The following is a 144,179-nucleotide window of genomic DNA, read 5'->3' as shown; positions in this document are numbered from 1 at the left end:
TTCGCATACGAAGCTGTGAGTTTACTTTTGCTGGCTGCAAGACTCTCGCATATATTCAGTGCGATGTTTTTCCAAATCAATTTCCAAGCCATGTTTACCAACGACAATTCGTTGTGGCCAATCTGCTCAGAAATACCGATTTCTGATTCTAGAAATAAATAAAAATATTTTGTTTACAAACAAAAATAAATAAAGAAGTTGTTATTCAAGATTTAGCACGCGGTCATTAGTTCATCTCTAATGTGGGTATATGAACCAAGATGGCGGACACCGGAACGTAGTATGTGTACCAGGTTGGGGTTAGGCCATAATTTATATTCCAATGTATCTTATCGTATTTAATTACGAGTTCGGGGACTAGCCAAGTGACTCCCATATCATTCGTAAGTCGTAACCTAATATTATGGCCTAACCCTAACCTGGTACACATACTACCTTCTGGTGTCCGCCATGTTGGTACACATACTTCGGGAGTACCCTAATGAGGACCAGAGATTCCTATTTACGGATGCCCGGTCGGGATAAGATTAGTAATCAAATCTGCGGGGTCGGACTGATTTTGGACACGAAATGGACTCATGGATCGTTCTGTCATTTTGTATTTCTTCTCGTTATTATGAAAAAAATCACTTTTCTCATTAAATTGGGCTGATTGCTTTGAATTGATTCAGTGGTTAATAATTGTATTTTTCGCCAGAAGGCTAAATACTTTCTGTAAGCTCAAAGCGATACTTTTTTATGTGCCATGACATCATCAAAATTAAAAATTGCGCACATTATGGCGGTTTCGCGCTCGCGATCTGGTGGTCAAGCGAAGTCGTGAAGACACCGTTAGTCTATTGTGACAGATTGCATACCCGTACTACTTCGTTTTGGCTTTCGTGTCCATATATTTGAGCATTGCTCTCTTGTTTTGTGTGGATTCAGTGGCGTTAGTTACTCAAGGTTACAGTGGTGGCAAATGCCACATTTCTCAGAGAAGATTTCATGTAATTCTGGTGCCATGTTACTATCATCATATTTTGCGAACACAATACATATAATAGATATTTATTCTTTTTTTTCTGAATGAAGACTATTTATTACTGACCTTTATCGAACATATTCATCAAAGCAAGTGCACTGTCGCCTCCTTGTTCACTATACTGAGCGAGAGTTCGGAATCCCTCCTCAATTACTGGCTGTAAGTTTAAACACGTTTGGTCGGGGGTAATAATTGTCTCCAGTTGTTCGGTTTGGAATTCATTTTCTTGGTAAACTTTTACCAATGTCTGTGTTGGGGTGTTGGTTTGTTGTAGTATATTTGTCTGGGTGTCGTTGTCGTAAATTATTTTTTCATCAGTTTGCACAGAAATGTCTGTAATTGACAATTTCATGGATGGCTCGCGTATACAAATGTCGGGCCTTGTTTGAGTGTCCATATGTTGTATATAATGGTCTGTTTGTAAATTTCTGTCTCTTGTGGTTGGTTTGTCCGTCTCTGTCTCTGTGTCGTCCATTTGTATCTTGTTGGTTTGATTCATTCTGTTTCTTTTCCGTATTAACAAACTGGTTTGTATTGCGGATTCGAATGTTGGTATGATCGGTTGGGGTTGATCTGAAAGTTTGGAAAAGTAAAATTGAATGAAAGTTTGTATTGACCTCATCAACATTCTGTTTTCTGGTTTCATTGTAAAATCTTTGATGTCGAATTAATCTTATACAACTCTGGGTTGCAAGAAATTTGGACTCGGGGCTGAAAATGGTATACGTAACGAAGGAAATGCTAGGATATTGGGCATTGACCTGCTAGTTTTTTCTTTTTATTTACTTCTTACTCCGATTTTGTATGTATAGAGTATAGACAGACAGCTGTGACTCTTACAACCTTTTTTTGATATAGTTGTAAATATCGACTTCGACTTCTGGATGTTAGAAGTATTTTAGAATCTAATTAAAATGAATTCTAGATTTCGAAATCGATTGCCACCGCACCTCTGATTACCATGCGTGGGTTCGTAGGTTCAAATCCCATGCGGGGTTAATTATGTGCGAGAGGATTGTTGCTAGACTCCTCGCCGCCGTAGGGTGGATTGGTTACGGCTTCTTCCACCACCAAGTCCATGTATCTGAAAAAACAAATAACTGGCTAACTAATCCCATACCCGACATGGACTGGTAACCGGGCGAGAGGTCGTGGTTCGCCATATGACTGAGCCGTCTTATCGGCTTTCCTCTCCCCCGGGATAAATATTTAAATCCTATAAATACTGACTCCGACTACAATGTTATTCCGAAAGAAGTGCGACTGCTTTTAGTTGGTTTTGTTACTGCAGAAATCATCATTTCTCGCTGTTATTTCTCAGGAACAACGTTCCAGTTTTACAAGGGAGAAAAAGCATATTCTCAGAAAGTGGAGCTTGGAATGTTTTGCACAAAGCTGTAATAAAGCAATATGTTTACACACAACTTACCAGTATTTGGAAGCACCGTTGTTCTTCCATGTCTTCTCGTGTGCGACACCGCTTGCCCCGATTCATCAGACTCTCTTCCGCCATCTGGAGGGAGCGAGACAAGAAACCGTTATAACATTTACACATTTTTAAGACATAATTGGGCTGTTTACAAGGTACTCCTGTACTATGCGAACCAAGATGGCGGACTCCGAAACGTAGTATGTGTGACGGGTTAGGATTAGGCCATAATTTGAGATACAAATACCACGGGAGTCACTTGGCTAAAACTAAAATAGGGAAAATTGAAATCAAATTATGGCCCAACCTGGTACACATAGTAGATCCTGGTGCCCGCTATCTTGGTTTGCATGCTACAGGAGTACCGTTTATAAAACAAAACATTGTACCCCTGTAGGTAACAGAGGCTACTTGCCTGGAGTTTGTGCAAAAGTATGGAATGGCCTTTTATGAAAGTAATTAAAAAAGAGATAAATTGAAGAACGCGGAATGACAGAGATTTGTAGATCCTTTTTTGGTTTATTTGGTGATCTTATGAATCTGAATGGAGTCTCTATGTCTTGACAGCATGACTCAAAAATATTTGTTTACTCACATAAAGTCTTCTTTATCGTAACTGATCGGTCAATGAATGAGGAATCGTCTTCATCTCTGTATTCTTCAGTTAATGCCGAAGGTACAATTTGCGCAGTTCTGTGGCGCTCTACAAACAAATATGACAACAGTTAGCGCTTTCTAGATATCCGGCGCACTCGGTCGCATAAAACTACATTTTTTGGTTTCAATACTGAAAGTTCTAAGCCAGGGCTACTCAACTATTTTTACCGAAGGTCCGCATACAAAACTTCAAAAATATTTGGGTCCGGACTTTCCAGAAATTATATTTCGGCATCCTTAAACACGCACTTCCTCGGCCGACTAATGATTATTAGCTAATCAAGATTTTTTTTTATGGCGTTATAGTTCTTTTCATATATATTTTTGAAACTATAAAAGTGATTTTATAAAAGGAAATATCAAAAGTGGGGCTAATGACCCAAAATAAAGAATTATGCGCGGTCCGAATCGAATACCCGAAAGGTCCGGATTCGGACCGCGGTCCGCCAGTTGAGTAGCCCTGTTCTAAGCTATTAAGCTGTTATCAAATATACTTTTCAGCAATTTTTCGTTTATAATTTACGTTCCATCCACGTATTTCAAACGTGTTTTTAAATAAAAAATATTTTCGCCTTACTATCTGTTATTTGTAGTTTATTGTTAGCTAGTTATTTTTGAGTTGGGGCGCGAGACTTGACAAATTCTAAAAAGGGGACGCGGCTTAGAGAGTTAGAGAACCACGACTGTACACTGTTCGCCAGTTGGACAAAAAATTTGGTTATGCCCTATATTCTAGGCTTTTGCTCGCTTGCCATAAGTACGAATACTAGATAGCGATTATAGACCGCCGATTTATCGATTTTCCACGTGTTCAATCGCTCTGACTCAATAGCGACACTGTGTGTCTCATCACCAATAACTCGCTAATTATACGACATAATTCATCCAAAATCAATAAACTTTTGGTCCGTGATGAATGCACATGCAAAATTTGGAGCAGATTCAACCTCACTTTCGTGACCTATTGCGTAACATACGAAGGTGTCTAACAGACAGACAGACAGACAAATAAAAAATACCTTCTTGTCCAACTCTTGAACTTTGAACTCGGCTACCCGGAAAGTAAGAATACCTTTCATCATCCAATGGACGTGGTTCTCGATAAGACCTCTGTTGTCTTCCTGTATTACCTGCAAAACGTGCAGTATTTCTTCAAGTATACGTTGTGCAATATCATAAGTTAATTATTTTTAGGCACATCATTAAAACTTATGCTTTACCAATTGACATTTTGTCTTGTGTTTGTACGAATTCGAGAAATCGCACTTTCCAGTATTCTTGGAAATTGTATAAATGGCAGCTTATGGCTATCTCAAAAACCATCAACGTTCGTTGCTTGTTTGGGTCTTTAAAATTTAAAACAAAATTTAAAACAGCAATAGGAACATCCAAGCTGTATTACCATTTGACTCTTTGTACACAAAGTTAAACCGTTTAGCAAATTTGCTGTTATAAAAAATGAATTTCTCTGCAAAGAATGAACCAATCGAATTCTAATTACCAGTATTTAAATACCGAAGAAATTATAAAATGGTAATGGATTATTTGTCATTTTTTTGTGTCCAATGTATCTTAATACTTCAGTCCAAATTTTGGTACTCCTGTAGTATGCGAATCAAGATGGCGGACAACGGCAAATAGTGTGTGTACCAGGTTAGGGTTAGGCCATAAATTTATTCCAATTTTCCTTCGTTCGCGTATTAGCCAAGTAACCCCCGTAGTATTTGTACCTGAAATTAGGGCCTAATCCTAACCTGGTACACATACTACGTTTCGGTGTCCGCCACTGGGTTCACATACAACGGGAGTACCGAATCTCAATACTTAAGCAAAATTTGTTATTTTCTGTGCCTCTTGCGCCACCACGTGACATTTGTAATGGTAGTCAGCTTACGAATTGATGTGTTAGTGGATTTTAATTTGTAGCATTTGAATGAGTGGATGAAAGATGCATATTGCATAAGCTACGAAGATTATTTATCGAACGTTCGTGCCAATATATTTGTGGATTGCTCTCCTGTTATAATGATAAACAAACCTGATTCTCTTGTTTCAAATCTCTTCGCCAAACTTTGTACTGAACGAGTGGGGAATGCGGACTGCGGTTCGTCTCGAAATGATTCATAGTAGCTTGGAGGAGGTTCTCGAGGCAGAGGTGGATATCTTCGCAACCTTTGACCTGTGATTGAAACACCTTTAGACACGACTGCTGAGAACCGTCAAAAGGAATGTCAACGTGCTATAATCTATTACTTATGGCGTACACAAGAACTCATAACTTGAAGTATGGAAGAACAGAAATATAAGTAGTGAGAATTTAAATTTGAAGTTCTAACCAATTAATTCTGGTTCTCTTTCACGGGCATGGGGATCATATATGGGTAAACACCCTGGCCTTCTTCCTGTTTTCGGTCTGTCTCGATTTCTTCCCAAGAATGTTGAAGATATGGGAGGTTGATTTCTCCTATAACCTGTAAATTGAATAAACTACAATATCATACCAGGCCAAATTCATATTCTGTATTTGGATAATATAAGAAGAAACGAATATTTATTAAACAAAACACACAAAAATTGTCGTCATAAAGTGAAACAAGTGACGTCATAATGAGGATCAAGTGACGTCATAAAATGGGACAATACACGTCATAATAGTGTCCAACAATCGTGATGAGGAATATTTATAAATGAATGATCTATGGAGAAAGAACGCTGTGTTTGTTGCATAGAGTGACGTCATAATATTGTTTTGGGTGAGGGTATGAATAAGCATAAAACTTGAACGCTGTAGCAGGCGGCAAATGACGTCATAGTATTACTTTGATTTTCAATAAAAACAGTGTGACGTCACAGTGTGCTACTAGTGCTGCCGTGGCATTGATCTGGACAATTTTTAAGAATGTGAAGTTGATTTATTTTAAAGAACATATATTGATTCTTAATATGTATGTGACATAATGCTGTGTTTAAGTAGTAAATTGGATTCTTCAACTAAAAAAACAGCAATAGGAAATGACGTCATAGCATGCGACAAGTGACATAGTGCTGGGAATTCAATAATTTTTCTATATGAAAAATCACAGAACGCGTCATAGTATATGACAAGTAAGTCATTATAAAAAGAGTATTAAATTATCCTAAATGTAAAAAGTTAATAAAAACTTCGTTTTTTTTATGGTGGTATTATTTTTGATACTCCTGTAGTATGCGAACCAAGATGGTGGGCACCGGAACGTAGATGTGTACCAGGTTAGGGTTAACCCATAATTCTGGGTGCAAATACTACGGGAGTTACTTAGATAGTCCATAAAACTAAAATAGGGAAAATTGAAATAAAACTATGGCTTAACCCTATCCTGGTCCTCATACTACATTCCGATGTCCGCCATCTTGGTTCGCATACTGCAGGAGTACGTATAAAAATGACATAAAAATAAACGAAGAAAGTGCGACATCATTTTGCGTTTCAGTTTAAGGCATAACATTGTCTTGAGGAGTGGGATACTTTAAATAAAGAGAGTGAGGAAATTTTTGGAAATAAAAATAGGACAAACAGTATCAGTATGCGATAAGGGACCGATAGTAATGTTTCTAAAAGCAAGTTGGCGAAATGTCAATTTTTATAAATAAAACATAAACTAAGAAATACGTTAAAGTAAGGTCACAGTATCGTTTTGAGGAAAGAGATGCTGACTAAGCAGTAGACATCAGTAATATCAAAATATTCTTGGATCGAACAAAAAATTAAGTTTGGTTTATTTTTTGATCTCAATCTTTTAAGCGAGAGAGGCAGATGACGATTGAGCGGAGGGAGATTAAAAATTAAAACGCACCTCTTTCTCTTTGATGACGGTTTTCTTTTTTTGTTGATAATTTTTTTTGAAATTGCGATTCAAGTTCTGTTGATGATGGTTCACCACCTGTGTGCATAAAACATGAATGAATGTTGGTTGGCGATAGGAATTGGAGCACTAGTTTGACATGCAACATTTTAGCATGGTTTTTGGTGTTTTTAGACGGTTTTTCACTGTTTTTAAGCGTTTTAGCAAGATTTTTGTTGTTTTCACACGGTTTTTCACTGTTTTTAAGCGTTTTAGCAAGGTTTTTGGTGTTTTCACACGGTTTTTCACTGCAGGTCACGCTGAATTTAATATAGTGAGTTTATTATAGTGCAGTGGTTCCCAACCTTTTATGGCTCGTGGTCCCCTTTCCGGAGGCTTTTAACACTCATGGCCCCCTGTTTATCATCCTAGTGGTATTTATAGTGTCACTTTGATTGGAAGATCCCAAATGCCATTATGTTCAAACAATTCATGCACGAAAAAAAGCGAAGAAAACCTGTGAAATAACCTTATCAAGCAATAAAATAGGAAGAACGGCGAGTTTTCTTGTAAAGTGAAAAGTAAAATCAGTTTTGCGACTAGCATTGTGCCCCAACCCCTCAAACTGCTCTGTGGGGAACCGCTTATAGTGGGTTATAAAATTTATATATATTTTGGGTTAGGATGGAGGTGAAACTTTGGGCAAATGATTAGGCAGATAGATTGGTATTCATTGTATGTTTGAAAAAGAATAGATATTGATTTCCAGACAAATGGTTATAGCAGGGGTAGGCAAGGTTTTTGGGCTAGGGGCCAAAAATGTTGCCCACCTAGATTGGGGGGCCATATGAGTGTGACGTAAAGTTTTTGTTAACATTCCCATAACATGAAAGTCTGTGCCGGCCTAAAATACTCACACAGACCAGGATCCTAATGTGACAAGCTTAATGATTCATAGAGATTTCAATAACAAAAGCTAAGTAGTACATGCAGAATTGGTTAAAGGCTAATCAGGCGGGCCAGATTGAATCACCCAACGGATCGGATTTGGCCCGCGGGCCGTAGTATGCGCATGTCGGGGCAACAATATTAAATGGGAACCAGGCAAAACTGATGTCTGATGTAAGAAGTTTTCGTAATTTTCAAGGTAATTCCTTCTGTGAAGAACGGATGCATATGTGATCAATTTCACTGTTAGTAAAACCTTCAACCTTTTTTACTGACCTTCTGCTGCTTCTAATAATGATTCGAAGCTCTCAGCCTCATATGACCGTGGTTGCTCTTCCGGCGTTGGATGAAGAAGGGAGAATCGGAGTCTGGGTTGGTTCTTCTTGTCCTACAAGTAAATAATAAAATTGTGAGAATTTTCCTTGATTTTAAGTTAATATACACAAGACTGACTTGTGTGTTTTGTTATATCTTGTACAATAATATGCCAAGCCACGTGTTGCGAAATAAAACCCGAATAGAACGAGGCAATTAGATTCGTGTGCGGCATTGGCAAGATTATGAAAACGGCTCAATCGCCGACCTACCGGTTCAGCTATCATATGTGGATTGGATAATAGTTATAAACACCGTGACTGCAGGAATAAATATTTGCAATCATGATCTATTCTAGAATGACCATTAAATATAAAATAATGGAAGATATTTGAATAGACATTTTTATAGACGTTGGCATAATAAATTTGATATACACAAGACTGAGTTGTGAGACTTTGTCAAACCATGCAACGCCCGAAGAAATTCAAAACGTTAGGTCTTACGAACTGAATTTTGGATAGAACGGGGTATTTATATTCGTCTGTGGGATATACAAGATTATAAAATGGCTGAATACAGCTGGTTCACCGGACAACCAGGTGGCTAGGTGGACCATTCTGCAATGGCATGTCTAGTAATCCTTTTGTACAAAATATCGAAAGATATTCAAATAACGAGCTAACGCACGGTAATAAACAGCAAGGAACCAAGGAAGGCCGTAATACAATCTATATCGTTTTGAGAGTTAAAGGGCAGTAAGTATATCGCGAATTCATATTTGGATTGAATATTGGCGCTCCAGAAGTGTGTGTACCAATTTGGAGGTAACTAACTTTGATTGCTTATTTTACATAAAGTTGTGTAAAGGGACTGAAACCTATGGGCAGGGGGGATATTCACTTGGCTAACACAGAAAATCCCCAGAATAAAAGTATGGCCTAACCTGGTACACATACTACGGAAGTACCGTGTGAATATGTGGATTGAATATTTAGAAACACTGTACAGAAATAAATGTTAGCGATTGGGATCACAAATTACCAACCTCCCACTGCGTCCATGTCTTCGTTTTCGTTTGATTGCCCTTCTTCGTCAACCTGTGGAAGCATCCGAGGTTGGCCGGATGACCCGTAACCTGTACAATAAAAAACTCGTCAAATGCAAATTTTATCGACAGGGTGTCAGGGATTCTTACTTATCTGTTGTATGTTTTATCTAAGTTGGAATTATCAGTTTTGGGTACGAGGGCCTACCCCAGACATGGATAAACTACGACCAGCGGGCCAAATCCGGCCCTTTGGCTAATTAAATCTGGCCCGTCTGATGCTGCCACAACCAAACTGATTTCGATGTTCAAGCAAAAAATAACTCAAGAAATTTGTTGAATTTGCGATTAATTTTAGTTTGAGTTAATTTATTAGATGCTTATTGTTTTCTACGTTTGCTTTCGTAACACTGTAAATATTGTTCATAAATGTAATTTTTACGTCACACTTAAATGGCCGGCTAGTTTAGATGGGCAAATTTTATGGCCCCGGGTCCAAAAACCTGGCCCACTCCTGGCCTAAACCCAAAGTTCCTGCAAATGTGAAACTACTGTTCTATTAATTAACTAATTTTCATTAGTATGACTCGAGTCTTAGAGAAAGGTGTCTCGGCTCCGACTGGTGCTGGATGTTGTTTATTACCTTGCCTATCCACCGTTTGATGTGAATATTAAACATTGATTTTTATAACAAAATTTTTACATTTGTAGAGTTTCATTCAGATTGTTTTAATTGTTTGCAATTTACAGCCTTTTATCTGAAAAATTTATTTTCCATTATGCGTATAGTGAAAATAGAGCTTATCAAACCCGCACGATATTTTTCATATCAGGCACAAATTCAGACAATTTTACGACTAGGGCTGGGCATTTTCGAATACCTGATGATTTCAGAATCGAATCGAAAAAAAATTTTCTCGAATCTCGAATAATTTCGGGATATATAATTGTATGCGACTTTTTTATTGTTAGTGGTTCTGTCAACATATGAATTACTGAAAACATATAAATACATCACTCAGACAGATTGCTGAGCGTTCACACACAATAAGAAACACGTTTTCATCAATAACTCACTACAGAAAATAGTCATATGTCTGAATTGCGTTGCAAAAAAATATGGCTTTAATTAAAAAAAATTGAGGAATTCACCTCGACCATTGGCGGAAGGGAAAAAAACGAGATGACCGCAATTCGACATTTTGATTTGAACCGATTCGAATAATACACTTTTCGATTCGAATATTCGATTCAAAATGCACAGACCTATTTGCGACTATTATAATGTTGTAAAGTACCTTGGGGTCTTGAACGTTCCCCGTGTCCGTGCCATCCTAGTGCTGGTCTCGTCGGTGGTGCAGCAAGTGCTGAGAGCAATCGTCGTGACGACCGTCTATTTGGTGGGGGTGAGGCTGTGATATTGAAAAGATATACTGATCTGATGGTCAACCTAGTCAAGCTCCGAGCTTTCATCTGGAAAGACTAATATGGAGAGGGTCGATATAGAACTTATCATAAAGTAAATACCATTTAAATGCGAAAAAGCCACTGTATAACTTATCGCAGAATTGTTTTTACGACAGAGATCCCAATAAATAACGACTTAAAGGGAATTTGAAAGAGTCATTACGATTCATAAACAGTCACTTGGAAGTAAAGTCTTCATTCCAAAGGCTCGTTTAAAAATTTCTTACAAAATTTACCTCCAATTGATCGTATCTTCGAGTCTTTTACATCCATCTTCGTCCTAAAGAAAATGTTGACAGTTTCGGGAATAAGGGTGAGAATTTTAATTTTTTTGTTATTCCGTAACAATACCATATACGCGAACGTCAAAGTTAGTATATTTAACAATTATTCAAGTTAAAAAATTATGTATTTCAAGTTTCAAAAAAGCAGAAAAGTTTGCAAAATTTTTTTACATTCAACTCCTTCCTAAAGTGAAATGTTGACAGTTTTGGGAATAAGTGTGAGAATCTAATTTTGTTGTTATTCCGTAACAATACCATATATGCTAACGTCAAACTGCGTATATTCAACACTTATTCAAGTTAACAATTATGTATTTCAAGCTCAAGCAAAGTCAGCACAAGAATTCAGGCAATTGAATAGCAGTTGTTGCGATGCGATTTTTTGTAAATACCGTGTTTCCCCGAATATACGACTGGCTTTTATCGACTGGCTCTTATTTCAAGGTGAGGGCTTATAGTAAAATAAATTTTAAAATTCAGACTAGGTCCTATTTTCGAGGAAACTTGGTAGCTATTGAAACCTGGTGTGACAACCCCTACAGAATGAAAAAAGTAACCAAAAATAAATCGGTTTGTTCATCATAGCAAAAGTTGAGTCGGAGCTACCAACCAAATTAACTTAGCATTCTTACCCACTTATTTCGCCTTTGAATTTGCCTTTATAAACAGGACCAGTGTTGTAGTGTAACGTTCTTTGTTGGTTGTAATGGTAATGATGTTGATGTACTATAGTAACGCTTTCTTTTCTTATGGGTTTTGATACCTCTCGCGCTGAGGTACCTGGGGCAGGGCCTTCGTTTGGACCAGGGTCTGGTGTGGCAGGTTCTGGTGCTTCTTCAGGCACAATATCCTCGATAATGGGTTGCCCCCCAATCGCCCCTCTTGGTTGAGCAATTTCTTCTTGTTGTAAATCCGAGATACCGTGTTGTTGGGGATGACCCGGAAGTTCACCTTGAGCAGCTGGGAGTGAAGGGTCATCTTCACTCGAGTCAGAGAAAACATTTGGTTCCGTCATTATTTTATAAATCTTAGAATGCAAAAACACAACAACTTTTTTTCAATTTGTATAAATTTAAAGTGAAATGCTAAAATGATCTCTAGATTATTTAAGATTACGATGAATTGATATATGCACCAAAAGATTTGTTCTGTGCATCAACCCGCTGCAGAGTTATCATACTGATACATGATTGAAACGTGAGCATATTTGCGACATCAAATACGCAATTTTGGTATTCCTGTAGTATGCGAACCAAGATGGCGGACACTGGAACGTAGTATGTGTACTTGGGTTAGGCCATAAGTTTACGTACGGAAGTCACTTGGCTAGTCCCCGATCTCTTAATAGAACTAAAAGAAAGAAAATTGACATGAAATTATGGCCTAACCCTACCCTGGTACACATACTACATTTAGGTGTCCGCCATCTTGGTTCGCGTACTACAGGAATGCCCAAATTTGTACCTTATATCTTTCCATGATCTGAAATTTACGCAGTTTTTGGATTTAAAATTTCAAGAACTCTTTTGTTTTAAACTCACTAACAACAGGTTGCCCTATTTCATAAAATGAATGTATGTCACTACGTAAGCTATAACACGACATGCCTTACATAAATCCAATATAAAACTTCAGAAACGCCAAATATAACGCTAGTCGTCAGTTTTGGTGCACGTTACCCATTTGCTGCGTTCGTCTAAAGCAGGGGTGAGCAAGGTTTTCCGACAAGGGGCCAAAAATTTTGTCCATTCAAACTGACGGGCCATATAAATGTGACGTAAAAAGTTAAATTTTATGTGCAATATTTACAGTCTCTCATAAGCGAATGCAGGAAACTATAAACCTCCTGCCAAAATTAAATTTAGTCACAATCTCAAAAATCCCTTGAGTTTTAGTTTGGTTGTAGCAGCATCAGGCGGGACTGATTAAATTACTTAACGGGCCAGATTTGACCCGCGGTTTGCCTATGTTAGGTCTAAAGACAAGAACGGGTTCGCTGATTATATTCCAAGAACGGGTCGGCACGAATCCCACTACAAAACTTACAGTAATAATAAAAAGAATATTATTCTCGAAATCTAATTTAATATAATTAAAAATATATAAAGTGTCTTCGTAAAGCTAACAATTGCATCCTTAATCGCCTTCTTTCACATGGCTTGTGAACCCCTGACCGGCCGCCGACAACTATTGTTTTTTATTCTTTAAAATGCTGCCAACTCATTCTGCGGGTGGTCTAGGATAAAAAGCACACTCTGCACATTTATAGAGTTCCTTTTATACCAGGTATGCTCATTATTGGAACCAGTATCTAATGATATATGTCAGACACTACATTTACAGAAAATAATTTATTTTTTAATCGGTTTTGAGGAATATTGGGCCAAGTCAAATTTTTTATTAGAGGTGGAATTTTGGTAATTTTGCAAAGGGAACACAAGTCTTCGTAGATGTACGTAAGTATTACATTTAAAAACGGCAAAATACACAAAAATAAAAAGTGCTGTCTACCTCGAACTCGTCGCCAATAGTACGCTTACGGTCGTTAAAATACAATCGGTTGTAAAGTGTTATTATGTCTGCTCTAGTGGAATGTGTACCAACCATCAGCCTTAGTTAGACAATTACTGATCTGTACATTCTTCTTAGGCCATTGCTAAGTGACTGAAATTTTGAAAAAAAAACTATTAGAGACAATACTTAAATAATATATGGAAGATATGCTAACATTTCGAAGTCTGCTTCATGATATATATTTCAAGCTCGGGCGAAGTTGAACTATTGTCGAATTGTAGGCCCATGATAAGTCAATGGAATTAAAATAAAAAAATTGTAGAGAGCCCATTCCCAGATAGTATACGGAATATATACTGTCATAACGAAATCTGCTTCATGTTATATGTATCAAGCTATGACGAAGATAAACAACTGCTAATTTGAATAAATATCTTCAGTTCGTGTTTTGTCAATGACATGCAAAAAATTTGTAGTGGTCGACAATACCCACCTTATTTATGACATATCGAAGTATCTTGTATGAGTATCTTAAGCCTTTGGTAGCAATTCCTTTTCTGTGTGGGCCAGTTATGTAGGTATTATTGCAGCAGACACAAGTGGCCCGGATGAAACATTTCGGTGAGCTGCGGGCTTTTCCCACCTTCGTCTTATGCCCATGTTAAGTCAGTGAGACGTGGGAATTTCCTATACGCAGACGTGAATATTTGAGACAGGAAATATTATCCTTATTAAAAAAATTAACATTGGTATCCATGTAACAAGTAGAACTTGTGTAGTCATGTAATGTATTCATATTTTAGCCAAAATGTCCCCAGGTAGGCTGGAGACATGAAACGGTTCCGTTGAGCTTCCCCAGAACACATGTTATTGAAGTACAATTTTAAGACCTTGCTCTTATGAATTTCGCCCAAGTTCGCTTTCAGAAATCTTTCGTTTTGAGTTCTCTCATGTTGTTGATTTGAATTTCGCCGCCGAAAGGTATCAGTGGACTGTCTCAGACACAAATAAATAATACATCAAGTATGACAAAATAATAATAATAAGAGAAGAACACGAAACCAGCTGAGATAAGAGAGTATTGAACCACCATTGCCAATAAATGTCACACTTTCTCTCGATATGGGGTTCTAATATAAACAAATAAATGAACAGCAAGTCTATACATGATCTGTAGGAAAACCATTAAAAATAATGGTAAATTCATTATAGTAAAATGTAACACTTTGATCAGTGGTTCCCATACTCGGGGTCCCGACCCTGAAAGGGGTCTCTCTCTTTCCGGGATAGGTTTATACGTCATAAAGCAAACTTTCGAATATCAGTTTACCTCTCACACATTAGGTAGACATCGTCTACCTCTATAAAAGCACAACACCAAGCTACTGGATTACCATACGCCGAAGATACTATTACAAATCAGCAATAGTTGAACATCGTTCAGGCTTGGTCCTGGTGTCAGCAAAGCAGACTTTGAAAACAATGTAAACAAATATCACGTTTCAACGTAGTATTGTTAACGGCGCGTCGGGGGGAGCAAGACGTTGTTTTGTTGTTTGATTACGTACTTTTGTTTTAGTAAAAGAATACGTATAAGGACATCGATGGAGGTCGAAAAGAATAGTGTTCCCATAGTTTGTAAAATAATTGGAATATAATTTCTAGACCGTTATGACTTATCGCCGAAAAATCATAAAACAATCTTCTCACCCTATTGGCGAAGAATTTGTTGTCTGGAGAAGTCTGATAAATACCATCTTATATTAATTTCAATAATCGATGGACAAATATGAGTGGAACGCTGAAATTGGTCGCGTGTGCTTTTTTGGCTTTTCACAACCTAGCTGGTATTTTACCCGGAGAAAGTAGTAGTTTATTATCAACGATAAAAAGAGCAGCAAATATAAGTTTAGACTAAAAAGAAAACATTATATACTATTTTAAGTTAGAAATTATGAAATAGAAATTGAATTTTGAGATTGGTATTCTAGTTTCTTTCATCTTAAAGTTCAGATATTGGGTTTGTAATGTATAAATCAGCGTTTCCCAACCTTTTTTGATCGCGGACTATTTTCTCAACGGCAAAAACCTTTGCGGACTCAAGGTGCGTTTATTGCAACCGTACTCTTTGTGAGGAAGCAACAAAACCAAACACAACAGAAATTTAACAAATTTCAAAATTGGAAATTTGCTGCAATCACGCGTTCGTTGAAAGAGTCGACTGTTTCAGTGTATAATGGTCTTTTCTATGGCACAATATTCAATCCATGACAACGACGACAATTTAAAATGTTTTTCTATTTTAACTTAATTGTATTTTATGGTAACTCGCGTTTGTGTCGACTTACGACAAGATGAGAACATTACTTCTTTAAAATGCCACAGCAATCTGCAAACATACTAATGTGACGATATATATTGCCCGATTATATTTAGTTTTGATACATAGTTTTTGCGATCTTGCGAATTTGTTATCGCCGTTAGAAAAATCTTACTATCTGCTATCAATTTCCAGAAAGTTCGACTTGATTTAGTACTTATTAAAATATATTTAAAGTATATTAGTAAATCAAAAATACCTATTCATTCCCTTGCTTTGTTTTTAATTTAATTGTGATCATTTTAATCTGCGGTTGTGTTGACTAAATGAAAGCAATACCACTCAGGAAACATCGTGACAATTTGTGGAAACAAAAATGCGTGGTAAAGTGCTCGATTATGTTTTGATTGATATTTTTGTAAATTCGACAAATCTGAGTTTCTCGTACAATACTCACGGCGCTCCAGTACTGTACGTACCAATATGGAGACAGTAAAGCAAAGAATCCTAAGGAAAAATGCCCTGGTTAGTATACTACGGTAGCACCCGAAATTTTGCGATTTGCAATGTCTAAAAGAGCGTTTTTAATCGGTCGCGGATCATTATGAAACCTATGGTGTTCTCCGTTTTAATTTGAGTATTTTGTATTCCCGCTTTTCAATTTAGAATATTTGGGTTGCCATCATTGACACCTACCAGGAAAAAAATTAATTCCTCGTTGTTCGAACTGGCGAGAAACGTCACTTTCGATATGTATCTATTGACGCGTGTGCCGACTCGTGTTTTCGTCGGAAATCCACAAGTGAGTTGTGAAATCCAATTGTTCGATTAAGCGACGCGCAAGTGACCTGTCGCGTCACCTGTTACCAAATTTTTGAATTGTCAATTGCTATGCTAATAGTTGAATATTTGAATATATGCCCAGCCCTATTCAGTAACCAATAATTATTGACTCGATTAATGTTATGTGAATGAACTTCCTTTTTATGTTTCATGTAAATTCTAACGTAAATCGCAACTTGGCTGATAGTTAAGTATCGCAAAAACGTTTGCGCCCGCAGTGAATTTCTGGCTTGTTGCGGACTCATTCAAACGCTCCGCGGACTCATTTGAGACCGCGGACTCGGGTTGGGAAACACTGGTATAAATGATCAAGTTTGCTGTCAAACGTAAGCTTGAGATCTATTCAGACAAATTGAAAGTATGATGTTTGTAATCATACAGTAACACAGTAAAAGAACTCGGCCGCTGCGTCATTCATGGGAAAGGCATATAGACAAGCAGCAACTGATCTAGAATAATATAAATCATCTTTTATTAAATTCAATTTATCACATATCGAAATAGATTGTTCCGTCAGCCTGTATGTTTTAAAGTCCGATTTCTAAGACCTTGCCTGAAACGAAAGTTTTCCTATACATGTCAATGGGCAGTGGCGACGTAAAAAAGTGTTGTATAAATTCAATTTATCACACATCGAAATAGATTGTTCCGTCAGCCTGTATGTTTTAAAGTCCGATTTCTAAGACCTTGCCTGAAACGAAAGTTTTCCTATACATGTCAATGGGCAGTGGCGACGTAAAAAAGTGTTGTATAAATTCAATTTATCACACATCGAAATAGATTGTTCCGTCAGCCTGTATGTTTTAAAGTCCGATTTCTAAGACCTTGTCTGAAACAAAAGTCTTCCTATACATGTCAAAGGGCAATGGTGACGTAAAAAAGTGTTGCAATGTATTGTAGCATGATAATGCTTACTCATCCTGTTTATTGATTTTTGCATCCCAAGACTTATATAATAATGACTGAACCAAATGTATCATCCGATTCCAGTGAAGGTGACCTTTCACCTCCAGCTTCCCAAGGTGAACTTCCGGGTCATTACCAACGACCTGATATCTCGTATTTACAGCAACAAAGAGGGGCGATTGGGGGGCAACCTATCATAGAGGACGTTGGGCCTGAAGAAGCACCAATTCCTGCTACCCTCTTAGCTAGTCCGAACGAAGGCCTCGCTCCAGTTGTTAATATAGTACATGAACACCATTACCACTACAACCAACAAAAAACATTACATTATAACGCTGGCACTGTTTATAAAGGATTCAAAGGAGATGTTGGAGGGTGAGTAGAAGAAATTAACCTTTCAATACCTGGTAACTTGCTTCTGGATTAAAATAAACAAAGCTAAAACACTATACCCATGTCTAATTATTGTTGCATTTATTTCAAGTCAATAAGTATGGTGAATAGCAAGATAACGAGAGTCGAATAAGACGTGACACAAGCTCCAATATTTGGTCATGGCAACAGCTGCTATTTAATTGATGGAACTCTGTTGATTGAAATAACTGCAGTTCTAACTTTAGTGCTTAAAATACATAGGATAACGCGTATATAGCTTTATTGTGAAATAACATTGAAAATATATCAATTCTCACACTTATTCCCGATACTGTCAACATTTTTTCTTTAGAACGAAGATGGATGTAAAAGACTCGAAGATAAGATCAATCGGAGGTAAATCTTGTAGGAAATGTTCTAAAGCAGTAGTTCTCAATTTTATCAAGTTGCGCCCCCATTTTTAGAATTTATCAAGTCTCGCGCCCTACCTCCAAAACAACTAGTTAACAAAAGGGTACAAATACCAGATAGCAAGGCGAAAGTATGTTTTATTAAAAAATATGCGTATGGAATCGCAATCTCTAAACAATGAGGAAATGTAAATATATATGAAATAAGTCGGGCAATATCAAATGTAACAATTATTTTTAATAGCTTTATGCCCCACCGTTTAAGAACCTAAAGAGTATCTCATATCGCGACTTTAGTTCAACTAACTGCTTCTTACCCATGTCGACACGTACTGCAATTAATTTTAACTCGACATTTATGACTTTCCTGTTATAAGAATAAATCCATAGTTAATCTAATACCCCCTAGTTGACGGCTCTGATGGATTCGATATCAATATATCTTAATTCTTATTCGATATCACAGCTCCGCCTCAGCCAAGTAGACCATCGTCAAGACGATTGTTGTCAGAGCTTAATGCGCCCCCGACGAGACCAGAACTAGGATGGCACAGACATGAGGAACGTTCAAGACGCTCAGGTACTTCAGAATAGCATAATAGTTCTGAACCATAATGTAAATTTAGGCGTGATGGGCATTTCACAAGCGTTGGACGCTCTATGTCTTTGTCTTAAAATCCATTGAATTTGAATTCAAGTTGTATGATATTGTTAATGTTCACATTTCATGACAAAAATACATTTACATAACTTGCACCCAACAAAACTAATATTTGTTGATCTTGTTGTGGAAATAATATATCGAAACTGATAATCACAAATTATACACATCCGCAACCTGGCAATTACGTATCAATGATCAACGATCCTTTTTTAACCTACAGCTCGTGGATCATCGCGCCAACCCCTGATTCGTCCTCCGGTTCCCAGCGAGGAAGAAGAGCAATCAAATGAAAACGAAGATTTGGGAGCGGTGGGAGGTCAGTTAATCATATTTGTTCTTGCAGTAGTTACTTATAACATTTATAAAAAAAATTCCACCCATATATTAATTTCCCCTTTGTCACTCAAAAATATAAAATATTTTCAAGACATTTCCTGGCGTTGCACTGTTGATCTCCGTGCGTTGATTCGCAAATTCTGATACTCATCAGTCATTTTGTGCGACAAAGTTTTGAACTGGCTGTTGTAGCGTGAGCCTGAAATGGTAGTCCGGCGATCCAGCCGTATTTGGCCGATTTACAATCGTTCTATCCCCACAGAAAAAATTGAAAACACCGTTCTATTCGTAACACCTGGCAACGTAATATTGTACAAAATTTGATAAAACACGCATGTCAGTCTTGTGTATATATTATTTGAAATCAGTAAAAATATCTCACACTTTAATGATTTACTCGTAGGACAAGAAGAATCAATTCAATCTCCGATTCTCACTTCGTCACCCAACACAGAAGAGCAGCCACCATCATACGAGACTGAAAGCTTCGAATCATCTTTAGGAGCAGAAGAAGGTCAGTAATGAGGTTGAAGTATTACCAATTATGAAAAATTAGTGAATACGAAACAGCTATTTATCAAAAGTATGCTCATAAGTTTGAAATTCCTGGTTTGAGCCCAAGAACCTTTTTATCACGAATCCCAATCCATGTGCGTACTTAGCTAAAGTTTCATATAAATCCTAACTCAGAATATACCATCAATCCCACTTCAAATAATTACTCCAGATCAGTGTATTCTCTACCAACAATCTTATAAACTTTATATCTTTTATGTTATTCTACTGCTTGAGTTCCCAACCCCTATCATCAACCAACATTCGTCCATGTATTCCAAAACACAGGTGGTTGGCCATCATCAACAGAACTTAATCCGCAACCTCAAAAGGAATTATCGATATTTTCGACAAAGAAAAAAAGCCGTCATCGAAAAGAAAGAGGTCAGTTTATGGCGTCCATGCGTTCGAATTGGCAATAGCCAATAGCTTTAATCGCAAAGATTTTTCACTTAGTTAAGAAAAAATCAATAAACAAACACTAATTTTTCATTCGATTTAAAAATATTTTGATAAACAACAATAGTAATAAAGCCCCTTAAAGGAAGGCCATTGAAACATACTATAATGTTACCTCCCGCATACCACGGCGTATCCTTTGTTTAATTAGTTTTCTACAAATGTCCATCTCGATACTTGAAACCTTATTACGTCACTCGGCACATGCTAAAAAAATTCTTAGTATTGTGACGTCAATTTTCGGACATTATGACACCATAATTTAAATTCTAATTTTAATATAAATAATGATATCTTGGATGTCTAATATTACGTAGAAGACCGTGACGTCATATTTTTTTTATCCTGAATTATTTTTAAAAATTCACGCTCTTCAGAATAATATGACACAATCTCACTATTTCATCACTAAATTTTTTAACCCCTCCGACTATGACATCACACATTGCACATCTTGTTTCTTAGTTCAGTACTATTACATCACTTACAGAATATTGTGACGTCACATTTTGGTTTTAATTTAATTTTTGAAATTACCGATATCACTCCTTTAAATATGATGGCAAATTTTTTTTTGTTTATAAGAGCAATTCTTTATTAAATCATTACTATGACTTATTCTCGCCAAATATGACCTAACTTTATTTTGATGTATGTGTACATTTTATAAGATAAGATCACATATTTTTTGTTCATTTTTTAAAAATTGGTCATCATTTTCCAATTCAAAAAGCGGAAGTCTCACTTCCTTGGAACGTTATTGATTTTAATTGTAATATACCCATTCCATTTTTGAAAATTAAACTGTGACGTTACCTAGACGTATTTTTTTGTTTAATTTTTATAAAATATTGACATTTCGGCCAACTTGCTCTTTAAAACATTTTTGAATAAATACTATGACGTCACATGTTGCATTCTGTAACTTTTTTATTGAGTAAAATTTCCTCCATAAACCAGTATTATGAGTCACTTGTCGCAAACTATGACGTCATTTTTGTTGTTTATTTTTTATTTGAATAATCCAGTTGCCCAGCTCGAAATTCTAACACAATGCTGTGACAAAAATTGAGGTCTCCACAATCGCTTGGATTTCAATTGAGAACAATTTCGTAATTTAGCCGACTTTCAGAATATCTGCTATATACCATATTATTTAATGACATAAATATCAGAGCCAAATTATTCCTAGCAACACGTTCGTTGGCAAGGGATATTATAAATGAAATCTGATTTGCAATAGAGGCTTCAATTGGTATGTAAGAATTTCATTTAATTGTTACAGTTGCACAAATTTGTTTTTAATTTATAGCTCGCGGATCATCCCACCAACCCCTAATTCTTCCACCGGTACCCCGTGACGAAGAGGAGCAATCGAATGAATACGAAGATTTGGGCGCAGTGGGAGGTCGGTAATCCCAGATATCAATTGCTAATATTTATCTCTGTAACTGAGGCACTTTTATAAAAATAGTTCATTCATGTGTATTCACAATGTCTGGATTAGCTAGCAGGTTCGAATCGCCTATTTCATTTTGTGCAAGAGGACTTTCATTTTAGGATGGTGTTATACGTACTCGCCTGAATTAGTAGCCAGATGCTTCTGCTGTATTCAACAGTTTTGTGATATTGTGAATGCCACAGACGAATTTAAAAACCTCACTTTATTTGAAGTTTAATTTGTAACACCTGGCGACGATTCGATTTTTTACGCCGTATCACGGTACAAATTTGGCAAAATCGCACAATTTGGTCTTGGACCTATCAAATTTAATATGTCAATATCTATATCTCATACTTTATTATTTACTCGTAGGACAACAGAAATCAATCCAATCTCCGATTCTCCCTTCGTCACCCAACGCCGAAATGCAACCACTGTCATATGGAAGTTTTCAATCATTATTAGAAACAGCCGAAGGTCAGTAATGAGGTTTAAGTTTTCACCATAGTAGCCCACTCCCTAAAACAATGATACGATGTCATATTCTTCTGTTCATTTTTATTTTCGAAAATCAAATCAAATATGTGACGTCACCTTCGGTCTACTATGACACTATATTCTTTTGTTTACAGTTTTATTTTTATCCGTATTTCCCCTTAAAATAATAATATAACGCAACATATTTTCTTCATAGAATATGCATTTATAAATATTTCTCATCTTGCTCTTTAAACAATATAGTATGACGTCACTAGCCCAACATTATGACGTGATTGTCACCTACTATAACGTCGCTTGACCCGCATTATGACGTCGCTTATTCCACATTATTGGATCACATTAGTTAGAAAAAACTCCGATCATCAAAATCCCAGATGCGCGCCGGTGTTATATTGTAGTTTATGCAATTTACAGGTTTTAGCAGAAATCAACCTTCCATGCCTCCAACTATTTCGGGAAGAAAAAGAGACAGACCGGAAACAGGAAGAAGACGAGAGTATTTACCCATATATGATCCCTATGCCGGTGAAAGAGAAACAGAGTTAGCTGGTGAGAGCTTACGATTTACATTCTTTTTTTTTATAAATTTGTTCTTTCATGATGAGTTAAGTTCTCAGTTGTCCTTGTACGAGTATATGTAAACTGCTAAACTTCAGCTTTTGTGATCAGGGTAGAGTATCGATTCGTTGTTTTTGGTTGTTGGAAGACTTCCTACTACCGTTAACAGTTCGGGACTAATCGTGTTCTTACCGCAGGTCGAAGGTCGCGAAGAAATCCAGCTCAGCCTCGAGAACATCCACCACGAGACGATCCTGAGTCTTCATTCCCTGATCGTCCAGTACGACGTTTGGAAAAGGGATTTGAAACAAGAGAATCAGGTTTGATCATGCATTGCATTATGTTTGGGGTTAGTTTAAGACTTGCAAAAGAAAGTCGAAACCGACAGATAGAATACTTTTACAAATTTGCATGGAATTTGTCTAAAGAAACAAGGACATATAAGTTAAGTTTTATTTTGTTTATGTGTTTTACACAATCGTTCCTAACGAGGCCCTAGACAACTATTTAATTAAACATGTATGTTTCGAAAATATCAAAGCTATCGGAAAAAGTTTGGTTCTTTGAAATCCTAGAAAAGTTTGGACTTTAGAGTTTAGACAAAGGTCAGAATCAATTTGAATTGGGGCAAAGACATGTATTTGTGATGTGACCTGGAGAAGCTAATATACGATGCGATCTTACTTACAATGCTACATTTTTTTAGCAGGTTACATTGTAAGACAGCCAAGATCTCCTCAAGAACCACGTCGATTGTATGAGGAAAAGAACTCTTACTTATCGGGTAGTCCAGTTCAAAGTCCAAGAGTGGAACGGGAAGGTATTTTACTCTGAAATTATCTATAAGTGTAAGAAGAGCGGAAGACTGATTCGGTACTAAATTATATGGTCAATAGATAATCTGTGTTCGACTGACAAATAAAAGTGTCGAAACATTCGGTCAGCTGAGCTTATTGAATAATGATTTATAACAAGAGAGCTTAAATATATGGACACGAAAGCCAAAACGAAGTAGTTAGGGTATCAAATCTCCAACACTACCAGGACCGTAGTCTACCCGACTTCGATTAACCACCAGATCGCGAACGCGGAAACGCTACAATATGTACAATATTTAGTTCCGATGACGTCACCACACATAAATTTATAGTGAATAACTGAATGTAGCGATTGCGAGCAAGGTGTGCTTACTCACCCGTTACACGTATTGCTGAGGGGTATACACGATACCACATTAATAGAGCAAGATTCGAACGCCGAATAAAAAAATGTGCTGTTATCGAGTGGTCCTTGTATTTAAATTCTACTAACGTTTTCCCACTCTTTCACAGACCGCCATGAAACTCCCCAAACTGCACCCTCAGCGATAACTCAGTTACAAGAATACAGAGATGAAGACGAGTCGTCTTCCGCATTCGTGGAAGACACATCACTTACAATACCGAAGGTTTTATGTAAGTTAATTAGTATTTTTGTTTCATACTATCAAAACATCCCTTGCAGCCAAGAGTAACAGCATCTTTCATATTCATTCGATCAATAACTTGCTCATCAAATATAACTATAATTCGTTTTCAAGTCAATGCCCACCAACTCAAATGAGATAGGTTTGAAAAAATTTTCCTTCCCCGCGTATTAGTGGCTATTATTTGGAACATTTATTGCATTTGGATAAAATTATCTCATAAAATCCACTTACTTGACAAATTAGCCTTTACTCAAAAAAGTTATCTTAAAGTCAAAAGTTGAACTACAGATTAAACCCGAAAATTGTGTCGCATGCTTGAGATCGTTAATTTCAATTTTTTTATGAGTATTCCACACACTTTCTCCTCAAACAAGGCTCCAGATAAGCAGTCACTGAACACTGTGAGAGTACTACTTTGTTTTGGTCGAAGTCGTCTTTTTGCGTCCAATATTAGAATGTTTTTATGGTGACTAGTGGAATCCGATTTTGGGAAAATAAATTGAACATTAAGCTTTGAATAAGTGTAAATTTAAAATTTATAACGGTTTCTTGTTTGCTTCCTTTCAGATGGTGAACCATCGCAGGTGGTATCGGGTACGGGAAGACAAGGAAGAAAAGCGATGCTCTCAAAGATTGGTAAGTATGTGTGAGTTTTAAAAAGAGATAATTTCAGTCTTAAATCATATAACACAGGCGAGTAATCAGTCGGCAAAGACTTATTAAGTCAAAACAGATTTAAAAGTTCATGACACCGGAATAACTTAGCGAACCAAATACATATATTTATGTACTCTATATATATGAAGGAAAAGAAAAATAGAGAATGTGATATCAGACCTACAGATATCGCCACATTTCTTATATTGTAGTAGCAGTATCTTACCGGTCCCGGAATTTAGTGGTATCAATTCTTTTGCGAGACTTTAATGGGGCGCAAATAACACTACGCTCCACTCACTGTGAACAGGAGCTTCCGTCGGAAATGCCGTCCGCGTCTTCTCAAACCTATTTTTATTTCAGAGTCAAACAGTCAGAGTCAAATAGACAACACAGACCCGGACAAAAATGTTACAATACACAAACATATACAGACAGGCAATTATATGCGACATATGAACACCCAAACAGGACCCGACCTTGTTATTCGTGCATCATCCCTGGGATTACCATTCATTGACGTACACGTGCAGACTGATAAAAATAAATTATACGACAACGACACCCAGACAAATATACTACAACAAACCAACACCCCAACACAGACATTGGTAAAAGTTTACCAGGAAAATGATTTCCAAACCGAACAACTAGAGACAGTCACAACCCCCTCCCAAACTGAAATACCAGATTCACACCTAGCGCCAGTAATCCAAGAAGCCTTCCGAACTCTCGCTCAGAATAGTCAACAAGGAGGCGACTCTGCACTTGCTTTGATGAACATGTTCGATAAAGGTCAGTACAGGAAAATTTCTGTTCAGAAAAATAGGAAGTTTCTCAAGTTCCCAGTAACTCAATGCGGCTAATTATGTACGTCGTACGTATGAACACTTACATACAATTATATCAATCTGTGTTTAAATATTCTGAACAAATATATCTAAATTTGATAATGACAGAATGAAACTTGTTCCTAAAAGCTAAAGTATAATTTGATTCCTATGAATATCATTAATAGAATTTTGGGAAAAAAATAACTTAGCTTTTATAATTTTAACTCAAATTCGGGCTATTTTTTTCTTGGGGGCTAAGTCGCTGAAGTCTAGTGTATTGCTTGTAATACCATCAACTACACACATAAGGCTAGTCCAACTCGCAGAATTAATTACATTACTATCAATCACTACTGCGGTTTTTACCCTAGAGAAGAATTTTTTCGGTCATTTCCGACTTCTACTGATGATTCTGGATTCACAGTCTCTCCTATAACTTGTAATATACAGTATCTAGTTCACTAATCAAGGTCTTGACATTTATTGTTAGAATCAAAAATTGAAGATGCTGAACAGATTAACAACGAAATCTTGGTTCCGGTGATAATGGGATGGAGAATTATTTGGCAGAGTATCGCACTAAAGATATGCGCGGTTTATGCAGCCGACAAAAATACACTCACAGCTTCTTATGCAAATACCCTCATCGTACTATTGACCGATGATCTGGAAACCGGAATTTTTGTATCTCAATTTCGTCGGTTCTCATTGCCTTGTAAGGACGTCATCCAAATTGGAAAATATTTCCGAACTGCTGAGAAGTACGTACATTCCATCGCTGCATTATACGCCGCTGCTAAACTAAACGAATATCATAACAAAGGCGATCAATCGTCGCGGGAGATTGTAATATGCGCTCAACAAATAGCAACCATTGTCAAATCCCTTGCAAATCAGGAACCAAATATCAAGATTATCAAAGATCACGTGATACCACTCATGCATGAAGTAATGAAGTTCCATCAATCAATCCAATGTTCGAGTCGTAAAGTAAAAGTGATGGCAGAGGCTGAGTGTTTGTTTCATATCGGTCTTTGTTACTCTTACTGCCGTGAATATAGCAAATCTGCATATATCAACAAAACTGCGATCGAACTTATGACATCCGAGTGGAAAGATGAAGTTCAAACTTATAAATTATATGGACTTTGTATTCATAATGCTGGGGCTGCTCATGAGAAAATGGGGAAAATAAAAATGGCTGATGAATTATACAGAATGGCATTGAGAGCCTATTGCAATGTGCGGGACTGGGGAGACGAAGGAGAAAATGAATCATTTATTAAATGCACAAAATCAAATCTGAAAAATTTGAAATATAAATCTGTTTAAAATGGTTAAAGACCTGTTATCAACTGATAACGCCAACAGCCGTCTAAAAGGGGAGACGTGTCGACAGAGTGGGCATGTTTGGCTGCCCCATATTTATACAAAAAAATTTCTTACTGCAGAAAAAAGTTATTTCTAAATTCAGAAACAAGTTGTAAAATTGAATCAACTAAAGTCAATTTAAAAAGATTTTAAGTTAACCAAAACCGATTTAGAAAGATTCTTGGTACCAGATGACTAGCGCCACCAACCGAATGGTCAGAATAAGATTGTTTTTACTTTGTCGATTATCTATTGTTATTCGTAACTTTGTTTAAAATTTGTGATTTCGTAAAATGGAGTGAATGCACATATTTCTATATGAGGCCTATTCACGCCTTTTTCGTGAAACAAGGCATTGTACAGCAGGCACTGTTATTTCAAAGATGGGTTATCGTTGAAAATGTTCTATATATTTTTTCAGAATTTTTGACGCTTACTATTTATATAAAGTTACTTAATTTTACACTCATTTATTTTTGAAAAGCGCTTCAACGAAAATCGAGTTTGGTAACGGCATTTAATGATGTACGCGAAGGTGAGCCACGGTGGGATATTGGGTACAGTGAAAAATTAGCTCTTACATTCATACTATATCCGAAATCCAGTCTGCGGTTCGATGTATAAATCCGCTTTTCGGTGAGTTACGACTTCCGCGCAAACGGATGCAAAGCAACGCAAGCTATGAGTGGAAATGGGTTTTGGTCGGTTGAAACTAAAATGTCGACCTTTCAGTCTTTCTGATTCGGGCTTTCCAAAAAAACAAATCATAGTATGTTATTGTTTTGGCTTCTGTTCACTGTAAACCAGGGGTGTCAAACTTGCGGCCCGCATGTGGCCCCAGAGAACTTCCAATGCGGCCCTCGAATGCTAATCGATAATTGTATTATTTTATATAAGTTTTTTTTTTATCTCTGAATGTAATACATTTTTCAAACTTTTCAAAGTAAAATTGATTATTCACACAGAAAACGACAATTTACTGAAAGTAGTTTTGGAAAATTATTTTTTGTTTTGTTCCCATTTTGACCCAATTATGAATACACCTCAAGCTAGCAAATAAATACTTAAAAAAATACTTCAGTGATTTAATGGAACGCAAAGTATATGAAGAAGATGGCATTTCAGAGAAAAAGAAAAATGGGAGTTGAAATATTTCTGCATTTCTCAAAATTCTGAAGCACATTGTTTAATTTGTCACATTTCCATCAGTACAATGAAAGAATACAATATAGGTAGACATTATCAAAATGAGATCAGCAGTCAATATGACAAATTTAAAGATCAATTGAAAACAGAAAATTTTTATATGTTTGTATATTATTATAACCTAGTTACTAAAAATCAATATCAATCATAACTCAAGCGGTCCTATGCCACGTAATAGTAGGAAGTTTCTGGTCCGAAAAGGGCTGAAAATAACATACATGATTAAAGAGAAGTCGAGCTCAGCGTGTGAAGAAGAACCTTTTTCTTGAACATGTGTGTGATTGGAATGAGAATTTAAATGTCAACACAATAGTTCAGAATAGGAATTATATATATCAGTGGCGGCGCGTCAATAGGGCCAACCGGGGCAATGCACCGGTTGTTTTTTCGGTATAATAAAAAATATTCGAAAAATACCTCAATATCGGTTGCACAGACTGTCTACACTAGCCATATTCTCCCGACATGGTTCATTTTTCGCTCGCAAACCCTTCGCCGAACGTCGACGGGGCGACGCCGATTTTGCCCCGGTTGCTCATTGTATATCGTATTCTCTCTTTTATCTTCCACTCGCCGCGTTTGTCTCGTTTGTTTTCTGTTTCTTTTACTAAATCATCGGGGCCGATCGGGGCAAGCCCCGGAATTATGACGACACAATGCCGACGTTTCTCACAACAACGTGTTGACATATTCACGCATTCCTTCTCGTTCGTTGGTTGCTTGAAGAGTTGATAGTTTCCTCGCCTTCGTTTTTGTCGCTTGTTTCGCTATTTGAATCAGTTAGAGACCTTTAGTCCATTTGCTTTCGATTTTCCACATTCCTTTTGAGCTCCTCACTTCTTTCCGGCTTCGCATTTCTTAGCCTTAGACCTCATAATGAATAAGGTTGATGCACTACTTCGCACTCCGTTTTCGCAGCTGCCGCTGGAACAAAAATTAGAGGTACAACGCCTTGGGCCTTATCAACCAAAAAATTGTTCACTGGAACAATCCCATGACGGAGGAAAGCGTCGGCGTACATTCTGCGCAGAAACTTGGTATAAAAAACACAAATGGTTGTGTTACAGCGAGGACAAAAATGCACTTTTTTGTTTTTATTGCCTACTTTTTGCTACCGCCCATGACTCACGTTGGTGTGAATTTGGTTTTAGAGATCTTAAACATCTTTCCGAGCGTGCCAGGGATCATCAATCTTCTATGGAGCATCTGGACAATGCAGTAAAATACCGAACATTCGGAAATGTTAATATTGCAGCACAGTTGGATGAAGGACGCGCGGTTTCTATTCGTCGGCACAACCAAAACGTCGAGAAAAACCGCCATGTTCTCGGTTGATTGATAGATGTTTTGAAGTTCATTGGTTATCACGAGCTGTCCCTCCGTGGGCACGATGAACAGGCTGGCTCTTCTAATAGAGGGGTATTTTTGGATATGGTGGAATACACCGCATCCCTAGATACAGTATTGAGAGATCATCTTGATGCAGCAACTGTTTCGAAAGGGACATCTAAGGATATCCAAAATGATTTGCTCGACTCAATGTATAAAATTTATTTACAACATTTGGCTCTGGAAATGGAGAATTGCCAGTTTCTTTCGATTCAGTCTGACGAGACAACTGACATCACGTGCGTTTCCCAACTGGCTGTGATTTTTCGGTTTGTGAAAGATAGTAAACCTACCGAGAGATTTCACAGCTTTGTACCAATCGTTGATCGCACGGCTTGCGGGATATCGGCTGTACTGAAAGAAGTGTTACAGCCTTACAACGCGAAGTCAAAATTGATAGCTCGAACTTATGACGGCGTGGCAGTCATGAGTGGGTCGAAACATGGTGTTCAAGTTTATATAAAAGAAGATTTTCCTCATGCGCATTGTTTACATTGTACCAATTTACAGCTTGTGCACCAACACGTTGGAACTTCCAATTACGCGTGGTGCAGGGCGTGTCCGAAATTAGGTCTGAGCTCATTGAGTGTTTCAATGGCATTCAGAGCTCTCCGGTTTGGGACGAACGCTCTGTGAGGGAGGCGGAAGGTCTAAAGCGTCCTCTAGAAGATGGTGAGTTTTCATTTTTTCTCGCTTTTTTCTCCACAATATTCTATCACGTGGATGTTTATATACGGCGCATTGCAGTCAAGGCTAATGGATGGAGCGTCTGTGCAGTCGTGTATTTCAGAACTTTGCGATGCTGTATCTCGTATCCGGGAAACAATAAAATACGACGACACACGGAGTGCTTCTTTACGCCGCGGGCAAACAACGCAGCGTTTGATTTTGTCTGCAAAGGAATGCTGTGACATTCTGGTGAATCAAATAGGCGATCGTCTGCGCCCTGAACACCTTGCCGCGTTCTCTTTGATGAACCCCAAAAATTTTTCAAAATTTGCACGTCAATTTCCCATCCATTTGTTGGCTACTGTCTCCAAATTTTACCCCATGATAAACGTGGGTAAATTGGAAAATGAATTGCGATGTATATACACCAACTTGCGCGCTCTATGGGTTCCTCATAGATAACACTCTAGTAACTACCTTTGCGGCGTCTGCAAAATTTCTGTACATCATTTTGACGACGCCTATTTCTTCCGCCGACGCAGAGCGAACATTCAGCACGCTGAAGCGTATTAAAACGTATCTCAGAAGCACAATGAAGCAAGATAGATTAAATTCCTTGGCTGTTTTATCCATTCACAGAGACGTTATTTCTGGGATGCATGACTTTAATCAGCGCGTTATTGAGCATTTTGCTTCCAAGAAACCGCGGCGTGTTGCATATATGTTCAAGCAGTAGAAGTCTAGCAGCATATATATCTATGAGTGAGCGACGCATGTCCTTATCTTTGCATTACCTTTCCTTTCTTCATAGTAACGTTTTAAACCTTATTTTAGGTTTTGTCTGCTTTCCCGAAGTTTCTGTTAATATGTCATTGTATTTATCTGGGTAAATATTGCCTTTCCTTTTGAAAGAGGTTTCAAAATAAACTATGTCTATATTTATTAATCCCTTGAATTGGACCGGTTTTAAAGACACTTTCTTATCGTTAAAAATTGTCGCTTTTGCCGATTGGTTGTTACCGATGGAATGGTTTTTATACTCATAAAATGATGGGAGAACTTACAGCGCTCATCCTGTCCCCGTAGATGGGGGTGACTTGGTCCCGCAGTAGCTTGCCCCGGTTGTCAAAATGACCACGCGCCGCCACTGATATATATATATATATTTCTCCAGGAGAGAGGAAAATAAATGAGACGGCTTAATCATATGGCATGGCTTCTCGTCCGTTACCAGTCGGCCATGGGAATGATTAACCAGTTATTTGTTTACAGATGTATAGACTTGCTGGTGCCAAAATCTGTAACCGCCCAGCGTTACGTGAAACACCCTACTGCGTCGAAGAGTCTAGCAATCCTCTTGTGCATAATTATCCCGCACGGGATTCCAACCTGCAAACTTATCGTAGGTGCGATGAAAAGTCTATTCCTAACGCTTAGCACGGTGCGCGAACCAAGCCGAAAACTGATTTAAAGTAGGCACGGACATTAAACTAGGTGAGGGACACATTCGCCCAAACGTGCTATTCAAAAAAAGCTTTGAATATCTTTATGGCTAGTGAGACCCAACTTCTTCGTAGTCCGCATCTTTTACCGCCATCTGTATACTCTTTACACAATGGGGTAATATTAAAATTGACGTACGCACTGTCTGTACATGTGCGTAGGCTATCGACTATTTCCGCATAATCCTGTATACAACGTATATTATGACGCAACAGGCGCATATCGTTAGACTCACAATCGATTTACTTCTAGAGTAAGCGTAGGAAACCTATTAGGCCAGAGGTTCTCAAACTCGCGACACATCTACTTTCTAATGCATATCACAACCTATATTACAGTGGAAATTTAACTATATCTTTTGATGTATGACAGTGGCAACCTAGCTCCCTTTCGGAAGGTTTTAGCACTCATGGGTCATGGCCCTCATTCATTAATATCATTTCAGTGATATTTATAGTGTTATTTTAATTAGATTCCAAATCCCATTAGGTAGAAATAATTCATGCTCAACAAAGTGAAAACATCCTGTGAAATAACCTGAATATGAGACAATGAAACTAGGAAGAACTGGGAGTTTTTTTGTAAAGGGAAGAGTAAAACCAGCCTAGCATTGGTAAAACCAGCCTAGCATTGTGGGCTTCTTGGTGGGCCAGGACACCCGGTAAAGAACCACTGATGTATAAAATAGTTATAGGAGCCAAATCGCCATTTGAATGACCTCTTTCGCAGAGGGCTTATTTGGTTTTCATTTTCAGCAGACAATAAATTACGACAAAGAAAAGATGTTTTAAGAAGTGTTCCTGTGATAATGTGACACATAAGCTCGTTTCTTGCACATTAATTATCTATCGTGGCGTGGGAGAATGTCCGATATAGCCAAATCGTGTGGGTATCTTCGTAGGCGTTTATTAACAATTTTCATCATTTTATGACAAATTCTAAACCTGAAATGGGAAAACTACGGCCCGCGGGCCTAATTCGGCACGTTGGGTAGTTCAATCTGGCCCGCATCCAAATTTTGATATTTTAGTTAGAAAAATAGCTCTTTAAATTTGTTGAAATTGCAGATTAAATTTAGGTTTGGCACGAGACTTATTATTTTCCACTTTTGTAACACTGTAAATCTTGCCTGCCCTGTTTTACGCGCTGTCGAACAAGTTTTTGGGAAATGAATCATATTTCACAACGAACTCGAGATTATCATTCAGTTCGGATCAACGCACTTGAAAACATCATTTTAAAAATGCAAAATTTTATCTTTAAAGTAACCGGGACTTCCCTTCGCTAATTTTCACAAATTTTGTGTGGGCTCTATATAGGTCATAGGTCACCATAACCGTGGGAAATGATCTTAAAAAATTCAGTAAATCAGGCACATTTGGAAGTAATATGTTGAAGTATTTTTATAGGTTTAGTGGGTGGAAGTTCACTAATGTGCAAAACTGAAAAAACAAGCTAACTACGATCATCCCCTGAGCGTAGCCAGCTCTAATTTATTTTTGTATAATGACGTAATATGACGCTTACTCTTGCCTTTTGCTCCGAACAAAGATAAAAGCATCAACTTATATCTAACACTATCTCAAAGAATCTCTCTGCAGTCTACAGACCTACTTCGCTATCGCAGTGGCCCCCAGATGCCCCCATCGCTACGCCTATGTCCACTGAGACGGTAAGATTTATGAGACCTCCTGAAGTATGCGCTCCAAGATGGCGCACAACCTGAAATCAGATTGTGTAACACAGGGCTACTCAACTGGCGGACCGCGGTCCGAATCCGGACCTTTCGGGTATTCGATTCGGACCGGGCATAATTTTTTATTCTGGATCATTAGCCCCACTTTTGATATTTCCTTCTATAAAATCACTTTTATAGTTTTGAAAAGATATATGAAAAGAACTATAACGCCATAACAAACAATCTTAATTAGTTAATAATCATTAGTCGGCAGAGGAATTGCATGTTTAAGGATGCCGAAATATAATTTCTGGAAAGTCCGGACCCAAATATTTGTAAATTTTTGTATGCGGACCTTTGGTAAAAATAATTAAGTAGCCCTGGTGTAACAGGTTAGGCTTCAGGTTATGCGACATCTTGGGGCGTAACGGAAAATCACGTAAGGGAACTAAAATAAGGAAATTTGGATTAAAACTATGGCCTATCGTATCCTTAACCTGGTACACATACTACGCTCCAGTGTCCGCCATCTTGGTCCACATACTTCTGGAGTACCGTGAACTGTTCCACATGCTTGTAGGGTATAATGTAGTATCGGGTCGTCTTACGACTCTGATGAACACTGTTAATTTGTGAATGTGTATCTCATTACTTAAAAATGCAATCATTTTTTCCACTTTTTTAACAGTTCTTCTCATAATTTCACATTGAGTACAAGGTTGTTAATTAGTATTATGAATCACAATATATATTTTTGGAACCAGCGCGTGAAAGCAAGTTTTGTGACGTCATAGCGCATTTGCTGTAATAAATATCCGTATTAGTAACTTACATTTTGATATATTTAGTTTAACTTTAAAAAATATGGAAGATATCTTATATCGACTTATCACATATGGTATGTGACTTTATATAATATACTGACTTTTCATGTACTTTGATAATAATGAAAACATTTCTGCTTACAGACCTTCCTATTGGGTTTGGATTTGAGACGAACAAATGATCCCAAACACGCTTTTTGATGCCTCCTTCGTAGAGAGCTATTGGGCCATCATTTCCGGTTTAGTCGGGGATTCCGGACCTTATTATGAGTAAACTTGCAACTCTTCTATCAATACTTCTTTGACTTTGAGTGGGATTGAAAAATTTGCTTTGAGCAAACTTGCAACTCATCTACCAGTACTCTTTCTACTTTTAGATAAGAGCTCGGAACCTTTCTTTGAGGAAACTTGCGCTACTCTTCCATCAGTACTCTTTCCACTTTCAGTTGAAAGTTCTGGACCTTGCTTTAAATAAATTTGCAACTCTTCTATCAGTACATTTTCCACTTTTAGTTGAGGGCTCGGGATCTTGCATTGAGCAAAATGGCAACTCTTTTATCAGTACTCTTTCCACGTTCAGGTTAAAGGCTCGGGACCTTGGTTTGATTAAACTTGCAACTCTTCTATCATTACTCTTGTCACTTTTATAGTTGAGAGTTCGGGATCTTGCTTCAAGAATTTTTATAAAAACTGATTGTTGACATAACCTTTTGTAAGTTGCAATATAGAGTTGTTCATCGTTTAGTAATTAAGTAGGCGTATGCAAGTTATATGTTGTTCACAACTGCGTATAACAACTGTGTCTCATTGCGTGGACAAGCGACAGTGTATAAGCGTTAGTTTAGTTACAAATGAGCTCAGGTCTTTTATAAAGTAAAAACGATGGATGCTATGGCCTAGTGCAGCGGTTTTTACTTTTTGTTCTTGCGACGCCAAATTATCATGGGAAAAAATTCACGGCGCACATACATGAAAAACAATTGCTCAATTCTGGAATCGTTTTTGTATGTTATGCCTTTGAAAGTTTGTGGACATGTAGGCCTAAAGAATAAGGGCAAAAGGTCATGTCCGCTAAACTCGGTTCAGCAAATAAAAGCCGCGGCGCACCCTTTAAGAAATTGCTGGCCTAGTGTTTAAAGTAGGGCGTTACAATTGTACCCTCAGACGACATATGTGGTCAGGGAACGGTTCTCTGAGGGCCACAGGCAAAGACATGTATACTATAGGTACATTAATTGAGAGTAACTGGGTGTGATTTGTTTAATTCATTGACTGTATTCAGTGTATAAGCGATAGTTTGGTTACATAAGCGACTGACATTTTCACGGCGCAATGAACAAGAGGGTGTAGTATTTAGACTTGCAACGTTGAAAGTATCTTTGTAGGCATTGCAGATTGCAGTTCTTGAGTTCAACTCAATGTACTTTCTCACCTATAGTTGATACGAACAGAGGCAGCTTGCTTTTCGCATTTGGTAAAAGTGAATTTGAATGTTATGATGGGAGTGTCGTCGGTTAGATATCTCACATTCAACTAAATCAATGGCACAATGAATAGGGAGAATAAGAAAACTTTTTTACTTCAACCTTTACCGATCTCAAACTTTTTTAGCTGCGCCGACACTTCAGAATTTGTCGAGTCTTGAGACATATCTAAAAAAATACCTAGATAACAACAGGCTACAGATAGTAACGCGATGTATGTATTATTCCAAAAACATGTTGAAAATACGTGGACAGAACGTTAACATCCAAAATAAAGCGGGAAAGATAGGATCTAACAATTTTTATATTATTTTCAATTAGCTCCACGCCCCCTCAGAAAACTGTCTACGCTGTGGGGCGTTTTATTCAGTAGTACGTACTGTTCAAGTGGTAATCCATTTATGGTATATGCTTAACTGCAGTATACGTATATTATTTAAGTATATTATTTCGCAAGTCCAATTCAATTCTTTATTTAGGTTAAAATCCTTTTTGTATAAATATCGATTTTGCCCACCTGCGCGGGGGAGGCCAGGGTTACTGGCGAATGTACCAATTTAATAAAAACTAAAAAGTATGTCATATCGCTAAAATGAGGATGATATAAATTTGAAGCGTATCAAGTACTTTGTGGTCGCTGCTTTATAACCAGCTTTGGTTTCCCTCGGCTTCCCATTCCCAGTAAAATGTGTATTCAATATTATTCTTTTAAACTTTGCATATTATTTAGTTACGGGTTGGAAAAAATAAACTTGACTATGAGTCTAATGCTAGTATAAGGTGCGGGAGGTATAAACAAGCAGGACGTACTGACAGATCTTTTGTACAAAGCCCTCCGTCACTAATGCAAAAATGTTAGATTTGAGAATAACATCCCCGCCACGTTGTAGAATAAGAAAGTAGTAATTACCTAGTTGGTGTTAGAAATGATTTGAAATTTTGAATTTTCAGCGCAATCTACGTTGTGGCGGAGGTGTTCTTTTGGCGGGGGTTTCGTACAAAAGATTCCAAACACGCTGCACGTTGTTCGAAGCGCAAATACATGGAGAATTCAATCTACAATATTTATACAGTCGAAAGGTTAAATGTTTTGAATATTTTATAAACTCGCGTGGGGAGATTTAAATGGCAGGTTTAAAAAACACAGAATCTCTCCGATTCGGTGAAAAAAATTTTTGGTTGGAGGTGTGGACCATGATTTACAGATACCGCCATATGATGTTGCACAACCTGGTGTATATTTCAACCCAAAATCATAAAATTTTCATAGGACTCAAGTTCAACTAGTTGGTTTCGTTTGGGAAAACATCAACTGCGAAGTAAGATTGTAGAAAGATTCTTTGAGATATTATCGGTGGCTGCTTTTATCTTGCTTTGTTTGAAGGAAAAGCCTCGGGTGATAGTTGTATTACGTCATTATACAGAAAATAGGCCTGGCTACGCTTTTGAATTTACTTATTCAAACTGAAAAAAGCAGAGTGCGCATGTTATAAGTTTATGATCCACGGAATAGCAATCTAAAATTGAGATTTTATGAGTGAGGGGAAAGATGAAGTTTTCTATTTGTCCCAACCCAGAATACAATACTCAAATTCTACTCGAAAAAGGGATTGGTCACACGATATGACTATTTTCTATCAGCCACGCGCTAGTATCGGCTTTCACTGACTTAAGTTTACCCAGATTGTGTCAACTTGACAGAGAACGTACCTCAGGTTTTAAAACCACTATGATTTCACAATGAAATATTCATACAAAAAACACATCAGCGTTTTTTTTCGAGTTGATTTCAACTCGGAGTACGACCGCAAGACAGCATAAGGCCCGATCCCAAGACTTTGTTGATAGCTTGTTTTCAATATGCAAGGGAGTGCAAGGTACATCGTTCCGATTGCATTGGTTTTTGGCGAAACTATTTCTTATTTCAAAAAAGTGGAGTTGGAGGGAACAGCTGAATCATTGCTATAAGTTAGGGGGAATTGTTTGAATAATATTTCGTTCCAAGGATGCCTTGGAATTTAGTTTCAATAATTTAGAATAATAGTAATATCCAAGAAATGTGTGCTTAATATAATAATTTTTTTAATGAAAATTTTCCGAATTGTTTCTGAAACCAAAGATTTAAAATATTGAATTTAATTGATTTTAAACCTATTCTAACAGTCAATTTATTTTAAGCTCGCTTTGCATTTTATCTGTAAATGAATACCCATTTTGTATCTGGCTCCCGCGCCCTATGTAAGTGACATTAAAAGTGTCTGCGACAAGTTTTGTGAACGTAGGTTTTTGCATGTTTTGTGTGTGTTCAGAAGTTTTTGTGCGTTTTAAAGAGTTTTTCTGGTGTTTAAAAAGTTTGTACATGTTTTGATGATTTTTGGCGGGCTTAGACTGATTTTGCGAGTTTTTCAATGGATTATGGGTTGGTTTATTTAGAACAGGGGTTCCCAAACTGCGGCCCGCGGGCCAAATCCGGCCCGCGTAACGATTTAAAATGGCCCGCCGAGCTTAAGCGGAATTGTAAAACAGATTTTGTTTCTACCTTTTTGCAATCCAGAAACCTCCGATTGTTATGTCATTATCACAGTTTAAGCTCGTGTTCATCATAGCATTCCGATTATATAAGTAGCTCAATTATACGTACCGGTGTTAGGATCACATAGGCAGTAATTTGGTTTTCAGCATGTAAGAAAGGTTCGAAGGCTCGTATTCCTGTATTGAAAGGAATCAAACTTCAGCGATTTATCCACTTTGCCAACGAACTATTTTAGTTCTGTGGCAATACTACATAAAGCGCCATTATGTGTCAAACAAACACGTTTCTTCCGGCCCGCGAACATCCTTCCGATTCTAATTTTGGCCCGCGGCCAATAAAGTTTGGGAACCCCTGATTTAGAAGGTTTTTTGCAAGTTTTAGTAAGTTTTTTGCCAATTTTAGATAGTTTTAAATATGATATTATGAGAAACACCCTCAAATTGGCGACATAAATTAACCTACTGGTTGAAACTATTCCGAGTATTTTATTCAAATTTGAAATATACGTTACCATAACTGAACACGTTAAAACGTAGTTTTAAACTTCAAAATCACGTCATTTCCGATCGAAAATTTTTAGAAAATTTTAGTTTTTTCATTCAACGTGTCGTTGTAGTCTTCTAGACTAAAAGTTCTCATCATTTTGCTCTATACTTGAACGATATACTGGATACTGACTTTTCCTGACTTGCTATCAATAATCCTTTCACCAAATGCACCAACCTAGATAGATGAAATGTGCGCTTGAATACCTTGTATAACTTAGACAGTAAAGTGAATCTGTAAAAAGATTTGTTAAGATATTGATAGATATCAGTGGCTACGAGTAAAAAAGCACGAGTAAGTGTCGTATTTCAGGTACTCCCGTAGTATGTGAACGAAGATGGCAGACAACAAAATGTAGTATGTGTACCAGGTTAGTGTTAGGTCATAATTCCAGGTCCAAATACTATGGGAGTTACTTGGCTAATTACCAAACTTGTACTAGAACTAAAATAAGTAAAATTAAATTAAAATTATACCCAAATTATACCTGATATACATACTATATTCCGGTGTCCGCCATCTTGGTTCACATACTACGGGAGCATCGTATCACGTCATTATAGATGAAACAATTACCAATTTATACCGTAGCAGCTAGCGGGTACGCCGAGAAAAATAAGAAATGTTTCTTTTTCATATTTCATAAAGGGAGGGGAGGGGCGACCCGCAACTCCCCCCTCTGGGCACGCCCATGGCCACAATACTCCTTGGAAGAGAGCAACGGATCATGAACGTCTATAAACCAATGATAGGTTTGTACTTTTTGTCCCGCGTTCTCCTTTCTCCATGCGTGTGCCTTATGGATTTTGAATCTGATCATTCATTTTTCATGGGCCATATATCTATTATTCATAAGTTGACAACTTTTTAAAACCAACACTATGTCATCATAATGTTGTTTTGATAGTTTCAGGAAGTACTTGTATGACGTCATAAAAATGAATTGGTATAGTACGAATTAACGAGTTGATCATACTAACCTATATTCTGCACAATTCAGAAAATTAAAATAACGTAAAAATTTTAGTCAATTTTACAAGTTTCTTACTAGCAATCGTGGTGAAATTCAGGTTGTTTTATGTAGGCTACATATTGTAAGGCCATATAAATATCAGTTTATTTAATTTTGCAGAGTAGCATAAGAATGGCTGTTTTTCTGGCTATGTAGGCGTTCATAACGCAGCAAAACGTGTATTGTTTGCTTTACAACGGTCCGAGAGGTCCATGTTTTCGTGTGTTTATTTCTGGCCTCATTTACCAAGATTTGTGTTTTGTGAGTTGTGCTGGTGAGCGAGCACATGATATTTATCATGTTTTAAACTTTTACAAAGATTTTGCTCGCTGTCAAGAATTCTCCATTTTTTAATTTGTGTGTATAAAAGGGTTTTTAAGATAAAACATTTATCTACCTATATCTTTATACCAATCGCGCAAGTATTATACTCGTATGACGTGTGTCATTAGATATATTATAAACCGGTGTGGAATTTTCAAAATAAAAGTTGCAAATAAGACGTAATCTGCTAATAGGACGAGATGCCGTAATTTTTATATTCTTATGAAAACGCCTTCTCGGCTTTTCTTGCTTTTGATATAAATGAGAAGTTCCTTAGCTTATCACGTGACAACACTTCACATGACGCGAAGGAAACCGACTAACAATTACATTGTATTACTATGTTTATGACGACATAAACGTGTTTTCACGTGACATGAATATGGTGGCCCATCGTTGTCACGTGTAAAATTTAAAAAAAAATGAAAAAATAAAATGAAAAAGCGAAAATAAAAAAAATAGCTGTGAAAAAACATAAAAATAATTGAAAAAAAGAAATAAAAAAAAAATTGAAAAATAAAACAAACAAAAAAAATTAAAAAAAAAATTAAAATTAAAAAAAAAAAATAAAAAAAAAAAAAAAATTTGAAAAAAAAAATTGGATAGAAAGAAAATAAAAAGGTTGACAACGATGGTCCGCCTCGTGGCCCATCGTTGTCACGCGTTTTTATTTTTGGAAAATTTGATGTTGCTTGGGACCAACGTTGTCAGGCTTAATCCTACACGCACAAATGTGTTTCTAACTCACTACTGATTTTCATGAGCAATATCCAATAAATTCAACATGAAAATGTTCTATAAATTCTCCATGCTACAAGTTCAACCACAAGCAATATATTTATAATAAGGATAAGAGAATATAGAATTGGATACGAAAATTTGTTTTTACGTGTAGAAGGTAATTTAATTGGAAAATGCTGCTTAACTGCTCAGACACTCGTGCGATGCCGGTACGGTATCGTCTGACCGTACCGGTACCCATGCAATCACTCGTGAAAGAATGGGAGATGATGAGTGATTGTATGGCTACCGGTACGGTCAGACGCAAAGCGACTATAACCGACTACCGGTATTTGGTAAGACGGTACGGTACCGGCATCGCGAGTGTCCAGACAACTGAGTAGTTAAGCAGCATTCTCCAATTAAATTACCTTATACACGTAACAACAAATTTTCCGAATTTTCGTATTCAATTTTATATTCTCTTATCATTATTATAAATATATTACTTCTTGTTGAACTTGTAGCATGGAGAATTTATAGAACATTTTCATATTGAATATTGCTCAAGAAAATCAGTAGTGAGTTTGAAACCCAGGGAACACATTTGTGCGCGTAGGATTATGCCTGACAACGTTGGTCCCAAGCAGAAGCAAATTTTCTAAAAATAAAAACGCCTGACAACGATGGGCCACGAGGCGGACCATCGTTGTCAACCTTTTTATTTTCTTTTTATTCAATTTTTTATTAATTTTTTTTTTTTAAATTTTTTTTTTTTTTTTTTTTTTTTTCGTTTTTATTTTTTTTTTTTTTTTTTAATTGTAATTTTTTTTTTCTTTTTTTTTTCAATTATTTTTATGTTTTTTTACAATAATTTTTTTTATTTTCGGTTTTTTATTTTATTTTTTATTTTCAATTTTACGCGTGACAACGATGGGCCACCATACATGAATATGGTTCTCCATCTACTGTACCGGTAGCCAATGAAGAGTTGATTCTATATTGGGCACGCTATGAATCGCTTTGCTAAAATATATATATATATTTTTTGGCTTTTGCTATTATAAAGAAATAGTTTTTCTCCGCAAATAAAGGTCCAATCGCTTCCAGTAGGCCTACATACAGAGAGTTGAAGCTGGTATAAGGCAATTTTTTCAAATTTTCTTTAGAGTCTCACGGGGCCAAAATTTCATGCAAAATACCATTTATACATACCTTTGGAGAATGTGCACCGCTTGTGTCTGTTTGATGCTACAATTTAAACTACTCGGTATTTTTTGTATGCAATATATATAGTAGAAATGTATGTTCCAACTCGACACCCGAGTATTTACGCCCGAATTAGCCTTCGTTTTTTTTTTAAATTTTACCTCAATGTGTTATTTTCCGCTTTGAGTGAGTGGGCACATGCTTCAGCACATCTTGAATCTTTTCTAGATTTTACTTACTTTCCTGATTTTCCGTATATTTGTTTTTTAGGTCCTGTATATATTGCTTTTTGTTTTATTGTAACGGGAAATCGAAATAAATTTACTCTAGAAGTGTGACCAACAGGTCGAAGATAACATTTATGCTTACAATAGAAGCAGCAATAGAAATTCGTAATACACGGTTTATAAGACAATCCCACATGTTTGTTGGTTGACCGAATGACCCCTTGATAAGCGACAGAAAAAGCAGAAAATTTTGCACGTTTTGCAAAGAAGCGATGTTCTGATTGAATCAGCGCTCGTGTGTCATGGTTGTTTTGACAATCGTGATATTTCTTGTCCTTATTTGTTCTACTTATTTTGGTCAGAAAACAAATATGACTCAAAAGTTTCATGTCATGAAATATCAAATCAAAACCGAAATTCCAGGCGTTCCATGGACACTGCAAAACGCTTAGGGCCAGGTCATTGACTCAAGTTATACTCAAAGTCTGGGGCTCCCGAAGTATGCGAACCAAGATGGCGGACATCGGAATGTAATATGTGTATTGGTTAGGGTTAGGCCATAATTTTAGGTATAAATACTACGGGAGGCTCTTGGCTAGTCTTCAAACTGATAATAGGACTAAAATGAGCTAAATTGAAAAAAAATTATCGCCTAACCCTAACTTGTTACCCATGTTACGTTCCGATGTCCGCCATCTTGGTTCGCATACTTCGGGAGCACCCAAAGTCTCGAGTCAGGTAAACCAACTTGAGTACCTGACGATGAGGCTTAGCTCATGATTCATAGATTTGGTTTCCTACTTTACCCAAAATAACGGCTATAACCGTTATTAGAATTTGATGATTTTTCCAGTGGGACTAAAATTCTGCAAAATGATTGCTTGTCCTCATTATATTAGTATTTTTTCCAGTTTTAGATTAAGTCTTCGCTTTGAGCAACAAAAATGGGTTGTGCTTTATAGATTTCAGAAAATTTGTCTACAATTGCAATTGTCTCTTCCATGAGCACTATTTCAGTTTTAGTTGAGAGCGATACGTTGAATAAACATGGATAAAGTGTAGCTGGGTCTCGAGTGTCTGCTGAATGACCGCAGTCGTCAACAGTTGCTTATGGCTCTTCTGGTAGTCTTTCCACTTTTAGTCAAAGGCATTACCTTGAGTAACATATATACAGTGTAACTTGTCTTCAAATGCTGGCTGAATATTTTATTTTTGATAAATATTCGTCATCAGTAGCTATTATTAGTACTCTTTCGAGTTTTAGATGTGGGCATTACGTTGTCCATACTTGCATAAAGTGTAGCTTAGGCCTGGAGTGGTTCCTGAATATTTGCAATTATTATAGAGGTAAAATCCGAGAGACTGGTTTTATATGTTCGGCATGAAGCCGTTTTATAACTGTCACTGTTCTGTTTTGATATTGCTCACGAGTTGGAAAGGACAGTTGTACATTTGTCACGAATTCATCTTCGTTCAAAAGTTTAAATCTTGATTGACTTTATTCGATCATGATCATAACAATATGTATTGTGATGTAACTATGAGTCAAAAACACGTGACCCATATGAAGATGACAATATCATCCAATTGAATGCCGCATTGTTTGTGGTGATGGAGAGGTCGAACAAACTGCAATTAAGCTAAATCTTGTGTAAATTTTCGACATTCAATTTTTTTTAGTTGTCTGTACGGGTTAAAACTTTGGTGGTAGAGCGAGAGGTAGATGCCCAATGCAACGTTTTTTTGAATAACATTAACTATTTAACTTAAGCGCCAACTGTGCTACGCATGCGACGATTTATTTCGTTGGAATACTTGTTTATAGACTTTTTTGATAGGTAAACATTGACATGAACGGGGATCTTATATGTTTTATTGTATTTATTGAAACATAATGCACCACCTCATTCTATAATATTTCTGTAAAACATGACATTTTGTTCATTGAGAATAACTATGTTCCGAAATAAGTTTCCTCTACTTTTGAGTGAGCGCGTGACCTTGCTATATGCTCTAACTGCTACGTTGGTTTTTTATTCTTGCTTGTCCTTTGTCCCCGAATTGTATCTGCACAATTGCCTCAATATTGTGAGTTCAATTCAAGCAATCAACACAAAACATCAATCAACAAATACCGTTTCATTCCGTCAAATTTTCTTTATCCAGTTGAACTGACCTTTAAGGCCTTTCATAAGCATGGTTTTTCAATTTAACTTTCATTATAAACACTTGTTTTAATAAGACGAGTTTAATAGTTCAATTCAACCAAACTGACTTCTGTCATCTTGCATGACTCTTGAATATTACCATGATTTTTGAACCCAAAATCGACCAAGCAGTCAGGTTGACCCTTGTCACTTTTGAATGACTTTTGACCCCATTTTTAACCAACATTTCTAGCGTATATTTGTCTTTTAATATTGTGAGTTCAATTTACGCAATTAATTTTAAAAGCATTATTGCAAGATCTTTGACCAATACTGATTGATCTTTTAAAGTTTCCTCGTCTTTCACTCCAATCAAGACTATAAAACAAACATGACTCATTTGTTAAGAATCACTATATAATAGACTAGAGCAGTGGTTCCAAACGAGGGGAATTTGAGAATATTAAGGGGTTATTCAGACGTTTACTGCCTTAACAATTATTTTTTGGAATCTCTGTTCCAGCTTTCTGAAAGCCCATCCATCTTAAAGTTGAATTGTTGAATAGTGGAAAAGTTGGAAGTGGAATAGGGTATAGTATTATTGTAAAAATGTTTTTGACTTCATGACTATATTTTAATTGCTGATTCAAGTCACAAAATCGACCATGCAAAAAGAGAATTTTTGCTTTGTGTCAATATTCATTGTGACAAATAGCGCGATGTCAGTTATTTTTTGAAAAAGGTAATTGAGCTTTTGGAAATTCGATTTTAGGGTAACAGTAATGAAAAGTGGAGAAACCACTGTCCTATGGAGGTCGAATCTTTCTTGCTGGGCCTAAATTTCGAGGCAACCTCATTTGGGAGGGTGTTGAGTTTGGTTTTATTCGATCAATGTTCGTTTCGGCATTGTATAAATAAAAAGCAGTAAAATGTGCACAGATTAGCTAAACCTCACGTGAAGTTCTGGAGACACATTTCTCCAAATTTAGAAAGTAAGTAACTACGTTAAGTAGAAGAAAAATATCGGCATTTAACGAATTCCAATACTCCTAATGTCAACCGTCCGCATGATTTCGTTGTCATAAATGTTTCTTATTATTGAACACGAAATAGGCCTATGCATCGTTTTGTTAAATTGTTGTGACAACATCGCAACAGGCGGCCCGCGGGCCACAACCCGGCTCGCCAAGCCGTTTAGTGTGGCCCTTGTTAACAGTCAGATTTTTCCCTGTCAAAATAAAATCAAATTCTGACAGTTTGTGTTTAAAAAGTCCCTCTCGTGGGTAAAAACACGAAATAAATTTTTTGCTTTTGTCTCTGCGTTAAATCTTTCGATGTTTGCCCAGTGCCTTTATTACTGTAAGGCTGAAAAATAGAGCTACCCATAGAAGAGATAAATGGTTGAAGAATATAAAATACTCAATTGATGACTTTAACAACTTCTTACCCTTTACAGCTAAATAAACAGCTTAATACCGTTCAAAAATTCCGGTTCTCTCAAGATATTGCAATTTCTTGTTTTGTAGTGACTGCCTGTACATAGTCTTATTCGGAGTATGCAACGTCATCTAAACGTGAACCTTCTTTATCAAATTTATTCAACGACTTTGGAAAGTTTTCAGCTATGTGTCGTGTGATTTTGACGTCATAATTATTTCATACTAATCAATCGATCAAGTTGACATTTGTTGGTTAACAATGATCAATATTTCGTCATAATAAGTTTGACAGCGACAGATTTCTGACTACTTCTGCGGAAATGCTTTGTAAAAATACATAAGAGTAAGTGTAATTCCAAAGTCATTCGTTCATTATATTCTAATGTTGAATGCATCTATGTAGAAATCAGTGATAACATTTCAAATAGTATTTCATGTCTCTTCGAATATTTTAAGGATATCCACCTAAAAAATAAACTTAGTGCATTCGCACTAGACAAGGCACAAAGCAAGCATTTCTTATAGTGATGTGATACAGTTGTACGAATCGATAATGTCTCTCCGGTAATACAGAATATCTAATTAATTTTATTTGTGATTTTCTTGTTTTTCAAATTTGTTATGAAATGTTTTGATGCGTCGTTCTCTTATGTCTTGGAAATATTAATAATTAACATCTCTATTTACTAAATTTATTCATTAAGCTGAATCAACATCGTAGGTGTCGCTTCTCGAAGACCTTTCGAGGTCTCTCGCGACTACCCTCACACATTTAAAGTTCGTCTATTTTGTTCGTTTGAAATATTTCTTGTAATATATTTATATTGTGTCGACAAATAAATGATTGATTGATTGATATTTAATAGCTCTATAGGTGCAACGGTAGGTGGAGATCCCAGCATACGATGCTAACATTTAATAGTTCTGACATGATCTCTTGAGAGCTTTTTTAACGGTATTATCAAGGCCTGAGTTTTACATCATAAAAAAAAACGAAAAGATTCGAATAACCATTTACTCGACTCATTTCAAATATTCGCATCATTTGTCCAGGTTTTATCTTCATTGTCTGTTGTTTTAAATTGCGTGCCATGGAGTAAAATTGCAAATTAAAAAGATGCCAAATTTTCCACTATTTGTAGGCACAGATTGATATACATTATATTGCTATATAGAATCATTACCAAAGCAATTCATCATTAATTTTAATAAAAAACTGACATTTATACCAATATTGTTATAAAATCGATATCACTTCCGGGGTCACAGACTATTTGGGGTCACGAGCAGGCTCGAAAGTTTTTATTGGGAATAATTTCGTCACGAACTAAAAGTGAATTAACATGAGCGCGACTAGACTGCCCCCTTTCTTTTTGAAATATCGAAAATAAAAATAAAAAAATTCTTGAGACGATTAAAGTTTTGGCAATCATCGCTGAATTCTACAGTGATTAATTGCGTCGGGAATTACTTGGCGTAAGACTTGCAATAACTTATCCGGAATAGCAATTTTAACTTTTGACCGCCAATTTTGAAATGCTACTTTGGAAGTATAGTTATTCATAGGGCACGAAATGTGCATATGGGTTGTTATGCTAGATTCTTTTTATTATTGTAGTTGTTCTTGTGATTATTGTGAGAAAAATTTTTTTTTTCGAAACTTTTGGACCAACCGATCGATTTCCAAAACTCTGAAATGGATGAAAGGTCTCTAAAAGGATGTTACTTTATTTCTTCTCAAAATTTCTCTGAGTTAAAAGGGATCAGAGATAGGTAACTGAAAATGTTACTTGTTCATCTTAATTGAAGAGGAACACTGTTTTTACTCCGTATCGCTTGTACTCATTGCTTTGGTATATTTCAGCAGAATCGGTGTTATCCGATCTAACCGTACCGGTACCGATATGTCATTAAAAATTTCACTGTTTTTAGCTTAACTGAACGGAAACACAACTTTTACTCCGCCTTGTTCCGTATTGCTAGTATATTTTTAGCAAACTCGTTGTAATCCGGTCCTACCGTACCGGTACCGATGTGTGAACTTCGTGTTTGTGTAGTAAGTATATTTTAGCAAACTCGGTGTTATCCGGTCTTACGGTACCGACGCGCGACCCTCGTGTACATGTACTTGAGCATTGTTCTCTTGCTTTTTTTTGTTATACATAAGTTAAGCGCTTTGCATATGTATAGAATATTGTGTAATACTAATCCCGAGGTTAGGGCCTACTGTAAAAAAATGAAACGTACATTAATTGGTACTCCTGCAGATATGGGACAGAATATATTTGAACGATCAAAGGTTTTGAGAGAGCATTGGATAAAGATATTGCAATCGGAATGGAATACAGTAGAACTTGAGAACTTTTCAAATGACGAAAAGTCTTCTAGTGAAAATATTTCTTTGACCAACATGTATTTGTGACAGGTTTTAATCATTATTTATAATTTATACAAATATTATGTCCTTGTTTTGTGGGGACTCAGAACGGTTTAGGGTATTTTTAGGTACGTTTCTACTTACGAAGTTTTATACGAAACGGTTTCCGGGATGAATTAATTTCATAAATATAGGTTATATTGTATTATTTTTCTTCTTCATTAGTGTTGTATTGCCCCGTGAACGGAAAATGTATGTGAAAATTGAGCGTATAATTTGAACCCGAGGTATACGTGTGGATCGTTTTACCCAGCTCTTTTCGCTGAACTTGTTGTTGTTTTTTGGGGTTTTCTCTCACGTTAGGTTCAGCATATTCGATGTTGTACTCATTTGGCAGAAATATGGGTCACATACGGATATATCACCACAAAAAGAAGAAGCGTGGAACGAAGGTTAGGCAGTTCGCCACACGATCTTGCAACATAATATAATTTTAAATCGCAACGTGTCACGACTTTGGATATTTTAATATTTAGGTTTCTAAAAAATATCTCGAGGAATTGTGAATATTTCCAGCCATTTTTCTGTGAATTCAAAATGTCGAATTATACAGAAGTCAATTGTTATTTGTTAAGAAACAGAGGCATGCAACGGGTTTTTAATATTGCGTCATAATTGAGATTAGTTGCCTATTGACTGTAGTAAGACTAACTTTGAAATACAGGAAAAGGACAATATTTTATGTCATAATTCAACAACAAAACGTCATAAGACAAAAATGTGACGTTACGAAATTTGATATTGCGACTCCCATTTTGATTAATATTATATTGTGTACGCAAGGTGTTTTTGATTTTGAGTCACAATTGGTCTTTGTAATGGTCGAATGATTTTCCGGTTAAAACGTAACTTGTCGTTTTTTTATGATTACTGTCACAATATGAGTTTGGAGAATTGGAAGGAAAATAGAATTTCAAAACTTTACGTAATAATACAACATCATGACGTCATAATGAACTGTGATGTCGCTTAATCCCAACTAAGGGATATTATTACGGGTATAAATACAAGTCGAATTTCGAGTAATACGGCTAATTTTTAATTTTAACCGCAGTGAGCATCAAATTCAGATGGAGTACTTTTTGTTAATATTTTTTGAGGCCTACGGGGCCAGATTCACTTCAATTCATTTCAACACTATTTTGACTTCTATGTCCATATATTAGAATTAGAGTACCGCCTTCTTGTTTTATCAGCAAAGTAACTTGCTAAGATTATATAGCGAATGTATATTTTAATGTATGGGAACATGTTTATGTGACCCATAGGAACACTGTAACCACATTTGTGTCCATATATTGGATTAGGTTCTATTACATTTGAACCCACGTACATTTGAACCCATGACAATTGCACCTGTGGAATTTTTTTTGTTTCACGGATAGTTAAACCCATACTAACCCTAACCCATGGGTTTTAGCACCCGCATATAGATTGAACCCGTGGATATACGCATGGGTTCAAATGTACATGGGTTCAAATGTACGGTCACCATTGGATTATTGCTCTCTTGTTTTACAAGCAAAGGTGCCTGCTGAAAATAATATGCGAATGTTTTTTATTTTTTTTTCATTTTATGGGAACACGTTTAGAGGAACACTGTGTTGACAACCGCGCTCTATTGCTTTACAAGCAAGTAGCTTGCCGAAGATTATATGCGAAATGGTTTATTTTAATTTATTTGAAGTCTCTCTTGTTTTATCAAATTAAATCGTGGGTACTCCCGTAGTATGTGTACCAGGTTAGGATTAGGCCATAATTTTATTCCGATTTTTCTTATTTTAGTTATATTAAGAGTTCGGGCATTGTCTGTGTTAGCCAAGCGGATATACCCCCTGCCCATAGGTTTCAGTCACTTTACACAACTTGATGTAGAGTAGGCGAACACAATTAGTTACCTCCATATTGGTACACACACTTCTGGAGCGCCAAACGTGATCTGCCTTGCTAATCTGTTGTAATGCACCGAAACTTCTTGCACGTGACACGTGGTGTCTTGCATTCCAAAATAGAAAGGAAACAATCACGGAAAACAGGTGTTTTCTTGGAAAGACTTAATTTCCTATTGTTTTTATGAAATCGGAATAAATCGATAGGTTTTAAAGCCACGTTTCTTCGCTGCTATGGATTGTGACCTTTCTTGTATATATATGTAATTTTGCAACATCTTGAACTTCATATCTAATCATGAAATATTTACCTTCTAAAATTATCAAATCTTCCCTTTAGGGGTAATTACCAGGGGCGTGGCAAGAAATTTTAATTTGTTTGAGGGAGGGAGCTGAGACGTGGGCTTTCAAAAAGTATTTAGGGTATAAAAAGCGTTTTAAGCCACGAAAATTGCTATATAATAACAAAGATTAACGTTTCATTCCCAACACAATCGACATTAATTTAGCGGACGAGGCTGCTTTCCACAGCACAATTTATCAATTCTCGTACATCAGACCTTACGGCAAGACCCGACCAGTATTTTGTCATCATATTGGTTAAAACTGAAATTGTCGCAATAGAATTTGAATTGCCCAGTTGTGGCCCAGCAAGATGTCTGAGGTTGGTTATATGGCCCACCGACAAAAATGTCGCACACCCTGCTCTAGAATCTAGGCTGTTTGTCCAGATAAGAATCTTGCATAAACGAGCGAAATCATTTAAGCGATGACATACCTCACGAATCTCATTAGCCCCATTACCAAATTGGTCACTCATATTATTCATCATTTTTCCTCAATAATTTAAGTAAATTTGCAGTTGTTTCTGTCTAGCAACCGCTTTCAAAAAAAGCAGTAATATTACATGGAATAGCATTATTATTTATAGCAAACGTACGTTTTCGATTTCAAGTGCTTTATCCTTCGATCTAATGAAATTTTGCAAAACTCAATTAAGGTTGCGAGACATTTAAAGTGTAATGTAACAAAAACTAAGGTAAAATATCAGGTGCGCATATTTTCTAATTATAAATCGTCTTACATCGGTGTTATCCAAACAAGATTTTGCAAAAACACTTCAAGGTTGCATGTCATTTTTTATGCAGTTGAACATTTCGACTTCGGATTTTTGCGATTCAAATTTAACGCCGTTAAATTCATTTTTTAAACTTCTAATTCTGAACATCATAACTTCCCCAGTCTCTACTTTGAGGGCCCAAATACATCGATTACGGCATCGTAGACCAATCCTGGGGATTATTCGCTCCAGGTCTTCACTTCTAGGGATGTAATACCGACTACGCTACCCTAGAACTATGTAAAGTGTATGTTTCAATTACTTATCATTGCCAGTTATATTTATCATTTTTTTTTATTTCGTTGAGATTGCTTTGAAAAGCTTATATAAAACAATAATACACCGTTTAATGACCTCATGGGGGGTGTAGTCATCAATACTGATCGGGCTATCTTTGAATCAAAATTAAATTTTAGTAATTTTCATTATATTAGCAACGATATAACTATAGATATAAGTGCGTCAGAAACAAAAACGTGGAACGAGTCAAATTTTAACGATGTATTTTTTAAATTTCCGCGTGGAACCGAAAAAGGGCGAATAATCTATGTAAAATTACGTGTTGTGAAGTGACGGTATATTCGTGCCTGTTAAGCGTGCGTCGTGTTGTGCGTGCGTGATTATATCGCGTTTGGAATTGTTACATATCATTGAGGTAATGTCGCGCACAATGCTGTTTTGTTGTTAGTTGTGAAGTACCGTGCATATTGTAGCAGTTCTAAATAGTTTATTCGACACATTAGTCTTGATGCTTTAAGTCAGGGATGGATTCCTTTCTCTACAATTATCTGCGGGTGCGCACGATCGCCTAGCAGAAGGGTTTTTAATTCAGAAAGGCCAGATACAAATAACTGAGTGAAACCGCGGGCCGCATTTTTATTTAACGTAGGCTTTCTAGTAGTTGCAACCACAAAATTTATGACATGCGTTGTTTGCTTAGTCTTAGCACAAGCTAGCTGTTAGGAGGACATTTTAAAGTCATAGGCATAAATTAAAAATTGGACCCATTTATATATATATATATATATGTATTACTCAAGTACGAGGCTTCGTAACGCAAAGGGGTTGAAATTACTCGCACTTATCAGATTAAACTATATCAAAAACTCGTGTCGCGGGTCGGGCGGGCACATTTTTTCATTGTGGGCCACATTTGGCCCATGGACCGCACGTTGCACACCTGCTTTGAATTTTTGTCCAGCAAAAAATTTAAATTGCGTAAAATAGTCATAGTAAGTGATGGAAATTTAAATTTTAGGAACGGGTTCGCGTTTATATTTAACTCACCAACAATGGGTTCGCTCATTTCAGAAAATATCTGTCTCTTAAAATTTCAGTCTCGGTAAAGATTAGGATAGTCACTGAATTTTATGGTAGATAATGACTTAATAAATTTGACAACGGTAGCGTCGAAATGAGGCAACAAGGCGGTAATTCAAATATGACATTATCTATGAGTTCCACTATTTGGATAAGTTCTAAATATAGAGCAGCAAATACATCTGAGTCATTAAAATAAAGTAATTTTATTTTGAAAAATTTCTTGCTGGGCTCCGTAAATAATAGTCAACCTCTTAATTAAAGGGCTCCACAACACCAAAAGTTCGAGAAATCCAGACGTAGGATATCCATCTTTACTCTTGCTAAAGCATTTTTGCCTTACATTGATCCGCCGACGCAAAAGCGTAGAAGGACGAGTAGTTAGTCTAGCGTAAGTCCGGCAGATAGATAGTGAAGATTTTTGTATAGGTTTCGGTTTAGTAAAATTTAGATTTATACCAACGGTTCCCAAATCTTTTTCGAGTAAGCTCGATGAAAACATTTTTCGCTTATAGAACCACTTATTTATAGTTAAGTGTGAATGAAAATTTCGATTGAGGCATATAATATTGTACGTTGGAAATGTGATGAGTCATTCATACTAACTGCTGAGTCATGTTGTGAGAGCCGGGGTTTTAAATAGAACTTCCCGTTTGTCAACAGCCTAACGCATGTTTGAGATTTTACTTTGGGGGCGGTGGTACATTTTGAAACGTTATTAAAATGTTGTTTTACTGTGTTTTATAGGGAAGTGGTCAAGGAAATGCGAATATAGGAGATAAATGAGATAATATAAATAATTTGTCGAAAAAAATGATCGACGCTTTCGAGAAGGGTCGCTAAGCCCCCTTAGAGCAACCGGCATCAATTTTTGTGAGAGAAGCATCTTCGCTCCAATCAAGGCATTGAAAAAGCATTTATCCGCGTGTCTTAGGGTCGGAGATCCTTTTTCGGATGTAAATCGGAGCAATATTCTGTATCATACAGAGAATTTTTTTTGCAACTTCAAACGCTTTGGCCTCGGTCTAACTTCCCTTTGAAAATTCCTTGCTCTACCCCTGATCCTGAGTGAGGTGGTGAACCTGAGATTTTACCATTCGATGACATAATAATATAATCTCACTACTAGACCACCGCGCTCACAGAAGTTGTTGCACTCGGCACACGCGTACCTCCATTCGATAGTTAAAATTCATTACGAAATCCTAACCTTTCCCGCCTCATGTTATGCATTGTCATGTGATGGCAATTTTAATAAACTAAACTAAAGCGAGAATTGTAAAATTTCATGTTTCTCCAAGAGTAAGAAATAGAACCAACTAAATTTAAATTGCATAAGAACCTATAACTTATAATAGGAATGGCTGAGACATTTAGGTCGCACATGGTAAAAGGAGCGGTGTCAAGATGAAAACCTGAGAAGTGGTCAAATACCATATTGGCACAGGAATATCTGCGTATAATAGATTGGTTGCATGAAAGAGTTTGCATGTTGGATGAAGAGGTACAGCAACGAATTGCCGTAACCGCAGTTTAAAATTAGTTATACAGAAATTTCCCTGGCTTAGCGCGTTACTTTAGTTCCTTAGGTCGTGTTTACTTTCTATTGGTTAGATGTAGGGCGAAGTCGTGCTGGTAGTCTACTATTACCCTGTAATGAGGTCAAATTTTATTTCTAATACATCGTGACTCGTTTTACAAAAATTAAATTATGCGATAGTTTGAAAATTTCTGCTATACATACATTCGAAACGTTGATAAACCTAAATAGTTTACTCCTTATCCTAACAGTGTTCTTGAATAAAGCAGATGCGTTTTTGATATGCAAAATGAAAAGCGTTTTCTTCTGTATCACGCATAGCAATTTTTAGTAGTTTAAAACGCTTTTCAAATCATAAAGACTCTTGTCGCGGTTACGGTTATACCATATACAGGTTTAGTAAACAAATCAAGATCGGTGCTACCGAAGTATGCGAACCAAGATGGCGGACATCGGAACGTATCATGAGTAACAGGTTAGGGTTAATAATTTAATTTAATAATAATTTTTTTCCAATTTTCCTTATTTTAGTCCTATTATCAGTTCGAAGACTAGCCAAGAGCCTCCCGTAGTATTTATACCTAAAATTATGGCCTAACCCTAACCTAGTACACATATTACATTCCGATGTCCGTCATCTTGGTTCGCATACTTCGGGAGACCCTCAAGATCTTTTGTGTTCAATCAACCACCAGAATTTGTTCAAATAGAAAGGGTGAAACACTTTACCATATGCCGACAAAATGTTAGAATGGGAAACGCCTTTAGCAACTGTTAACACGCATCCAAGTATGAAAAGTTCAATTAAGTCCGTAATAATCCAACCATCCTAATTTTTATTCTAATCTACTTAATCTGTTGCACGTTTTGGCGACAAAAGGGAGAACGCATTTCTAAATATACACAAACTATTTTGCCAGTATTGTCATTTGCAAATATTATATAGGAGACTTGAAGACTTTATTTCCAAAAAAAAACTTCGGTCCCTTTGTACAACTTGATGTAAAGTAGGCGAACATAATATTGGTACACACACTTCTGCAACGCTTTATTTTGTAGATAATAAGATGCTCACAATCTGTTTCAAGGCTCTACTCTGAACAAGGCTCCGGACTGTAAGGAAATACTATCGTATGGGGAGGAACAAAATTTTTTTGTTTTGCATTTTCCCCAATTTTTTTTTTTATATAAAGCTCATTCGCGTCTTCGGAGACCGCGTACGAGTGGCCACCCATGTACTAGAAAGTTTCCGGTTAGGCAAAGCAACTTTAAATCTAACATGAAGTGGTGTACATGGGACTTGACTCCAGATTTTCAAACTTTTAACGCTAAAATAGTCGAGTCTAAATCTGGTTTTAAGGTTTTTTAAACGTTACTTTGAGATTCCGCCAAATAGCGGGATTTTTGGCCATGCCGTTAATGTAGTACATTAATTACTAAAACGTGTATGGGAATACTCCTGTGGATAATTTTATATAAAAAAGTTTCCGACATTTGCATTTAAAAGTATTTTTGGTACAAAGAACTCTATACATTAGATAGTTTAGTTTGTAACGTAACGAAAGGAGTAGTGAAAGTGTAACGAAGGTAGTAATTTATTTCTGGTGATCAGTTTCGGACGACTAGTTTCGGACCAGCAGTTTATCGTGATGGATAGTTTTGGACGACTACTCTGATATAGCTATTCAGTAGTATAGTATCGTAAGAAATTGAGTTGTGAAACAGTTAAGGCAAGTAAAGGTACCACTTGAATGTGTATATCCAGTCACCATAAATGGTAGCTTAGTTCGCTTGAATCATGATCATTTTTCATATATTCTCGGCCACCACAAATGTTAGCTTACTTTTTATTTATATATGAATTACTATTGTACGAAGATGTCAGTTGGGCTATATACCCGACCTGGACTGGTAACCTCTTTTTGCAGTCGCCGTGAGAAGGCGATACTTACCATATTCAATCATTCTTTCAGAAACGTATTTGAGCTAAATTTGATAAATTTTCAGCATAAAGCGTCATATGGTGTCCACTGTAGTGTATTGACGATATTTTCAGTTTAGTAATAGTTTACTGATCAGACGTTAGTCTTTAGTTTCGGAATGAAATGCCGCCTCGTTATCTACTATTTATTTAGGATATTGTATCAACTGTGTATTGACATTTAACAAGCAATTACTACTACGTAAGGGACTACTATTTTTTTTGGAAAACTTCCAATAGTTCTGTCTCTGCAATATTTATCCAATTTCACTTAAAGATATATGAGAGTCATCTTCTAATAAAGTGCCTAAAAAAGCTGACATAATAGTGAAATTCTTATGTATAAATTGTCATCTGGTACTGCTTATTTATTATACCATTGTCAACTGTTGTTTATTGATATCTCAGTCGCAAAAATAGGGGCGGGCCATATAGGTATGTATATTTATGAAAAATTACTAAATATTTGTTCACTCAGAACAAGGATATGCTAAGACACATGTGTTTCTGAAAAGATCAGAGTTGTTCATGTTCGGCTTTATTTATTCAATTTTCTACGGAAGTAGCGGAAGTCATTTCCGACCAAAGTTCGGCGCAGTGACCGAAGTGCCTGAAATATATTATATTATCATTCCCATGTTTTCACGGCTTTGTCTCAGAACGAGGCTATATTGCAGCAGTCACTGATATGCGGAGTGTACGCCAATGCTATAACCATGCTATTCTATATACACTTAACATATGCTTTGGAACCTGCTTTTAACTATTTTTAAACCTAATTAACAGACAACCCGGAAAACCCCTGTCTTTATTACTATATTCAAAAACATATGGAAACAATAATAAACCAGAATACAATATTACGCAATCTATGACGTCATATAAGACTGTGTTTACGTAAATGCGTAACCCTGAGCATACGTGTGCGTGAAGATTAATCCAATTTCACATATCCATACGCGTTTACATACAGTTTTTTATTTGGACGAGAGTCAGATGCTGTTCGGGACGGAATCGGGCTTTAATAAAAAGCTGAAAAGTTAAATACCGTTGAAGATAATTAGATAATTCTGTATATATGTTAATACAACGTAACGATTTGTTTTTTGTCTCGTTTTTGCAGTTTTGTGTATTATTTTTCAGTTTGAGTTGTCTTCCCAAAAATTAGTTGTAAATCAAATATTTTGACTGTCATTTTGTCTTCTGGGGAGTCTTAGTTTAGTTGAAATACTCAAAAACTAGTTGCGGAAAAGCTGCGATAGACCAGGCTTAAGGGTTTCTATCAGCACATGTAAGAGGCACATGCGTGAATGTTTTAATAAAAAGGATGGTTTTGGATATATTAACCAGTTTGATAGCGCCAACTCTCCAAAACACTATTGAAATAAGTATAAATTTTTTTGCACAAAAGTAAAGTATGGGGAGAATTTTTCTGGGGTCTAGGGTCGAGGAAACATCCATATCTCACAAGTTTGAGACAGTGCAAGTGCTTTGAGAAAATCAGATTGAAATTTTTTCTAAAAAGAGTCGACTTATGTCAATATGTAACAATTTCTAAAACACACAGACAGAATAAGAAGCCTCTCTTGCTTAAACTTATTCATAAACATATGACACTAAGATGTAAAGAATAAACAAGGATCAATCTTACGCAATCTGACGTATTTGCGTAACCACGCATATGCGTAACTTCATCCATACGTGCCTACATATATCGATATCGTATTTAAAACTCACAAACGCGAGCAAGTCATGTTCTGAGTTGAAAAGTGCAATATTTATTTGTTTGTTTAATTTGAAACAGCAGGTTACTGAGTTCAAACGCTCGATCAGTCATTTCTAGTCCGAGTTCGCCAATGCCTAATTTTTTCATGACCACCGGACGTTGGTAGTGTCTTTATTCGCACAATGCTTAGTTTTTATCATGACTACTTAATCGAGAACATTTGGTAGTGTCACTGCAAGCTTGTACCGTATTGTTAGGTCGCAATGCAGCGGTTCCCAACCGAGGGCCCGTGGCCCTTCACGGGGGGCACAGAGCAGTTGTAGGGCAACAATGCCAGACACCAAACTGATTTTATTTTTCCCTTCACAGAAAACTCCTGTTCTTCTTAGTTTCATTGCTTGATAAGCGAGAGCGTTAGTAGTGCAACTGCGAGTTGAGTTTATTTGTTCAGACTTGTATAAAAAACCAGTCGTTCACAAATTACGAGAAAATGAGAATTAGACAGTTTTACTTGGGGCAGGGAACTTTGCGGAAAACCAAAACTGAGTATCGTGATGCGGCACCAAAGTTTTAATATCTAATTCAAAAAATGCGAGTTTTAGAGTTTTGAAATTTCTGTCATTAAAGATGAGTACCGTCCGTAAAAAATTGACAAATTATCCAATTAACATCGCTTACTAGAGATTACATTAAAGAGCCATAATACCAACGAATGGAGTTGGTCAACGTTAGATTATTAAGGATATTTTAGCATAGATATATTAGCTGAACAATGTAGGTGCAATTGTCACAACTTGTTAAAATCTCTGTTAGTCATGACCTTGGGTAAAGGTTCGCCATCCGCTAATAAACGAGTGTACCGGGGTCGGCGATCCGGAAGTATTCGTACCAAGATGACGCACAACCTGAACACTGAACAACCCAGGTTTGGGTTGTGCGCCATCTTGGTACGATTACTTCGGGAGCACACCGTGGTCTACTAGTCAAGTGGATAAAATTGCATTTCTCGCCTTTGCCATCGATCCCAAAGAATGTGGAGCCGGCTTCTGAACTACTTTAAATTTTAGTTAGTTGTAGGTTTTTTATTAACAGTACGATGAAGTGACTCGAGTTACCATGTATTGACATGTCATTCTTTAATTTGAGTGACAGATTTATTCCAATAAAATCAATATTCTTTTAAGCATGGCCCGATCATAAACAGGAATATTTTGTATTGCGCTTATATGGATCATGTGCGATCTGTTGTAAAAAGTTTGAAAACGTAAAATGACGATTTTGTAAGCGTGTCAAGACGCAAAAACAGCCGTTTCTGACCGGAAATATAACTTTCTCTCCATTTTTGTTCAATAAAAGGCATTATCAATAAAATCTATCAGCGTGGTAATAGTATCATAGTATCCTTGCTTTATACGCAACGATCCACTTGTGCCGAGGCATAGAGAGGGGGGTGTAAAAAAGGCATACATTGCAATTTTTCGCATAGCTTGTAACTCATTAAAAGTTTCAGAACCCCCAGGGTTAGGGCGAGGAATGATTTGAAATTTTGAATTTCAAGCGCAATGTGAATTTGTAGCCTCATCCTAACTATAGATTTCCTATTTTTTAAATTTATTTTGAGCAGCGGTGGCGGTGTTATTTTCTGGCAGGGGCTTTGTACAAAAAAACCAGCAACGGTTTGTTTTGAAAACCCTCCGCGTTCTATTTAGTATATTATGTTTGTACTTAATGGAAAAATTACGGGAAAATCACATTTATTTTACCTTTTTTATTGCAATTTTCGGACTCGGAGGAAACTCCGATTTGGACACCTGTTGAAGCGGGTATAGTAGTTTCATAAATAAACAATATTGTGACGACATAAACACTGACCATTTCCGCTTTCCTTTCTTAATAATAATCCGCTTTTTACGATATGTTGTCGGAACATTTCCTCAACGAATATTATTATATAGCGTTGTGATAGGGTGTAACAAGTCTTAAAATTTTTAGAATTACAAAGGTAATTTATCGATATCATATATTTTTTGACCCTCATAATTGTATTAATGAACTAAAAATACTGTAAAGGAACTTTATGGGGCGTTCCAGAAGTATGTGTGCCAATATGGAGGTAACTAATTTTGTTCGCCTACTTTACATCAAGTTGTATTAAGAAACTAAAACCTATATGGCTAGGGGATATATTCACTTGGCTAACACAGACAGTCACCGAACTCGTAATAGACCTAAAATGAGGAAAATCGGAATAAAACTATGGCCTGACCTGATACTCATACTTCACGAGTACCCTTTATGGACACCGTGTATATATGTTAACCTTGTGGTTACAGTACTGTCAGATTTAATTAGAATTTCTGATTCAAACATCCTGCCAGCTATTTTTCCCGGAGTGTATGAAATTGGATAGTCAATGTCGAGCCGTAAAAATTTGTTAGTTTAATGTTAATATTCGCTATCGAATTCGTGAGTATAGGAGTAGTATTGACATTTCGGTGCTGTTTTCTCACAACTAGGACTTTTGACCATTTTGATTTTTGGATCAATAATGACTTTCATGACGGAACTTTATTTTCCTGCAGTAATCAGTATTATATTATAATTATTTCCTTTCCTAGACCCTTGTTAAGAGCGAAAGCGCGTTTATTTTTGTGAGTCTAACTCTGCTATAATTTTTTTAAATGCAACTAATGCGAAGCGGAAATATTCCAAATAGGATTACGTGTATTGGCGCTTAACAATTAGTTTACTATAGGGTTCGGATCGCAATGACGTGCCAGACAGACGAGGGTGACTCAAGAGGATGTTTCAAATAAGGAAGAGTGTACGTTAGCACAATTTGACGTAGTAGGCTAGGGTAACTAGGACTCAGGTGGATTAACGAAGCGGTCGGGCTGTATACGCAGCACAGGACTAGGATTTAGGATAGAATTTATATATTTACCCCGGGAAGAGGAAAACTGATAGAACTTTTAAATCATACAGTGAACCACGGTCTGTCGTCCGGTTGTTAATCCATGTCGGTTGCCAATTTGCGTCCATGTCCGATTGCAAATCAATGCTTCTGACTGGAAGCAGTACAGGATTAGGATTTAGGATAGGATCTGTATTAGATTTAACTATGGCAACGAATATTGAAAATTCCTGCTTTAAACATTATGTAATTATTTGAATAAGCAATTGAGTTTATCATGGCTACAATTTTTTCGAAAATGCAACCAATACTGAGCGGAAATATCCCAAATAGGATTACGTGTATTGGTGCCCAATGGTGTTTACTACTTAGGGTTAAGGGTTAATAAAGTCGTAATCACTAGCCAGACAGAGAGAGTGACTCGAAAGATTGTTTCAAATAAGGAAGAGTTAACGTTATTTGACGTAGTAGGCTAGGGTAACTAGGACTCGGGTGGATTAGCGGAGCGGTATGGCTGGAAGTAGTACAGTATTAGAATCTGAAATAGGATTTACATATTCGTCCCGTTGAAAAGAAGAGCCGATAAGACGACGTAATCATATGGCAAATCACGGCCTGCTGTCCGGTTGCCAATCCGTGTTCGGTACGGGAATAGTTAACTAGTTATTTGTTTTGGGTGCACGAACTTGTTTGAGGTGGTATGAGCCATTGACAGAAAGTTTTTCTGACTCTAAGTTTTTAGATTTAAATAAAAGTTTGAAAAAGAAAAAGTAAGCAGTTTAAATGAGTCTATGCTTCCATATAATTGCATTGGTGGCTGTATATTGTATAAGTACACACAGACATTTGCGCTGCATTTCATTTCAGCTAATGGCGTGCTTGGGATCTGAAAATGAATACAGTATTTGGCTACAAATTTACAAACATGTGTGAAGTCACTACCAAAAAATACTACGTCACATCTGCGCTAATATACGTCTCCTGGACAATGATCTTCACGGTTCTTGGGAAGCTAAGAGTACCATATTTTATTCAGTTATTCGAGTGAATGTTTATTCTTTATTTTCTCATTTTCGCATAACTTATTTTAGCAGAAGGCCTATGCGAGCATACAATTTTATTCAATCGATGCCGTAATCCAGGTTTTATTCAACTATCATTTGTTTTATTTTTCACAGAATGTCTGTAAATATAACTGACTTAGTAAACTATTCAAGCCCGTTTCCATTGGGCGGGCAAGATCCTTCGGGCGGGCCCTACTCAAACCCGGCCACAAAGTCCGAAAACAATGGCGGAATACAATTCAACTGCAAAACTGACAATTTGTACATAGTTGTTGAAGTTGTGACGTGGGGGATGAGCATTTTTCAATTCTACTTAATCGCTGTCTTGCTGTACTTTTCATGGATCGTGACGTCATTAAAAGCGTCATCACGTGTACGAACAGGGGAAGAAAAATTCGGGATGATATTTGGAAGACTATTACTCGCTGCAGCGATTTTAAGCTTTTTTCGAATTTTTTTGAACGTCGATACAGTTTGGCATAATGTTGGGATACAGTACACCATTCTGAAAGTTTTAAAATACGTTGCAACTACTTTCGCGATTTCGATGTTGTATTCAATCCTATGGCTCCGACAAAAAGTACTCTACACTCATAAAATGACTGACCACGTCAATTCAAAGTACATAAGATGCCTCGTTTGGAGTGTACTGATCCTACTCATACTCGTTAGCTTGCTGAACGGTATTTTTTTCATCTACCCCGACACGTACGCGGAATCTGCTTACGAGTGCTTATTCCACGAAGGACAATCTCCATACGTCTTCGTCAAATGGATCGTTCTGCTACTGTCAATGGGTTTCTTTCAATTGCTACTGCTTGCTTTATTTATATACCCGCTTGCTATTCAACGGAAAACATTCGAGACAAATTCCCGACAACAAAAAGCGAATAACTTGTACAAAAACGTAATAAAAAGAGTGATTTATTCCACCATTGTGTGTATGGCGACTGACTTGATAGCCACCGTGGCGGTACTAGCAACCAAAGACCATATCGACCACGACACGACTGACTTTTTATTCGACTTGTCTCTATTCGTGAATCAAATGAGTATATTTTACTCTTTCGGAGACTGGAAAGCGAAACTGTTTCCTTGGTTACCGTCGTCGAGAAAACTACGAGAACAACAAAGGCGTGGCCTCAGCTTCCGTCAATCAAAGCACATCGCCTCAGCAACTCGACAATCTGGGACTTCAAATAATAATAAAAATCCTTCCATCAGAAGTATCTCCCGAGGATCTTTCAAATCTACTTCGAAAATCGAAACCGCTTGAGCACATCCGCTAGATGAACTCAAAGAGTCACGCACCGATGTCTTCAAGGAATATTTCAAGATAGACAGACCCTTCAGTGCGCCAGTCGTTTTTTCAATCTTCGACGTCGGAATGCGACTCCGCTGCTACGGAATGGAATGTGTAGATCTTTGAACTGAATTCCACTAGTTGGCACTAAATATGACGTCACTCATCACGTCATCTGTTATGTCAACAAAAACTGAAACTATTTATTAACAATAATCCAGGTCTATCGTTTTGATGAAACAACTATATTTTTAATGCTCCCTTATCTTCGAACTGAATACCATTGCCTAGCCTAGTATCATTTACTATTATGTCATATTACTTATGACGTCATCAAATACAAGAACACATATTTGGTGGCTCGGCGTTATTAAAAAAATAGAAGTGTGCCCTTTGATGGTCCAATATTTTATTTAGGCAAGAAAATGCGCCACAGGGGGCGCTAGTACGACAGGAAATGATGAAAGCGCTAAAGGCGTTTTAGGACTTGTTTTTATGTTTTAAGACTAAGTAACAAATGAACAGTTACAAAAAATACAAAATGAAAAAAAATGAAACCAAAGGTACCTCAACTCAATCAGCTAAGTTATAAGATTCTTGCTCATTATATAGTTATCAAAATGCTTGCGAAAGCTCGCAATTTCAGTCATAGTCGAATTTTTGCTTTTGAAGGGAAGCGTTTGTGAATTTCCATATACATTTAAGATTTAAGAAATAGGAAATAACTCAAATTACCATCATAACACAAGGTGGCGCTAAAGAGATGCTCACCAACCTTGCCTTTTCTAACTTTATTTTAATTTCAATTATCGTTTGATTTTTTTTACTTTCTATATACATTTAAAACTAAGAAATAGGAAATGACCCAAGATATGAACAGTCACCAAATGGCACTAAAGAGCTGTTTTACTTCGCTCTTTCTAACTTTATTTTAATTTAATTTGAACAATTGTTGTTTTTCTTTTTTATCTATATAATATTTTTGCACTGTACTGAATATTGTTGCCGGTATTATTAATAAATATAGTCTGAATGATAGTGTAACTTGTGGTGCAGGATTAGTTTTGGGGAGAAAGGACTTTTTAATTTTACTCCGAAGTAGAAGAAAGCCTAATGACGGTGTAGCATAGATTCAAATTTGGCATGATTTACCGTATTTATCACTAGAAGTAAAATCATATTTAAAATACAAATTTCCATCTTATTTGGAAATCATTTTTTCGTAGCTTTTTTCTGGCTGTATTGGACTGAAATTCTTCAAGTCCCCCTAGTGGCGTATCTACGTAAAATGGCGCGCATAGAAAAGTTCAACAATGCGCCCACTAGATGGTTGGTTAAAAATTTTTAACACCTGTTGTTGAATTGAGATACGTTATTATTCAAGTAAAAATATAAGTTTTAATTTTTTTCAATTTGAAAATTATCTATTTGGAACATTTTACGATAAAACTTTTCCCGTTATTGCGTCTCTTCCCAAACAGCGCTATGGCGGGAGCCATGGCTGACATACCCTAGGCCAGGTCCTAGATAAGCTACTGAATCTTGAGTAAACCGACATGTAATGGCATGTAATGCACCACCCTAACTCTGTATAGTTTCGGTAGCTATTGGAATTTATGCGGTTTCCAGTAACTCTGATCGGAGATGAGTCTCCTTCATTTCTGAGTGAGTTCGCGTGGTCATGCTTGGGTAACTGTTCAATTTTACTGATTCACCAATTGCCAAATTGTCTCGTGACCAATTCTCATTCTTAACAAAACAAATTATTTCAAAACAATTGACCTTTAAGAGTGTATTATTGCTAAACAATCAACTTTTAATATTTCTTTTTACCATTTCACGAGTTGAACTTTCACTCCGAAAGTGTAGGCAAATAGTTACCAACAAAAAAATAAAATGAAATTAAAGGGAAAATCACAATAAAAACACCAATTACTGCGGCAAAAACGAAGATTTTCCTTATATTTCGGATTATTATACCAGGTTTATCAGTGCGTGCCTTTATTTCATTTTATGGGGATGATGACATCATGCCTGATGACGTCATTGAAAATGATTATGATATAGTACTACCGAACTACCAAACCTAGATATTTATCCATAGAGCGTCCTGTAACCCATTTTCAAAACTTATCCTTAATTTGTGATGTCATACTTGATCACATTATTGAATCATAAACACTCTGGCTATAGTAAATGCACGTGCGCATTGTTTATACGTATAACTTAACGTAGAACGTTTTGCGAGACGCTTGCACATTCTTACTGTAAGCCCTATTATACAAATAGTGACTCACAGCGCGAGGAGTTACAATGTTTGAAGCGATCGGAATCTTTATGTTCAGCATTACCCATTACCCAGTCCATTTCACCCTGAGTAGTGGCGTATCTACGTAAAATGACGCCTATGGCGAAGTTTAAAAGGTGCTCCCGTAGTATGTGAACCAGGATGGCGGACACCGGAACGTAGTGTGTGTACCAGGTTAGGTTTAGGCCATAATTTCAGGTACAAATACTACGGGAGTCACTTGGCTAGTCCCCGAACTCGTAAAAGAACTAAAATAAGGAGGATTGGTATAAAATTATGGGCTAACCCTAACCTGGTACACATACTATGTTCAGGTGTCCTGGTTCACATACTACGGGAGTACCGTTCAAAATGCGCCCCCTAGATAGTTGTTTGACAATTTTCAAGTTGTTTGAATATTTTTTTCGAATCGAATCTCGAATATTTGGGAGATATAAAATTGTATGTAACTTTCTTATTGTATTAGGTTCCCCCAGACACATAAATTACTAAAAACATAGAACACATCACTCAGGCAGATTGCTGAGCGTTCACACACAATAAAAAAACACGATTTCAGCAATAACTCACTCACTACACAAAAGAGTCATATGTAGGAATTCCGTTAAAAAATAGGGCTTCAATAAAAAAATTGAAAAATTTACCTCGATCATTGACGGAAAGAAAAAAAAACAAGATGGCGGCTATTCGGATTTTGCTCTGAATCGATTTGAATAATTTACTATTCGATTCGAAATGCGCAGCCCAACCCATGACACTGAACCTGAGTAAGGTAGGGAGCGTGGACTTGAATCATGTTAAAATATCTCAACTGTGTACTGTCCTGTTATCACCCCACCATTCATTTCTGCTCTGCATTGTTTGATTCAGTGGTACTCACGTAGTATGTGCATCAATATGGCGGACACCGGAACGTAGTATGTGTACCAGGTTAGGGTTAGGCCATAATTTCAGGTACAAGTACTACGAAGTCACTTGGCTAGTCCTCGAACTTGTAATAGAACTAAAAAAGGAAAAATTAGAATAAAATTATAGTCTAACCCTAACCTGGTACACATTCTACTTCCAGTGTCCGCCATCTTGTTGGACATACTACGGGAGCGTCGATTCATTTTATGTCAAGTCAGAAGTAGGAAAAACAAGAGAGCTATGCTTAAATACACGTTGGAAATAAATAAAAGTAATAGCCTTCTAAAGAAAATTTTTATCTTTAACCACAAATAATTACAGAGCAATTGGTCTAGTAATCAAAGAGAAAAGCGATTTTTTTAAAACGTGTCAAAGAACAACACGGAGAAGATGAGTGCCAGCATAAAATGCGAAACGATCGTTTTGTCCACTGACAAGTCCCATAACCTAACTTAAGATAAGCTAGCTGAATATAAACAGAATGGCAGCTCGATAACCAGTATTGATTTTCGGCGTCTCACATGCCCCGAAGTACCATTTTCTTCTTTTACACCAGGGGCGGGCAATTCGTTTTCCTGGTGGTCAGTTACACATAACAGACTTGGTTACTGTGCCGGAGGCTCAAAACTTAACATGAAAAACTATAAAGAGAAAACAGTTTATTTACAAAAGCTAATCCAACAGCTAGGCTAACGTTTATATAATAATAGGAAACACGATAATATCGGTCAGAAACCGAAGACTTATCGCTCGAAAGTTAGGGGATCCCTCAAAACAGCGCTCTTACTCCATAGTGACACCTTGTGTCCCATCACTAATTAATTAATAACTCGCTAATTATACGACATAATTCGCCCAAAATCAATAGACTTCTGGTCCGACATATAATGAATGCACATGCAAAATCTGGAGCAGATTCAATCTAGCGTTCGTGAGATATCGCGTACATCTAACAGACAAACAGACATACGGACAAATACCTATTAAAATCGATAAGTAATAATGAACAATTGGGGTCATTATGACGTCGTTTTCATCGATATTTTCAACGGAAATTTATATTCATAAAAACTAAAGTCGTTATTTCAGCAGACACAAGGGGGCGGATGAAACAATTCGGTGGGCCGGACCGGCCCGCGGGCCGTAATTTGCCCATCCCTGTTTAGACTGTTTATTCATAAAGTGTATTAGTATGATTTAAAATTAACTACTGATTACTAATTACTGATCAATGGAAATAGACAATGGGTGGTGGGTCGATAGCAGTATAGTGTCAACAATCGATTAATTGCCCTCAATTAATGATGGGATTCGAAATGTTAAGATTATGTTCGCTTTTGGGTGCTCCAGAAGTGTGTGTAACCAATATGAAGGTAACTAATTTTGTTCGCCTACTTCACATCAAGTTGTGTACAGGGACGAAAACCGATGAGCAGGGGGTATATTTACTTGCTTAACACAGACAGCCCCCGAATTCGTAATAGAAGTAAAATATAATTAAAATTATGGCCGAACCCTAACCTGGTACACACACTACGGGAGTACCATCATTTGCGTCGAGCTCACTAGCAGCTGGTTTCATCAGTTCAAAAACAATTCCGAGCTTATAGCTGTATAACAGTGATTCCCTAGAGTTGATTCACCGAGGGCCAGAATTAGAAGCGGAAGGATATTCGCGGTCCGGAAGAAGGGAGCGCCCACAAATGGTCAATTCCGGTATGTATAAGTAAGATACTGACATAAATGAATTGTTACGAATATACACGTGCTCAAACTGTGTTAATGATGTAACAACTGCAATTTTTAAACGCAAAAAAAAAAAATTTGCATTTTATTGCTAGCTGAGAACTTCTGCACATTTGAGGTGAATTTCAAGTTTGTAGGACCAATTTGAAAAAATAATAATAATAAATAAATAATAATAATAATAAAACACAGGAATACAATAGGTTCCCTGCTGACAAGCAGCGGGAAGCCTAATTATTGAACTATTTCACTTAAGTTCGACCGACCATATTAAATCGTTACGCGGACCATGGAACCGCTGCTCTATGACAACGCAACGTAACACGTATTACATAAATGTAATACATAAGTTTCGAAGCGCCAAATATAATGTTAGTCGTCAGCTGCGGTGCAAATGACCCATTTGTTGGGGTCGTCTACTCTAACGGGTTCGCAGCGGGGTACTGCCGTAGTATGTGAACCAAGATGGCAGACACCGGAACGCAGTATGTGTACCAGGTTAGGGTTAGGCCATAATTTCAGGTACAGATACTACGGGAGTCACTTGGCTAGTTCCCGAACTCGTAATAGAACTAAAATATGGAAAATTGGAACAAAAATTATAAGGGCTAACTCTAACCTTTACCGGGTTCGCAAGGGTTCACCACGCAATTCCACCATTGCCCTTAACCTTAATCATCTTTTTAGACATCGATTTAAAGCATTATCTTACGCACGGGAAACTCAAGTTCTTGGGTGATCTACGTAAAAGAAACCGAGATAAATTTTTCTTTTTAATGAGCTACTGAAACTACAGACTCATGCTAATTCATCACACGCCGGAAAATATCGGTTGCTTGAAGTAGTTCATGCCGGTACGATTACGAAGACAGGTATAGGTTAAGTAAAAACCCGGAGGCTTGTCCATAGGACATTTTTGAGCCATACTAAAGCAATTAAAATTAGTTTCACTGTAGCCCTGCGCCAAACACATTCAAAAGTACAATGTTCTATATTAGACCACAGTCGCCTCCAAATGATTTCATTGTAATTTTGCCTCAACATATTTGTCATCATGGATACTTAGATTGTTGGTGCACGGGGTCGTTTTTTTTGTTGTTGTTTAAACGCGCGACTACTGGGCATACCGGGTTGGCCTGCCTTGACGTATTTATTTTACAAGTAACATAATATATTTCGACGTTTTATTTTCGGCGCTCCAGGAGTATGTGCAGCAAAATGGCGCACAATCTGATAACCTTTGGGGCACATACTCCGGGAGCACCGTATTTTCTTGTTAGACTTTCTTATGGCTGCCGCAGCCGAATAACCAAATTTGGTTTCCCGCGGGTTCCCTCAACCTGAAATGCTTTTTCATTATTCGTTGTATTTGGATATCAAGTGTGCTTCCAGTATGGTGAGAAAATAAACTACTGATTACTGTCTGTTCCACCGCGTCGCGCGATACTGACAATACCACGGAATTTTATTTGCCCTAGCGGGTGCATTGACGGTTCCATTACATTTGAACCCACGTACATTTGAACCCACGACGATTGCACCTGCACACTATTGCACCTATGAACAATTTTTGTTGTTTTACGGATATTTGAACCCATACTAACCCTAACCCATGGGTTTAGCACCCGCACATAGATAGAACCCGTGGATATACACATGGGTTCAAATGTACGTGGGTTCAAACGTACGGTCACCTACATTGACAATAAATGGACGAGATCACAATATTAACTTGTAGGATAGTTTTAAATTTAGAAGAATATTCGATTTCAGCAGTTAGTGTCCACAATTCTTTTTTTAACCTTATAGATGAGGGGCGATTGCCGGCGCTCCTGAAGTGTGTGTATCATTATGGAGGTAACTAATTTTGTTGGCCTACGTCACTTCAAGTCGTGTGAAGGAACTGAAACCTATGGGCAGTGAATATATACACAGACAGTCCCCGAACTCGTTATAGAACTAAAATAAAGAAAATAGGAATAAAATTATGCCCCCACCCTAGCTTGGTACACACACTGCGGGAGTACCCAATTATCTTGCCTAGCTCATGTGGTGAGTCACTATTTTGGTAGCATTTTGTTTGTTTTACCCCCGTCCCTAAAATTTTCAAGGCAAATAATAATACTTCGCCGTTATTTAGCCTAAATCAAAATTCTAATAACATGTAAATTCCATTTTTTTTACCTATTTTTTTTTATTCGTAACAACAGCCCGATGAAGAAAGCAGTAAACAACAAGAGGAAGAAACCATCATTATGAAATAATAAAGGAAGTGTTACCATTCAACCAAGTTTCGCGCGCTTAGTCTGTGATTTAGGAGTGAACAAGCCCGGTTCGACTATTACTGAGTGTATCTTATATACGAGGTGCTCCTTAATACTTGGATCAATACATCCGCACGTGGAAGAGCTCATTATGAGAGAATAGTATCGTTATTCAGCGGTAGTTACAGCAATAAACAGCAACCTCTGTCTATCGTAGGAATGGTAAATTACTTTTCCAAGTGGGCCAGTTACAGATAATAGACTGGGTTACTGGGACGGAGGGTCAAAACTCAACATGTGAAACTATAATTAAAAAACAGTTTATTTACAACAGCTAGGCTAACGTTTATATAAATAATACTGAGAAGCAAAATGTAACAATCGAGGTCATTATGATGTTATTTTCAACGGAAACTTTTATCCATAAAACTATAGTCGTAATTTCTGCAGACACAGGTGGGTCGGATTTGCCCCCCCCCCCCCTGCTCACCCCCGAAATTTGCTCACCCCTTGTCTATCGCGTCGTTATCCAACCAAAGAAGATTTCTCCCAGGGAAATTTTTTGCTTTTTAGAAAGAAATTTGCTTTGTATTCGCTGTATTACTAATATTCTTTAGATCTTTTTCAAAATACGTACAGTGGTGTTTCCAGAGTCGGGCATGTCTGGTTTTTGAACAGGGGCGCAAAAAAAGCTATATATTTTAATCGTAAAATATCTCGAAGAAAAATAATTTCAAATTTTAAATTAGTACCTTGCTTAAATACTAACGTAACTGCAACTCGATTCAACAACAGCCGTAAAATTCAGTCAGTGATCAAGGGGAACATTTTTAAACTTCGCCATGGGCGCCATGTTACGTAGATACGCCATTGGATACGTATTCGTAAACACAGAATGAACTACAACTGTAAAAAAACGGGAGTGCGACTATGCCGTAACACTAGCAGAGAATTCTATTAATTTGAGTAAATTAGTTTATGCAGGGGAAAGGAGGAATAAATAATTTGAACAGGCAAGGGGGGTATTTACCGAAAAAGGTTGGGAAACCACTAGTCATCGGGTTTGACGTCAGTGGCTGGTATAGTAAATTTTGTAATAATCCCGGGGGAAAGAAAAGACGATAAGACGGCCTAATTATTAGCCAGAAAATGATATAAAGCAGGGAATTAATCCCAGCTAACTGAAGTTTTGAAATAAAAAGTATCTAGAAAAGTTTGAGCTAATTTTACTGTTTTGTTTACAGCCAGCATTTATTATCTCTGCGTTATTAAAATCGTTTTCCTAAACCTAAAAATATGGCAACTACAGTAGTCATTGCGGCCCCAGCGAGCGGTCACCCAGGAGATGCATTTAAAGAAGAATTCAAAAAGATCGGGGTGAGTCAGCGGATTTCAGACTTTTGGTTTGAAATGTTAAAAAAAACATTCATGTTCGCTAAACTCGGTCAAGGAGATAAATAAACTGCAGCTGGCGAAATTGCAGCAAGTAGTGTCTATCTCTATAGTTAGTAGGGCTGGGCGTTTTCGATTACCTTATCATTTCAGAATCGAGTCGAATCTCGAATACTTGGGAGATATATAAATGTATGCGACTTTTTTATTGTAATTGGTTCTGTCAATAAATGAATTACTGAAAACATCATTTAGACAGAAAGATAATAAATATCCTACTGATAATAAAAATTGACAGATAATAATATAAACACTATTCAATGAATTTTAAAAATATATGACGTAACACATATTGATGACATCATTGTGGTAAGTAATGTCCATTTCAATACCAACTTCAGACATTAATTTGGGGAACTCAATTAAATATTTCAAAAATTCCTGTGGTTTTGATAGGATTCGTATTTTTTGTGCGATGACATCACCAAAGTTTGCGCAATCTGTGGCGATTAGTCGTGCAGACTACGATACTGGAAGTCTACTTTAATAGATTGCATGCCCGTTCTACTTTGTTTTGGCTTTCGTGTCCATATGTTTGATCAATGCTTTCTTGTTTGTTACAGATAAGCGAACTTACATTCGGAGGATGTGCCATTGTTTTTGAAATCATCTCACTGGCCATTTGGATCAGTACTTACCTGCTTTATACATCAGCTCCTGGGATCTACTGTGGAATATGGGTAAGAAATAGTCGCAATTTTAGATTAGACCAGTGGTCGACAAACTGCGCCCCGCCGCGGTCTGTATATACAACTTCCTTTTGTCCTCGAACAACCTCACTTTTACGCATAAAAACCAAATTTTTCCCATTAATTTCAATATGTAAAATATATCAACTCAAAGTTGTGATTATCACAGAAATAGGAGTCGCGAGTGCATCATAATTTGAGTTTGATTTCACGATTGTTCATTGCGTGAGATTAATGTTGCCCGCACACGCTTGGAAATGGCATATTTGGGCTAGCAATACATAAAGTTTGCCGACCACTGGCTCAGGCTGTTTGAAGGGAAATTTGCTCAAGGCCTGGTAACTGACTCAGAAATAATGAAGACTAATCTCTGAGCCGGCCTGTTGATCACGCATTGTGTTATTTATATAGGGTGTTCATTAAGTCCTAAAATTTCGAAGAGAATTTATTGATACCATATATTGTTTTGGCCCTAGCGGATGTATTAAATGAACTAAGAATACTTGAACAATTACTTATTAAAAACAACGAACTTGGTATATATTGAGAACTGACTTCATAACAAAATGAAATTGTAAAAGGACTTTATCGACATCCTGTATATTGTCGTATTTTGGTTGATTTTTTTGTAAAGCGGTTAATAGAACCCATCCTATTTTCAAATCTATTCTAAATTTTCGTTACATTACGTGAACATACATTTGCTGTTTAAACCTCAATGTTCTTGCCATTACCTATGAGGGCGAAGGGGGTAATGTCAACAACCACTGAATTATTTCCAGTTCATTTGGCCAAGTGAATTGTATATGCTAGTTTAACAGCAAAAAAACAAACAGTAAAGGCATGAGGGCGGAGATGTATCGTTTATATTAAATGACCCACATGTTATGGTCGGATGACGTGTCATTATCTAAATATTATTCACGTTTTTTCGCTGTTATTTCCGAACAAGGTTCAGGACACGCGGACGCTAATATGTACAGAACATTGGAATCATGCCCCCCCCCTCCTGACACACACACATATATATAAAAAATTAAACATTTTTTCAAATGCAATTTTGCGGCATTTGCGGTGTGACACAAATTCTTACGTCTTTTTAAATCCGATTTTAATCTATTCTTGATTTACCTAAAATCTGACTCGTCCTGGCTTGCTATCAATGATCTTTTCCCCAAATGATTCAATCGAGATGAAAATGCGCGCTTTCATACCCTGGAAAGTCTGAGAGAGATTCTCTAATATTTTGTTAGATATTAGTGGCTGCTTCCATCTGGCCTTGTTTTGCGCAGAAGGCATGAGTAAGCGCCGTATTACGTCACCAAACAAAAAAAAAAAAAATTTGGACTGGCTACGCTCTTCCATTGTATCTCCCTACGAACAACTAACTATCAGGCAAGGCCGGATAATATGCAAATATATTGTAACAATATATTGATCCTGGCTTGAGACCAGTAAAAGTAAAAGTTGTACTTAAGTACTTAAGACCCTATGAGTGTTCCTCGTTATCTGAAATTAATAAACAGTTTCAGTATTCAATACTGATTGAGAGCCAAATTATGATTAATTTACTTCAGAAAGGAAAATGAGAAAGAATTTAATTCAACCGGTCAACATTGAGGTCTGAATGGTCTCACTAACTCGAATCCTTCCATTCGGGCGCCATTGAATATTCGTGATTCCCCCTTTCCTTGGTGCCCAAGTACGGGCTTATTTTGATCAACGGTTAATCCAACCCTGCTCTTAACACTCCGTGGTTTCTGCTCTTTCATATAAAATGGTTTCCGTTAGTTATTTTATTCGCCATGTTCAATAGTAAGTCCCAACAAACAAAAATTAAAGAATAAATGCATAACTATCAAAGAAAATAACATACTACAGTTCATTTATTTTAACCTAATGTAGTCATCATAAATTGGACCTAGTAAAGGCCCGTGCTTGTGGCCCCCGGGAACTGTCCATAGCCCAATGAAGAAGAAGAGGGCCCCGTTTGCGACAAAACCCTGGTTACAATGGAACGGAATATTTGTATGTTTAAATATTCTCTTATAAGATACCTGCTTTCTGGAGCCTTTTTCTGAGCCATGGCGTGAACCGCGTTAATAATATGAATGATTCGGATCGGTGGTTTGTGCGGAACCGGACATGAGTCACCTCAGACGTAAGCGAAACTAGAGTTTATAGCCTAGCACGTAACGTTAGGCCAAAAAACGTCGTAGTAGTGTTTCCCAGCGCCTCGAAATCCTGTTGGTTCGCTATATATTTTTTTCAATACAATCATTAAAGTTATTGGTACTATTTGCTAAAAAAATTTATTGTTCGTTTTTTAATTAATATTGAACTTCTGGTGGATAATCGTGTGATTCAGTGTTTCCCAACCTATAGGTCGCGGCTCAAAACAACAAAAACCTTAAAGTTACTGATTCAATTTTCTGCTAAATTTTATTGTGTTGCTTCAATACGAATTGTCGTATTCTATATGTCGAATTGTCTATGTGGAAAGTAACACAGCATAAAAACTTGGCAGCATTTGCATAATTTTAAAAACTCGCCATTGGAAAAATATCACTACTTTCTGAATTTGAGGTAATTTATAAAAAAAAAACGTTATGTAAAAATGATTGTTTTATATTAGTCATATCGCGGCCATAAAAACTCTATACGCCATATAGTATTTGAGCGTATTATTTGGTCGCGAAATTTATTTTTCAAAAAAATTGGGTCGCCTAATAAAACGGCTGGGAGCCATTGATGTAGCGGGAGTGATGGCGACTTAAATGAAGCTATGACATTGTTTTAAAATATCGCCGATGGCAAACGAGCACAGCGTTCTCATAAGTGCATAATTTCTGGTAAAACACTGCTAATGTGAATATCATTGTATTTGTTAGTAATTTAATTTTGCGGTCACAAAAGTACGTGCTATTTTGCATTTAAGTATGTTTCTGGGTCGCGAAATTTCAAAAAATTAACATTTTTAAAAATTTGGATCATCTGAAAAATAGGTTGGGAAGCACTGATCTGTGGGATAGGATAGGTATTGTTATTTGTCCACACAATTATATTTTGAAAAGTTTTGATAGCGCTCCCTTCAATCGAAACCGCATGCGTATTCGTCCATCGGTAACGGAAAAATATACATAAAAAATAACAATGAGTAAGGCGAAAGTATATTATATTCAAAAAACAAGTTGAAAATACGTGGATGGAACGTAAATATCCAAAATAAAGAAATGTAAATATCCAAAACGAGGCGGGCAAGATCAAATATAACAGTTGTTTTTATTTTTAATTATCTTCACGTCCCGTCAAAAAATTGTTTACGCCCCCCTTGTGGAGCGCCCCACCGTTTGAAAACCACTGACGTAAAGCGTTGCTGGATAAAAAAAAATTACCACACATGCTTGTAGGTTTTAAAACGTTCCACTTTTGTTCAATCGTGGAATATAACTGGGAAAATTTCAGTCTATCGGCAACAGGATAGCAGGTATTTTTGCCGGATATGATTCATCTTAAACCTACGCGAAACTAGAGTTTCTTATCTGGCACGTAGCGTTATATCGGAATATCCCTCTCTGTGGGATAGGATAGATATTGATTTCAAAACGTTTCGATAGCGCCTCTCTCAATAAAAACGGATGTGTATCCATCCGTCCATCGGTAACGAAAAAAATTCATAAAATTCAAAATTCAACGGGAAAGAAAGGTCCAAGTTAACATTCATAAGGATACTAGTTTTAAAAATAAATATGAATTCTGCACCCGCTCAAAAATATTCCTAAAATAAAATTCGGTAATCGAATCCATTCCTAATAAAGTGTATGTACAGGGTGGCCCAAAAGTAGGTATACAGTTATTTTATTATTTTTTATTACCTTCCAAGCAGCTAGAAAACTAATGTAAAATTCACACTAGATTTATTATCTAAGAAATAAGCAATTTTTGTGGTACTTACAAGTAACATAAAGTGAACTGCAAGTAGCTTCAAAGCATATAAAATAGTTTAATAACTGTATACCTACTTTTGGGCCACCCTTATATACAATAAGATAAATTTCTGAGAATAGACGTATAGGGGAGTCTCGTACAGGGGCTTTGAGGGTCGGTAACCTCCTTTTGAAATGTAAAACAAGAAAGCTACGCCCAAATATATGGACACGTCTGTTTGCAGTACAGTACGGTTTACCGTGACGTCAGATCACAGTCTACAAATATATTCAAACCAAGCGAAGCAGTACAGTAGGACACAAAATGGCGTCCGATGTCCGCAGAACGTTTAATGACGTCATAGCAAACAAAAACAAATCTCACAGAGCTAACAGAAATATTTAAAATGAATAAAAGTAATAGTCTTCTGGGGAAAAATTTTATCTTCAACCACTGAAAATTTCAAAGCAATTGGTCCAGTATTCGAAGAGAAAAGCGGTTTTTAATATTTCCACTAGGTGTGTTATTCTGTGTCAAACAACAAGAACAACATAATATTGAAACGGTCGTTATGTCCACTAGGTGTCCAAAAGGTTTTTCTGCATCATACATAGCAATTGTTCGTAGCTTTAAACGCATTTTAAACCCTCAAGACTCTTGAAAACGTTTTCGGTACCTGCTAGCTGTTACTGTCTAACTTAGCAATTAGAAATTTCAGGGCACCCACTTGGCTACGCCCCTGGTCTTGTAAACGTTATGTACCGCGCCATTTCCGACAATTAGGATAGTTTTGCTCAATAAATTGTAATTTCAGGAAATAGAAGCATTCAAATTAAGACCAAAAACCATTTTGTAAACTGTAGAAACCGTGTTTTAGATTTTATTAAGAATAGTGACTGAATTAATGCCTTGGTTTTCCCTGGTTTGCGGTATACCAAATTTGTATATTTGAATTTGCCCCATATGAACAAATTTAATTACGCCCGATACTTATCCAGGAGGAAGGGGGCGGCCTTGCGATGGAAGCGTTTGACTTAACTGTGTTAACATCGCAGTTTACACATCACGACTTCAATTGCTGTGAATCGATTCGAGTAGTAAATTATTCGAATCGGTTCGGACGAAAAGTAGAGCTGGGCATTTAGAATAGAGTAGTGAATTATTCGAATCGATCCAGCTAAAAATTTCAAATGGCCACTATCTTGTTTTTTTTGTCCACCAAGAGGTCGAGTTGAATTCGTCAGTTTTTATGTTGAAACCATATTTTTAAATAGGCAATTCTGACAGTTAACTCTCTTTTTTGGGGAGGTATTGATGTAACATGTCTTCTGAACTCATTGGGTATTTGATTTGAAAATGCCCAGCACTACACCTTGCCCGGTTGAAATAAATAAGTTAGGCAAGGCCGAGCCGGAAAGATTTGAACCATTCCAACTCTTTTTTTTTTTTTAGTTAGAATGCTTGTACAAAGCCTTGTTCGCAGAGAAAGGCCTGAATAAGCCATGTGCAAATAATAAACCAGACTTCAGACTGCATTTGGGTAGGCGATAGATGCTATTGGGAGCAATTCTCCGAGCTTGCGACCCAAAGACATTCACAATTCTTTGAATGTTAAACATTTGTTATTTTACTTTCGATTGTTGGCTTCGAAAGACGTGAAAGACATGCAAAAATTAAAAATAAACAAATAGGTTGGCTTATTCAAAATTGGAGTTTTTTTTAATATCAAACGGCGATGTCTGGGCCTGAGTAATTAAAGGATCCTACTGCACACTGACATAAATATCTTTCTGTAATGTTTCGTCTGGCCAATTTCAAATGTCCCCAGACATAGTTAAATAATGTATGTCTGAGAAAGCCTGACCGAGGTCAAGACGAAACGTTACAGAAATATATTTGTGTCAGTGCGCAGCAAGACTCATGAATCACTTAGAATGGCATCCTTGATACAGCATCCTTGCATATGGATCCACCGGTGCAAAAACATAAATAGATAGTCCGCAGAAAATGTATCAATAGAGCAGCTTAGACCCAAAACACTAAATAAACATTAAATCGAAAAATAAATAAGATGTGGGAGGTTTCGACTCTTGAAATAATATTTGTGTCAGGCTGGCCTATTTTTCAATCGAAATCGGATGCGTAGCGGTCAATCGGCAACGGGAAAATTATTCAGAAAATTTAAAATCAACCTTCAAATCAAAAACCATTGAAGGACGAACAGTCTACGTCAGCAGGGTCAAAGGTCGTGGTTGTATAAAGCAGTGATTTTCAACTAGGATTCTGTCAAACTCTGTTGCGTTTAGAATCAACACCAATGTTATTCTCCACTTCGAATAAGACCCTTAACAAGCAGTCACTAATACCTTTTTTAAAACTCTGAAAATGAGACTCAAAGTTTCAGACAGGACTGGGCAAATTTCAAATCGAATTTTTTTGTTTTGTTAGTAGTCTACTGTGGCAGATTGCCCGTACTACTTCATTTTGGCCTTTGTGCCCATATATATAAGCGTCTATCTCTTGTTGAGTGGTCAAGAGGCAGTCGAGGTGCGCGGTTCAGGTTGCGTCATCTCACTCGGCGGCGCGCTCTGATGTTCGTGCACCGGATTTCCGTTCGAGTACAGCGGAGACTCGTTTTTTTTGGGTCAATTAGCGATGTATCAATGTTTAGTTGAAATGGGCGCTGTAAGTTTTCAATCGTTTTACTAATAGGCTGTGAGCCCATCCGCCCATAAAGAATGAATAAAGTTTTTGACCTAACCTCGTTTTTGTTATTTTTCAGTTCTGTGTGTGCGGAGGACTTGCCATAGGATCATACAAGCAAGCTAATCAATGCAATGTAAGTTTTTGGGATATTTTGTAGAAAGCCGAAAAAATACCCTCGCCACCGATTAAAATAAAAAAGGCAGCGAGTGCAATCTGCCGTAATTAAAACGTGGCGAGGGTGTTTTTCTCAAATTTTACATATTTTTTATTAGTGACGGGGGCATTCTAAAAAAGATTCGCTTTCATTGTGGTTTTTTGTGCTTTTTGTCCAAACAAGGTAATTACGCCGCCTTGAAAATCTTAACTACTTGTTCGTGCACGTCCGCTCTTTTGACCTCAGTTCTATGTTCGTGTACGTTCGCCCTTTTGACCTCAGTTACTTGTTCGTACACGTCCGCCCTAGAAATCCCAGACTTGTTCGTGCACGTCCGCTCTAGAAAGCTCAGATACTTGTTCGTAAACGTTCGCCCTAGAAATCTCAGTTACTTGTTCGTACACGTCCGCCCGAGAAAGCTCAGCTACTTGTTCGTACACGTCCGCCCGAGAAAGCTCAGCTACTTGTTTGTACACGCCCGCTCTTTTGACCTCAGTTCTATGTTCGTGTACGTTCGCCCTTTTGACCTCAGTTACTTGTTCGTACACGTCCGCCCTAGAAATCCCAGACTTGTTCGTGCACGTCCGCTCTAGAAAGCTCAGATACTTGTTCGTAAACGTTCGCCCTAGAAATCCCAGACTTGTTCGTGCACGTCTGCTCTAGAAAGCTCAGATACTTGTTCGTAAACGTTCGCCCTAGAAATTCCAGACTTGTTCGTGCACGTCCGCTCTAGAAAGCTCAGATACTTGTTTGTAAACGTTCGCCCTAGAAATTCCAGACTTGTTCGTGCACGTCCGCTCTAGAAAGCTCAGATACTTGTTCGTAAACGTTCGCCCTAGAAATCCCAGTTACTTGTTCGTACACGTCCGCCCGAGAAAGCTCAGCTACTTGTTCGTACACGTCCGCCCGAGAAAGCCCAGCTACTTGTTCGTACACGTCCACCCGAGAAAGCTCAGCTACTTGTTCGTGCACGTCCGCTCTTTTGACCTCAGTACTATGTTCGTGTACGTTCGCCCTTTTGACCTCAGTTACTTGTTCGTACACGTCCGCCCTAGAAATTCCAGACTTGTTCGTGCACGTCCGCTCTAGAAAGCTCAGATACTTGTTCGTAAACGTTCGCCCTAAAAATCCCAGTTACTTGTTCGTACACGTCCGCCCGAGAAAGCTCAGCTACTTGGTCGTACACGTCCGCCCGAGAAAGCTCAGCTACTTGTTCGTACACGTCCACCCGAGAAAGCTCAGCTACTTGTTCGTACACGCCCGCCCTGGAAACCTCTGGCTTCGTATGACATGGGTCTGCCCAGTACTATCCTATCATTGCACTACCACTAATTTTCTGATCCTTTATCTTGAGCTAAGATAAATTAGAATGTGTGACAATATACTAATTTATTGTTAGCCAACCTAAGATGAAGAGAACAAACATGCAGATAAAAAAAATTGATGGCGTAGAATTAATATGATAGTACCGATATTTGCATTCGTTCCCGAACATATCAGGTTCGAGATGGACGAATCGCACAGAGCTAAAGGTTTCTTGCCACTCCACAATCAGGTGGGGGTAGGCATAGACTAGTGGTTTTCAATCGGGGTCTGCAGCACCCCAAAGTTCCGTCAATACGATCGAGGGTTCCGTAAGTCTTTATTCAAATCCGGGAATTTCAAAATATGTTCAAATACAGGGTTGCCACTTTTATTAAACTTGCTACACTTCAAAAATCATTTTGTTTCGTCAATATTACGTTTGCTTTTTTTTTTATATATTTTTAGTTTATACAATTCATACAATAAAGATAATTAAACTATTGCAGAGGGGTTTCTCGCGTCTTCATGAAATATTTCATTTGGGTCCCGCCTCACCGTAATAGTTTAAGACCACTGGCTTAGACGACCTTGACCTATTAGTAAGCTTATGCTTTATATTTTCATCCCTCGTTTCATATGTAATGTTTGACTTTCTATATCCCAGGTTGTTGGAGGAATGGTGTTGGCAATTCTGTCGCTCTTCGGTTGTCTTGGAATGATTTATTACGAATCCTATTTGATCTATCTAGTGACAGCTGCTGCACGGGTATGGTGTCTAGTTACCTGAAAATAAAATACAAGTTTGCTCAAACCAGGGCCACGAGCCTTCAACAGAACTGAAAAAAAAGTTACAAGTTTGCTCAAAGCAAGCTCCCAAAACCTCAACCAAAAGTGGAAAGCGTACTGACAGAAGGGTTGCAAGTTTGCTCAAAGCAAGGTCCCGATCTCTCAACTAAAAGTGAAAAGCGTACTGACAGAAGAGTTGCAAGTTTGCTCAAAGTAAGGTCCCGAGCTCCCAAGTAAATATGAAAAGGTTCAAAGCCAGGTCCCCAGTTCTCAACTATTAGTCGAAAGAGTACTGATAGAAGAGTTACAGGTTTGCTCAAAGCAAGGTTCCGATCTCTCAACTAAAAGTGAAAAGCGTACTGACAGAAGAGTTGCAGGTTTGCTCAAAGTAAGGTCCCGAGCTCCCAAGTAAATATGAAAAGGTTCAAAGCCAGGTCCCCAGTTCTCAACTATTTGTCGAAAGAGTACTGATAGAAGAGTTACAGGTTTGCTCAAAACAAGGTTTCGAGCTTTCAACTAAAAGTACTAATAAAAGGGTGACCACTTTGAGTTTAATAAATAACAAAATTCTGCAAATTTAAGTTGACAAACTAAAATGAATATTGTTTTTCAGGGATTCCATTTCCTAGTCATCATGCATATACTACTGGACATATGTGCAATTGGAATGTTCGTCTCTGCATGCATTCACATCAGCATCTGTGCAAAGGCATCTCGTGGTGGCTAGATTATTCGGAAACGGAGTAGAAATTGGCTAAACTTTTGAGACAAAAAATTGCTTTTGGTATATTTGTTATATTCTATATAGATAGAGTCATGTAGAGATTTGAAAATGCAGAAATCGTTATAACTTCATGATATTTAGTTTTAAGAGTGTAAAATTTTAAAATAAGTATTCATTTTGTTTCGTGATTTTTCTATTTATCAACAATTCTTCAAATGAAAATGTTTTTATTACAAACCCTATATCGACTATAATTGATTTAAAGGGATTCACTGCCGGATTTTGGCCGACAAAAAAAACAAGATGGCGGCGATTCTAAATTTTCGTATGAACCAATTCGAAAAATGTACTATTCCATTCGAAATGCCAATCGCTACACATTAGCCCTCGAATTTCAATTGTGCCGGGATTTATGATAATGACTTTAATTAAAAATTAAATATATTTGCCCGATGTCAGATTTTCTGTTGTGTAGAGTTCCCCACACGATTGTTGAAATACGATATCATACACACGTGTTGACTTCATTCCGAATATATGATTTTAAATGTAAACTCGATTGTTAAAATACGATATCATACACACGTGTTAACTTCATTCCCAATATATGATTTAAAATGTTACTGCTTATTTGCATAAATTTACTTTAAACGTATAATAATAATATATAAACAAAATATGTAATTTGTAAAAAAATTGTATTAAAATCATACTTAAGTTATACTTGCAAATAAGTTATAATGGGTGATTCAAGAGTCTTTTGCTTCCAGCAAACTTGTTATAAAAGTTGTTCATCAAACTTTCACAAATTGTACTTTGTAGCGTTTAATTGGACGGAAGTCAATTGTGAACTGCTTGTCTGAAGAAGATATTCCTCAGACAAGTAATTTACAACAATCCGGCGACGAATGATTGATTATACCTGATTGGCACTCATACCCAGTGGTGGGCTTCAACTTTTTTGTTAACCGGTTCCATCACAAAAGTCATATTTTTCAGCCGGTTCTGTTACAAAAAGAACAATGTCAGTAACCAGTAATGATAACCGGTTCGCTGATCTCATAAAATTCCGTGAGGCGGTTCTGTAGAATCGGTGCGAACCGGCTGAATCCCACACCTGCTTATACCACACTTTTATAAATTTTATTCTGTAACCAAACTGACTAAATTTCCTCAGGCAAGCAATCCAATCAGCAGGCTTGTTCATAGGACATATTTTTCTGCACCATCTCATTTCATGGGAAGTCCTTCCCCATGGGCAAAACTGGGGATTTCCATGGGCACCCATTCTCATGGACAACCTTGCCGGTGTTCCACCACGAAATAAATAAATAAATAAATACATGTTAGTATGAAAAAAAGGGTAAAATAAATTTTAATAGCAAAAAGTATGAAGATTAAGGTTAGCTCTCGAGTAGTCTAGTTGCTATGACATGGCTACTGCCCCATTCCTTGGGAATCTCAATCTGACGGACAAGCCTGCTCATTGACCACACATGCTTTAACTACTACAATTATATTGGATCTCCTCTCTTGGAGAGCCTTATTTTCAGCCGGTCTCTCTATCTGTTTAAACGGCTTGGCCTATTTGATTGAAATTTCACACGTGGGTTATGCTGTCACCCTAGCAATGTGCATTATACCTAAAGTTTGGGTTGATATTTCGTTTCAATGACAACAGCAAAAAAACATGCCGATCATTAAAAATTTTCTATTTTTTAAAAATTTCCGTTATTTATTCTCATGGACAAGCTTGCCCATTAGACACATATGCTACAACCCTCTTCCTTATATATAATATGATTTACTTTTGTTCATATTTAGTCAGAACTGTATAAAATGACGGGGTTTACTTTTATTTCGATTTTATTTTCTATTGAAATTTCTTCAACGTCTTCCGTAGATGTACTGATATCCATTTTTCGCTGATACCAATACAAATATCTTTAGCTCTTATAGCTCTCTCCCCTAGTGTGTGTATCAGGTCAGGGTTAGGCCATAATTCTATTCCGATTTTCCCTCTTTTAGTTTAATTACGAGTTCGGGCACTGTCTGTGTTAGCCAAGTGAATATACCCCCTGCCCATAGGTTTCAGTCCCTTTACACAACTTGATGTGAAGTAGGCGAACAAAATTAGCTACCTCTATATTAGTACACACACTACTGGAGCGCCCTTATATTATACTTATATATATTATGTGCATTCAAATTTATAGGCTGAAGTAATTTCATCCACAAAGACATATTCAATTGAAACTATGAAATTTAGATAAGGGGTGAAACTTTGGCGATATGAAAATGATACCCAAATGGGTACTTAACAATCAACCAGTCCTTACTGTTGACTTTATTTGCTTCGTTCAAATTGTATTGGTTATTCTAATCAAATAATCTGAAAGTCCTAACCCAATATTGAGCCCCGTATGAAAAAACTACTGTAAAATTCATTTCATTTTTGTAAATGCAACATGGTTTTGAAGAACTATTCGTTGAATACTAGTTTTATATAGTTTGTTTTGATTTGAATGTGTTAGATAAAGTTGAAATATATAAAATAAAATCCAAGAAGTCTGTGAATAACTGTGTTTCGTGGCAGAATAACTAGATAGAAATCGTAACTAGAGCAACCCGCCATACACGACTCCATAGCACCACCTTGTGTATGTCAACGCAAGGATGGTTTCTTTTGAGAGGAAATATTGAGCGCAAAAAACAAATTTTGAAGGATTTTTTGGATTTGCAATATACCAATCAAAATAACACTATAGATAGCACTGGAATGATAAACAGCGGGACATTCGACATAAAAGGTTGAGACCCACTTGCTTACATATTTGTTGCTGCTTGCTTGCAGTCTCGTTCGGGAATAAGCGTTAAAGACATTCCATTAAAATACTTAGCTGCCCGTAGTCTTAGACTAAAATAGCTGCAAATTGCAACCTAAAATTTTGTTTTGATGATTATATTACGTCACAAATATTAACGTCATCAAAATGTTCTTTTTTTCAGTAATAAGCGTTTAAAAAATAAAATTACGCACAGAAATAAAAAAGCCAATATTAGGTAATAAATACAATTTAAACTGAAGACGATGCCATCATAACATGACGTCACTAGTGACGTAGAGCTCATTGCTACGTTTTCCTGTGCGTCTCTTACTTAAAAGTTTAGACGGAGATACAACAATATAGTTTTTACGCTTGTTTGGTTGTTCTTTTGCCACTTTAAGTTTTTCCTCTGGAGACAAATTAGGGTTGCCAGTTTTTGTGTTTTGTCTCTTGCTTTTAGGTTTGACAACGGTGTATTTGTCAATAGATTTGGTCTCTTCGGACAGATTGTTGTTACTCTTAGGATTTTGGGCTAAAGACTTTGAGTTATTTGGAAAGATATTTTCAGTGTGATTTATAGAAGTTTGTTCAGTTTCGTTGACAATTTGAGATTTGAGTCTGCAGAGCTTTGGTGGGAGTTTGGGAACAACGTGATTTTCAAGATCATTTTTAGCTTTAATTGTTTCAAGGTCATTTGTTGCTCTGGACAATTCAAGGTCATTTGTAGCATTAACCATTTCGAGGTCATCTGTTGCGTTCTTCATTTTAAGGTCATTTGTAGCATTGACCGTTTTAAGGCCATTCGTAGCGTTGACCATTTTTAGGTCATTTGTAGCATTTCCTATTTCAGGGTCATTCGAAGCATTGACCGTTTCAAAGTCATTTGTTGCATTGTTCATTTTATAGTCATTCGTTGAATTGTCCATTTCAAGGTCATTTGTTGCATTGTCCCTTTCAAGGTCATTTGTATCATTGACCCTTCCAGGACCATTTGCATCTTTGTTCTCTTTCTTTGGTTCGAACTGTGCCTTTTCCTCCTTATTGCTCGATTCCACGCACATTTCGGTTTCTTGTGATATTTTTCTCAGTAAAGATTCCGGAATTTTGGTTTCCATTGGAGACAGAGTTGGATATGACGTCACCAATGACGAGCATGATGACGAAATAGAAGAAAAATCTTCTAGCCTTTCATATATTGGTATTATGCTGTCATGTTTGCTGTTATTGGGAATTTCATCAAGAACATTGATTCCAGATACTTCAATGACGTCAGTGCTTACGTCATTCACTTTTACTAGATTTGAATCAAGGATAGAAGAATGTGTGACGTCATTGTAACCCGTGGGAACAAAAATGTCAACATTAACGTAACTATTACGATTTGCGATTTTTATTTTTTGCGTCTCGGAATTGATATTTCTTTTGCTGTGTGGAATATGCAACCCTGCTTCTGGAGGACTTTGTAGTGCTTTCCTCATTTCAGAATTTGGAGAGTTAGCTGTGTTTGCCACCGCTGTCTTTACGCACATCTCATATTTAGGCAACTGCAATAACGAAATAGGCTGATTGGAACCTGGTGGAATATAATTATCGGAATGTGAAGGTTCTATCAATATATGATCGCCCACTGGCTGAAGGCGTATGCCACCAGATCGTAGCCTCACTGGCACATGTCCATATGTACAATATCCGTTGTCGGACATATTTTGTACGTCATAACGATCGACTATGACTTCACTATCATCGATTGCGTCATATTCTTCTGCAGTATCTCCTTGACTGCGATTCGACCGCTGATTGGTTGAGGAATCATCGCTACTTGTCAGTGATTGGCTGAGGCGGGAAGACGATGAGTCTAAAAAGTTTAAAAAAAAATTGAGTATCCCGCCGCGACTTTGCTCAGGGATGAGTCTCTCTCCTGAGGAATATGCATGACCTGGCTTTAAGAACATTAAAACAAGAACATTTTGTTTCGAAGGAAGTTTCACAGGTTTATCACCCTACTCTAATACTATCTCGTCCAAGCAACCCTGTGGCAACGGTCACATACGAATCCAAAGTAGATAGTACACAACACGTAAGGGCTTGTCCCCGCCTATAATGCAAAATGTGATATTTGAGAACAGCACCGGCCACGGTTTCCAATAAAAAATTGTATTTATCCAGTTGAGATTAGGGTTAGAATTTTTTTTTTAATGTGGATTTCCAGCGCAATCGGTATTCCTAATCCTAACTGGATTATTGCTAATTTTCTCATTTTGATCGTTGGGAATTCTTTTGACGATGGCTTTGTACAAAATATCTGGATTCGTAGTTTAATATATAATATCTTAATACTCTCTGTCACAAAATTATTTTACCTTCTGATAATCTTGATCTCTCTGCAATGACGTTCAAATGTCTCCATATTTCTTCCAATAGAGTACTCTCTGCTAATCGAACTCCACTTGGTCTAGCTAAGCACCATTCTCCGCATGAATGCAGTCTACGCCGCGAGAATTTCAATCCGGGTTGACTCCCCTCACCACTTGTGTCCGTCGACCCTGATATGAAATCTGTATATACCCTATTACCAATATATCCCGAGATTTGTTCGTTATTATCCGATTTATACGACCCGGTCGTGCCGGATTCGGATATCCCGTTCACGCCAAGCAATCTCATACGTAATTTGTGACGGATTTCGTCCCTCGTCTTTCGCTTTTGTTTAATTTTCCTTTTCTGACGACGCTTTCTCGATCTGGTCGCTTTTTGTGTCTCTCCAGCATCATCTCGCGGATGAACATTTTTCCCTTGACAATCTGTTCTGGTAATCAATCTTGAGAGAGGTTGCTTTGATGAAACCTTTGCTGACTCAGATCTTGAAAGTGCGTTTGTATTTAGGCGAAAATTGAGTTTGGTTTTTCTCCACGGGTCTGGGATTTCAGTGTTTTTCTGATGTGGGCTGGGAAATGGCAGTGCCGAGGTTTTTGTCGATGCTTTATCTGTCCGTATCTGCAACAAATAAATCAATATAGATGAATAACATATTATATCAGTGGTGTTATACCTTGTGGTCCACTTCAGAGGCTTTAGCGCTCACGGTCCCTTTGTTTATTATTCCAGTGGTATTTATAGTATTTTGTTCTGAGTGGTAGATTTTAAAAGCCATTATATTAAAACAATTCATGCTCCACAAAGTGAAAACCCCGTAAAATAACCTTCTCAAGCAATGAAACGAGAATACCGAAGACTTATCGATCGAAGGTTAGGGGATCCCCCAAAACAGAAACTGCGGTTTCGACTCATCCGCTCTTACTCTATAGTGACACCGTGTGTCCAATCGCCAATTAATCAATAACTCGCTAATTATACGACATAATTCATCCAAAAGCAATAGGCTTCTGGTCCGAGATAAGATGAATGCACAATTTGGAGCGAATTCAACCTCGCTTTCGTGAGATATGGCGTGCATCTAACAGACAAACAAATACATATCAACATACTTATAGAGATCGATAAGTAACAAGGAAGAACGGAGAGTATTTCTAATTAAAAATAAGTCACAGAAAAAGGAAAATCAGTTTTGCGGCTGCCATTGTGGCACCACCAACTGTAGGCCCATGGTTGGGAACCACTGTAATAGAGTATCTCCAGTGCGCATCCTTTCAAATCTAAAACACCGAAGTTATGTAATTACAAAATCACCACAGCCAAAATGCACGATATATTTCTGTACGTTTAATTTAAACAATGCAAAGTCGAGGAAACTTTCTACTAAAAGTCGAATAGGCACTGAGAGGAAATATTTCCTGTGTTATGAAATCTTACTTCATTTTTAATTTAGTTTCTGAGGAGTCGCGAAAAAATTTGGCAGCGCATGTTGGGTCGTCATGATAAAAGGTCGCTCCAGAGTATGTGTACCAATATGGAGGTAACTAATTTTATTCGCCCACTTTACATCAAGTTGTATAAAGAGAGTGGAACCTATGGAAAGAGGATATATTCACTTGGCTAGAACAGACAGTCTCCAAACTCGTAATGGAACTAAAATAAAGAAAATCAGAACAAAATTATGACCTAACCTTAACCTGGTACACAAAATACGGGAGTACCGAAAAAAGTTTGAAAAACACCACAGAAAGTATGTTGGCCCGTTCATTTTATCAATAAATAAGCTCCTTTACACTGAACCAGTAAACAAGTAATCGATGTATGCCCTGATAAGGTCACGCGTTACGGGTCACCACATTGTAGACTTCCGGCATCAACATATTTGTTGAAAGCGGAAGTCAGATTTTTGGAAAACCCAGTGAAAACAGATTTGACCTTCTTAAGGCAGTAGTCGTCAAACTGTGGCCTGTGGGCCAATCACGACCTATGAACAAATTTTCTGTGGCCATCGAACGACTTCACTTGCATATCAAAATCATATAACTAATAAATTTATTATTATATAAGTACGGATTTATACTGTCGGTATATGTCGTTTTCTTACCGTTGCTTAAAATTAACACAGAAATAGAAGTAGCGGGTACGTCATATTTGAAGTTTATTGTGGCAATTTTCTATAGACGGAAATGTGGCTTGTATGCTTTTGGGAATATGCATATACAAAGCATCAAAGCATTTTTCTTCAAGTCATATTTATCGGAATTTATCGTATGCAGGAATTAAACAATACCTTTTGAGGTCTAGTTTTCACAGCTGATTCCTTGTTGTTTGTGACATCATATGACGCAATTACATTTGTGACATCATTAGCTTTGTTTATTCCTTCAGTGTCACTTGGCCGTGTTCCCACATTGTTTACTTCATTGAGGTGTTGTAGTCTCTCTTTCCCGGGAAATCGACAATATCTAGCAGGAAATATCGTCAGATCTAAAAATTTAATTTTAAAACATTTAATATCTTTGTAAGAGGAAAGCCGATAAGTATTCTTTATAATGTGACAAATTAAGCCTTTCGATAGATTACCTGCCCACAGTCAGTTTAAGGTAAAGTTTAATTATCGGATAGGAGTGGCTTTATGCCCTCATTCGCCATAAACAGTCTCTTCCAGGGTGATCTATTAGCAGGCCATGGATATGAACCCAAAAATAAGGACATCTGGGAAATTTTAGAAATAAGGACGTTATGACTGCCCTGTCTATTAGGATGCCATAAAGACAGCAGGTTAGGAAAAAGAATGGATATATCGCACATCGGTACCAGTACGACAAGCTGTAATAGCTGTGTATTTAAATTGTATCAAAATCATCTGAAAATATAAAACGAAGCTTATGCTGCCAAAATAAACAAGCAGAGCGATACAAATTTTATGGTCGGAAGGTCAGGATTTGGACCGCGGGCCGCCAGTTGAGTAGCCCTGATATAGACAACAGATTAGGAATTGAAATAGATGCATGGCCCCAATTGCCATTTGAATGAACTCTTCTGTAGAGAGATATTAGGCAGCCATATAGACAGCAGGTTAGGAACGGGGACGGTCCCAATCACCAATTAAATAGTGTTCCATATAGAGTGCAGCAAGTATGGAATAGCGATAGATATATGGTCCCAATCACCACATAAGGGAGAAGCAGGTTAGGAATAAAGAAGGATATATGATCCCAATCGCCATTTGAATACCCTCCTTCATATAGAATGATTGGTTTGCCATACAAACAGTAGCTTAATCTGCTAGCTTGTTGCGCAATTCCTTTTTAAGAGGTGTGAATGTAAAAAAATGAAGTCTTTGATTGAACCCAAGTTCACCTTCGCTTTGCGATTTCCTTTCAACTTGAATCATAGTTGGAGGTTTCAATGATTGCTTCCGGTATATTACTTCCGGGGTCGGGTCACGACGATTGCAGACAATTGTCTCGTACGCATGATCATTTCTAAAAAAATTAAAATAAAATTTTTTTAAAAAAAAATCTGAAGTGCGCCTCCAAGTCCGTAAAATACGGTACTTGAACAACAACTCGAGTAAAAACGTTTAAACTATTTATCTTCTACAAATATGTGCCAATTTTGAATAAAATGGAATCGCCATTGAGAAAACCTTGTCATTGGTTCTGGTATGGGAACATAACACTCTACTTACTTTCGCGCTACTTTTCTGCTCAATATTGTTGCGTCATACAGGTTTGTTATGACAATTGGACTGCCAGATTTCGACTCCTTTTGTGACGTAATAGTCTCGGTCTCGTCTGCAATATTGTTTCGGCTTCCTGAAATATATTAGTCAATTTGATAACTATGATAACTGAGTTACATGAACACTAAGGCCAAAGCATTGGCCAGGGTGTAATAAATTGAGTACGCAAAGCCGAACTAGAAATATTCACGTCATTACAAATATAATAGGTATCTTTTGTACAAAAACTCCGCCACTCAATCAAATATGTAAGATTTGAGAAAAACACGCGTTTTAAAATAAAAAAATTAGTAACAAGACAGCTGTGCTCAAATATATGGACACGTCACAAGGTGTCGTTATTTTTTATTCTGACACATAAAAAACGAATCTCTTGAAGTCCACAGAAATTTTTGAAATAAGTAAAAGTAATATCATCCTGGCAAAAAAATCAATCTTTAACCACTGAAAATTTCAAAGCAATTGGTTCAGTATTCGAAGAGAAAAGCGATTTCATCATGACATAGGATAAGAAAACTAACAAGAACAACAACATAATATCGAAATGATCGTTATGTACACTGACGTGTCCAATAATTATCCAGTTGTGGTTAGAGTTAAGAATGACTCGAAGATTTGAATTTCTAGGGCAATCGCCGCCTCTAACCCTAACTAGGTTTTTTTTAGGTTAGGGTTTTAAATCTGCGATGTCAATACAGCCAACGATAGAAAAAGATCAACATTGTCTGTAACTTGACTAAAATTAGATTCTCACCTGGTCGTGATGGAATGGTATCTTCATATGACATGTTAGCTATCCCTGTCATTCTAATTGACGTGTTGATTTCTGATTGGTTAGGCGGAGTCACGGTTATATGAGCACTGTGTCGTTGCTTTTTGGAAATTCTGGCAACGCTATTTTGGTTGTGACCAAGTCCGGAGAAATCCACAGAAACCGGTCTCAGTTTCGGTATCCGGACACGTTTCTCCGGTTTTTGGATAACCGGATAGTCTTCGGAAAGTCTGGGTTCAAAAAGTTCTGATTCGACAAACATTCTGCTTCGTTTGAGATTCGGTTTTATGGGAGTAACTTTTTTCGGTGATTCCCCACTGTGGTGCTTTAAGTGTTTAAGAGGAATTCCGTCGCTGGTTTGTTCCGAAACAATCTGGAATTCCGCTATATTATCCAATGAGCGTTGAGGAGAGCGTGACCTAGGATTCCGTCTTCTTTGACGACGAGACGACACTGGGGTCTGGAACATTTCAACACGTCGTACAGCAAGTCTGAAAAAAACAAGCGAGCAATGACTCAAATGACGGGTATTGCCGTTACAATGTAAGTAAAACCTCAAACCAAATGTTACAAAAACTGCAGTGAATGCCGTATCATGAAAGTGTGCCTTGAATTATAGAATAAAACAAAATAATTTGGGGTGAATTGTCAGGCTACATAGGGAATTTGAGAATAAATAAAATTAATATTTTCCTAACAACTTTATTATTCATATTTAAGTACTAAAACGTGTGATCGATTGGTAGATTACTTACCGCGAATTTCTTTTCAAGCGTCAGAAACACCTTAAGAACCTGACCTTACTTGAGGTTTCGTTTGCTTTCCCGATTCTATAATCAGTTTAGTTTATTTTGTTTTTATCAAATATTTTATTGTCTATTGCTGATTATGTAGTCGAAATAAACTTATTCAAACATTTCATGAAAACAATCCATACATCATCCATTTTATGTCCAACAAGAAAAAAACCCAAACACTATAAATTAAAAAAAGACACAGAAAATTACGCATCACACCACATCGTACAAAGCCTCAAATTATCCGTTTTTGACAATTTTAAGGTTTGCCGATTTTAAGGTTTGAACCCGAAATCCAGCGCGGAGTGCACGAGGGGGCACTCAAGAAAATAGGCAAGCAGGACACCATAATATATTTTAGACACTATCGCCACGTCAATCTCTTGCGATGTCGATTGATAAAATGAAAATCTTTCGACACGAACGTGGTTTTATAGGCTGCTATTAAGCTCATGGATTCGATTCAAATTATCTGATTTACGAAACCATAATGACCTTTTTGGTTTACGATAAAATATTATTAATTGAAGAATCATATACGTTGCCAGATTTAACACACCTTAAGAAGATCGGATTGCTCATATTTAACACGGGGGAAAGGAAGGCTAATAAGATCAAACATAGGGACGGACCAGTTACCAGTTCAAGTCTGGCATGGAACTTTTCAATCAGTTAAATTTAATAATCGAAATCGGCGGCGCATCGTGCTAAACGTTAGGAATACGCTCGCCTCCGCACCTCTGATTACCTTGCGCGAGTTCGCAGGTTTGAATCCCATGCAGGGATAGTTATGTGCGAGAGGATTGCTGGACACCTCGCCGCCGTAGGGTGCTTCGCGTAACCACCAGTTGATTGAGTCTTCCTCCACCATCAAGTCCATGCTTCCGAAAACGAATAACTGGCTAACTAATCCCATACTCGACATGGACTGCTCACCGAACAAGAGGCCGTGGTTTCACTTATGATTAAGCCGTCTTATTGACTTTACTCCCCTCCGGGAAAAATATTTAATTTCTATCCTATCGTAATTGCGATGAAACGATATTAAAGTCGTTTCAGATTTATAGGTTTGAATAACGAACGAAGTTGCCACCGATCAGAGATCGAATAGGAATTTCATTCTCTTCCTGCACAGAATTTGAACCTATGTACCATCCCGGATGTATGAGGCGGAGTGAAAAGGAAATCATAATCTATTTCCGGCTAGGTGTACAAATAGGAAAGAACATGCATACTTGACTGCGCGTTTCCACTGGCATAATAATTCTCAACAATACTATTCGGGGTTCGTTAAAAATTACTCATCATAACCAAAAAAAGGTTGTGATAGGAAAGTGATAGGATAGCTTAATCATATATAGCGAAACATTGCTCTGCGTTGAGTACCAGTCCAGAACGCGAGTTAATATAGTAAAGTTATTAATCGTTCTGGAATCTGTAGGTTTGGACTTGGAATGTGAAACAAGCCACAGCCGGCAAGTTGTTCCATGGCCACCCTGTGTCATTTAAACCCTATACCTAAATCGCTAACCGAAGATTCAAGTCAACCACCCCCTAAAAAATGAGATTCTGGCATATAGTTAAAGATCTGTGGCTGCTTATACATGGCCTTGTTCGGAGCGGAAGGAAGGCGTGAATGCGCGAATGCGCGCCGTGTTGTGGACGTGCCGTTACGCGAGTTTCTTTTTTTGTTCAGGAGGCTGCGGCTTTTATAATTACTTTGTGAAAATTCCCACAGAAGCCTTAATAGCTGGGAAAGTAAAAATAGCTGACAAATATTAAGCAAATTTTTTTATAGCTTTTGATTTTATGGAACCGATTCAAATCCTGTAATTAGTACCAAGGCAATTATGACCTTTTCAATCGGTCGTAATGTGGTTGGTTATGTTATTAAATGAAAGTGGTACCCAATGCCAGGTCTGAAATACAAATAAAATAGAAAGTTGCGTAACTGACGGTGGCCTGGTGGGTAAAGCAAAAGTGTGCAACATTTTGTGTTGGCGGGCCATATAACCAACTTCCGACATCTAACTGGGCCACGAAAAAAATAGTTTTTTCATGTATACAACTAATTCAAAAATTGTCACGAAATGGTTATTGCTTAGCCTTGCAGTAACAAAAGACACCGGACAAAACGGCAAAAGAATAACCGCAGTGACAAGAGCAAAAAAACATTATATATTTTTATCCATGTGAGCGCCTTTTTATACGTAAAGCAGGGCTGAAGCTTTGAGCATAATTAATAGTAGGGTTTATAAAAACGGTCCGCCTCGTAGCAAAACAACGTAAGCCAACTCACCGCTTCCTTGAGTAGGACAATAATATTGGCGCCAGAATCAAGGCCGCAAGTATCGGAGCTCCTATCACAAGGCCTTTGATCAGGTTTTTCGGTATAGATGGCGACTCTGTAATAAAAAATATAAACTTTGAAGTATTTTGGTTTTATGCACACTTCACTGTATGAACGATAAACTAGTTCAGCGTTACCAACCTATAGGCTGGATATTTTCGAATACCCAGTGATTACAGAATTGAATTGAATATGATTTCGAATCGAATCTAGATGACTTGAAAGATATTCTATCGTATTTGTCTTTCTATTTTGATGAGTCTTTCATGCACATAAATTACTGAAAGCATAGAATCTATCATTCAGAGAGTTTGCAGAGCGTTCACACACAATAAGAAACATGTTTCATTAATAACTCATGAAATTTCATCATGAAAGAAAAAAGTCATATGTCAGAATTGCATTATAAAAATATAGCTTCAATATAAAAAATTGAGGAAATTATCTCGACCTGTGGCGTCCAAATAAAAAACAAAATGGCGGCGATTCGAAATTTCCGTCTGAACCGATTCGAATAATTTAGTGTTCGATTCGATTAATACAGCCCTAGTCGAGACCCCAAAACAGGGTCGCTTGAAAATTTCATTTACTAATCCCAATTTATATTAAATTTGGTGCTCCCGAAGTATGCGAACTAAGATGGCGGACATCGGAAGGTAACATGGGTAACAGGTTAGGGTTAGGCGATAATTTTTTTCCAATTTTCCTCATTTTAGTCCTATTATCAGTTCGAAGACTAGCCAAGCGCCTCCCGTAGTATTTATACCTAAAATTATGGCCTAACCCTAACCTAGTACACATATTAATTTCCGATGTCCGCCATCTTGTTTCGCATACTTCGGGAGCCCCTTAAATTTTTTATATTCGTTTTTCATTTGGTATTGAAGTGTGACTCAATTGTAATATTGGGAAATATTACAGTGTAAAACACTTAGAAGCATCTATTTTGCTCAAGTAGAGGCATACGATACGAATTCAAAAACTCGCTGACAGCACACACGCGGAAAGTCTCTTACTTTGAGGTAATTTCTGGTAAAATAAATTTTAAGTAACTCAAGGTATATAAATTAATTAATTCGGTTTCGTCATCAAGTAACGCCGGCAGGGGCATAGCCAATTATTTCCAAATTTTGAAATTTCTAAATCAATGTTAGACCGTAACATCCAGCGGGTATCGAATGCTGGACACGTAGGTTTTCAAGAGTCTTCATGGTATAAAAAGCAAGTTTCAAGTGACGAAATGTATAATACAGAATTTTTTTCATTTACATTCCAATTCAGAGGTTCCGACTCTCAACACACCACCCCACCTCCTGGCTACGGCCTTAACATTGTTGACAACACATACCTCAGATATAAATGGATTTTATATGTGAACAGATATAAAAGCAATTATTTTTCCGCCAAAAACTGACCTGTCGTTAGTTCAACTACAATATTATCTTCGAATCCATATTCCATCAAATATTCTTTCTTTTGTATAATCCCAGACTGTATCGTTGTGTTGATTTCATTTTCAGTCGAACCTACATCCCGATTATCTTTGAGTTTGGCAACTCCAACAAATTGCATATGTGGCTCCAAGATTGGATTGCATAGACCTATCGACACGAATGTGCAAAATAATATCAGCTTGTAGAAATTCATAATGTACGCTATAGCGAATCTGCAAAGTTGCGTTTTGATTTAAAGTGCTGTATATAAAAAATAGATTTATTCAGTTAAAATATGAGTGATAAGTTGCTACTTACAAGTAACACTGTTACTGTGGTAATGGCTCGGTATAATTCTCGAATATAAGTCCACCGATGTGGTATCAAAATAGCCAAAACCGGTATTTATCTATTAATGCTCGCGTTGTTGTGAGCAGCCTTGTATAAAATAAATTGCAATGTCGTGTCAACTTCTATATACTGAGACCTGTGTCATATAAAGGTCGTGGCTCTGTAGTGGTAGCCTACAATTATTCCTTCTGTACTCTCTATTTTGGTAATGTCTCGTGATCTTGCTTTGAGCAAACTTCAGTAAAAAGTACGCCGACACCTACCTATTTAGTACCGCCAGTTGGAGGTCGCAAGTTTTGGTAAGCCCAACTTTTACTCCCCTTCATTCTCATTACATTACTCCATATGTAACAACTCAAAAGTAAACGTTTTCTAAAATAAATTTTCTTTTGGTTCTGATACATAGATTCTCAAAGTGCTACGTGAAAGAAACCTAGTGCTCTGTCAGAGAAACCTATAGGGGCTCCGCGAGGTATTCGTTTACTTGTTAAAACACTGACTTGGCTAATTTTATAACTGTCCCAAGAAGCAATAACGACATTACAAGTAGCAAATATATCCAGGTCATTAAATAAATTAATTTTAATTTACTCAGAAACATCAATCTGCGGGTAACAACGTGTTTTTATTTTTATAATTTATTGTGAGTCTCTGTAAACAATAGTCAACCTCTTCGCGGGCTTCATAACACCAAAATTGGAAAAACCTCGCCCTAATGGTCCCTATCCCGGAAGTAGATGTCTTATATTCTGCATTCACGAGTTTTCCGAGTCGAGCTTATCTCGGAGTTGGGTCTTACTGGCGGTTAATCAATTACAAATTTGATTAATTCTATTCGGATGTCTCAGGTAGCACTGTGTGTTTCGAATCGAATAATAAATTATTGGAATCGGTTCAAATGCAAATTTGGAATCGCCGCTATCTTGTTGTTTTTGTCCGCCCGCAGGTCGAGATAAATTTCTCATTTTTTTTGTCCATGCCAATTTTTTTTCTTTCGAGTGAGTTCTTGATGAAACGTGTTTCTCGCTTTATGTTTAACGCTCACTAATTTATGTGTCTGAAGGACCTATTACAATAAAACAGTCAATACAACTACATATCTTCCGAGTATTCGAGATTCAATTCGATTCGAAAATAATATTCGATTCTATTCTAATATCATCATATATTCGAGAATGCCTGTCCTAGTCTCGTGTCACTTTTAGTCTTTGATAACTGGTGACTCTGGGACACAAGCCTCGCAAACACTGCGGCAATACTAAATAAACAAGTCTGGTATACCGCGCTTATCAGACATCAGTATTTCATAATAACAGCACTAGGCGGTTGTTTTTATTTCCAAATTCAGAAATCGAAAGCTGTTTTTCTCAAAATAAAAACAAGTGACGTCATCGAATAGTGACGTAGGGGAAGTAATCGGCGCACGCATAACATCACTTCAGATCTGAAAGACTGATTTAGTATGGAGTACTTCCGGATGTGTTCGTGTCGGCTGCGTTGATAGACAATAATAAGATTTGAATTTGAACATTTGTTCAAATATTTTTTGGTCCAAACATGGCACTGACTAAACAATCTAGCGCTTAGAATCTTATTCATTTTTGAACAAAATATTCAAGTGGTGAAAATTCTCAGGTTTCAATCTTCATCTTCGATGTAGTGGATTGGAATGGCAATGTCGAATTCGGAAGACAAATAAATTGTACCTCTTTACGCTGTTTATTAGATTCATGTTTTGGAAAAAGCGCCGATTGAGATTGCAGGCTTTCTTTTAACAGGTCGAGACATGTTCTGGTCTGATCTAAAAAGAACAAAACTGTTAAATATTTTCGGAAATAACCCGAACAATCAGGGAAAATATGTCGCCTTCTATAGCAAGAGTAATCTACTTGTTGCCCAAACAAGCACCAGCATGCCACGACCTAATTCTCAAGATTATAAAATGGCCTGGCCTTGGAGTAAAGAGCGATTCAATTTGCAATATATATCAATATACAACAAAATAAGGACATTTTCAGTTTTGAAAAAAAAAATTTTGCTGTCTGAAATTCCAAATAAAACTAAAATATTGACTAAAAGTTCGCTCTTATATAAGACATTAAATTATGGAACATCACGTAGATAAAATGTAGCGTTCAGAGCAAAAAGTGAATCAACCAAAAATATCATGCAATGGATACCACGCCTCTTAGTACATCAAACTTGTTCTGAGAAATAAAGTGAAACAATTGATACAATTGATGCAGTGTAGAACCACGTCCCTTTAGAACGCCTCGTTTTGAGCAAAAAAAGTAAACACTCAATAAAGCCACGTACTTCAAAATCTAAAGTTCTTTTTTTCATATCACATCCAGTGGTTAAACATCACATATAAAAAATATAGCGTTTAGCGTCATGTTGTGAGAAAAAACTAATATAACCACAAAAAATCACGCTGATGACGCAATAGATAGCCACGCCCACTTGACACGCCCCCGGTGAGACCCACCCATTATGTAATTGTATGCCAACACGTAACGGTGACTTAAACCTTTTAATATGGCCTTTATCGAGTTGGTAAGTTCGGGCCATCCTTGATTTATAATAAATAAACAAATATTTTCCGATTTTTGGGGATTTAATTCAGATGAAAGGGTATACATCGGATTAAGAGCCCTTGAATAACGTAACAGTTTAAATCTTTATTAAGTGGTGTTTAATGTTATTAATACCAGAATATTGATTATTTTAAAGTGTTTGAACGCTAAACTGAACGCAGGTGGATATTTGTGGAATTAACGTTCAGTAGGTTGGATAATTTGAGAGTGTTTCCGCGTAGTTTGAGTTGCGTATGCAGGGGTGGGCAAGATTTTGGGACCAGAGGACAACAATTTTTCCCACCTAGACTGGCGGGCCATGTAAGTGTGACGTAAAAATGGCATTTTATGAACAGTATTTATAGTGTTACAAAACAGTAAGCCTCGTGACAAAACTAAATTTAATTGCAATCTCAACAAATCCTTTGAGCTATTCTTTAACTAAAACATCAAAATTTGGTTTAGTTTGGTTGTGGCCGCATCAGGCGAGTCAGATTGATAATGCAAAGGGCAGGATTTGGCCCGCGGGTCGATGTTTGCCCATGTCTGTAGAGGTTGCAGTGAAAACTTCATTTAATTGCTCCTAATCGTATGGAAAGCAGGCAAACTTTTACCTAACATAGGGAAAAGGGAAGCAAAACCTTGCTTAATTAAGCAAACCTCGTTTAGAAACACATGTATCATACGGATAACAGGTAGATATTTGTCGTTAACGTCAATAATTGACGTTCAGTTGAGCATACAGTAATGTTAACACGTAGTTTTATTTTATTTTTTAAGAAATGACTCTAACTAAGTGAGACTAACCGGAGTCGGCTGTCGCTTAATGGCAGGTCGTTCCCAGTAAGATTGACGGTTACAGTGTATATTGGGTATGTTGACTTGTATTTTTAATTTGCTTTTAGAAACGCAGAAAAGGATTTTATTAACACGAAAAACAGACGAAATAGTTTGAAAACATAAAAAATATTTCAAAACATATGTCACTTGCTAGCGGAGTTGACTTTTTGTGCATGTTTGAAAGTTATTTTTCTTCGTTAGGAAGATCGCAAACAGAGGCGTATCCAGGAATTCTCAAAGAGGGGTTCTGAAGGTTTTTAAATGCCAAGTTAAACCGCAACAGTTAGCGGAAAACGTGAGTATTCAGTCTTGGGGGAGAGCAGTCTTCAGTCTTGAGGGTCTAAAATAAGTTTCAAGCTGAATAAAGGCATAAGCATTATTTCCTCAGTATGTGTTCGATGGAGTTGCGAAAACTTTTTGGATTTAAATTATTATTTTTCTAAGATAGAGAATGGGTAGACAAATAAATTATGTTGCTTTCTACTATTCTTCCAACCTTGAATGCTTTTATTAGCGAAGAACACAACGAAAAATTTTCTGAAAGTGATTTTTCAACGAAAATTATTGCGAAAAACTACAAAAACAAAAGTTTGAACAGAAACTACAGAAAAGTAAAAAACTCAACGAGAAAACCAATTTTATTCAAAAGACTGATTAACATGAATAGAAAACTAAAAATGATAAAATATTTCGGTCATTATGAGCACAGAATCATATTTTTGGGATTTTTAGTTTGCGTTGGATTGTACTCAGCAAAGATTGGAGCATCTTCGATTGGACACATAGATCCGGACTTCAGTATACTAAAAAACGTCCTAGAAGCCAGCCAAACCTCTGATTGCAAGAAAAACTTTAACCCGGAAGCCATTGAAAGGTCACGTCGTATACGAAGAGAAATTGCTTCCTCAGGTAAAGTATTTACTACTCGGCCCAGATTGTAGCGATAGATTGGTCTGCTAATTTAGGGTCTTTTTGGTTAAGCGTTGCAGGCGAATATTCGTTGCTATCAGAAAACGCAATTACAATTTTATTGACTTTAGCAACATTTTCAACTCTTACCAATATGATGACCAAATACAGGTCGAAATATACCGTACAGTCGGATCTACGATTTTATTTGTCACAAATTGCTCCAAGAATTGATAAATTGTGCAGTGAAAAGCAACCTCAAGCATCACATAAAAAACGTTTGTGTTGTTAGAATGTGGATCCATCAAAACTAAGCGTCTGAGCCGATTCGAATAATTTACTATTCGATTTGAATTAAATATTCGATTCGAAGTGCTCAGCCCTAATAGTTAGTCCATTCCTGGAACCTCCAAGTTAATGCAAATTAAAATTAGTCTTGATAACACAGAGTATCTATTTTTCAGAACCGAAGTCAGACGCTCCACTAGGGATGCCATCATGTCTAGATCAGACGGACCCAACGTATTATGTGTCAAAGTATCACAGAAAAGGTAACGCGTGTTTATTGAACCTTAGGCTTCTGTTTATGACTGCAACTCATAGTAGAATATGATTTGTGGCTAGAGGCAGTGTTGAATTTATAGCTTTTCAAATCAGCTGTTTACACGAATGTTTCTAAAAGTAAGGCAGGAATTGTGGACTTAAAGATGAAATAGTTGTCACAAGCGCGGGGGAAGAAATACAGTTTTATCCTCGTGACAGTTAAATATGATACTGATTGATACCATGATTAAACATAAAAAGAGTTCAGGAAAGTATGAACTTTTTTTTTAAATATTCCACTAAATTCTTTATTTATTGTCTTGAAACAAACAATCCTTCGTCCCCAAAAAATTTCGTTTTATTAAAAGTATGGAATTCAATGACGTGCTACAAGTAAATTCCGAATTCTGAAACCCATTTATTCTGAGGAAATTAGCGTAACAATTCAGTGACGTCACGTTAGCATGACGTCATCAAACATGACATCATAATATTGCAGCTAATGCAGTTTCCAGAAAACTATAAGTTTTGTTTCGAGATATTATTGTCACGTTAATGACGTCATCACATATGACATCACCATAATAAACGTTCTTTGTCAAATTGTCTTTTTTTGAGTCTGCAAAGCCACAGTGACACTCGTGTACCAAGTATTTTTTGAACGAAAAACCGCCGAATCCGAATGGTCCAAATATATTTTGAAATGTCAATGACGTCATCACATATTAGGTCATCATACTAAATATTCTCTATCAAATTTTCTTTGTTGCAGTCTGCAAAGCAACAGTGACACTCGTCTACCAAGTATTTTTCGAAAGAAACGCAACCGAATCCGAGTTCAAAGATTGGTTCGAAAAATGCGTATCGAGGGAAGTGAACGAAGCTTACTTGCTCTGGAAATTCGCTGAAGACGAAGAACATATTGAAATGCTAAAAGAGAAAAAAGTAAGAATTTTGTCTTTTTTGAAATAGGTTTTTATAGCATTTGACCTGATTGTCAAGTGTCTACCGCGAAGATTTATTCTAGCTACAACTTCAAAAAACATTCTTGAAAATTTTCTTCGTTTATTCGCTCAGAACGAGTCTCCGAGGTAGACACTGATAGCGCGGAGTTTCAAACGATTGCTTTGGTGTTGCTAATTAACATTGGTTATATTTTAGGATTTTCGGGATTTATTCAATTCTTACAAAGTTCTGTGATTCTTGCTATGAATAATTTTCTACGGTTTCAGTTTTGAGATGAGTCCTCTTTCTTGTGTATGATTTTGCATAATGCGCCCCCATAATGCCATATAGTTTCATTAGCTGCTGGCATTTTAGTGGTTCTCTATAATTTTACACAGATATGAGTCTCCTTTATTTATTAGTGGATGCGCATTTAATCAACAAATTTTTCTATAAAAAAATCTTATGCAGCGTAATGCACCATAATTCTATGCAGTTTTAGTAGCATTTGACACTTCAGTATTCGTCCTCCACTCGGGTATGAGTCACCGTTAGTACTGAGTGAGTACACGTAATCACCCACTATTGTTTCATGTAGTTTCAGTACCTCTTGACATTCCTGTGGTCTCCATCACCGCCTATGGACTGAGTCCCATTTTCCCAAGTGTGGTTTCACATATTACACCACGATAATGCTATATAGTTTTAGTAACTTTGTTCATAGATGAGTCTCCATTTTCTTGTGTGTGATTGCACGCACATAGCTCCTGGCTTTTCAGTAGTCACTCATGAATTTTCTCACATATGAGTTCCATTTTCTTGGGTGCGATTGCACATAATTCTATTTAGTTTCAGTAGCACATGCAACCTCAGCGCTCGCCCGTAACTTTGTTTTCATACGAGTCCTTTTTCTGGCGTGTGGTTCCTCACAATGCACCACAAGGGTTCCATATATACATAGTGTTGAAAAAATGACGTAAAATTAACAGAAGTTAAGATGAAATGGTAATTAAAACATTTAACGCCAGACATCTTTCAACAATATTAAATTACAGTAAAATAGCATTTGAACATTTCACGACTGACGCTATTCAACAGTTACTTTTTTAACGTTGCCACATAACGAAAAATTTTACCTTAATTTGGCGTAACTTTATTAACACCCGCAGCTCTTGACTTTCCTGTAGTCGACATTAAATATTCTCAGAGTCTTTGTTACTTCTAAGTGAAAATACGTAACCTTGCTTCAAGAAAATTTTCATAAAACTAAGTCTCTAGCAATAATCTTTTACACAATTTTTAACAGCGACAGAAAATGGAGAAAGAAGTCGAAGAAAGCATGAAGACTGGGGCGATCGAAGAGAATCCGCAGAATGAAACAGAACCAATTAAGGTAATGCTGAATGCGTTTCATACTTTGATGACATTTGCTCTAAGGTTATGTACGCACATAGATTTAAGTGAGTAGTGCCGTGAGCTATGCTATTCATTTGGTTTCTCAGAAAGTATTGTTATGCTATATTTTTTATTGGGTCACATATTGCACCAAATCAATACAGTTTCCGATATTACATATTCACCCGATAAAACTCATGTGGAGCGATAATAATATACGTATTTTTATGACGTCAATTTGCTACGTTGTCATGACGCCGGTAATGTGGACCTTGGTGTACCTGCTTCAATGACCCCTACTCCCATCCGTTGACTTCCATAATCGTTAGTGTCCGTACGAAATTTATTTAATCTCCATCGTTTTTTTTTATGCTTAACGGCTGTTTGTTCCAACGAAACACCCATACTCTAATCCCCGGGCTATTGTAAGCTCCAAGGGGTATTCGGAAAGTATTGTAACTTCATATTTTATTATGAAGTCATCTTGTGACGTTCATAACGGCAGTAATGGAGACGGTTTACTCAACATTCTAATGACGTCAGTTTTGAAAATTTCTGCTTTCGATATACACTGTTTTTTGGTTCTAATTTATCACGCACAAAAATCTTGAGGGACATAGGCCGGCGCCGGGTTTTCAGTCACTTTTTTCTTTGTCATATTTTTACATGACGTAAATTTGTGGTATTATTGTGTCGCCAGCAATAAAGTCACGATTTTGAAAATTTCTGCTCGAGTGCCCAAACTTATACGAAAGCTATGGTTTTCCTAACTTCATTTCAAGGGTGGAAAATTGATCAACCTTTTTTGCTTGAAAATCTGAAAATATTCAAAAATGCATGTATATATAAATATGGGACATACGTTATTTTTGTTATCAAAGTGAAAAACAAGAGTATCGGTCAGAGACCGAACACTTATCGATCGAAAGTTAGGGGATCCCCCAAAACAGTGCTCTTACTTCATAGTGACACCTTGTGTCCTATTACTAATTAATTAATAACTCGCTAATTATAAGACATAATTCATCCAAAATCAATATGCTTCTGGTCCGACATATAATGAATGCACATGCAAAATCTGGAGCAGATACAATCTCGCTTTCGTGAGATATCGCGTGCATCTAACAGACAGACAGACAGACAGACATACAGACAAATACCTATCAACATACTTACCGATTAAAATCGATAAGTAATAACAAATTTTTGATATCACAATATAGAATTTGCTATAGAATTTTAGCATTGACCCAGTCTGTTCAATCTTTTCTTTCCCACTTATAATGGTCAAAAACAAACCATTTTTGATTCAGTACTCAAATTGTACTTTTGTTTGCGATTTCAACCTTGTCAGAATTCAGAGGAAGACCCTCTGGCCGTTCCGATGAAAATGCGAATGCCGGAAGAGGAATACTCTGAAGAACTGAACGATCCGGAAAGTGAGGAATTCAAGAAGAAATCGGATGAATATGGCGAAGCGGTTTGTAAATTAAATTATTCCCAAACATGACATAATTTTAAAAAACATCGCATTGGTTTTGCTGTAAAATCTATGACGTCACGCAGCGTAGCCTTCATTAGCTATTGTTACTTCATATTTTTCATCTAAAGTTATATTGTGACGTTTTATAACGTCATTAATGAAGTCATGTTTTCTTCTTTGTCGCCTGATCCCATTACTGTTACAAATCGTCGTCGGCGGTACAAAAAATATTTACGTTTGTTTTGAAATTTTCATTGCAAAGAGCTACTCATTATTAGTGTCGTGCGTTACGAGCCAGCAAATCCCGAATAAAGAAAATTTGATCGAAGCAAGGTTACACGCACTCACTCAGAAGTAAGGGTGTATTTATGCAAAATGGTGCCCATGGAAAAAGTTTGAAAATGCGTTGCAAGTTTTAAAATGCGCCTTGATTGTTGACCGACGATTTTTAACGACTGTTGTTGAACTGGGATTCTTGTACAATACATTGGCGACCACTGAAATAAGAGGTTTCGCAAACTCACCCGGAAATAAAGTAGACTCTCACCCACTTAAGTAGAGTTGTGGGCTAACACTGAACTGCGAAATGCTATATGGAAACGATATAAATCTGTGGTGGCGCATTGAAATGTACTAAATGAACACGTCAGTGTACATAACAATCGTTTCAATATTATGTTGTTGGACACGTTCAGTGGCCATAACGATCGTTTCAAAATTTTGTTGTTATTGTTATTTGTCTCCGTCTCCATTTTTAAAAAATCGCTTTTCTCTTCGAATACTGGACCAATTGCTTTGATATTTTCAGTGGGTAAAGATAAAATTTTTCTCCAGAAGGCTATATTTTTTTCCACGCTATGACGTCATCAAAATTATTGCCACTGGGTGGCGCTACGTGTCCATATATTTGAGCATAGCTCTCTTGTTGTTGTTATTATCCTTCTCTTTCGTCATGATGAAATCGCTTTTCTCTTCGAATACTGGACCAATTGCTTTGAAGTTTTCAGTGGTTAAAGATTGATTTTTTGGCCAGAAGGCTTTCACTTTTACTTATTTCGAAAATTCTTGTGGACTTCAAGAGATTCGTTTTTAATGTGTCAGAATAAAAATAGCGACACCTTGTGACGTGTCCATATATTTGAGCACAGTTCTATTGTTTTGAGTATAATACTCAGGTTAAACACTAAATGATACTTTTTCTAATTTGTTTAGCTTGCAGATGCTTTGAAAGACGATGTACCTGGATTAACAGGAGTGAAAGTCTTGGGATTCTCGTAAGTTTTATTTTTGTCCTTTATAAATCTTCATATAATGATTGGGATCACCACCATCCCTAGTTCTAACCTGATGTCTATATTGCAGCCTAATAGTCCCCCTATAATAGGTACCATTTTGAATGGCAACTACAAAGGAGGCCATTTAAATAGCGATTTGAACCATATATCCATTCAGAAGGTCATTCATGTGGCGATCGGGACCAATATTTACCCCTATACCTGCTGTCTACATGACAGCTCAATAGTCCTCTACAAAAAAGACATTCAAATAGCAATTGGTACCGTATATCTATCCTTAATCTTAACCTGCTGCCTTTACAGAAGCCATTTGAATGAAGATTGGGGCAATAGATCTAGTTCTATTCCCAAAATGCTTTCTTTATGGCAGTTAAAAACCCCACTACAAGGGAGTTCATTCAAATGTTGACTAGGGTCATATATCCATTCCTAACTAAAACCTACTATTTACATGACAGTACTATGGCCTCCTACGGAGGAGACCATTCAAATTGTAAATGGAAGCCATATATATTCACCCTAAATCTTACGGAGGTACTTCACATTGTGTTCTATCAGTAATCCTAACCTGCTGTCTTCGTGCCAGCCAATAGCCATCTACGGAGGAACCGTACAAATACTGGTCGGAACAATATAACCAACCCTGTTCCCAACCTGCACATTATCCCTTTACGGAGGAGTTCAAATGAGAATTGAGACCATATTCCTATCCTGCTATTAATAAGATAACCTATAGCGACTGGGATCCTTTATTCACCCAAAATCTCAACCTGTTGTCTATAGTTATACGGATTATAGACATACGGATCAGGCAGTTCAAAAGGCAACCTATCAGTAACCCTAACCTTTATTCAGAAACGGAAGTTTGGTCGTGTACTATGAATTGATCTTTGAAGACGGAGTAAAGAACGTTTCCATGCTGTACGAAGGAGATGGAACAGATCCGCCCAAACCCGGCGAACCTTTTGATCAAGAGAAATTTGCAAAGGTGAAGATTGATACCATGCAATTTAAAAGTTCTGCTGTACACTAACACAAATGTATTTTTGTAACGTTTCGTCTGAGCAAAATCAGACTTCCTCAGACAAGCAATGACAAGTGAACAACAATCATGCTATTTAAATAAGGCGATAAAGGGAATTGTTTGAAATTGATTTCAACTTTTGTCCAATTTTTATTCGATAATTTCACAGAGCAACTCTGTACTTGTCTTGGGTGAGTGTATCCGAGTTCATGAATGTGAACAAATACCTATTTCCAAACCGGAAGAGAGGCTGTGGTTCGCTATTTGATTAGGCCATTTTTTGTCGGGATAAACGTGAAAAGCCGAACCAAAAGACCCTAATATTCTTTTTTATACTATTCTTCATTCAAAATGTACATTAGAAAATTAATTAAGATTTATGCTAACACTTGTGGTAACATTTTAGAATGTCAAAACCAAAGTAAAAGGAGTGATAAAGGAAGCAATATCAAACCCAGAAAAACGAGACGGTAAATCAGACAACCCGATACTGACCAAGACAAACGTTGACCTGGATTCGTTGGACACGATTTCTGACGATGTTGTTCACGACTTAGTCAAACTGGTAAGAGTACTTTATGAAGGTAATATTTCCTTGTGGCTCCATATTTTTTAGATTGCTTTATTCGGTACTCCCGTAGTGTGTGTACCCGGTTAGGGATAGGATATAAATTCATTCCAATTTTAGTTCTAATACGAGTTCGGGGACTGTCTGTGTTAGCCAAGTTAATATAATGTCCATAGGTCCCAGTTCCCTTTACACAACTGTAAAGTAGGCGAACAAAATTAGTTACCTCCATATTGGTACACACATTTCTGAAGCTTAGTTGTATTTAAAAACAAGGGTGTATGGTCGGAGAAATGGTCCATTTAGTTTTGTAAGGCGCGCAAAACGCTCTACGGTCTTATTTTGCCCTCAACTGAGACTTTTCACACGACTTGCACCTGGCTACGTTTATTCGTGCGTTATTCACTTGAATGTATAACCTAGAACAGTGGTTTTCAAACTTGTCAAGTCACGCCCTCTTTTTAGAATTTCTCAAGTCTCGCGCCCCACCCTTAAAAATATTTAGCTAACAAGAAGCTATAAATAACAGATAGTAAGGCAAAGGTATGTTTTATTCGAAAAACACGTTGAAAATACGTGGATGGAATCGCAACCTCTAAACAATGAAGAAATGTGATTATCCAAAATAAGGCGGACAAGATCAAATCTAACAAATATTTTTATTTTCAATTATCTCGCCCCTCCAAAATTGTCTACGCAACTCCCCCCCCCCCCCCTTGTGGGGTGCTCCCCACCGTTTAAGAACCACTGACCTAGAGCTTTCAAAAAATAAATTTTATATTGGCGCATTGCATTAGTTTTATCCGAAAAAGTTCTCATATTGACTCGCTGTTTTAGAATCCCGATGCGCCGATTGTCAAAGTTGATCCGATAACACACGAAGATGAAGGCAATGGGGATGGATCTGGTTCAGGTTCTGAAACAAATAAAGACGAACAACCTTCAACAAACGAGAACTCCGAAGTCGAAAACCCCGATGAAGGGGAAGACAAGGATGCGGTACGTGTGAGTAATTACGAATTAGGTTATTTGAGTTCTTTATCTTCTTGTAACTCTTCTCCTTTTGTAACTTGCGACTCAATATTTGAATGGGTGGTGTCTTTCACAGTCACGTGAGATTTGGCTTTAGCCTGTGGTTATCAAACAGATCTAATATTAAATAGGAATACATACTAAATAATTTTTTTGTCTGTGGCATCATCTAATTAGTTGTGTGGCATGTGGCTCAATATTTGGTGACCGTACATTTGAACCCACGTACATTTGAACTCATGTGTATATCCGCGGATTCAATTTATATGCGGGTGCTAAACCCCATAAGTTAGGTTTAGTAAGGGTTCAAATATCCGTAAAACAAAAAATATTCCCATAGGTGCAATAGTATGCAGGTGCAATTGCCGTGGGTTTAAATGTATTGAAACCCAATATTTGAATTAGTGTCTTTCGCATTCAAGTGAGTTTCTGGCTTCAGCCTGTGGCGAGCAAATTGTTCTAATGTTAAATATGTGTATATACAAAACAAGAGAGCTACGCACAATTATGTGGACACGTTAGACCAGAGCGAATCAGTCTTTACCAGTACCTTTGACGCTACCGGTACCCTCAAAAAAGTTCTGAATTTTCAGTAGCAAGAATTTTGCAGAATCAAAACGTACAGCCAGTCATGACACTGACTAAAATCCTTGTTCCCATGGATAAAAAATAATACAGCAAAATTTTAGACGAAATATCAAATTTCATAGAATTCACGCAAAATTTTGAAATAAATAAAAGTAATAGCTTTCTAGCGAAGAAATTAATCTTTAATCACTGAAAATTTCAAAGCAATTGGTCCAGTATTCGAAGAGAAAAGCGATTTTTTAAAAACGTGTCAAAGAACAAGAACAACAACAACAACAACATAATATTGAAACGATCGTTATGGCCACTAAACGTGTCCAATAAATGTTTGTGTGTGGCATTATGTAATCAATTTATCACATCCTGTGAAATAGCATGTGGTCGAGCGCTAACATGTATATTTGTGACTGTGTATATCAGTTCGGTGAGAAAATAACTTTATTCAGAATGTTCAGTAGGATCATCGCACCCTGTTATGTGGCAGATATGAGGTTGAACCCAAAGTTTTTAGTCTGAATACTGGGTCATTGTAATCCATGATTTTAATTTTCCTATTGTGATTAAATGTAAATTAGTGGCGTGGCGTGACGTAAAATGGCGACGTGGTAAGGTTTTAAAATGCGTCCACTTGATGATTGACTAAAATTTTTCAATTTGAGAGTATCATTTAGATACTTTTACATAATTATTTAAGTAAAAATACGAGTCTCAATTATTTCTTATTCGGTATTATTTTATTGAAACCTTTTACGATTAATTTTCTACGATTTTCGCCTATGGGTGCCACACCCTAGATACGCCAATGTGCAAATGCTCCCATATTTTATAATACCTAGCTTCCATGAGTTTCGAATATATTTACAAATTCAAACTTCATCATAGGAGCCAGCCAACACGGAATCTTCAACAACAACAACATCTGCAACAACCATAACCACAACAACTCTCGATAATGAAGCATTTGTCACAGAACCGAAGCTGAAAAATGATGTAACTACAGGTATATACGTTTTTGTAGTAGGATTTTGAATAAACATATCAAGGAAATTGACAAGAGTCATGTAGTAATTAGGCGATGATAGACTGTTATAACGAAAGAAGTAGCTTTGTGGAGTTGTGCATACAAACTTTTAAGTCAAATTTAAACATATAGGTGATGTCAATAACAAAGATGCGACATAAAGTAAAACATAAAATATATATTACGAGCCATAATTGAAGAAAAAAAATTAACGCCGCTAGCACGTGAATAAATCCCAGAAGACTTGAACTCCTTAGCCATAATCTGAAGAGAAGTGATTCCGTAAACTCCGCTGAAAAGAGTTCATTTAAACATTTTTCTCGAATGAAAACAAACGTTAGCTTTGAATTTTAGTATTAGGTTTTGGGTGCATTGCTCTCAGTACGGTTGAAGCAGTACAGGAAAATCGTTGTCTAAAAGAATAATTAATTTTTCCACGACAGATCCAACCGATGAATCTCCAAATCCTAATTCTCATCTTGACTCCCCTGAATATCTAGACTCGTTGGATGACAACGGAGAAAATCACTATGACAACGATGATGACGACGAAGTCAATAATAATGACGTCACAACCATTTCTGCAACAACAACTAGCGTTACGACGACCGTTCCTACATCGACCACACCAACTGAAAGTGACGTCACAAATAACTATGAAGAAGTAACTCAAGATGACGTCATTAATGACGTAACCAGGATCAATACAGTCAATCAAACAATCAACGATACATATGCTCAAGTTACAACTCCGTCTATTAATGTTGAAAATTCGGCAACGCCAGAATCGCTGAAAAATGGAACTACTGAAACGCCAGAAAAGACGGAAAGTGAAAGAATAGCAGCGGAAGAAGGAAACCCACTGCCTGGAACGTAAGATTTTTTTAAAATAAAATATGACGCAATATGCGAGGCGGGCAGTGGGGATTGGTCGTTGGAAAGAGTATTCTGATTTTAGGACTCATAGTCGTATTTTTATACTCACCGGAGACGGAGTACTTTGATATTTTTAAAATCTGGTTGTGTTATTCAACTAAAACACAGCACTGTTGTTATATGAAATCGAATCTGTTTGTAATGGCCTTGAATCAAGGTAAAATGACCACCCTCCCCCACTTTTTTTATCCCAAATACTTGTTTTACATCAAAATGCTCTTGCGGCGATTTTTCCTATGCGGCAAAATTTCCTGCGGCGAACTTTCCTAGAACCGATTTTCCACCTTCCCCCAAAGCTTCCGAATGGTGGCTACCGGATGTGAGGGGGATTTTCCAAACTACTCAAACCGGCCACAACATTTACCATATCACTAACGTTTTTTTTTTCAGAAATATTAATGATCTGAGTCAGACAGTTTTTATGAAATTACGAGTCACGAATATGAACTACACAAAGAATCTGACGGATAGACAAAGCGAAGAGTTTAAGATATTGGAAACGAAATTTACGCAGGTGAGTTTGTGAATGTAATATTGTCATGTGTACTACTCACACTCCATAGCAAAGATGCGCAACGTTTTTTGTTGGTGGACCATATGATCAACTTCAGACATCTAGCTAGGCTCTCCTTGTCTACAAATGTCCCACTATTCGAAAATATACTTGTTCCACATTTTAGTGTAACATTTGAATTATTGAGTTCTTGCATTGTTTGTTAACATCAGCTTTGACAGAAGTTAGGATTTTATGCTTGATAGGGAGGGGAAAATCTGAGGGTTGACAAGGGCCGCACTAAATGGCTTGGGAGGCCGGGTAGTGACCCGCGGGTCGCCTGTTGCAGACACATACTTTATTGATGATACCCTACAACAAGGGTGCACAACCTTTTTGCCATTGGCGGCCACATTGCATGTATGTGCATTCAATACGGCCGCCAGGGAGATTATGAGCGCTTTGGCGCGCAAAAATGTTTCCGGTTTTTATGACGTCATAACCGCGTATTCGACCCATGCGTTATGCAGTCTGTCCAATTATGAAGCATGTAGGACTACTTGGAAGTATAATATTCGCATTTTAATAGGATTTTTCTTTTCGGTGGACCTATTCTTGAGCAGATATATTGCAGCAAGTTGCATAATGGTTGCACAATTTTGAAAAAAATCACAAGTCGGGGAGGGGGAGGAGCGGTCGCCCCCATTTTCTTGTCCCCAAAAGTATAATAAAATGTCAAATATTTATTCTATAAACGTTTGCAAAGAATTGTAGCATTAATGACTTCCTTGGTCTTGAATGTGGGCAGATAAACTTGCAAAGTCAGGTAACTGGCCTTGCTAGGCTAGCTTGCTACGATGCTAGGTTGCCAAAACGCGTGATCAATCTGAACCGTGAAGGGAAGTCTCCAACAGCAAATACACCATCCAGATTGTGACGCATCGTGTCGTCTGACTTTTTTGCAGTGCTTCTATTTTGCTTCAATATACGCCAGCATAGCTGCCAAATCCTATATTTTGAACTTTTTTTAATAGGACTTTGTATGTGGACGGCCGCATTATTTTTCACGACGGCCGCATGCGGCCGCACGTTCTGCACCGTTGCCCTGCAATGACAGGATAGTATTTGTCTCAAAATCCAACTACCATAATGTGGGGGTACTAGAGTGTTGTGTACTTAACTGCAAGTTCTTTATCCTTGCTGACTTCCTACTTCGGATCCGTACGTGTCATTTGCCACAAGTATGCTTGAACGAGATGGTATTATAAAGTTAAACAGAAATAACATAATCTCTTTCCACGAAATAGCAAGTATATTTGCAAACTTTCGTTACATCTTAACTTCTTTAGACAAAACAAGACACAACAGCAGCAAAATGATAAGTTATATCTTGGTTTGTCTGAAAAAGTTTGGACTATGATCTAAACTATGATCTTACTTACAATTTCGTGGGAAAAAATTATGGTATTCCTAATTACCATAGTGCGATCTATGACAGATATATATAGTAATATAATACGCGCAGTTTTGCAAACTGTGCTAGGCGTTCAGAACTCACGTGTATCATCGTTGAGATTGTTAGCGTTTTTATATTTTAACTTGCTAAAATAATGAGTAACAAAGATGCTACGGGTCCCAAACTTTTTGTTCGTGCGGCGCCAAATTAGCACAAGGGACTCACGGTGCAATTACACGAGAAAAAATTGCTGCCTTTAAATAAATCTTAATTTTGTGAACGTAACAGAACGCTACGCAACAGGAAGTAAACGAAATAAAAAACTAAAATGGATTTATTGATTCATACATTCAAACATTTATAATAAACACAATATGTAAAATATTTAATCATATAGTAGGTATGTTTAACACAATTCTGTTTATTTTTGCGGCGCAATTAATTAGATCAAGTTTCAATGAGTTAGTACATTCCAAATATAGCATCCGGGTCAATAATCAAATTAAATCCTCGACTTTATAATCCACGCCATTTGATGGTGATTGAATAGAACCCACGAGGTCGCAGCTGGTTGAGTACACTTTAGTAATATTTGTAAAGTTAACTGGTATTTTGGAGTTAATATGAAAACAGCCTTGCAGGAATATATACGCGGGTGGCTCAGTTGATAGGATTCATGGCTCTCACCAAGGCTGGATCATGCGTTTTAGAGGCCCTAAGCCAGGGTGGTCCAAACCCAGGCCCGCCGCTCCATTATCTGTGGCCCGCGTCGCATTTGCGCGAAGGTAAACAAAAAATCGCATTTGGAGTTGTTTCCTCATCAAAATACCGAGAAATTTTGAAAAATTAGTAATTACCCTCCTGTATCAGTAATCCCTCAATCTGCGATTATATGTAAGTTATTTAGTAAACATGAGTTTGAAAAGAAAGCTGACCAATTCAAACAGATTTTTGACTGAATATGGTCTGGGAATACCACAATGCTTGCTCAATATCTCTGCAAGTTAGGTCGCTGACAATCTAAAACTGCATTTTCTTCATTTTTTCAAAGATTTTTGCTCGTTTCAGCGAGGTTTTTGCATTTTTTAGCTTGATAAATGACAAAAATTAGGGATAGGGGAGTTTGGACAATAAAAGTGTTTGTTTTGTATTGCACTGTTTACCTATTCTTGGCACTATTGTGGCCCGCGAACAAGACAAAAATAATAGTGTGGCCCGCGAGGCCGACAACTTTGGACCACGCTGCCTAAGCAGTTAAGACTTCGGTGCCCTATACAGAGAATAGTAGGCTTATAATAATAATAAAAAAATGGCGTTATTTTTGGGAATAATTCACATATCTACAAACATTTATGGAGTGGTTTAAAACGATATTTGAGAACGAAAATGGCACAAAAATTCATTTCAGCCGGGCTGATATTTAGGTCTGTGTCGTCTGACTTAACACTGAGGCATCGTTATGAAGACCTCTGCGGTACCATAAGCACGTGCTTATTTTGCTCAATGGTTAATCCAGCTCTGAGCCTCACTCACGTGGCTCTAGTTCTATGCCCAATATTAGAACACGTGTAAAATATGCTTGCTGTATGTAATCTAGAAATAAAATGCCACTAACAAAAATGCGTTTAACTTGAACTGGGTTAGAATTGTTTCTGGAATGAAACTGTTTCACCAAATTCACTTGTAAGAAACAAGGACAGGAAATATATGTAGTAGCGATCAATTTATTCTATTGCAAATTTGCTCGCTGTGAGTTCTCAAGCCTCAATTAAAAAGTAGCAAAAGTAATGATATATACATAAAATATTTTTGAAAAAAGGGCGTCATGCGTGTCTGATTGATAGTAATTTTTCGCGTTTGTTTGTAGCGTACTTTACGTATTTTGAGTGGTGTTTCTGATTACCCAATAGCCAAATATTCAATTTTAAGTGTCTCTTCGTAAAGAAGTTTTTAAATTGAATATACGTATAAAATATGTAATATATTCTGCGGAACACTTAGTGGATTTGAAGCATGAATACTCCACATGCTTGTCATCGTTACGGAGTAAATAAAATTTGCGATTTGGCAAGAATTCGAATAAATATCACACCATTAACCGCAGAGAGTATAGGATATTTTGATACGAACTGCAAGTCCTTTCTCCCTATTTACTTCCTACATAGTACTTGTACAAACAAAGAAATAATGAACAACGAATCTTGGTGAAAAAGGCTTGAAAATAAATATTACACGTACAATAACTGTTTAATAAAATGTCTCCATGCAGAGGCGATTCGCGCTTTTGATTCGGAACGGTCTTTATACGAGCAGACACTGACACGAAACTAATATATGTATATATATATATAGAGAGTATAGTCCAGAACAGAATTTTTCCGACCCGGAATTCAGACTACTTATTACTTACCAAATGCAAATTGCATTACACTCGGGATGATATCGTCATGATCATGAAACTTGAATTCACCAATGTAGAAAGGTATTTTAAACAAGATGCCGCCGTCAGGGGGAAGCTGTCATGTATTGTTATTTTTTGAGACCGGAATATTTTCGGTTCAGAATTCATTCTACTTATTGAATGCTAATTCCACTACACTCCATGCGAGATGGTGGGCACTAGACTAGACCAGCGCATCAATAATCCTTTCAATGCCTTCCTCTTGTAACATTCTGAACCCCGTTTCTTCTTGCATATGCCGACTCTTACGCGAGGCACTGTCCTCACGATTATGACGCAACATAACTATGACGTCATATTCAATTTGTTTATTTTTGATTTATGTTTATTTTTTCATATTCAAGATGGCAGTTACCTAAACAAATCCCACGCGGTAAAAAATGTTCCCTTTATTTCAGCTTTTGAGGCCACTTCTTCAATCAATGGATGGATTTGTTGGGATGGAGGTCGTAGGATTCAGTTACGGGTCACTGGTTGTGAACAATGAATTACATTTCAAAGACCACGCCCCTGAAAATGTCAAGGAAGACGTCAGAAAACGAATTGAAGCAGCCGAAGGATATTTCAAATACGCTCATCTGGCGGTGGATACAAATGCATTGGATATTCTGAAACGTAGGCTCGAGTTTAACATTTTCAATGAGTAAATATCAAGGCTTGTCTATGGAACACATTTTTCCGGCTAATACCATGGTATTTTATGCCTGTTCCATCCCATGTTCAACCCCCCAAATGTCACATTCAGTACTATAAGTGTGCGCAGCTTCTGAACGCAGAACAAGACCTGTACGCATCTCCCTCACACGGATATGCATTTATTACTTACTTTACTTTCCGATCCGTAATTCTGTATGTATAATGTAATGTAAAAAAAACTACTGATATAATATGTAGTCCCAATGCAAATCAGAAAACACAATTAGTTAATAATTTCATTTAGGAAATTATATTTTCGCTTTACGTTCGGCGCACCGTGTTAACTGCGCGAGTAACACGCTAATCATTGTATATTATTCCTGGGTAGTATAAAATTCGAAGACCCAGAGCTAATCTGTTCAATATGAAGACAAAAATGGCAACTTTTGAAAAGGGAAAATTTCTTTAAGAAAATTCCTTTTAAAAAGGTAAATTTCTTTAAGAAAATTGGTCTAAACCACAGGACATCGTTTCCCAGGCGGAGAATTTTGTTATTTTTGAGGAGTGGTTTACCTATATTGTTTATTTATTTGGTATCAATATTCATCAGTATTATATAATATACCACGCAATATAAATCTCCAAATAGTAAAGGAAGAAAACCACTATTACTATGCCGAGTGCTTTTTTACAGCTAATGAAGCCAACCTTTGTGAATTCGTCCAATGTCAACTCTACTCAGATTGCGTCGTTCGAACAAGTTTCAAAACTGAATGTGTTTGTAGGCCGGGATATATGTAAGTATAGATGAGCTTGATATTCCAAACCTGCTAACAAATCTAACGACCTTCGCCGTGTTAGGAATGCTGATGAAATGGTTTACCAATATAAAAATTTACACAACATGAAGTCCATAATAGGGTTATTACAGTTTTTAAATACGGAGGTTGCATTACAAAATATGACACCGTGAGGCAAAGCAAACAAAAAACCTAACGGCTACATGGGTAATTAAAAATTAATATGACCTAGTATAAGTATAATATAAGTAGTAGTACAATATTACAACGCTACAACACACAGAAGACGGATTCATACAATATAACTTAAAATATCGCCGTCGCCATCGTTTGAGGACGGGGTTTCACATAAGGAGTAAAGTTTAAGATTGACCCGATTCATTGCCATTGTAAATTATGCGATGAGAGCATCCAGAAGTAGCTAAAGCGCAGTGCTCTTCAACCGGGTATACGGTATACCGGACCATAAGTTGGGTATACAACTGATAAAGCAAAGACGCATTCTCACGCTCATTCACGCAAAGAACCGTCATGAGCACATTGTTACATAACAAATTATATAGATAATGCGGTCACGTGTCTTGGTTGGTGATTTCGGCTGCCATGCACTTCGTTTGATTTACGTTGAACATTATTCCCGTTGACGCCAAGGCAGTCCGGCAAATATACCTTATACCTTGCGGACACTATCTTATTAGATTGCATGATGATATTGCAGTACAATATGTGCTTAAAATTTAATGTTAATTTAAGCCTTAAATAAACATTGGTATTTATTTGAAAGGTATATGAAGTTTTTGTTTTAGAGTAGAGCACCATTTATATTATTACCATTAGTAGTCTTGATTTTACTTACAATTTTATATAATAGAATCTAACTTTTCTCGCAGATCCGTTGATCCGCGAAACTGTGTGTCTTTGTGTGACCTCGAACCAGGATATTGCAGAAACGGCGGGAAATGCCACATAGTCCCGGGTAGAGGAGCCGTTTGCAGGTATTTCATATTATCTGGATTTTTTTTGTTCATTTACCTATTATTGCAAAAGAGTTCTCCCTTTCTGGCTACGCCACTGCTTTTAATAAATGATTTCTCACATTTTCCACATCCATTCACACTTAACTAGTGTAGAAAAAGTGATAAATTCAAAATTACTATTTTCAATATTTTACCTTTAACAGATGTCAGGTCCAATATAACTGGGCGTACAGTGGAGAAAGATGCGAAGACTTGTTGCCAAAATCAGTCTTGCTGGTCAGTGTGTCAACTGGAGTAGCTTGTGTAATGTTCATGCTATTGCTGGCTGGTTCGTTCTATTTCTTCTATCGGCGAAGACGAAATAGGAAAGCGGATAAGCTTGCAATGGAGGCCGAAGACAAGGATTTTATGAGGTAAGCGAGTGTGTAATCGGAAAAATTCCTGACAACTGGAGATCCACCATTACAAAATTCTCTCAGTGGAATATTCCACCAAAACAAACTTAAACTCTAACTTTACTCTCAATGGAACATTCGAGGATGAAACGTTTCGTACACCACAAGGTACTACAAAAATCCTTACACGATTGGACCAATAAAATTTCTTCATTGAATGTTCCAATCAGACAAAGATCAATCATAACGTTTGCCTACGTTAACATCATTTTCTATTTTATAGGTATTTTTATTGATTGCCACTCAAAAAACTCTGCACACGAAGCTCCCCTTTCTCAAATTCCAACATTAGTAAATTTCAATGGAATGTTTAATCCAGGCGAATTTAAACTCCAATCATAACCCTAATCCCCATGGAATATATAGGATTCCTGTTTGAAACTTTGCGGGCTCCACAAGATAATAGAACGAGAAAATTCCTCCCTAGGGAGATTCCCTCATAGAAAATTTTCTTCGTGGATTATTACTGTTAAACTCCAAAGCAAAATTCTGGAATATTTTGATTCTTCAAAAAGAACCGTGTTTTTTACACTTGTTCCAAAATTTTCCGTACACCAAAAGTACTAAGTGTTGCATATGTAACTAACCTCCAGTAGTCTAGTTCCTCCTTGTAAACTTTCCAAGTTAAAAATATCTTCTGTCACAATATGGTGCCAAATGTTCTCTACAAAGTTACGGACCAATTATTTCTACATTACTTTTGATCTATGAATTACAATATTAATACAACCAAACACTCCAGTCAGATCCTAAAACATAACATGTATTGCAGCATAAAATAACATTATATGCAATAAATCAACCTGAAATCCGTTATATAGAGCACTGACACCATGTATACTATTCCTAAGAAGCTAACAGACTTCTAATAGTACGCTCATCGCATAATAGGACACTGAAACAATTTCCTAATCAAATGCAGACTCCTATCACTACCCTCAGTGAATTACAAAACAATATAACAAATTTTGTCTATTATCTCATAATCCCACTAAATCATAACATTTTGTCAAGGTATAAAACGACCTGAAATCACGCAGTAAATAGGTAATTAGGGATATTCGAGATAAATAACATGTCAAAAGCGTCAGTTTTATTTAATTCAGTACCGGCAGTGACTTGTACCGTACACATACTGACGAGTCGATAATCTCAGTCTACTCACAAACAATCCTAGATCTAAACATCACGCAGCAATAGAGGTTCCTTAAGGATATTCTCATCATATAACAGTTTCGTAACATCGACTCGAAAATGGAAACCTTTGACAGCCAGAATTTGCGCCCCATATAGGCAGATATATCAGCACACTCAAAACAATCCCAAATCTCCGCTTATCATAAATTGCTGGTCACATTACGCTGTAATACAAGTAATTAACACATAGGCAGTTATATCAGTCTACTCAAAACAATCCCAGATATTCGTCTACCCTAAACTACTTATTACACCACGCTGTAATAAAGGTAATTAACGATGATATTCTTGATAAATCACAATTTGGCAGCATCGGCACTATCTAATTTAGTAGTCTCATCTAAAATAGAAACCTCTGACAATTAGAATTGCAACACACACATGCTATTATATCAGCCTACTCACAAATAACTCCAGATCTTCGACTATCCTAAACTACTAATCACATCACACTGTAATGAAGGTACTTCATGGTACTCTCAATAAATATAACCATACAGCAACATTGGCACAACTTATTCAGTTGTCACATTTAAAATAGAAACCCTAGACAACCAAAATTGCACCATACCCAGGCGGGCAGTAATATCCGCCTACTCGCAAATAGCACACTATCTTCACCTATCCTAAATTACTGGTCACATCACGCTGTAATAAAGGTACTTAACGATATTCTCAATAAATACCAATTTAGTAACACTGGTATCTTATTCAGTACCGATAGAGACATTTCAAACAGAAATCTAAGACAACCAGAATAGCACCACCAGACCACCATACTCCTTTCTAGGTAATACAAGCATACTCACAATCCCTTTTCCTTTCGTAAGCTACTAATCATCGGGTCAGAAATAAACAAGCTCTGTTTTATATTGAGTAACTTACAACCATTACACAGAGGTAATCAAACATAAAACGTCTTCAATCTGCCCAACACAATCTGCTACAAACAGCAACCTAACCTCACTAGACAACCGAAGACACACTGACAGTGCTCTAGCGCCCTCAGTCTTTCGAACGTAAAATACAATATTCTACTAAATGGGTCAAACAATGGGTGTCCGAGGATAAAAGGAAGAGTTGACATTTTGATAAAACACTCACACGGCATTAAAATTGTATGAATATAAATATTTTAAAACTATGATGCATTTTTCAGGGAGAGTGACGTAATACTTGTTGATGACGTCATTTTAAAATGTTATTCAGTATCTACCTTGTTGCGTGAAAAATCTCAAGTGCTTTTTGGATTTTAATTTTTAAATTGTAAAGCAAATGTTATTACTGAAACACACAATAAATTGTTGTACATCTCTAGGATTTCTCATATACTGCAGTATGCAGACATTATACATACTTTTTATACTTTATATTGTCAGGGCTGCTCAAGTAATGTCCGGCCACAAGAGATCGGGAGGACCAGAGAGACTGCAAAGAGTGAATCCTATGTTCGTTCAAGAAGGCAGTCCAACGTCTGATTTCAAACGTAATTTAATTTAATGATATATTGGTGGCAATTAACGGGATAATCAGTAAAGTTAAATAGGATTAGGACGTCAGCCTCTCTTTATTTCTTAGCGTATTTGGATTTTGCAGAAAAAAGCATTCGTTCTTTTTGCCACTCTAATCAACTTTCCATTCAACTATTCATTCACTTCATTAATTTACTAATATTCAACTATTTACTAGGTCATTACCAACATTCATAACCTTTGGCCGATGCTGCCAGTAACATTTTTGAGGGCACTCTAGCTTCACCGTGCCGTTTCATAATTCGTCGTTGACTTTCTCGCCTGTCGTACTGTACTCGCTTCGTAGAGTGCGCTGTGTATAAGTGTTACTTTGACAGTATTTTTTATATTAAAGATTAAATACACACTTTATTACTGCTAAGCATGCTGAAACGTTGGAACTGCTTTGTGCTGTACCGGTACCGTAGCGCCAGGTGACCAGACATCGTGTCATATTTTGTCAGCATCTTGTCTAGGGTGTACCTTTAAACTCAAACACTGACATACAGTAATACGGCATACCTACTCCAGTACAGTATTGGGACCCAACGAAACAACTTTCCCTCAGACCTGAGATCTCCTACCAGCACCACCCAACCACATGTGAATGCAAAGCAAAATCGTCGTGTTCCCTCAAAAACTGGTTCTGGCAGCAGCCGACACGTCCGTTGATTCGTATGAAAGTTAACAATGTGCCTATTTAAACCGGGTCGAAAAATTTTGTCCACGATCACGCGCCGTCGTTCACTAAATTGTTGCGTAATAGTGATAACTCATAGACTTACGTCAATCGTTTTGCAGAAGGCAATACGCGAGGCTTGAGAATTTCTTCAGTCATGTTAGGTTACTACAGAATGGACCTTTCCCCGAGCCTCGACTTCTTTGTTTACTTCGTGACATTAGCCAATTAGCAAGATGCAAAAAGTGACGTAACAATGCTCCCTTTACGCATCCGCTCAGACACTTTTCTCACTCAGACAGATTTTCAAGCGTGGTCGTAAACATTACCTCGTTTTCGCGTTTTTGAACTCTATTCGTTAGTTTTCAGTTGTGTTTCGGAAACCTAAATATAAATCAGATAATTCAATGATTACTCTGTCTTCCTGGGAGTTTTAATTTAATTGCAGTAATAAAAAATTAGTGTAGAAATAGCTGTGATAAACTAGGCTAAAATTCTTTACCGGTACTTTCAAAAAACAGATTGTTGTATGCGATGATTCATAATGATGGTTTAAAACACATACCCCATTTTACAGACGCCAACTCGCAAAAGCACTATAAAAAAATAGCACCGAACATTTTGCAATGGTTAAGTATAGAAAGAATTTTCGGGGGTCAAAGGTCGGGGAAAGGTCCATTGTCAGCAAGATCACATTTACTCGTGTAGGTAAAACGTAGGTCTACTGCAACGAGGGATTTGTTAATACCATTTTCATATTTCGTTATGTTAACTTTTTAAAATTAGAATGAATTTGTATCATTTTATTTTTATCTAGAAATCTCCACAAGTACGGGTCACACCCCAAGCACATCAACGTCATCGCTCGGTCACAGGTCAGATGGATCAACCTCAACTTCCAGTTTCTTTGTGAGAGAACAGGTTAGATCGGACTTTTCATGCAGGCCAAGGCGGGAATGAGATTCGATAAAACGGCCAAATTATGTAGTGAGCCACGGTCGTTCGCGTTTTTCCGAAAATAAGACCTAGCCTGAATTTTGAAAATGATTTTAATATAAGCCCTCCCCTCAAAATAAGACCTAGTCGATAGCGCATTTTATTTTGACCCAGTCGATAGCGAGACCTCTATTATACATGTTTTGAATGATTAATAATATATGTTTAGCATATTTTTTCAAAAACTTGTTATTTATTATAAGTAGATTGATATCGGTTTTCATATTTTGTATATTTGAAATTCTCGTAATTCCCTACTTTGTTATTTTGATTTTGATAAATAAAAATAAAATAAATCCCCCTAAAATAAGCCCTACTTGTATTTTTGGAAAAAAACAAATTAAAATAACACCCTGTCTTATTTTCGGTAAAACACGGTAGTCGGGTTTAGTAGCTGACCCGGCAATGATTCTGATTCATAGACTTGAATAGTGCTCAAATAGTAGTTGTAAATCAAGAAGTCGCTTTTTGGTTTATGTGAAATGCTATACGTAAAATGATATAACGTTCGATAGAGCAATAGTCTGTGATTTATGGTCAGTAGCGAATATCAATTGGATTTTTGAATATCCGCTCAGAGCGAAGAAGTCACACTATATTACTCAAGGATGAGAAAAATTCAGTCATAGATGGAGAAACTGTATGCCAAGTATCCATATCGAATGGCGGAGATGCAGTTGAAGTTTTTTCATAACAAAGTTTGCTTATAATAAGGCCACGATATCTCACATAGAAGTAACAGAGGGTAATATCCGATTGAGTGAGATTAAGGTAACCTCTAAAACGTAAAAAGTGAAAAAGATTTTATTGAATTATATGGATGAATTAAACGTTATTAAATAAAGTTGGACGGGAGAGTTGGAGAACAGACTTAAATAGCTATAAAGTAGTAAATTCCACGAGACTGACATCCTTGAATAAGAGATCTTTGCCATCGAATGCTCTATATTCTATAAAAGACTTATCAGTTCTCAAACTTTTTAAGCCACGCCCCTTTTTAAAATTTGTCTCGCGCCCATCTTGAAAATAGCTATCTAACAATATGCTACAAATAACAGAAAGTAAGGCAAAAATTATTTAGTATTCAAAAAACACGTGGAAAATACATGGATGACACGTAAATATCCAAAACAGGAAAATGTAAATATCTAAAATAAGGCTGGCCAGATCAAATCTAACAAATAGTTTTATTGGACACGTAGTGGACATAACGATCGTTTCAATATTATGTTGTTCTTATTGTTTGACGCAGAATAACACACCTAGTGGAAATAATAAAAAAACGCTTTTCTCTTCGAATACTGGACCAATTGCTTTGAAATTTTCAGTGGTTGGAGATAAAATCCCTTCCCCAGAAGGCTATTACTTTTATTCATTTTAAATATATCTGTTAGCTCTGTGAGATTTGTTTTTGTTTGCTATGACGTCATTAAACGTTCTGCGGACATCGGACGCCATTTTGTGTCCTACTGTACTGCTTCGCTTGGTGTGAATATATTTGTAGACTGTGATCTGACGGTACGGTAAACCGTACTGTACTGCGAACAGACGTGCTTATATATTTGGGCGTAGCTCTCTTGTTTTCAATTAGCAATTTCAAAAATTGCCTGCAACGTCCACTCCTTGTGCGGCGCGCCCCACCTTTTGAGAACCACTGTTCTATATATGTAACAAATATACGTATTCAATGCATAGCTTGGACACAATGGGCCGATCCCTGGCGACATGGACACACCAGAGAGACGAATGCTTAACTTACAAGTTGGGCAATACCCAAATCACAGGCAGACATGGTGCCGAGAGGATGACGATAAAAATAAGGTGTGTTACTGTAACTATCTAGGCTAAAAACATTACGAGAATCCACGGTTCTCCTTAGTAAGGTAATAGCTAACCAAATGAATAGAGAATCTGACAAGAAACCATAGTCCGGCTTGAGTACTAGCTAACCAAATGGGCGGAGAATTTTATGAGTCATGTTTCGCTGTAGGTACGAACGTTTCAAAAATTTGCAGGCGATCTTTTTTGTACGTCGTTCGCCTGTTTTAAACAAAGTTCTGTATAATCAGGCATTATTAAACAAAAAAACTACTCATTTCGGAAAATATCAAAATCTTTCTCGTTGGCATTGTCTGCTAAATTCATTACGATCTTATATTTATATGCACATGAATTTGGTATTTCCAGGCACTGTATCTTACTAGCTCTCAGTAGTAAATTTCAATTTTATAACAGATGGAAGCTTAAACATTGGTGAGGACTAGTATTTTAATAACTCGGAAAAAGCACGGAACATTTAAGTGTGTTACTTTTGTTCTAGAAATCGAAGAAAGACAAACGGGGAGAAAGAATGAAGACACCGCTCCGACGTTGAAGAAAAACTAGACTTTTGTTTTCGCGTTTTCCAATACTTGCCTGGACAAACCAGTTAATATAGTTGAATAATGTTTGTGATGTCTCTGGGCCTGTTGGAAATAAGACTGTTCTTGTCAATTTTTTCGAAGCGTTACTACCCCTTCAGACTTAACTGGAAAGATCACGGACTGTGGAGGCGACCACTGACTTACTAAGAACTGTTTGAAAGTTCATGTTTGCTAGATTCCAATTTATTGTTACAAAGTTTTAACAATTTAAAGCACGATGGTACTGGGCCTTAAATATTTCATTTCTTAGTCAGGCATGTGTCCGCGAAGAGCCTTCGTTTGAGCAAAAGCGGAAACAAAATCGAGTCATTGTATATATTTATATCCAAAATTTAACATACATTTTTTTGTACAAAAAAGTGGATGTTTGTGCCTTTTTATTCAGCATTTTACCATAAAGAACCGAAAAATTGCGTTTGCTAACAACTTACTATAGAAAATAGCTACTGAAGTATATGCTATGGATCATTATTATTCGCGATATTTTTTTTCTAGCTTTTATCCCTATTTTACAGTTTATTCCGGAGGTTGAGTTCAAATTCACGGTTCGGAGACCTAATCGGTTTCTTGACTGACTTGGGTTCGAGTCCACCGAATTACATTTTTACTGCATAAATGGTGTAATCTGTAACGTGTATTTAACATTGCATTTGTATATATTTGCATTTCTTTCGGCGCTCCATAAGTATGTGTACCAATATTGAGGTAACTAATTTTGTTTGCCTATTTTACATCAGGTTGTGTAGAGAGATTGAAACCTATCGGCAGGGGGTATATTCACTTCGCTAACTCAAACAGTCCCGAACTCGTAATAGAACTAAAATAAGGAAAATTGAATAAAATTATGGCCTAACCCTAACATGGTACACATACTACGGGAGTGACTTTCTTTCCATTGCAGTTGTCTCTGCTTTTGCCATATTCCACCAATAAAGGACCTAACTAAGTACACTGCTGTTAAGCATTGATTATAAAATTATAAATTCATATAAATCATGGTAAAATAAATCGAAAGAAGACATACGGTTTAAGATTGTACAAACCGCAAGGATTACTAAAACAAATCGAATCAACAGACACGGGGTCGAATGAAGGTTCAGGGATGTGAAATCCGGTGAACTTTACAATCGACTCCCAACTTCGGGTGCAAAAAATTTCGATTTTGACTCCCTACTCTGAATTAATGGAATTTTGACTCCGACTCCGGGTTGCAGAAAATTTTTGATACTCCTGAAGTATACGTACCAAGCAGACACCGGAACGTAGTATATGTACCAGGCTAAGGTTGGGCCATAATTTTATTTAAATTTTCCTTATTTTAGTTCTATACGAGTTTGGTGACTAGCCACGTGACTCCCGTAGTTTTTGTGCCCGAAATTATGGCCCAACCCTAACCTGGTACACATACTACGGTTGTACTGAAGGTTGCACATCTCAAGTTTAGAACAAATGTTCATCTCCAGATATGCCAAACAGAAAATATTCATCCAAAAATAACAGCTTTTTCCCGTTAGATACCAGTGGCGCTTGTCAGGTATTTGTTCGGAGAGGAACGCGTAAATAGGCGACTTATAAAAAATTTGAATCACTACGTTTTACGAAATCACATATTTCAAACAGAAATAAAGAATAGAAAGATACGAACATCATATTGACAAAGTAAAAACAAACCGGTTGGTGGCGCCAGTCATCCGATACCAAGAATTTCTCGGGATCGGTTTTAACTGACTTAATTACACTTCTATCCTTGAATTGAGCTTGAAAAATTCAATTTTACGACTTGTTTCTGAAATTCAGGAATGTTTATTTTCTCACAAAAATAAGAAGAACTTGTCTGTTTAAATATGGTACCACATACAATTTTATTAACCTCGTCGATCGCTTTTAGGTGACGCTTTGATATCAGGATTTTGATAAACTTAATCCGAGTTAGAGTCTGATTCGATAAGTTCTAAATTTGCCCTTGTGAGTTCGATATTACGACTTTTTTCTTTTTCGTCATCCCAGTCCTGCATCTTAGAATAGGCTTCCAATGCCAGTTTGAATAATTCAACAGCTTTCCTTTTATTCCCCATACCCCAATGAGCAACCCCAGCATTATTCATGCCCCATGCATATACTTCATAAGTTTGCGATTCGTCTCCAAATTCAGTTTTTAGGAGTTCGATTGCAGTTTCGTTCATTTGTGCAAATTTTCTATATTCACCGCAATTGCTGTAGCAAAGACCGATATTATACCAGCACTTAGCCTCTGCCATCACTTTTGTTTTACGATCCGAACATTGGATTGATTGTTGAAACTTCATTATTTCATGCATGAGCGGTATCACGTGATCTTTGATAATCTCGATATTTAGTTCCTGATTTGCAAGGGATTGAACAACAATTAATATTTGTCGAACACAGGTAGTAATCCCACGCAACGATTGATCCCCGCTGTTTTTAAATTGATGTAGTTTAGCAGCGGCGTAGTATGCTGTGATAGCATGTACATACTTCTTAGCAGTTCGAAATAGATCTCCAGTTTGGATGACTTCATCGCAACGCGATGAAAACCGACTGAATTGTTCTTCAATGCCGCCGCTTTGCAAGTCATTAGCTAATAGTACGATGAGAGTATTTGCAAACGCTGCTGTAATTTTATTTTTACTGGCTGCATGACTCCCGCATATCTTCAGTGCGATTTTTTGCCAAATAAATTTCCACGCTATTTTCACCAGAACCAAGTTTTCGTTGTCAATCTGTTCAGCATTTTCAATTTTTGATTCTAAAAATAAATGTGGATGTCTTGATAGTAAACTAAAATATATTGAAAATAAAAGGGAGAAGGTATAACTCCCATAATAGTCCCCTTTTATTAAAAGATGTCGGATATGGACACGACAAAAAATTCATCTTTGCAGGACAAACACCGTATTAGTCAGTAGTAATAAATTCCGCAAGTTGGACTAATCTTTTTGTACGTAATAAGTGGCATTGCAAGCACCTAACATACCAACCTTGCCATATTGCCACCATTACTTTGGGTACTCCCGAAGTAAACTAATATGGCGCACACCGGAACCTAGTATGTGTACCAGGTTAGGGTTAGGCCATAATTTCAGGTACAAATACTACGTGGGTCACTTGGCTAGTCCCCGAACTCGTAATAGACCTAAAATAAGGAAAATTGAAATAAAATCATGGTACACACATACTATGTTCTGGTGTCCGCCATCTTGGTTCACATACTTCGGGAGCACCTTACTTTATTATGAGAGCATGACAAATCAATTTTATCCACAGAAAGTAATCAATACTGACCTTTTTCGAACATGCCCATCAAAGCAAGTGCAGAATCGCCTCCTTGTTGACTGTTCTGAGAAAGAGTTCGGAATCCTTCCTCAATTACTGGCTCCAAGTTTGAACCTGTCATTTCAGTTTGGGAGGGGTCAATTGTTTCTAGTGGTTCAGTTTGGAATTCATTTTCCTGGTAAACTTTTACCAATGTCTGTGTTGGGGTGTTGGTTTGTTGTAGTATATTTGTCTGGGTGTCGTTATCGTAAGATCTCTTTTCATCAGTCTGCACGTATACGTTAATAAATGGCAATCCCATGGATGACTCGCGTACACTAATATCGGGCATTGTTTGAGTGTCCATATGTTGATTATAATGGTCGGTTTGTAAATTTCTGTCTCTTGTATCCGTTTTGTCCGTCTCTGTCTCTGTGTCGTCCATTTGTATCTTGTCTGTTTGGTTCATTCTGTCTCTTTTAAATACCAGGCTGGTTTGTATTGCGGAATCGAATGTTGGTATGAAGGATTGATCTGAAGTTCAAAAAAATAAAATTGATCAAAACGAAAACATGCATAGTTGGTTATGCGTTGAATTTTTAGTTGAAAAAGTCATATTTGAATGAAAAAGATATTAGAGTTTTCCACTTTATGCAATTGTCGTCGTAAGAAGAATCAGCAAATTCATATTTCTAATTTGCCCTACCTAGTGACTTACCGGTTCCTGTACTCTCCTATTCTGCTGCCAGTCTAGCATCATAGGAAGCATCAGTGGGGTATCCCGTATTTCGTTAGGAAGTAATACCCGTTATGATGTGTGACGCCTTAATACGATATCGAATTTCGTATTCGCAACTTGAAAATCTATTATGGGGTCATATTCATTCTGTGAAACTAATCTTGACGTCACCATAGGTAACTTCACATGTTCGTAGGAAATACTATGCCGGTATAAATGAAAAATGAAAGGGGAAGAAATACAGTACGTACGATCATCGCCAATTTGAATTTATAAACAAGTTAAGGCTCAACGCTGTAATAAAGCGTTATGGTACCAGAAAACGTGACATTGTAATAACAGTTTCTTGTAGGGAGGTGAGCATGGAACAATTCTATCATTCGCCGCAGTACTGGGCAGCGTAATACTGTTACTAATTTTTTACGGAAAACTTACCAAGATTTGAGAGCACCATTGTTCTACCGTGTCGTCTCGCACGCGATACGGCATGCCTCGATTCACCAAACTCTCTTACATCATCTGAGGGGGAAAACAAGATACTTCTATAAAATTCCAATTTACAATTTTTCAAAACTAAATTTTCTGTTATCTATTTACTCAAAGGCGATTTCACTTATCATTATAAAAACATCCCAACATTCGATGCAATAAAAAGGATGAATGGATATGCATTGCATCGTTTTTTATGACAACATGGTTTTAACCTAATAAAAAGACAAAAATACTTGTTCACATACATAACGTCTTGGGTATTGTAAGTGATGGGTCTTCAGCGAATGAGAATGACGACTCGTCTTCATCTATGTTTTCTCGTAATTCAGGTAACGCTGAAGATACAATCTGCGCAGTCGCAGCGCAGGCTGTGAAAGAATAGGGCATTAGTGCAATCCAGATACAAAAACTCGATAACATGACATTTTTTATTTAGTTGCCAGAAGTTTTAAAGTAGCCTTGTTAATCTGATATAGAAAGTTTATTCTTCAACGATATTTGTCAACGGTCAGATGAAAAAGTGTTTTGTTATTTGGCATAAAAACCACTAGCAATGTGGGAGGAGATGCATATACACACACGCTTTTGTTGCGCAGGAATTATTTTGTCTTAATATTTTCATGAGAATAATTTGATAATATTATACTTAATGTAGATGAGTAATGTGATTAGATACGGCTGTGCAAATCTTTTTCAATGCCCTACACCAGTTCGCCACCTCTGACAGTTGGATAAAAACTTGATCAGGCCACATATCTGTGTCTTTTGCACTCTTTGTCACAAGTACGAAAACACCGAGGCAAAATACCTTCACGCCTGACTCTTGAACTTTTAACTCGACTGCCCCGGAAGTACGAGTACATTTCATCAACCAATCGACGTGGCTCTCGAGAAGACCTCTGTTGTTTTCCAGTATAACCTGCAGAATTTGTAATATATTTTTTACTGTACGTTGTGTTACATTGTACATTATCTATTTTGATGCGCATCGATAATACATCTATTGACATATGTAAAACAAACTTTTGTGAAAATGTAAATTGTTCAGCAAAATGGACTAATCGATATCCAATTCTCAGTACTTCAAACTGAAAAATTTTTGAAAGGCTATTACTTATTCAAATTTTTCAATGAATCCCAATGTTTTTTGCTGATGCTGCTCCACTACGTGACAGTGTGACTTTCTAATTCGCCACTTTTCGATCACTTGCGAATGATGGTGGAGCCTGAATCGCAGTTTTAATTTGGAGTATTAAAATATCCAGATGACAAAATTCATGGCACACGTACGTCGTAAGCTGCATTGATTTTATTATTCATTGGGAATTAGTTCCATATTTTGGAAGATTTCTGGCTTGCCAAATTATAGTGAACAAATCTGATTCTCTCGTTTCGAATCTCCTCGCCAAACTCTGCACTGAACGAGTAGGGATTGAAGGCTGCGGTTCATCTCGAGATGATTCAAAGTAGCTTGGTGGGGGTTCTTGAGGCTGAGGTGGGTATCTTCGCGACCTTTGACCTGTGATGAAAACACGTTTAGACCTGACAAGCATGCGTCAGAATCACAAAGTCGTGGTATGCGTTGCAGAGCAGTAAACCGCCGATGGGAAAAATAAATTACAGCCCGCAAGACGCATGCGTCCCGCCAAAGCATTTCCGCGAGCCATGTACTTGGAAAAAGTCTTTTTACAACTACATACAAAAATTATTTTTATTTTGAAATCTCAATAAAACATCTAAATTATGAATTGTTATAAAGATGTCATAACTTTTTTCATCTACGGTCGCATAATGTGAGCTATTATCAAATTCGACATTATCATGGGAATAGTGACTGTGACGTCGCAGTCAATTGCGACCATATGCAAAAAAGATTTTTTGAATTGCAAAAAATAATTTCCTGGGTTATATCATCTGTTAGATATACGTGGACAACAACCTATAAATAGATTTATGACAGAACAAATATATATACAGAAATAAACACAGTTAGGAGTCTTATTTAAATGTCCCACCAACTAACTCTGGTTCCCTTTCACGGGCATGCGGATCATATATGGGTAAATACTCTCGCCTTCTTCCTATTTCCATTCTGTCTCGATTTCTTCCCAAGAATGTCGCAGACATTGGTTGATCTCTCCTAAAATCTAGAAATTGAATACAATTCAAGATTATATCAAGCAAAATGCATATTTGTATTTCGATGACATTTATTTACTATTGTCTATATTAGTCATAATGCCAAATTTTTTTAAAATAAAAATGAACTAAACAAAAAATACGCCATGGCAATTCCACAGTATGTTTCTAATGGAAGAGATGGGCTTGACTGTCGACTTCATAGCACAAATGAAGGATGACGTTATAGAGCGAAACCTCCATATAAATAGGAATGTGATGAGTAATGTAAAAAAATGTGAGGTGACTTATAAAATGAGCTAACTGATTTGTTAATGTGTGACAAGGGGTCGATATTTTAATTAAAAAAACAAAACATGACGTCATTTTTAAAATGAGAATTCAGCAATATGTGTCATAGCGGCATTGTGTGCGCCAGTTAAGTCATATTATTGTTTCAATGTGTAATTTGGTCACTATTCAGTTAGACTGAAAACATAAACAAAAAATATGACGACATAGAATGCAATATGTGACGTCATAGCTGGAAGAGAATATTTCATAGTATTGTTTTGTTATAGAAATTTCTCTTTAATTGATTATAAAAACAGAGAAAATGCACATACATATTACTATTTTAAAGAACGATATGGGCAATTTTGGAATTCAATTTAAAACTAAAATTGTGACGTCACAATGTTCTGTAAGTGATGTCATATTACTGAACTAAAAAACAAGATGAGCATTATTTAAATCTAAGAAGGTAAATGCAACATCACGGTGATGACAATTGACGTCATGGTATTACTTTGTGGAGTGAGCAGGCTATTTTTGTAAATAAAAAAAACAAATAATTTTTATCTTAAATAATTGGGAAAACTTTGCGATTGAAAGGATGGTTATTGACAATTCTAACACAGGAACAAACCTCTTTCTCTTCGATGACGGCCTTCTTTCTTTGTTGAAAATATCGATAATTGCTCTTGCAGTTGCGGATCAAGTTCTGTTGATGATGGCCCACCACCTATGTGTACAAAACATGAATAAATGTTGGTTGGCGAAAAGAATTGGGAATTGGAGCAATGATTGATATAAAGTTTCTAAACGATCGTTGGTTGGCATTACACTGAACTAGAGTAAACACATGAAGTGGGATTGATGGTATATTCTGAGCTACGATAGAGACGGCAATTGAACGGTGACGGTGAACTTCCGACCGTCTCGGATGCGGACATGTCAGCTTGAAAAGACTACGCGTTGTATGTTTCGGTATCTGTAATCTGTATCGCGTAATATCAACATCAGCAAAGACCATCCACTGGAATTAAAGAAGTTTATGGATAAAAGATTGGATTTAAAGTTAAATGGTTGACGATCTGTTACGAGTATATTGCGAGGTTTCGATCCTTTTATGAATCTAGTCGTGGACTTCGTTGTAAGTCTCAGCTAGAGGCATGGAAGGGTAAACAGGTGAAATACTAGAATTGAAAACTAAACAAAAAGTAATAGCGCCGAAGATAACAACTTGGTTAGTGGAAACAAATGGAATACAAAAATTAGAAACAATCAACATTCTAAATGATGGACAACGAAATAATAGACCACTTTGGCATTGCTGTACGGGCTACCCGAGATTCCAATTTTACATACTTGCTTCGCAAAGAACTAAGGAAAAAGAGATGGACAGGCATTTTATATGAAACATTGCACCTAGTACACTACAGCACATCACAACGTCGGATTTTATTTACAATGAGGAAATCAACTAAAAGACATTTCGATTTATTTATTACTCGTTCTGACACTGCTTTTATCTAACTCACTAGTTCGCACTTGTTTACGCCGATTTAATAAACACAGCCCGAATCATGTCCGTTTCGACGTAAACAGTTTTAAATTAGAACCTACGCACCTGCATTTTGTTTGTAACACAAGTTAGACGCCCGAACGTTGGAACGATAACACGTTCGTGTTTTTATCTTTTTTTTGTAATATGTTTGTGAGTGTAATATCATGGGTGAACAGGCACATATATTTATACGTGTTTTAAACCCTACTCGAGGTTTTGCCTGTTTTCCCGATTTCCCATTATTCTGTGTGTTTGTTTTAGGTGTTCATTATTTGTTATGTGTATGTTTTTTAGGGGAAATCAAAATAAAGATTATGATTATTATTATAATTCAGTCAAATACCAAAAATAGGCATATGAGTTGGGATTCGTAGTAAAAAAAATTCTTGGGCTCAAAACAGAAATATCGTTCAAGCATACTTTCGATAAATAGCTTTTCCAAATTTACTTAATTGCCATAAATTCGTCAACCTTATTACTGACCTTCTTCTGCTCCAAAAGATGATTCAAAGCTTTCAGCCTCATATGACGATGGTTGCTCTTCGGCGTTGGGGGAAGAACGGAGAATCGGAGAGTGAATTGATTCTTCTTGTCCTAAAATTATATAATTAAAGTGTAAAACATTTTCATTGGTATTAAATATAATATACAAAAGACTGTCTTTTATCAAATCTTGTACGATAATACGTTGACTGGTGTTACTAATAGAACGGACTTCAAATTTTTCTGTGGGGATAGAACGATTGTAAATCGGCTGAATACCGCTGGACTATCATTTCAGGCCCACCCTACAAACGGCCTGTTCAGAAATGTTATCGCACAAAATGATAAAAAGGATTAGCATATGCGATTCAAAACATGGCAATCCGCAGTGCAATGTCAGCAAATTTATATTTTTAAGGGATAAAAGTTAAATGTGGGTGTAATTTTTTTTACAAATGTTATAAGTTACTACTGCAGTATTAAATATTAGCAACTGAGATCTAAAATTACCGACCTCCCACTGCTCCTAAATCTTCGTTTTCATTCGATTGCTCCTCTTCATCGCTGGGAACCGGTTTCAGGGGTCGGCGGGATGATCCACGCGCTGCAAGGTAGAAAAGAGACATCAATCGCAAATTTTATTGAATTGCCAGGTTGCGTGTCGGTTGTAGCCTTTATCTAATGTGCAATATCAGTTCCAATACAATATTTCCGCAGAAAGATCAACAAATATTAGTTTTGTATGGAGCAATTTATGTAAATGTAGTCTTGTCATGAATGCTCTTAATAAGAATGTGAACATTGACAATATAGTAGAAGTAGAATTCAAATACAATGGTTTTCCATGACCGGGGCGTTAAACGCTTGTGAAATACTTATTTTTATCAGGCCTAAGTCACATTATGCTTTACAACCATTATGTTTTTCTCAAGTACCTGAACTATTTGACCGTTCTTCTTGTCCGTGCCATCCCAGGGCTGGTCTCGGCGTTGGCGCAGCAAGTGCTGAGAGCAATCGTCGTGACGACGGTCTATTTGGTGGAGGTGGAGCTGTGATATCAAATGTGATATTGTATAAGATATATAGATATAATATCTTTGGCGTTCGAGAAGTATGTGTACCACTATGGAGGTAAGTAATTTTGTTCGCCTACTTTATATTAAATTGTGTAAAGGGACGGAAGCCTATGGGCAGGGGCTAAATTCACCTGACTAACACAAAGAGTCCCAGAACTCGTAATAAACTAGGAAAATTGGAACAAAAAAATGGCCTAACCTTAACCTGTTACACATACTACAGGAGTAACACATTTTTTTAGGAAGTAGGACTAGCGTCAAAGTTCAAGCCCTCAACTAGCAATGACAAAAATCACTAATAGACAAGGACAAGGCAATAACTATTCCTAGATTTCCTTTTACAACAAAGACGTCGTTAAATAACAACAGTTCAAGTCAACATGGGTAACAAACGTTTAGTTGGGTGTGAAAGTCAATCAAGCAATCTCATCAATTTGATTCCTTATGATTGCGAAACAGTTAATTAAAAAAAATTCATATCAAAAGCTTTCTTGAAAATTTGGTGTTACCTCCGATTGATCTTATCTTCGAGTCTTTTACATCCATCTTCGTCCTAAAGAAAAATGTTGGAAGTTTCGAGAATAAGCGTGAGAATTTATATATTTTTATTGCAATTTCAAGGCAAAGCTATATATACGCATAACTCTATGTATTTTGAGTATAGCGACACAACGACAGTTATTTCATCAATCAAGTAGCGGCTGTTACCATGGCAACGTGTTTGCGTTAAAATGCATATTCGTATTTCCATATTCAACTTGGAACGCACACAGCAAATAGGCAACAAACATGGCTATTAGATATCAGGTTATTAACGCTTTCGCAATAAAAATAAAATTGAATTGATGAATTTGTTCATACCAAACAAAGGTACCAACTAAATTAACGTGGTACCTTCCTGTCAAATTACATCAACCTACCCCATTATTTCGCCTTTGAATTTGCCTTTATAAACAGGGCCGGTGTTATAATGTAAAGTTCTTTGTTGGTTGAAATGGTAGTGTTTATTTATTACAGTAATATTTTCTTTTCTCGTAGGTTCTGATGCCTCTCGCGCTGAGGTACCTGGGGCATGGCCTTCATTTGGACCAGGGTCTGGAGGAGCAGGTTCTGGTGCCTCTTCAGGTCCAATGTCCTCTATAATAGGTTGCCTTCCAATCGCCCCTCTTTGTTGAGCATGTTCTTCTTGTTGTAAATCCGAAATACCGGGTTGTTGGGAATGACTCGGAAGTTCACCACGAGCAACTGGGGGTGAAGGGTCACCTTCACTCGAATCGGAGGAAACATTTGGTTCTGTCATCATTATATAAACCTTAGGATGCAAAAAAGCATTAGCAAGCGTTATAAGACATTACAAAACTTTTTTTCATAAGTTGTCTTCGCAGCACCTCTTCATGCACCCAATTCTGGCAACTTTGGTTGGGCATTTTTGGCAATTTGACTCCAACTATAATCAGCTTGGCAATATATTTTTCATTAAAGTTCATCTCTACTGTTCACTCTCATTTATAAAATCTATCAATTCGGCAGTGGCAAACGTTATAAATTTGTTAATATGGTGTGGCAGGTAATTTTTATTTATTTATATTTTTTAACTACCCGTATGTAATTTATAACTTCTGTATGGTTGTGTGTGTGGGTGCGTGTGTGAAATATTTTCATTATTTTAGGTGAGTGAACACGTACCACTTCTTCTTGGCAAAACCTTCCATCTTGTATACATTCTGTACGTTTTAAACCTTATCTATTGTTTTGTTTGCTCTCCTGATTTCATGATCGGTTTTTATTTATTTTTTTTACCAATCATTTTATTGTTATGCTGGTTATGGAGTCGAAATAACCTTATACTTATTCTATTGACATGCATAGAAAATGTTGCGATTTTTGTTTTAAACAAGGCTTCAGAAATCGAGCTGTCGATGAGTGATAGGTTTATTTAGACTTGTTCATAAATCACTCAGCGGCCGAGTTCGTGTATAAGTAAAGGATTACAAATATACTTAAAACAAAATTTCATTTGTCTAAATAGATCCCAATCCTATTCGTGACAGTAAACTTGATCATTTATACATTACAAACCCATTATCTGAACTTCACGATGAGAGAAGATAAAATACCAATCTCAAAATATAATTTCTATTTTAAAAATTGCAAAATTATTTACAAATATGACGTAATGTTTTCTTCTGAGCCCAAACTTAAAATTTGTAGCCCAGCTTCGTTCATCGTTGCTGGTTAACTACTGTTTTCTGTCGAATGAAATGCCCATTCATTTGTGGGAAAGGCATAACACACGCGGCTAATTGCAGTGTTCCCTTCCTGTTGGAATCAATATAATACGGTATATATCAGACTTGAACTTCTCCAGACAACTAATTCTTCGCCGATAGGTTGAGAAGATTGTTTTATGATTTTTCGGCAATAAATCATACCAAACTTTGGTCTAGAAATGAAATCCTAATTATTTTACAAACTATATGAACACAGATCTATTCGACCTCCATCTATTTCCTTACCTGTATTCTTTGACTAAAACAAAAAGCTTCCATGACGCGCCGTTAACAATACTACGTTGAAACTTGATATTTGTTTACATTCTTCTTCGAAGTCTGTTTCGAACACACGTGTGTACCAAGCATGAATGCAGTTAAACTATTGCCGACTCATTAATGTATCTTTGGCCCATGGTATATCTCATATGTTTTCAAAGTAGTCTGCTTCATATCATATACTTCAAGATTTTGATTTGTATAAGTATCTTCAGCTCATGTTTATTCAATGAGATGCTGAAAACTGTAGCGATTTTAGAATGTCAGTATCACCGATAACGTGAGATTTGAGAAAAACTGTTGGGGGTTTTGTACAAAAAAGCTATGTTTCACACCTTAAAATTGCATTCTTTGTATTTTTAAAAAGTGTCCCAACAGGGATCTACAAAAAAATAACATACATAGTCTCGCAATTATAGACGTAGACGCCGACATTTGGGCATAAGAATTTTGCCTCTATGTATGTCGCTAATTTTAGAATGCCATTATCACCGATCTCTCAAGATTACAGGAAATACAAAAGAAACGAAAATCTCCTCTTCATGATCTCAGATACTCTTTTCTACAAGCTCACCCAAATTAGGTTTGGCGGAAGGGGGACTCGAAGCAAGATGTTTCAGTTGGCGAGGGTTGGCACTTGGCAGCCCACCTATTTTTGGAAATGAACCCTTTAGCTGCTACGTCTAACTTAACAATTAGAAATTTCATAATCGCTCTTTGCAAATTCCTGGTCACTGCCTTGGGTTTACCTTAAAATCAATCTTTACATTTTCAAATACGCAAATTTACTTTTCTTTTTCAATATTAATATTATAAATGAAATTAAAAAAATGAATTTATAATCTCAAAAGGGTATATTTTATTTTTGTACGCCACGGCTTCCGCTTAACCAGCCCTGCTGACGAACGACGAAATAGGACTGACGCCGAATGTGGCTAACGCGTCGGGTATAAATGAGGAATTCATCCACATTATTATTATCATTTATTAATCCATATGAAAAAGGTCGAAAGAGTGTCTACAGAAGGCAATCACCAGATTTTGGCTCTATTGTTAATTCATAAAGCCACCGAAAATTTCCCGGTGATGTGTTATATTGAAATGCCCGAGGTGTAACTGAGGTATAAAGTAATACGATCGGGATTATGGAAACGCCCTCCACACGCCCACAAATGCCACGTGGTACCAAATCTATTCTCTATTAATAAAAAGACGTCCAGACACAACTCAAATCGTAGCCGTATTGCTTAAAGTTCAATGCTAGGACATTATTACGGGTATTTGCCGTAACACTGGTCATAAAAAACTGACCTCGTAATTGGAAACTCGTTAAAAAAGGAAATACTTCACTCGAAAATAATACAAATGTTACGTCTGATAATCGACTATAGTATGAATAGAGACTACCATACCATACCGTCTTGTTTTAAGATGAAAACTCAAAAATTTCATAATTACTTGAATAAACGAAAATTAAAATATTTACTTGCATTCGGACGTCTATGGTGGCCCATCGTTGTCACGTGTAAAATTTAAAAAAAAAATGAAAAAAAAAAAATGAAACAGCGAAAATAAAAAAATAGTTGTGAAAAAACATAAAAAAAATGGAAAAATAAAACAAAAAAAAAATTTAATAAAAAAATTAAAATTAAAAAAAAATTAAAAAAAAAAAAAAAAAAAAATTGGATAAAAAGAAAATAAAAAGGTTGACAACGATGGTCCGCCTCGTGGCCCATCGTTGTCACGCGTTTTTATTTTTGGAAAATTTGATGCTGCTTGGGACCAACGTTGTCAGGCTTAATCCTACACGCACAAATGTGTTTCCTGGGTTTCTAACTCACTACTGATTTTCATGAGCAATATCCAATAAATTCAACATGAAAATGTTCTATGAATTCTCCATGCTACAAGTTCAACCACAAGCAATATATTTATAATAATGATAAGAGAATATAGAATTGGATACGAAAATTTGTTTTTACGTGTAGAAGATAATTTAATTGGAAAATGCTGCTTAACTGCTCAGACACTCGTGCGATGCCGGTACGGTACCGTCTGACCGTACCGGTACCCATGCAATCACTCGTGTAAGAATGGGAGATACGGATAGTCTCGTAGAATATAGTCTACTGAAACACTCTCTGCGCCTGCCCCATACCGTACAGCCGTAACGTACCGATCCAGATAAATCGCCCGTGCTCAACCATTTATTTCAATCCATACCTCGATCCTAGTAGAATATAGTGAGTCGAGGACGCTAATATCGCGAGCGTCTGTGTAAAACGGATTGCGCGGATCGCAGATTCGAGATGAAAATTTTACATTTTTTTTACTTTTAAGTACAAAGGCAATATAATAAAATCACTTCACAACAGGAACCTCAATACCAAAGCATAAACACGCTGACCTATAGAGGATTAGAATTCATAATGGTTGAATTTAAAAATTTTCATCTTAGATTAGCGCGAGGCTCACGGACATGTGTGAGTTGGCCTAAGCAGAGGCTTTCAAACTTTTTAGGCAGCGCCTTCTTTTTTAAATTTTGTCTCGCGCGCCAATATCCAAAATAAAGAAATTTAAATATCCAAAATAAAGCGGGCGAGATCAAATATTTTTATTTTTAATCAATTGGCTTCACGCCCCCTCAAAAATTGCCTACGCCCTCTTTGTAGGGCGCGCCCCTCCCCCTCCCCAGACTGTCGTAAAGTCAGCAGCCCTGGTGAGTGCTGCGGAAGATACACAGCGGAACCAACATTGATCATGCTTAGTAAGTATCATATGCTTAATTGAATATCTCAAAAGTCTTTTTGAACGCCCAACCATGGAAAATGTTTGAAAGCGATTATCAATATTCAATAACTGAATACACGGACACTCGTACATGAATGTTCTCCCTTTGTCAGTAAAGACCGGAGACGACCGATGATGATTGACGTTCACTGTAGTTCTAAGAGCCGAAGTTATATAAACTATTGGAACAAACTCAGCAATTTGTTTAGATAGTGATTCTTCATTTTGGAATAAGAGTGTTCCGTGTTTCATATATATTTACTAATTTAATTATCATACCAACACTCCCTGCCATAAGAGAGAGTACTTTCCTATAGCGACAAAGCATTTCTTCGATAATTGATTCGGAATATACTTCTTGGCGGTTGAAATTGATATAATCTTTAAGCGAGACGAATCAGGGTTAATAATGAGGGATCGAGAGACTATGTTCCAATGTACCCGGGACTGGTTATTGCTACGTGAAATGGATACAAATGATTATCAACTCCAAAATGCCCTGTGATCTTGAATCCTACAACGCCACAATTAAGCGCTGTCAGTTACAGTTTAGGATTGTCTAATAACGAATTGTTAATACTGGAACAGTATTCTAGTTTCTGAAGACATGTAAAAAGTTCGGTAATTTACATATCTTTCCAACAGCTCGGCGGGATACGAAGCGATGGGACGGCGGCAGGCGCTGATTAGGAACAGCTGTCGTGCGGATCATGGGTCGCCGATTGATAAAGTTATTTAGTAGTGTACGACAAGAAACATGACGTATTTGTTTTTGTTTACTATATTTTCGTCATCAACTCTCGGACACAGCTTAAAGAGGCGATGTTAACGACGGTTTTTCGTGATTTCGGCAATTTATATATTTGGTTTCGAAGAGTTTCGCATTCGCTTATGTCATGTCTATAATGTTATTCATGACGAGAAACAGTACGTAAATGTTGTCTAAACGTAAACTTAAACATCGTGACGTGTCGGAATTTCCGATCGACCGTGGTCTTCTTATTACGCTATCCAAATCGTAGAGACACAATCCCTTACTCAAGATAGCCTCTCTAAATTGATTTCCATATACTATAATGCTACTAGAAGATGCTTGAACTAACCAACTATTCCATGCTACACTTTCCTAGGCTGCCAGGCGTTGAGGACTGGAGGACGCCAAATATCCAACTTATTCAGACATAAGGTTAGCTCATAAGTTGAGTGCCAGTTCCATTTAACCCAGAAGAATACGTGAAGAATGTGTTTAAATATTAAGCTGATCAAAATTTTATCCCATTTATCAAATTATATGATATAATTAAACCAGCTTTCCTGAAATTTTCTAAGGTGCGACATTTACCTACAATCATTTTATTGCCTGTTATGCCGATTATGGAGTCGAAATAAACTTATCATACTTGTATAAAGCCTTGTCCTGATGGAAAACTCCATAGCTGTGGTATTGGATACATTACATAAAAATACTGCCCGCAGTGATACGTGTTATATTAGCTAAACAAATTACGTCTTAAATCCAGGGGTCGGTCGCTTCGCTACCCGCGAGGGGAAATGTAAAGAAATGTGTTTAGTAAGGTAAAAAGTAGGTGTTTGTTCTGATTTTGTTGGAAGACCCTGGTCGTTGCGCCGGACGAATGGCGGCATTCGTCCGGCGCAGTGACCCCGACCTTTTTAGTCCATTAAATAGTTTAAATACCAGGTTAGAAACTGATCACCCCCAATGGGAATCAATTTTTATTAATTTTAGGGCCCGTGATCACTCAACTGTGACGAAATTTTTTTGACATAAACTAGACCTCAATTAACTTGTATGACCCAAATATGGCATCTCTACGTATTACTATTCTCGAGATATAACGTAAAATCACTGGAGCATGACTGAAGAGTTGGAGAAAAAAAATTCCTTTTAAAATGGATTCAAATAATTTTTCCAAATATGCCCATGCTTTCACTTTCTCAATATGTCCTTTCAGAGGCCTGCAATAAGCCAAAATCACTAAAGCGTGACTGGGGAGTAAGAGAACAAAAATTTCTTCAAAACAATGTTAAACTAATTTTTCCAACCATACCTATCTATTTCATTTCTCAATAGCTCCATTTTTAAGTGCGCAACCTTCTTACGCCACTGGAGGGCGATTGGGAGGGGGAAACACCGATTTTTCAGTAAAGAAAATTTCAAATAATTATACTCTTTGAGAATTAGGCAAATCTTGGCCCAAAACCCCATTCACATGCCTCAGAATTGCCTAAAAACAATAGAACCTAAGTGGGCGTGGCTTTACACGAGTTTTCTCACCACAGAGGGCGTGGGATTTATAATTTACAACGTTGGCCTTTTGAAACAATCTAAAGCTTTATAACCTCACGAACCATCGTTAAAAATAACAGCATTAGCCAGCGCCTAACTGAGAAATAAAACCTTACTACAACGTTCGTTTTAGCTGACGCAACTGTCGACCATGCCGAAATTGTGTGGTATTTTCTCAAATTGACGTTTCACGCTCTGCCGATCGAGACTTTCGATTCGCGCTTCGGTCA

At 37.0% G+C, this 144,179-nt stretch overlaps 5 protein-coding genes across 6 annotated transcripts; 3 read left to right on the top strand and 2 right to left on the bottom strand.

Moving 5' to 3' along the window:
• The first annotated feature begins 17,628 nt into the window (after nt 1-17,628).
• LOC144427208 (uncharacterized) lies at nt 17,629-28,254 on the top strand. Its single transcript, XM_078116080.1, has 15 exons — nt 17,629-17,951; nt 18,304-18,347; nt 18,828-18,941; nt 19,246-19,341; nt 19,765-19,875; nt 20,205-20,300; nt 21,688-21,783; nt 22,192-22,296; nt 22,735-22,869; nt 23,076-23,198; nt 23,585-23,698; nt 24,210-24,332; nt 24,914-24,982; nt 25,367-25,798; nt 26,327-28,254. Exons 1-15 carry the CDS (start codon nt 17,629-17,631, stop codon nt 27,166-27,168), a joined length of 2,823 nt encoding a protein of 940 aa, XP_077972206.1. The 3' UTR covers nt 27,169-28,254.
• Nucleotides 28,255-71,876: 43,622 nt separating this feature from the next.
• Nucleotides 71,877-84,953, top strand: LOC120334809 (uncharacterized). Its single transcript, XM_039402314.2, has 5 exons — nt 71,877-72,015; nt 72,654-72,770; nt 79,489-79,545; nt 81,536-81,637; nt 82,271-84,953. The coding sequence occupies exons 1-5, from the start codon at nt 71,935-71,937 to the stop codon at nt 82,382-82,384; spliced, it is 471 nt and encodes a 156-aa protein (XP_039258248.1). The 5' UTR covers nt 71,877-71,934; the 3' UTR covers nt 82,385-84,953.
• A 136-nt stretch (nt 84,954-85,089) lies between these two features.
• Nucleotides 85,090-96,934, bottom strand: LOC144423869 (uncharacterized). The gene is made up of 8 exons (XM_078113320.1): nt 96,665-96,934; nt 95,199-95,304; nt 92,085-92,593; nt 91,277-91,403; nt 90,946-91,070; nt 89,873-90,069; nt 87,570-88,203; nt 85,090-87,064 (listed from the first exon to the last, which is right to left on the bottom strand). The coding sequence occupies exons 1-8, from the start codon at nt 96,894-96,896 to the stop codon at nt 85,479-85,481; spliced, it is 3,516 nt and encodes a 1,171-aa protein (XP_077969446.1). The 5' UTR covers nt 96,897-96,934; the 3' UTR covers nt 85,090-85,478.
• Nucleotides 96,935-100,895: 3,961 nt separating this feature from the next.
• LOC120334746 (uncharacterized) lies at nt 100,896-126,993 on the top strand. 2 transcript variants are annotated; one of them, XM_078113319.1, is made up of 20 exons: nt 100,896-101,358; nt 101,823-101,909; nt 102,674-102,846; nt 104,153-104,239; nt 105,596-105,721; nt 106,937-106,998; nt 107,875-108,007; nt 108,450-108,608; nt 109,449-109,610; nt 111,114-111,231; nt 111,753-112,125; nt 112,579-112,702; nt 116,997-117,213; nt 117,929-118,031; nt 118,925-119,029; nt 119,215-119,424; nt 122,043-122,149; nt 123,671-123,774; nt 125,545-125,670; nt 126,170-126,993. In XM_078113319.1, exons 1-20 carry the CDS (start codon nt 100,920-100,922, stop codon nt 126,221-126,223), a joined length of 3,069 nt encoding a protein of 1,022 aa, XP_077969445.1. In that variant the 5' UTR covers nt 100,896-100,919; the 3' UTR covers nt 126,224-126,993. The 2 variants fall into 2 exon arrangements, with proteins under 2 accessions (XP_077969445.1, XP_077969444.1); XM_078113318.1 differs by having other exon boundaries at nt 111,696-112,125.
• Nucleotides 126,994-127,197: 204 nt separating this feature from the next.
• Nucleotides 127,198-137,612, bottom strand: LOC120334756 (uncharacterized). The gene is made up of 13 exons (XM_039402258.2): nt 137,223-137,612; nt 136,812-136,855; nt 136,162-136,275; nt 135,741-135,830; nt 135,227-135,337; nt 133,823-133,918; nt 132,792-132,923; nt 132,158-132,295; nt 131,585-131,698; nt 131,022-131,144; nt 130,720-130,803; nt 129,576-130,079; nt 127,198-129,039 (listed from the first exon to the last, which is right to left on the bottom strand). The coding sequence occupies exons 1-13, from the start codon at nt 137,603-137,605 to the stop codon at nt 128,192-128,194; spliced, it is 2,781 nt and encodes a 926-aa protein (XP_039258192.2). The 5' UTR covers nt 137,606-137,612; the 3' UTR covers nt 127,198-128,191.
• Nucleotides 137,613-144,179: the final 6,567 nt, after the last annotated feature.

Source organism: Styela clava, chromosome 1 (assembly GCF_964204865.1).
Source record: "Styela clava chromosome 1, kaStyClav1.hap1.2, whole genome shotgun sequence".
Taxonomy (NCBI): Eukaryota; Metazoa; Chordata; class Ascidiacea; order Stolidobranchia; family Styelidae; genus Styela; species Styela clava.
This window is presented reverse-complemented; position numbering and strand designations above follow the sequence as displayed.

Bases quoted from the DNA above. Each gene is read 5' to 3' on its own strand.
- LOC144423869 (XM_078113320.1), bottom strand. From the start codon at position 96,896: ATGAATTTCTACAAGCTGATATTATTTTGCACATTCGTGTCGATAGGT. The intron at 91,404-92,084 runs GTGAGAATCTAA...AATATATTTCAG, and splicing joins TACCATTCCATCACGACCAG to GAAGCCGAAACAATATTGCA. The intron at 88,204-89,872 runs GTATTGTTTAAT...TATTTGTTGCAG, and splicing joins TGAAAACTAGACCTCAAAAG to ATACGGACAGATAAAGCATC.
- LOC120334746 (XM_078113318.1), top strand. From the start codon at position 100,920: ATGTTGCTTTCTACTATTCTTCCAACCTTGAATGCTTTTATTAGCGAA. The intron at 106,999-107,874 runs GTAAGTTTTATT...ACCTTTATTCAG, and splicing joins GTGAAAGTCTTGGGATTCTC to AAACGGAAGTTTGGTCGTGT. The intron at 109,611-111,113 runs GTACGTGTGAGT...ACTTCATCATAG, and splicing joins AAGGGGAAGACAAGGATGCG to GAGCCAGCCAACACGGAATC.
- LOC120334809 (XM_039402314.2), top strand. From the start codon at position 71,935: ATGGCAACTACAGTAGTCATTGCGGCCCCAGCGAGCGGTCACCCAGGA. The intron at 79,546-81,535 runs GTAAGTTTTTGG...TCTATATCCCAG, and splicing joins AGCAAGCTAATCAATGCAAT to GTTGTTGGAGGAATGGTGTT. The intron at 81,638-82,270 runs GTATGGTGTCTA...ATTGTTTTTCAG, and splicing joins TAGTGACAGCTGCTGCACGG to GGATTCCATTTCCTAGTCAT.
- LOC120334756 (XM_039402258.2), bottom strand. From the start codon at position 137,605: ATGATGACAGAACCAAATGTTTCCTCCGATTCGAGTGAAGGTGACCCT. The intron at 136,276-136,811 runs GTAACACCAAAT...TTGATATCACAG, and splicing joins GAAGATAAGATCAATCGGAG to CTCCACCTCCACCAAATAGA. The intron at 130,080-130,719 runs GTAAGTTTTCCG...TTTGAACTTCAG, and splicing joins AATGGTGCTCTCAAATCTTG to ATCAATCCTTCATACCAACA.
- LOC144427208 (XM_078116080.1), top strand. From the start codon at position 17,629: ATGACTGAACCAAATGTATCATCCGATTCCAGTGAAGGTGACCTTTCA. The intron at 17,952-18,303 runs GTGAGTAGAAGA...TTTTTTCTTTAG, and splicing joins TTCAAAGGAGATGTTGGAGG to AACGAAGATGGATGTAAAAG. The intron at 23,699-24,209 runs GTATTTTACTCT...ACTCTTTCACAG, and splicing joins TCCAAGAGTGGAACGGGAAG to ACCGCCATGAAACTCCCCAA.